Genomic DNA, 121,896 nt, shown 5'->3' with positions numbered 1-121,896 from the left:
ATACATATTTTTTTAACGTTAAACTGTAATATATCATCCAAACTAAACTTTTTTACTTTATATAGTATTCTATGATTTATGGTAATATTTCTATCGTTTCTAGATTTTAACATGTTAGGTTATTTAAGTCGAAAAGAAATAAAAATATTTTTACTCATTTTTACCAATATAAATAAATAGTCATTATTACTTTTAACGTTCTGAAAATTCCTTTTATTATTATATAAAAGGAAAGTGATGGTTTAAATTTACTTTCCTTTAATACCCAATACAATTCGATAAATGGAAGGAGTTGCCAGACCAGTTAAGATTTTGTTTAAAAAAAACTTTCTAACCTGATTTGTTAATGATGCGTAAGAAGGTAGAACTTTTAATTCAGTTTTATTTTCGTCCAAAACTTAAATATCATTTAAAATCGCTAGTGAGATGCCGTTTGATTCAGGATTTATACCTAGTTGACCTACATATTGCAGTAGAGATCTAGTCATAACGACGAATGCATCAGTCTGTAAACGCATTGTCAGCATCTTTGCGCCATTCGAGACCCATGGATGGGTGAATGTGCCGCATTTTTTCCATCTTTTTACTCTTCAATCAACCTTGTACCGTTTTCTTTGGAGGTTTGTGAGTAATGTTCCTTAATGTCTCATTTGAATCCTCAATGTACCAGCTACAAAGAACATTAGTTAAAGTGATCTGGGTTCCAGCGAAGCGAAGTTTTAAGTTCGGTGTAGTGAATGAAATTGATAAAACTTGTTGAAAGTACGTTCAAAATCGATGAAGAGAAGTTTGTTATTAGCTAAAAATAGGTATGCTTACAATATACATATTTTTTATTTTGTGATATACATATTTACATATTTTTTGTATATCGCAATTTTATTTTTTGCTTAATTTAAAATAATTACATATTCAATAAATTTAACGTTCTTTTATTAATAAATAAACTTTACAAAAGCTTTTAAAATCGTAAACTATTGAGAAATGTAAATTAGAAAAATCCACAAAATGTTATGATTTTCAATTTCCTTTCTTGAAATTGAATAATTTGTTTGTTGTATACACTTTAAAAAACTGAGAATATAACAATATTGTAGTTCTTTATTTTTCCATTGTATTTTAATAATTTCTAATCAATAAGCACCAGCTAAAAACAATTAATAAATGCGTGTATTAAAAACGTTTGAAATCTACTTATAGTTAGTAAAATCTTAAAATTTTCAACAAAATAATTTACATACTTAAATAATAATATTATTTGATTAATTTTTATTTCAATTCTTTATTTTAATATCTTAAAAAAGACTTAACAAAATATCCTTGCATTATTTAAATCTACATTTGAATTATAATTTTACAATATTCGAAGAATTATTTTAGTTAAATAATAATTTCATTAAAGTATAATATTAACGTGATGCCTTACTAAATCTAAAACAAAATCTATTTATAACTCGTTAATCTTCATTTCTTACCATAAAAATGCTTCCGTTACATGGTTAAACTAAGTCGCACTGTCTCTTTGGTGATTAGCTTTAGATAAATAATCAATATTAAGTGTGAATTATTTTCACATTTAATATTGACTACGAGGGGTTGGCTTTGCGTTTGGCTATTTTATCTTTCTTTAAATCGCCTACCATGCATCTCTTCCAACGCTCCTATCTATCCGTTGGGAACAATTGGAATCCGTTGGGTTGGGTTTAGGCCCTCATCCCGAACGTTAATTAAAGATTTTTCTTGATGAGAGAACAAGCGTGATTCTCTTGATCTCTTTAAGGGGCTTTCTTTCTTAATTTTATAATAATGAACTATGTTTATGTTCATTATAATAAGATTTATATAATAAATCAGTTTTTCCTAAACAATTTTACTTATTTTTCTGGGATAAATATCCCTTCCAAATTAAAATGTATCAGAAACGGCCTTAATATGCTTAATGCTAAAATGATATGCTAACTCCATTAATCACTAAAATGGACTAACCACCACCATCATAAAGCTACTAATAAATAATTTAAAAATAATTTCTTAGTAAAATTACTTATTTATTCAGGTACTTATTTAAAATTAACTTATTATTATTTTTTTATATATTATTATGTTATTTATTATCATTTTATTTATTAATATTTTACTTATTATTATTTTATTTATTATTATTAAATTAATAATAAATTAATAAATGATACATAAATAAATATTAATAAATCAATATTGATAATTTTATAAATGTTTACTTGGAGTTTTTAAAACTATTCATAAAATTTTTTTGACAAAATAATGTTTTTTATTTTATTATTTTATTTTATTATTAGCTCCTTAATAAATTTTACCTTTCTTCTTAACAATTTTTGAAATAAAAAAGATAATCTTATACACAAAGTATTACTTACAAATTAAAAACTCTATATTAAAGTAATTAAAATATTTTTACGTTATTTATATACATCGAATATGCTTATTTTAGTTTATATATATGTATAATAAAGATCGTTACTTTTATTGGTAGAATACAAAACTATTCTGATATTAATGCTTAAAAATTAGAACACATGAAACAATATTTTCTTGGAAAGATTTATTAATGCTCATAAATATTTATAAACTAGAGTAAAAGTTATTAATGCAATACGGTCCCAGGAGTTTAATTAGCACAAATTTCCTTTAGATATTTAATCCTTTTTTTTCATACTTTATTTCTAGCTCATGAATTTTATAAGCAGTTATTTATAATAAATATTGGCAAAATTTAATCACTTGTTATTTTAATAAATGGTGTTGAGTGTTTATGGAGATGAACATATAAAGAACATTAATGGGTAGAAATATAATTATTTTTTATAAAAAAAAAACTAATCAAAACATATTCGAAATAGATCTGATTATAAGGTTTTCTGTAAAAAAAAATTTTTCAATAAAATAAGTTCAGTTTTTTAAGAAACTTTAAATTTCACAGAACTTTAAAATCAGGCTCCATATTAGAAAGTTTTATTTAGAAGTTCATTTTATATTAAGTTCTCTGATGTCATAAATAATGGAACCGAAAAATCAGTTCACATAAAAATGCTGTGCTGAATGAAATCAACTGCAATGCAAAAATTTGCGGATCAAATTATGGTATAAAGTACAGGCACTTTGGGTGCATCATTTTTAAAATCCATTTTACCGTAAAATTCATTTCTACCGTGAAATATTATACCGTAATTTTTACAATAATATTTATTTAATTAGAGTGATTCAGTGATTTTACGGTAAATATTACTGTAAAAAATACCGGCACCTTGAGTACCGGTACTTTTTATCGCAATTTAAATCGGAACTTTTTACAGTGTGAGGAAGTGGGGCTTTATTTACAAGTGCAAGTTATTCAGTTCTAAGAAGTAAGATCATTTGCAGTTGAATAAATATAATTAAATTTTTACTCAGCATTGTTTAGTTATGCGTGTGTGTGCCAAATAGTTAAATTGTGCGTGCCGACCAGAAAACGTTTTGACCAAGTCTTATTTTTATAAAATGATTTAAATTTAAAGTCAATATAACCGTTTTGTGAGCCCCCGAGGGTCTGCGGTCAACAGTTTAAGAATATTTGTATTAGATTAATAATCACAAAATTTCTAATGTCTTTTATGCTTCGAAATAAATAAAAAAATCCCAAATTTGGCTGCTATTTAAATTCTTCTTAATCTTTCTTGCATATCCTGTTATTTATAGTTCTTTGTTTCATTCATAAGATCATATCAAAACCAAGAATGACTTTTAACCACTAAAGCGATAAAATAATTCCGGCAATCAAAAATAAATCCCGTTGTCTGTCTATTGTGAAGAAAGTTTGTGAATTTTCTCTTTAATGGTTCTAAAGCGAGTCGATTGCTGTCTATTAGAATCTCGGTCGTTGAATATTAACAAGCGATTCTCGAATTTGATGAAATCAAAAAGTTTATTGTTACTCAAAATATTAACTCAGAAGAAGAGGAAAATTATTTAAAAAGAGTATCATTTCAATATTTCTTTTAGAGATAAAACTATTTTTATTTGTTTCACATTTTTAAATATGTGAATACTATCGAAGCAAATTGTTTGCATAAAATAAGTAAAAACTTTGTGATCTTCAATAATTTCTCTATTGTAAAGCTTTTCATAATATTTTCCTTGTAGGAAAACTATTTTAATATTTTAAAAAAATGAAACCTAAAAAGTATTTATTTAGCATTCATTAGGTAAAATTAGAATGAATAATGAGGTAATATATTTGCTTATCTTTCACAAGATAATATTTATTAAATTATCAAAATACGTTTTAATTAATAAAGTTCTATTGCTTTCAACATTAATTAAAATAAAGCCATAATTTTTTCCAGATAATATTCATTGTCATCTATAACACTTTTTTAATCTTGTTTTGTAAATATTCTTGCTTCGATCCAAAATATTCCATTTAAAATACATTATGAAAATATAAAAGGAAGGTTGGATGATTTATTGCGTTGTTTACCTCAATATATTAGTTAAAGTTATTGTTATAGCTGTGGAAAATAAAATATCAAGCATAAACCGAATTTAAACTCATTACGCTGTTTCGATGTTATACTTCAACTATTAAATACGCCTGTTTTTTTCAGAGCCATCACTAGACTTGGTGAGAAAAACTTTAGGTTCCCTCCTAATTTATCAAAACCGATTCTATGATTCTTTTTTTTCAAAAGTCATCCTTAAAAATGGACAACTTGAACTTTTTCTATTACAACTACCATAAATTTTATTTTTATTTTCGAATTATGAATCTTTTAATTTTTATTAATAATATATACAGGTATAGTGCGGGAATAAGGAACGATTAGAAATGAGAAATTTGGGTTTAAGAATTCTGCTTAAATAATCATATATAGATTTTTAAATATATAAAATTTTATGATTTTGATTTCTGTGCATAGAAATGAACATAGATGGATTTCTATGTACCAATAGATTTCTATTTTTCATGATTCATGATTTCAGCTACTGCATTCTATCCTTATGATTGAAAAAGAAAAATAGCCTTCATATTTTCAAAACCAAAAATGAACTTCAAAATCAATTAATTTTTTTTAAATAGCGAATATTATATAAAAAAAATCTTTTATAAATTTAAAAATTCATTTATTTATTTAAAAATGCATTTTTAAATATCACTGGTCCAGATCCTACCGCTAATTTGCAATTCGACGCCTTAATTTGCCTTTAACGACTCGTTCTCTTTTTTGGTGATTTTTATCTTGATCGTAGTTGGTCGCAATTATAATGCAAGCTTTTATTTCTTTTATAATTTGTTACCTGAACTAAAACAAAGCTAAAAATACAGTTATTTTTTTAATTTTATTTATTTGCTAAACCGAAATGAACGCCTCTAGAGTGGAAAATCCCGGGCCTAATTTGAGTTCTAAAAATGAGAAAACCTTGGAAAATGCCTCGTTTGCCCCACCCTTACGACGGCTCTATCTGTGAGCTACTTCTCTTTATAAATAAAAAAAGGATTTACCTCAAAGGTATTTGTTTTCATTATCCATTTCTTTGAATTATTAATTATAAAACGAGCATCATGCATTGTCATTAAATGACGCGTGAAAAATTATCACGCGATGTGATTTGACATTCAATATAGCGAAACGGGATTTAATGTACTTTTCTCCTTCGTATATTAATAATATTTTTCTCTCAGAATAAAATAATAAAAAAATCTGACACTAAGCTTGCTAATGGTAACTTGATTAGAGGGTTTTCTATCACTAAGTGAAGCTTACAAGTTAAGTAGCATTAACAAACTTTATTATCAGCTTAATAAATCTATAATTCATTAAGAAAAAACAGGATATCATTTAGGAATCCTCATAATGTTTTTTTTCTATTTGCTTTTAGACTGAGAAGTCTATTTGCTTTGGAAATTTGTAAAATAAATCGACTTTGTTCTACTTCAATTTTTTTTACTCAATTTCTAATATGAGTGCATGAAAAATTAAAATTATCATTATATTAAAATTGTCAATAACATTAAAATTGTCAAATAAAATCATTATATTAAAATTGATAAAAATAATAAAATTGTCATTAAAGTTGAAATTTTGCATATTTTTTATCTCTTCATTACATAAAATCTGATTTGAATTCACAACAGTTTGAAAAGAATCATTTTGCCTAAAATATTAAAACAATTAGAGTATCACGCCGGGAAAAAATTTTGGTAAAATTACCGTACTGTATGTGGATGACATTTCTGATTAAAAAACCCTCACAATTTTGGGTAATAATACCAAAATATACGGTATTTAAACCATTCATTTGGTAATTTTTTCGTTCAAATGAATATTCTGGTTTTTAAAATTTTAGCCCTTATTGCTACACATTAAGCGTAAAATACAAAACTGAAAATTAAATTTGATCGAATAAATGTTTTTTTTTTGCATGCTCTAAGGTATCATTAAAAAATTAAAAAAACTTTACCACATTTGTCAAATCCTAGCAAAGATTATAAAAAACTATTTTATTGTTAATTTTACCAAAAGCACTTCGAGAAAAAAAGCCAATTTTTTCGGTGTTCACATATAGGGTAAATTTTACCCTACTCTGGTAGTTTGAACTGTACTTTTTTTCTCAGAGCCTTAAAAATGAGAGCAATTTTTTTAAATTTCTGAGGCAGGGGGGGAGATGAATATGTTCCCTTTTTCGATTTAATTACCATTTTTTATCCGATAATTAATCCTCAGAAAATTTATATTTTTACATAGTTTGTTTTGCAAATTTAATACAAAATTGTTAAAACAAATAGTCATGTCATCTTTTTCAAGTCTTATGGCAAAAATTTCGTTTTATTATTATTGTTAATTTTACCAAAATCTCTTATGAATGCAAGTCGGGAAAAATTACAGATCTTTTTGGAGTTCCCACAGAGCCAGAAACACGATAAATTTTACCGTATATTGGTAGATTTTGCCATACTTTTTAACAGTGTAAGTTTCGCTTCCCCAACAATTTAATCCACATAGAACATTTTATACGAATTGAGTTTCAGTCAAAACTACGAACCAGCTTTTATTTTCGTTTCAGAAAAAAATCCTTTAATTCAGGAAACGAATCAGAATCGACTCTAAGAAACAGACAATCCTTTGTTTTCCTAGAACATATTTTAAGCATTTTATAGTGTCCGCAGCATTTTATTACTCACGTCATCCTCTCCCCTTTACTTGATGCGTGAAAGTTGCTCAGAAGAAGGGTCGCTCTTCTACCATCTTATCCGAGCATTCATCCATTGCTTTTTGTTTTAAAACTTCCTAGTGTTCGACAAAAAAAAAAAATTCTTGTGAACAATGTTTGACAAATAACTGTTTGAAGAAGGAGATTTTCAATAATACTCGAAGCATGGCCGGCACTCGACAAAAACAAAAGTTTTTTTTTCTTTTTCCCTTTCATTCTTTTGTTTAAAAATTGAGGTAGTAAGCGTGAGTATGAGTAATCAGTCAAGATCGTTTTTTTTTTTTTTTTTGAATTCCATAAAAAAGAAATGATTTTATAGTCTTGAGTTTCATTGAAGTTGCTATTGATATTGTTTATTTTCGAGAATTGAATATAGCTTGTTTCAAAAACAAATAAAGCACTTTTTCTCAGATTGTAGGAAAAAAAATTTTGAATGTCGAGAATTGTTAAAATATTGGTTAAATCAGAGGCCTTTAAACTGCGATACTCGGGACAAAGTCAGCCTGCTAGCGGCATCAGAACTGACATGAAAATACAGTGACAATCTACAGTGTATTTTGTTTATTTTTTAGCGTATTGTAAGGGTGAGTATGAGTAATCACACATGAGCATTCTTTTTTTTTTTGCATTCCATAAAAATGAATGATTTTATAGACTTGAGAGTCATTGAAGTTGCTATTGATATTGTTTATTTTCGAGAATTGAATAGTTTACTTCAAAAAAAAAAATAAAGCACTTTCTCTCAGATTGTAAAAAATGCTTTTCGAATTTCGAGTATTTATAAAAATATTGGTTAAATCAGAGGTCTTTAAAGTACGATACTCAGGACAAAGTCAGCCTGCTAGCGGCATCAGAACAGACATGAAAATACACTAACAATCTACAGTGTATTTTGTTTACTTTTAGCGTATTGTAAACGTGAGTACGAGTTTGAATCATGAAAATTGTTTTTTTGTATTCCATAAGAATGAATGATTTTATAGTCTTGAGTTTCATTGAAGTTGTTATCGATATTGTTTATTTTCGTGAATTGAATGGTTTATTTCAAAAACAAATAAAGCACTTTTACTCAGATTGTAAGAATTTTTTTGAAGTTCGAATATTGTTAAATTATTAGTTAAATCAGAGGTCTTTAAAGTACGATACTCGGGACAAAGCCAGTCTGCTATCGGCATCAGAACAGACATGAAAATACACTGATAATCTAGAGAGTATTTTGTTTACTTTTTTAAAATTTACAATGTAAGTAAATCTTACAAAATCTGAAATCCGGAAGAAATACAATTACTGGCATAATTCTATAATGAAAATGAACAACATTTCAAGTGTAATTAATCATAGGTAAAAAAGGGTTAGAGAAACTTGGAAGTTAGTACAATATAGTATCGTCATTAAGTTATTTGTCACTAAAACCACGGAGAAAGAAATTCTGGTAAAATTACCGTAATTTATGATAATGATAATTGTGGTAAAAGAAGAAAAAACAACATATTTCTGGTTAATAAAGCCGAAATATACGGTATTTAAACAATTTATTTGGTAATTTTTCCGTTCTTGTAGTAACGTTTTGCTGAAAATTCTAGTTTTCCAAATTATAGTTCTTATTACCTACCTCACAGTTTGTAAAAAATACAACACTGAAAAATAATTTTAACCGAAAAATGGTCCAAAGTATCCTTATAAAATAACCAAATTTTGCCACATTTTATAAAACCATATTTTTGTTAATTTTATCAAAATCATTACCAAAGTGGTTCGGCAAATATTACGGAACTTTTCGGTGTTCCCATAATATCAATTATTTATATTACTTTTAATTTTAATTTCTAAACTGGGGGAGAGGAGTATGTTCCCCTCTTTTATTTAATTGTCACTTTTTATTCACTGTCACTTTCTATTAATAAATCCTCAGACAGTTTAATTTTTTAACAGTTTGCTTTGCAAATTTAATAACATTTATCTTATATGAAGTAGTCACGTGATCTTTTTCAAATTTTGAGGCAGAAAGCTTCACTTAGATATCGCTTATTTGATAATCGAAAATATCGTTTTGTTGCATCGAATCATTTTACAAGCAGGCGAAATCAATGATAGCCGTCATAAGGCAAAAGAATAATTCTCGTTCTTGCAACCGGAACATTTGAATAATTATGTCTAAGCAAATTTTCAATCAATTGTCATAATTTCTAATCAATTCCAACTTGTTCTTAGTAACATAATACAAAAAAGGAAGAAAAGAAAGGAACACATCAAATACAATAATCATATTTCTCACTTTGTAAACGCAAAACAAATAGTATTTGCAGCCGATCCCTTCTTCCATAAATAGCCAATAAACGGTGCAACTCTACTATGTTAAGTCAGGATTCAGATCGTGCTGATATGAGGATAAAATGGGGCAAGAAAAAAATTTTGTAGTTTTGACCCAGTCCTCGAGCAACCTAGAGAAATTTTGTGTAGGCGTATCGCACTTAATCGAAAAGAAACATAATATAATCATTTTGAAAATTTATTCGTTGCTATTCATTCATTGTAATTTGCGGCGTGATCAGAAGCTATAAGCGAAAATGAGGAAATAGATGTTCTGAAAGTTTTCGCCGGAACTGCCGACTCGCAAAGATTTTATGTCTGATATATATATATATATATATATATATATATATATGTTACCGTTAAAGTATATAATGCAGTTATTTCATAGAATGTCTAGTTATTCCATGAAATAACTGATCATGTCCGTTAAAGTGTGTAATATGTTATTAATTTGACACTTTAACTAGTTATTCTATGAAATAACTAGTTTTCTGCAAATTAACTAATGAGAGACAGTTAAAGTGTAAAATAAACAATTTATCTAAAATGAAATAACTAGGTATTCTATAAATAAACTAGTGATAGACAATTAAAATGAAAAATAAGCAATTTATCTAATTTATGCAGAGCATAAATGGTATTTATGGAAACGTACCATAAAATCATTTGTTACAACAAGGATTACTAAAATGACACTTGGAATTATAAAGAACATTATTTCTAAAACAAAAACATTCTTTGTTGACACACTGGGCTTTTACACGAACATTTTTTAAATCCCTGACCAGTACCTAAACTTTGAGCTGTAGCATATAGATTATTTTACACTTTAACGGGCTGCAGATCGTTATTCTATAAAATAACTAGTTAAACTATGAAATACAAGAGAGTTTTGCACTTTAACTTGCATGATCAGTTATTTCATGGAATAACTAGGTATTCTATGAAATAACGGATTTCATACTTTAACGGTAACATATATATATATATAAAAAACTATCCTACAATAATAAAAGGGACACTTTCAAAATTTTGAATATTTTTTTGAATTTCTCAAAAACAACTTAATGGACTATTTTGTATCTATTTTCTATTTTGTAGTATATAGTTCATGTGATTTTTCATACTTTGCAATAAAGTTTAAAGCTTTTAAGGGTTTGAGGGGTGGACAATAAATTACGAAAGAAAACAAGTATTTTCTAACAACCTATGCCAGAAAATCAAGCTTATAGCTTGTATTAATTAAACACGTATTAATTACTTTGATTGTTATTTGCAAAAAATGAATTAAACTTAGTCAATCTATCTTAAATATTTATGGAGGTATGAACAATTTTATAAAACACAAATTTTTTGGTTTTACGTTGTTTTTTTTTGCTATAACTTCGAAAATATTCAGTAAAGTTAAACAAAATTTTTTGAGAAATTTAAAATTAATTACAAAATTATATGTTGTGAAAGATGAGAAGAAATTGCTTAAAAATGAGAAAGATAAAGTAAGTAATATTTAAAATAGTTCATTTGTCATGTAAATTTTTTCTTGTTCGTAAAATTTTTCCTAGTAGTTTGCGCGGAAACATTCGAAATACTTTTTTCATAATTTTATAGTAAATCAAATTTGGCAACTAATTGAAGAAGTCTGATTTAAATATCTTAAAAAGATTAAAAGTTTCAAGCAATTTGCTAAGCAGTTTTTGTACTATCATAATAATCATAATAATTTTGTAATAATCAGGGGTTTTTCACAAATATTAGTGTGTAGTATTGAAAATTACACTACATTATAATAACGGGACAGCAAGAGCAAAATTAATATGTGAAAAACCCTTTATCATTTTACGCTTATTTTAAAAGTATAAAAACTTCTTAGAAAATTGTTTGAAACTTTTTACGTTTTTAACATACTTTAATCAAATTTTTTTCCATTAGTTGCCATATACGATTCACTATAAATTATAAAAAAAATATTTTTAAATTTTTCTGCACATGCGCAGAAAAAATATACTACCTTAAACACTCATATCTTGCGCATTTTTTAACAAATTATTTTCAAATTTTTAAACAATAATTTTGTAGTTAATTTAAAGTTTCTATAAAAATTTGATTTAGTTTTACTGAATATTTTTAAAGTTATAGCCAAAAAATAAAGATTAAAAAATTAGTTTGTAATCAAAAATGCTCTTATTTAAATAAAATATTTAAGCTACTTTAACAAAATTTTATATATTTATTGTGGTTAATAACCAAAGTAATCAATACAAGTTACAAGCGTATTGCTTTATTATTATTATTATTACTATATATATATATATTATTATTATGTGTGTATACATTAATTATGTGTGTGTGTGTATTTAATCTAAAGTGAAGATCAAAACACTTTTCAAAGTAATTACTAGAAAAATATAGGATAAAAAAGTTAACAACTGTGCATGTTGATGCATAGTTTAAAAAATATAATTGTGATTTCGTTTGTAACATTTATTATTAATACTCAATTATAGATAAAGCATTGGTTACTTATTCAAATAAATATTTTAATGAGTATCGTTGTGAAAAAGGGTTTCTTAAAATTTAGCAAATATATATCAAAATAGCTTCGAAACAAATATAGTTGAATTTGAAAATATATGCATTTCTTATTGAGTCTATTGACGTGCACACAATTTAAAAAACATATCAAAAATGACACAGAACTCTCAAAAATGACAGATCATCATCAAATGTGACAAAGTTCAAACTTTATTAGTTTATAACGGAGAAATATCCGAAAAGAAAATTAAAACTAGAACAAAAGAAAATCAAACTGTATGATAAAAAATTTAATGAGCTTCTAGCTCTGCAGGAACACCAAAAGACTCGATAATTTTTAGCAAAGAGCTTTGGTAATGATTTTGATAAAAATCATTAATTAAATATGGTTTTAAAATTTGGTCATGCTATCATGATTCTTTACAGACTGGCATAAAAATAATTTATTCTGTGAAATTTACTTTTTAGTATTGTATTTCTTACTAAATGTGTGGTATTAAGAACTATAATTTTAAAAACCAAAATTTTCGTCAAACCATTACGATATGAACAAAAAAATTACCAAATGAATGGTAGAAATTTTGGTTTTATTAACCAGATTTATGTTTTTTTTCTGCAAAATGTTATTACCGTACAGTACGGTAATTTTAACAAATTTTTACCCCGTGCAAACACATAATTATTTTCTTTAATTTTGTCAAACCATTAACAAAATTCCGTAAGAAAAATTCGTTAAAAAACAGAGAGAAAGCTGAATCAGATTCAATTTTTCTCCCACACTTTTGAAGGTAATCTTCCTTAACAAGATTCACAAACAAGTTTATGCGAACAGGTTTCCCTTCTTTACTTCCTAAGATTATATATATTCCTTCCCAATTTCCTTAAGAATTCATGCAAATCTCTCTTTTTTATCTTTTCCTTATTTATAATACCAGTTTAAATTGAGGCACAAGAAAATGCATATTTCTGGTCAGTCCGTTCTTTGCCCCATTTTTACTTTTCTTCCCACAATACTCAAGTAAACAAAAGAAAATATAATTAGCATATCAGTTAACTGCGTCAAGACGTCTCAAAACGAAGAAGTCTTGAATTTACTAATTATTTTTCTTACTTTTTTCAAATTCGATGCTTGCTACTTGGAGTCGCATGTTTATTGTTTTGTTTTAACGGTATAATAAAAAAAAAGCTTTTTAAATAAAATTTGAATGCAAATTCCTTATAATCGTTGCACTAATTACTTAAAAATGTACATTATTTGAAAACGTTTAATTAGTTAGTAGTTTAGTAAGATGAATACATATAAGGCTTTTCAAATATCTAGCTGATCACAGTTTTTAAAAATGGGAGAAACTATAGTTTTGAATCTAAAACCATTTCACCCGTTAGCCGCCACGTAAGTAAAAGAAAATATTATTCGCATATTAGTTAACCACCTCAAAATGTCTCATAACGAAAAAGTCTTGAATTTATCAATTCTTTTCGCACTTTTTACAAATTTGACGCTTGGTACTTGGAGTCGCATGTTTATTGTTTTGTTTTAACGATATAACAAGCAATTTGTTTGGTGTTGAAAATGAAATTTGAAAATAAATTCCTAATAACTGTAGCACTAATTATACAAAAATGTAGATGAGGTGAAATCGGTTAAAATTTTAGGAAAATAACTACACATTAGACTGATCAAATACACTGACCTACAATAATGGAACAGACACAGTTTTTTACATTTTAAAAAATTTCTGTAGAATTACATAGAGGATTATTGTAACTTTAAAAGTGATTAGCTCTCATGCGAATTTTCATATTAGCAATAAGGTTTAAAGCCTTCAAAGGACTTACAATGTATGAAACACAATGCCCGAAAATCAAGCAATATGAAACTCTATATTAACATTAAAGAAACTCTGGTTAACAAAATCAAAATATACTGCCTTTAAACCATTCATTTAGTAATTTTTCTGTTCATAATGGTAACGGTTTACTAGAAATTCTGGTTGTTAAAATTATTCCTTTTCCTACCACACATTTGGTAAAAAATATAAAATTGAAAATCAAATTTAACCAAATAAATGGTTTTTATGTTATGCTCTAAGTTTTCTATGCTATGCTCTAAAAATTATCACATTTTACAAAATTTTATCATTTATTACAAAACTATATTTTATTGTTAATCTTAACAAAATCATTACTAAAGTGCTTCGGTAAAAATTACTGAACTTTTTGGTGTTCTCATAAAGACAAAAACACGGTAAATTTCATCATATTTTGGTAGTTTTGATCAAACTTTTTTTCTCCTTGTAAAATATATGAATTCATTTTTTGTCGATCTCAATATTTTTCGTATTAATAATTTATTAAAATAAAACGATTCATTTCATTCATTTTCTCTTAAATGACAGTATCAAAACTTAACTATTTTTACATTTATTTACTGAGTTGTCTTTTTTATCGCAAAAAAAATTTAAATGATAGAGTTATTTTGATTACAAAGTAAATCACTACGGACAAAATTAAAATCGTGAACGACTAACAGCATCAAACGAAGGTCACACGCATCATCTGGGATTTTGCTCTTAATGGCGTGTGACACCAACCAATTACCTCGGATGCTCAAAAAATGCGGAAAAGTTCACTGCTGGGTAAAAGCCACTCAACCAGAATAAATCTACGGAAGAAAACGGTTTTTACTTCACAAAATAAATATCAACAGTAAGTACAGAGCATTTAACTTTTGCGAAATTAAAAAAAAAATCGAACACGGAAATGATTGTTGGGTGAAGCTACTTTCTTCAAGATGAGACAAAAAAGAAAATCTTTCAGCTTAAGCTCAATGAGCCGTAATATTAAGTTACAAGAGCTTTTCGTTTTAAACAAAAACTCATTTGGAATTTAATGTCACTTTAAGTTTACGGTAGCTTATGTTGTAAGGAATGACTTTGTTGTTAATAAAATTAAGTTAGATGTGTTTATGTTGTTGTAAGGAATGACTTTGTTTGAATACTACAAAGTTAGATATATTAAGTTAAATTTTCGGCACTACCCGGAACACTTTAATTGTTTTCAACGCATCCTTACTGATTAAGATAAAACAAACCAGACAGGAATTTTTCTTTTTAAAAAAGGCTAATTCGGAAGGTTAATATTATTTTAAGTTAATGATAATTTAGTTGCTGTGAGAAAATATTTTTTTTTAATAAAATAAATTTAGTTTTTTTATAATTAGTTTTTTTTTTAATTTTAAGCATTACTGGTAACACTTTATTTTTCAACGCATCATTAATAATTGAAAAAAAGGAAGGATTTAATTTTTTTTTGCTTAAAACACTCATTAGGAACTTAGCTTTATCTTTAAGATTACGGTTGCTTATGTTTATGCAAAGGCTGGTGTTGTTTAAATGAAATTTATATTTAGTTTTCCTTTAAATTCTTGGAAGTATTACTTATTTTTAATGCCTGCATTTTTACAAAATTTGAAAAAGTTCATTAGAAAAATCAAATAAAATATGATAAAATTCAAATAAGTATATCATTCTAGCAGATTTAAAGACAAATAGTGCAACTTTATATCTTTAACAGAAAATAGTATTTAGCTACGTCGTTTGGTCAACGAAGTATGTTTTATAATTTTAGTAACGGGTGTTTCAAAATAAGTGTAATATTTAATTTTGCACTATTCGTGCAATAAAATGCTAGCTATCGTAATTAATACACTGCTTAATGCTGACCATTAAATTTCAAGAAGTACTGCACAGCATGACAAAGCATTTTTGCTGTAGAGTAATATTTTGAGAATTGTTCCCTGATCAGAATTGGACATTGGTCAGTTGAATTATAGCATTTGTCTCAGTTTTTTATTAAAAATTATAAAGTTTATGCCAACATGTCCATAACAACACATGCTTTGAAGTAGAAATTAGAGGGATGTACACTCGAAATTCAGACCCATTTAGGCAAAACGGTCATTGAGAATTTCAATAGAGTAATTCATGTTTGAACAACACCGAGAAAGCCATTTAATAACCTATACGGTCAACATTATGGATGAATAACAAATTCGCAGTTTTTAATGAAAAATTCGCGTTTTCTTACTTATTATGTAAATTTTAAGATGCTCTGTTTGTTGAAACTTATATTTCATCAAGCATTTGTCTTCGAAGTTTAAAAGCTTTCCTTCAAATCGAATAAAAGTTTAAATAATAAAAAGAGAAAAAGTTTAAAAGTTACAAATATAAATACCATGTAACTTAATAAATTTTTCACTTTCTTACTGTTTATAAAATTACTTTCTGCTTAACATATTCGGGTTATTTTTTTATTCTATTGAAACACAAAATGATTTATTGACGAATCTATAATTTTGCATTTTACACAGTTATAAAGTAATTAGTTTTCATGCCTAATGTAGAGTACATTGTTAATCATATTCAATATTACAACACGGCACTTAAAAGACGTATTTTAGCATGTAGAACACAGTGTATTATTAATAATGATTTAATTATATTAATTATTTCGTATTATTAATACTTATTTTATGTTTTCGTGATTAGAAAAAAGATTTTTTATACTTATATTTTTACTTTTAATACAAAATTCTAAAGAACTTCATTCCTATTTGATTATTCTTAAACTGCTTGGGCGATTCAGTTAATATAGCTATTCCTTTGCATTATATTTTAAGCAAAAAATTTTCTCCATTCCTTTCAAAATCTTTTTTTTTCTTAAACACATTTCAAAAACTAAAACAGTAAGTACATATACAATTTTTTAGCTATTTTATGCTCATCAAAAAATTAATTAATTTTTTAAAATGACTTACATTTACACAATATCTTTTTTGTTGTTGTTGCTAATAACTAGCAGTAATCGATAAAATTGTATATCTAATCATGTAAAACAAACTATGAGTACTAGCTAATTTATTTGAACTACATATAATTTCATTTCATTGCATTATACATATTGTTTAGAAAATGTTTCATTAATACTTGTATAATAAATTCAATATAACTGAAAGATTAGTTTTTCACTTATATTCTTTTAAATATTGCAGATAATCTAAATGGGAACAAGAAATCGTCAATAGAACAAAAACGTTTTTATCATCGTAAATTCTCTGTGATACCAGGAGCCAAACTCTCTCCTGTAGGACGCTTCTTTAAACTATTTCGATCTCCTTTGGAACGAAGAAATTCTTGCCCAGTGTTAAGTATTTCGGAAAAGGATTTAACAGCAGCAGCAGCAAAGAATAACACAATTTTAAAACCACAAACTACACAGATACAACCGACCTACAACACTAAGAAAGACTCTAAAAACCAGAAGAAACGAAATTGTTGTTTAACTAAGTGGGTATCACATTCAGAGCTTCTACAAACTCAACTTAATCAGCGAGTTATACCTTTACAAAGCGCTATCGCAACAAGTCTACAACCAGCAGTAGTTGAACCCTCTTCAAATGCTGAATCAAATATCTTATCATCCTCGAAATCTGAAAATCATGTTTCGTCTTTAATTGTAGAATCCAATAGCCCTGTGATCAAGATTAATACTGATAATCCAACAACTGAAACAAGCAGTTTCAAACTTTCAAACGGAAATATCGACTCATTTGTTGTTGAGAAAACAGTGATAATTGTTTCGGAAAAAACAGCACTGAATGTACAAAACTCTGAAGGAATAAATAATATATCGATTCCTGGTGAAGTCAGCTCAATAAAACAAGAAAGCTTATCTATGAATAATAATTACTCTCATATAAATGTGCAAAGTTATACAAACAAATTTGAATTAAATCAAGAACAAACTATTGCAAACCAAGTAAAAGTATTATATGCAAACAACATTGACAATTCAGTATCTGTAAATAATATTCAGGTTTCTGAAACAAAAACGTGTGAAATTAGTCTTGATGTAGGAAATCAATCAACATTACTATGTGATAAAATATATTGTGATAATAAAACGACAAAATCTATTAGAAATACAGAACACGGGCATCAAAACAGTTATTCTCAACCACTGACAAAGAGTCTAAATAGCAATTCAACGAACATAAATACTGATATTTCAGACACTGGAGATCATAAAAAATTATGCCAAAACCAAATTAACAGCATAGACAAGAATTTAACAAATGGGGATTCGGAGGTGAGATTACGCAACAAGTTAAATCTTAACAACCATGATAACAACGTAAACGATAAAAGCTGTGATGATTATAAAATAAAAACAATAGTGGAATTTGAAAGCAATGAAAAACTAATAGACTCAGTCAAACCACCCGAAAATTCCTTGGTATCTACCTTTTCCTCGGATCCAAATGATACTATTATTTATGCAACAGTCTCTAAGATCAGGAAAAATAAGAAGCAAACAAGTGTTCAAGAAAATATTTATCTTTCTGAAAGAATCAAATCAAAAGAGTACCCATCTCACATTGACACGATACATAAAGAATCGGAAAAATATAACGAAAATAATAAATCGAACTTGAACTTTGCAAAAGAAGATTCAATTTTAGGCAACGAACAAATTATTCCAATAAATGGCACCATTAATAAAATATCTCGTCCTAACCAATCTCTTAATGGGGATCAAGATATAGCAGTTTCATCTTCCCTACCAGTAAATGTAGTTTGCAATAAAGAAACTGGTGAAAAATGTGAAGTATATGATAACATCTGTGAAAAAGCGGACATTATAGTTAATTGTTTAGAAGTACAATACGATTCTCTAGATTTTGGAGAGAACCACTTGAACTCATCACTAACGGATTTGCAAAGCAATCCTATTAATGAATGTTATAACGTGAAGCTAGATGCACCAGAAGAAGTTATTGTGGCAGGATTTCACGACTTTTGTCATACAATGCTATCTTTAGAAGAAAATTTGGACTCAAATGACACTGGAACTATAAAAAGAAGACCTAATACCAAAGAAAAGAAAAATAAAGTAACCGATACATTAGAAAAAAATAAATTGACATCAAATCAAATTGAAAAGTATGTAACTCCCGTTAATGGTAATAACAGTCAAGTCTCTCGAAGTTGTGAGCAAAGCATTTCTCCTATAGAAGATTCTAAAATATATCCTGACAAACTGCTCGAAGAAATTCAAAACAGTAAATTAATTGAGAAAATGAGTATAAAAGATCCGGATGTCATTGACGCTATAAGGATTCTTGATAAATCCCTAATGGATGAATCAGATGACTCTGTAGAATCAGATACTTTCACTACTTCAATAGAATCAACACCGTCATATCAAAAACCAAATCCACCACAGAAAGTCAACAAAGAGGATAAAATTCAATGTGATAACTTGATAGAGGAACTCATGCTTGAAGACATAAGCAAAAGTGTTACATCATTGTCCTCTAAAAATTCTCAAAATCCATTTTCCAGAGGAAACATAGCCGTGACTATATCTAATTTAACTACTGAGCAAATATTAGAAAATAAATCATTTTCAAGCATAGAATCAAATATAAATAATTCTCAATCAGATGAAGAGCGTACGAAAACTACTGAACATTGGTCTAAAAGATCATATGATGTGAACGGTTACAATAGAGATGAATTGTCTTCAGATGCTTATGAATCTGATTTTTGTGAACAAATAGAAGATACGAAGAAAGTTAATTTACCAGAAGGGAAAGATGATTCATTTTCTCCTCCTGTATCAATAGCATCAGGTAATACATACATCAAAAAATTACCAGGTACAATTTTTTCTTTAAATTTAAATTGTTTAAAAAAACAATCAAATAACGAACTATTGTCATGTATTCAATCTATCTTTCATAAAATTCCGCTTTCCCCTTCAAATCCAAAAGATTCTTATTTCAGTGGAGAAGTTAATAACAAATATTCCTCATAATTAGTGTCTTAAAGATGACCAACGATTCAAAAAATCAATTAAATCGAAACAAAAATTTTTTAATTAATTTTAAAGTTCATTAAAAGAGTGTGCTGGAGTATCGAAATGGGTATGGAATAATATTTTTAAAATAACCATCATTTGTAATAACAAAATGGCGCAGTCTGAGGATAAAACTAAACCATCTGAGCAAATATTTTAAGTTGGAATGGTCAAACAAGCAGTAGATAATAATGATTCATAGTTATTCAAAGTCAGCAGCACCATCTGTTCACGAACTTGGAAAATATTTTTAAGCCTGGTAAGATAATACCTGGTTTCAAAAGTAGAAATGTACAATTTTCTCTCATTCCTTTTTTTAATGAATTTTTCGAATAGTTAATAATTAAAATTATTAATTATACAATCATGGAAGAATATTTATTTTCAATTTTGATACTTAATGAAAATGAAAAACTTTAGGAAGATAAATTTTACTCTAATTTACTCAAAATTACTCTCATAGTGCGAAACATCGTGATTAGTTTTATAGCTCACTTATTTCCTACATACAAATATAATGAAATAGCAGTCATAAAATAAACACAATTATATCTTAAAGTTTTATAAATATATAGATATTTGGTTAATTCAAATGAAAACAAATTTGCTATTTATGAGTATACACCTGCTTGGTAACATTAAATTTTCAATTGATGACCCTGCATTCTGTTATAAGTCAGCTTTCCCGCAAAAGAAACCATTTTTTTCTCAATATATGTGACATTGAAAAATCGATCATTGAATGCTGAGCATCTCCCATGAATCTCAAGATTCGCATAGTCGCTTTCGTGAATGTCTCGAATGTTTGTTATAAATCATTAATTAGTGTATTGCTCGGAATTCCCTACACCGATGTTCTCTTAAGGCTAAATGCCATTTCCCGAAATTCCTTACAATGATGTTTTTTTAGGGTTAAGGGCTATTCATGGTATTCTCCATTATTAGTTTTTCCTAATGGGAGAGCAATATAAGGGGGAAATAATAGTTGATAAGAAATAATTCTGACATTCACCAAAGCAACTGAGGGAATGTCGATAGCTAACACTGAAACGATTAACATTCTCCATATTTCGGATTTTTTCTGTAAGATACATAAATTATTCAGTGGTAGATAAATTTTTGTACTAAGTAAAAATAAGTGTTAAAATTAAACATCATTCTAATTAAATAAACTAACTCTGAATTGAAATTTCAGATGATACAAGCTCAACATTCCATGTGGATCACTCTCCACCAATGCAAGATATATCTCCTTGTAATCGAACAAGTCCATGTTCTGTAGATTCTGGTATGAGTTCTCATAGTCAATCATATTTTGTGGTAGTGGCCATCGATTTTGGAACGACGTATAGCGGTTATGCTTTCTGTTTTACACGAGATCCAGATAACATTCATATGATGAAAAAATGGGATGGTATGTAATAAGATATTAAAATTTATTTTATTTCAAAACTTAAAAAACTACAATTATTTATCTATATATATGGCCAATATTTTAATTGAAAAAACTCGGTCTACAATAATTATTCCAAACGAGTATACTAATTAACAATTTTTTTTAAATTAAAAAATTGATAAAAACAATTAAAATAAATAATTAAAGTTATAAAATTAAAAAAAATTAAAATAATCAATTAAAAAATTTTTTAAGGTTTTTTTATTTTGTTGTTGCTCAATTCGGATTTTGATATTATCTCAAAATGTTTTTTTTTATATTCAAATTTTTTCAAAATTTTAAGATAAATATTAATATGCTTTTATTTGTAAGCAACACTTAGCAATTGGTATTACGATCGTTTTGTATTCGATCGTTTATTTTAATTATTTCTCCTTATTATTAAACTTTATGTTTTGCATGAAGACTCCAAAAAAGCTCAAGGCTAAAGCTTCGAACAATTTTCATCGGCAACGTAATTTTGATATTTGTCCAGGAAAAAAAATAATAATTGTATTAGCATGATCAACATTTTTGTAGAAAAGAATACGGTTTTAAATAATTAAAAACGAAAAAAAGAAAAATTGGTTGAGTAATTTTTGAAAAAAAAATTACAGAAAGGTGATTTTTTAATTAAACATTCAATAGTTTTGATAATATGTCAGCAGCTTTCTATTAAATTTTATCACTTTGAAATAGTTTCGAATGCAAAAATAAAGTTTCCAAGGGACATTCTAGTTATGAGAATTCAATAGAAGTCAAAAAATAAAAATCAGCTTAATAAAAAAAAAAACATTAAGCTCTTATAATTAAAAGAACGTTTTTTTTAAAAAAAATATTATTTGATATCATAAATTATAATAAGGGTCGAAGATTGTAAAATAGAGCTAGAATAAAAAAGATAAGCATAAGTTATGAACTTTTAAAGATTCATTTATACTTTTTCTAATTTATCGTGCATCAAACAATCTTGATAATTTTGAATAAAACAATTCAGAAAAGCAATGGTTTGCTAATTTTATAGGAGGTGACCCAGGAGTATTCAATCAAAAAACGCCAACAACCTTACTTCTATCACCCGAAGGGACATTTCATTCATTTGGATATTCAGCTAGAGACTACTATCATGATTTGGATGTTGAAGAAGCTAAAAATTGGCTTTATTTTGAAAAATTTAAAATGACTCTGCATCACAGCGAAGTAATATTTATTTTGATTTTTCAAGAGTTATAAAATTTCTTAATTTCTTTTTTTCATTCTAATTTTCATTTCTAAAAGAAAAAAAAATAATTTCAATATTATATTTTTATATATATTTTAAAAAACATAAGAGTTTAAAAAATGTAAATTATAAAAATTAATTTAAAAATATAAAGATATTATATATAAAAGATTTTTGATTTTTTAAGAGATATAAAATTTCTTAATTTATTTTTTTCATTTCTAAGAAGAAAAAAAAGAATAATTTCAATATCATATTTTTATGAATGTTTTAAAAAATAGAAACATTTAAAATATACAAATTAATTTAAAAATACAAAGATATTATACATAAAAGTATATATATTTTTATATATTCCTTTAATGCATTACATATATTAAAAGAAAAAATTTCATTATAATATTATATAAAATAATTTTTTCAATAGTGATTACACTCAATCTTTAGTTCACGTAGTAAATTTCCGAAAAAATAATCGAGTTAATTCATTCTATCTCGCTCTTATTTCCATTCACAAGCAAAAGAATTGCACGGGAAATATTTTGAAAATATTAATATAATCTTTATTACTTTCATTGAATAACCTTTATATATTACTTCAACTCAATCAAAGTTTCCGGTGTAATTGAACTAACGTAAGTGCATAGTTAAAAATTCACTAATTTAAAGCTTTGCGTTAAAAAATGTAAAGCTTTGCATGTAAATTGAAGAATTTTTTAACAAATTAAAAAAAAACAGATAATAATACATATTTAAATTATACAGAAGTAATTATTTGTATTGAAGTAAGCACTGATAATACAAGTATAGTTCGTTCACCAGGAGTTGGCACTTGGCTCCACCTACTCGAACGAAGAATTCATTTTAGAGCGGGAGGAAGAGGAGAAACGTCTCCGCGCTTGAAATTGAGATAACCCTTAATGCGCCCCAAACTCAAACAGTGAATTCTTCTTCTATCTCTTACTTCGCTTTATCATCTGCTATTGTACCTTTCGTTACTCTAGCTATTCAAATATATTGCAGCAAAATGTCTCAAAAAGCACAAACTATTCACTCAAAAGAGAGAAATATTATCAAATTTATGAAATATTTAATGTTAAAAAAATGCATATAATGATTACGAAAGAAATATTTTTGTTTTATGATCACCGAATAGCAAGCTTGTGCATGATTGTTCACATCCTTCTCCCAAAAATAGCAAAATAGTATCGTCGGATACCACGTGATGAAGGCGGAGCCAAGTGTCAACTCCTGGTGAACGAACTAACTCATTATGTAGGCTGAAATCATCTTTTCTACTTTTAAATGCAACAAATAAACTAAATAAAACAGTTAAGTTCTGTTGATTTACATTAAAGTTTCTTATAGTTTTTATATTATCAGGAAGCAGAATATAAAAGCAACAATCGAATTCCTCTACGCAGGAACACGCCAACATCATTGAGCTAGTAAATTCAACTGCAATTTTTTGTAATCACTAAAATGTTACAAACTGTTTTATTGGAATATACAGCACTTGCAAGCAAATTACAAGTAAAAAAAAATTAAACACATTAAAACTTTTGGATAGTTTAAAATAACTAATTTAAATTATAATTATAAACTTTACTATCTAGAATTTTTAAATTCTGTGAAAAAGTCATGCATGCAAAAATAACTAACAGAATTTTATAAAATCGCAAGCAAAAATTCTAATAATTTTTCCCTTTTCTCTTCTTAAAGCATTTAACTCTTGATACAGAAATAGCTGCATCAAATGGTAAACGAGTCCCTGCTGTTACAGTTTTTGCTCATGCCCTTAGCTATTTTAAAGATCATGCATTACAAGAATTGAGTGATCAGTCATCTACAAAAATATTAAATGAAGATGTAAGATGGGTTGTAACAGTTCCAGCTATATGGAAACAACCAGCTAAACAATTTATGAGAGCAGCAGCTTACAAGGTAAAATTTATACATCGTACTAAATTTTCGCACTTTAAAAGCTAAAGAGTAAAGTTAAGTTGATGAAAACTATAATTATAAAATGATGTAATTATAAATGATATAATAATTATAAATATTTATAAAATGATTACCAAAACGTAAATAACACTAGATTGCCTAAGGAAGTCATTTTGACTGCTTTTAATTTCAATTAGAAAAATAATGCTTGATGTATATAATGACAAAATTTCTTAGATTTTTGTACAACATATAATTTTTTTATTGTTAATATTTACTAATAACTTGTTATATAACTGTAAATAAAATAAAAAATTAATTTTAAACAAATTTCGTTACACATTATTTATTCTTTTACAATACAGTCATTTTGTCTGCTTTTGGGTAATATAGGTATATACTAAGTTTCAGTCTTTCTAGTGATAATAATGACATTATCTTTTCATATACATAACCAATGCGTAAACTAAGGTAATAAAAGACAAACTTACGAAATATTTATGAGTACATTTCCTATTAATGTAAAAATTAATTTAAATTCAACACTTATTTTCATAAAAATTAATGATTTTGTTAACAAACTTTGAAACGCAACATTCACTCTTTTTAAACCTAATAACACTGACATGTTTTTCAATGCCCACCACTTTTGGCAACATATGGCATTATGGTACTTAATGGGCAGTATTGTTACTCTCTTTCACGTGGGCACTATTATTGGTGGATCAATATCCTCTTCGGATTACAAAAAGAATAGATAAAACAGAGAAATTACATCCATGCCCGAAGTGGGATTCGAACCCGAGACCTTCCTGGTATGAGGAAATCTCCTTGATCACCTTACAGGTCGGTCGGCAATTACACTGATATCCTGGTTCATATACTATAAATTAATGCTTTATTATTTTTCATTTCAATAATAAATTAACGTATTTGCTTTTTCCTCTTTAAAACAGTATGTAGGCAAATAAATCAGTGCAACAAAGCTACAAAATGTATTTCAATTATATTGCATGAATGGTTTGGGACAGTATAACGGTAAAGCCAGATTTTCAATTTGTATAGTAGAGTGTTTTTAGTGAAAAACACTATGTAGGCATTACGATGTTTTTGCATATTGTGTACTAGGTAAAATTCTGACGGAAACTTGTACAGAAGCTATAAGGAAAAAATGCTAAAGAATTGACTTAAGAATATCACTTTTGGGAAAAATGTGGCTTATTACTAGATTGACCAGAGGCCTTCATATATGAACTTGGAATATACATGCATAAACAGGCCGGTTTTATTAGAAGAACACAATTTTTTTAAGTACTTTTTTGGTTAAAAATTAAAATTAATCTTTGTTTAGGCTGGCATAGCTTGTCCGGAATACCCTGATCAACTTTTGATTGCATTAGAACCAGAAGCGGCTTCCATATACTGTAGACGGATGAAACTTCATCAACTAGTCCCTGATGAAACTCATTTTCATCGATCTTCATTTAGTTGGAAAAAAGAGTGTGAATCCGAAAGAACAAACGACAAAGGTAATTATAAAATGTTTTCTTCACATAATTATTATTTTAAATTACGTTTTTTAAACTACAAATCTGACGGCTAATCTAAAGTTTACCAGATAAACAAAGGTGAGATTTTCTAAAATAAATGATGCCGTTTGCGATCTAAATCGGGTATGTATATTTTAATTTTTATTTTGTGATTTTTTTCTGATCTATTGATATTTTAAAAATATTTCTTAGTTTATAAATGTTATTGTTACTGGTGTTTTTTAGTAGTTCAATGTTGTTTTCTGATGTTAAAATACAGTAAAACTTTACAGTTATATTTTCTCTTCTAAGAAATAAATAAACACTAGCACATTTTATTTGTAATGAAAACTAAAAATATAACTTGTAAATTTGAAGAATTTACGAAGGTGTACCTAAAAATGTATCTTTATATGTTTTAGTTTATTCACAATTAATCTGTAAATAAAAATTATTATAATAATAAAACAATTAAAAGATTTGTTTTCTAAAAAACATTTTTTCTTCGACCTCAGACAAAATATTGAACAGCAATAGTTTGTAAATTGTGAAAATTTAAAATCTAATTTCACCATTTATTATGCTCACTCTTCATAGAAGCAACCCGCTTCACTATGTTGTGGTACTATATGATCGGCGTAGCCAACTATAGAAAATATAAGCTATAGTCGTAAATTCTGTTAATGAAATTGAAGAAAGTTCTCGCAACAATAAGAAAATTTTGAAGATTTCTAAGTAACATTTTTCTGCTCCATATTTTATGCAATATAAATTTGAAATACTACAATTCCTTTTAATTGATCTATTTTTTTTTCTATAGAAATATAGTACTAATTAGTTATGCAGCGAGTTTTACTAATGTTGTAAGACTCATGCCTTGGGTAACTTCTTTAAAAGTATTAATAGTTAATGAATTTATAATAATCCTATTATATATTCACATAAACGTATAATATTCTACAAATCTATACATAATAATAAAGGCGGCTGTGTGTGTGTGTGTCTGTAATCACAATATATCGCCCCAGAAGCCTCGCTCAGGCACGAAACTCGGCACATAATTGAATATTGACATAATGAAGAAGTATTTTTTTTCTTCTTCAAAAATTTGGATTAGTTTCTTAGTTATCAGTCATTTTGTAAGAAAATCTATGCTTTTTCGTCTTCAAAAAGCCATATTCAAGAAACTATTAAAAAATGCATATACTTTTCTCCACTCTTATAAATGTATGCTAATGCGAACCTTACAATTGAAATATTAATTTTCGACAACTTAAACCAATAATATACGAAGGAATTAATAATTTAATTGTAAGGTTCGCATTAGTTTACATTTATCAAAGTGGATAAAACTTTAACTTTTGTACTAAAAATGTGGCAACATATTAGATACGTAAATAGAACGCTACGCTTTGATATATTTATCGCTGTTCATAATTGTTACAGTAAGTTTTTCTTCTTCTTTCCACGCTCTTTTTTTTTTTCTTAAGCGAAGACGATAAGGGAAAATTATACTTGAGGATGCCCCTTGGCGAAATTGGTGACTTATGTTTGGCGCTATTCCTGTTTGCACGGAACACCGTGGTAACAGAAATTACGGCCAAAACATAATGATATTTCAAAAAACATTGGAAAATTTCAACAAAACATCGGATAAAGCTTGCAATGAACCCAATATAAGCAAAATTAATAAATCCAATAAAAAGGATTTTGAATCGAAGCAAAAATTAGTGGAGTAGGTGCAGAAAGAAAAGGAAAAAAAAAACTCACTTCTTCATTAAGCTTGAATATACTCAGATTTAGGTGCACAGAATTATCTAATAACAGTTAGATACTGTCTAAATTTATCGTGAATAGAATCTGTGTACCTCCATCGTCACATAAATTCGGCGAAATATGAATCGAAAATGGCGTTTGTGGTACCGAACTGGTGATGACATTTTTTTATAAAGTCCCTTTTTATGACTGCCCACATACCTTATTGACCAGAAGTAAAAGTAACCTTACCAGCCGGTATCTAACGAAGAACTAATGGACCTCTGAAATTACGTATACCGTTGAACATTAATAACGCCAAAATCTAAACCGTTGAGAATCACGATTGGGTTTCAACATCGCCCAGCTTAGCGATCAACCGCGATCACAACTTGGCGAGAATCAAGGGGCACCCTCAAATATAGTCTACCCGACGTTAATTTTTGTAGCGATATAGAAATAGAAATTGATACCATAAAAAAATTATAGAGAAATAGATACCATAAAAAATTAATTCGTTTTCGTGTTCTTTTCATGTATTTAAAGCAAATTTTGTATGCTTTTACAATTTCTGAGGCCTTTTTTTAAGAAAAAAAAAACAAGTCTCCACCTGATAGTTATATTATAGGTTAGGTTACCATAGCAAAGTTACATCTGAAACATCCTCAAGAGCTATAACACATCTGCAGCAGAACTGGATATGAAGACAAAATTGCAGGACAGAAACACTTTAATTGTCCACTAATCTTCAGATTTCCTGCTATGTTTTAAAAAACTTTATTTGTGGAAACCTTTAGCGTGGCGGACAGCTGGCCGCCTTAGGCGGCTAGTATATAATAATCGCACAATAGTTATATAATAGAAGCAATTAACACTAGATTGCCTAAGGAAGTAATTTTGACTGCGTTTAATTTCAATTAGAAAAACATTGATGAATATAATGACACAATTTCTTAAAATTTTGTACAACATATAATTTTTTTTATTCTTAATATTTACTAATTACTTGTTACATAACTATAAATAATATAAAAATATTAAAAATTAATATTAAACAAATTTTGTTTACACATTATTTATTCTTTTACAATCCAGTCATTTTGATTGCTTTTGGGCAATATAGGTATATACTAAGTTTCAGTCTTTCTAGTGTTAATCACTTATCCTATCGCTACGAACACCTTATTTAGCTGGCATCCACGCGACGAACTGTGCGTACGAGCGCCGTATTCAGCCGGTGTCAGCGTGATACTATTTGATAACCATTAATGCCCCAAAAAAACATATTTTAAATGCGCTTAATATGTTTTGTAAGTAGACTGTATTTTTATTTATTATAGTTTCAAAATATCCAAACACATATTTATGCAAAATCTTAATAAGAAATTCCGAACATCAGCTCACCGACATGCAATTTGCGTACTTTGTGGCGCATAGCACCGTTTGCGTCACTTCAGTGGAACAGACTGCCACAACGAAAAGGTTAACATATTAGTGTTCTATCAAATTAGTTAAAAATTTATAGGTAGATTAAATAAATAATATAATTTTAATATACACTGTTTGAATTTTTGAGAAATTTCAACCCGGATTTAAAAATTAATTAGTAATGATTTAATTTTATGAAAAATATTATAACTTTTTAGATATATTGAAAAGAATTAACTAAAGGATATGTAAAAATACAAAAGAGTAGTATTCCTGAAAATAATTAAAAATTATCTGGATATCAAAGAAAGACTTTTGTAGAATTTTGTTCTTCATATGATAGGTATAATCGGAAGTTCTGAATTATTCTCGTTTAAACATGACTAAATTAGCCATAAATATTCTTCACAGAGAAAAGAAAGTAGTAAGGTATTTGAAAATATACTCAACCTTAAAAATAAGATTAAATCCTGAATTCGATATGAATAAAAGTTGAGAAACAAACTTTTCATATTCTCTTGATGAATCTATCATTTTAAAAAGACAATAACAAACAATTCACTTTACGGAAAGCTTCTTTTTTGAAAATAAAGAAAATTATTTAAGTTTAAATATGCTAACAACTATTATAACCTCTATAATTTCTTTAAAATACGTTTGAAGTTCATTTTGTTTTTTTAGTTTCTGTGGTCGAACGATAAATTTGAAAAATGTTAAAATTTATCAGTCGATTTTTTAGAAGCTGTTGCAGGCTGGTTTAAGTGGTCACACACTGACAGCGGCCAGTGATGCTTGACTTCGGTGTTCTATTGGGAACCGTGTCTTGACGATCAGTCAATTGCGGGATCAATATGTATCTATCTTCTTATTAGAGTTAAAACTTAATGTCTGCGAAATTGTTCGGCTGAATTTATTTATTTAATATGAAGGGTCTATTTAAACTTCACATCCAATAATTTAATGAATCAAATTACTTCAAATATTACAATATAGGCCGGGATAGCCTGGTTGGTAGGGCGCTGGGCCAATGTCCAAGAGATCGTGGGTTCGATTCCGCTGGCCAAAGACTAATGGTGACTGATGCACATTAAAGCTGTCGAGTCGCAGAGTCCTCCATGTTCCCACAACAAATCAATACCTCTGGGGGTACTGATCTAGGAGTCTTGTGGATTGTCTTCTGGATTGGTCAAAATTACAAGGCTACGGAGTTGAACATTAGTAGCCGTGAACCCAAAAATTGGGTCGGCTGTTCAACGAAGGATATAAAAAAAATTAAAATATGCAAAACGTTTACTGAAACTCATAAAGTTACATAATTTATTTTTGCAAAACAAGTTTTTTAACAATTTTTATCAAAAATTTTAAAAATCATTACTTATAAACTAAAAAACGCAAAACAAAAAATGCTTACGATAAAAAATAATTATTCTAAAAATTCCTCATATATAAATTAAAAATTTTCATATTGAGCTTTTTTGTGTTTTTAATCTTTAAAGTTTTTTTTTAATGAGACGTAGAAAACCATTCTGAACAGAATTATCATTAAATTAGAAAAAATTCGCTTAGAAGTAAATTTTATATTATAAAAATCATAACATTTGCTTGCTTCATAAATCCGGAAAACCCCAAAATACACTGTTCTTTAATTTAAAAATTCTACTCTCAAATAATATATACGAGATCATTACTTTAAGATGACATACCACACAATAAAAATTTGCAAACTCTCGAGATGAATTTCAATATGCAACTTAAATGAATAGCTGAATTCTAGTTGAAATTAATCATTCAAAATTAAGAAAATACTTACCAAGAAAGTATTAAAAATTTATTAATAATCAACACAAATTATACATTTTTCAAGTATGTCTGATGATTCTTTATTGCTGTTTTCCAAATAATATAGATTCATTATAAATAATAATATAGATAATATACTATTCTATAAAGAAGAAAAATTTTCAAGAACTTTTATAGTTCTGAAACCACATTTATTCATTGGAATGATGTAAGCAATATGGACTTAAATAATTTTAATTTACAATTAATGTATTTTACCGTAATACACATCCGTAACACTATGCGATCAAAAAATCGGATGTTATTAGTTTATTGATAATTGAATGAAAAAATTAATGAAAAATTGTTTTTCATCCTATTTCAAATATATTTACCGAAGTTCTGGGTTGTGTTTTCAAGTTTTTCTGCTTTCTCCTTTGGGAAATTCGGTTGCTTATTTGCTGCTGAAAAAAGCACGTCTTACTTCACCAATAATTCTGATGGAACTAAATGAAAGTTTAACAAATAGTGGACTGAAAATATCCTTCCCGCTAGAGAGCGTATTCAAGCGTTGCGATTGTGAATTTGAAAACAAGGGTCAAATTTGAAACCTAATTTATATAAAAGACAAGAGTTGACCAAATGTTTCTGCAAATAAATTAGTAAATACTCTGCATAGATCTAAAACTTTTTTAAAATTTATCGCCTATGAATCTAAAGTAAGAAAATAGAGATAAAATTCTTTTATGGGAAGCATTTTCAATAGTTAGTTTATAAATATACTTATAACATAACCAGTGGCGGATCCAGCGGGAGGGGGGGGGGGTGATGACCCCCTCCCCCAAAATTGAAAAAAAGAATTAAAATAATAATTTTTTCAATAGTTTACAACAGAAATAAAATATTTCAAAAATTATTTAAGGGGGCATATACAACTATGTAGGTTGGAAAAATCAATTTTTTTTCCGCCTAATTACATTCTTCACTGTTTTTAGACTTGTAAGTAGGACTTGAAGTGCCCAACGATCTTTCCAAGATTATTAATGATTGTGACATCGATTTGTACCCATCAATCAATATGTTGGTGAGAATTTTAATAAATCTGCCAGTTAGTGCAGCAACAGCAGAACGTTCCTTTTCAACTCTTCGGCGTCTCAAAACTTGGTTTAGAGAAACTCAAAATCAAGAACGATTAAATGGACTAGCATTATTATTAAGCATTCATCGAGAAATTGATTTGGATGTTAAAAAAATCATTGACAGACTTGCAAAGTTTCTAAAAAACTCATTACGTTTATTATTTAAAGAGTTTGAATACTTGAATTATTTATCTATTGTTCATTATGGAAAAAATAAATTAGAAGACTAGCATTAAAATCCTCAGATTTTTTTTCAAAAAAATTTTTTTATAAAAAAAATTTATTGTGGGGAGGGGGGAGTCTATGACCCTCCCCAGGAAAAATTTCTGGATCCGCCCCTGAACATAACTAAGTTCCCCTCTTAGTGAAATAACGCAATTTTTTTTCTATGACAGAGATTATCTTCTAATATGATTATTCTTATTAAACATTTTTGATTTACAGATGTCAATCACTCCAATATACCAGGACAGAGTAGTGACGCATCATCATCATTTAGTGTTGGTAAGATTGTGTTTTACACTTTTTTTTTTACAATAATAAAATCATGAACAAAATGAAATATCTGCCTGCACTGATTTGTAACTTTTTAACTCGGAATTATTCTTTCAATTAAATGAAGTAACGTTTACGTCAACTTCCTGCGTAAATATAAAGATATTCAAAGTAAAGTTCAAGGAAAAAAAATTATAATACATGGAACATTTACTTTTATTTAACTTTATAGGACAAATTAAAACTTTATAAATGTATTTTACTTCATATGAGTTTTTAGTTCATAAAAATTAAGTTAATTATGATGAAAATATTATGTTTTATAAAAATACGTAGAAAAAAAAACCCCGCCTTGTTTGGGCTTGTCCGATGTGAGGTCCCTCAACTTTATTAGCATTTTGTGCCAAATGCTCCGACCCAATTCTTCCTAGTTCCATTTTCTTGGGTTGCCTACTTTGTTTATGAAGTATGACAGTCCCTTAATAGAGCTGATGCGTAGCTCTTTAAGATGGAGAGTGCCTAAAGTATTAAATCGTGTAAGGGCATCACACTCATATAAAATGTAATACGCTGATTCCACATTCTTGTAGCATTTCCTGCGTATTCATATTGGTTCTTGTTTAAAAAGCTCCATTCTAAGTAGGTGTTTTCTGCAGTCATAATGTTCAGTGATGAAGCCCACAAATGTTTTTATGCTCGAACTTGGAAGCCTAAAACTTTCAGAAGCGATTTTTGCAGATAAACCGATAATCATACTTTTAGCATGTTTTTGTCCAGGAGAATTGCAAAAAAATTTGTTCGTCTCCTGTTTTTCCCATTTAAGGATGACTTCCCTGCAATCTTCATGCTGATGCCACAGAAGGATTCCATTCCTATTGGATTGAAAGATTATCCCTGGCTTGCAAGTTCATCAACACTTTTGTTACCGTCAATTCCCATGCGCCCTAGTACCAAGATAAGAATAATCTTATTCCTGGTTGCCAGTTCTCTTAGAAGGTTTCTACAAGACAAAATAATTTTTGATTTAATTTGGAATGAATGAAGAGCCATTAAGGCTGCTTGACTGTCAATGAAAATAAGAATCAGCTTACTATGATAGCCTTTTCTTATATTTACCTGTAGACAGTTGGTGATGCTAAGAACCTTTGCCTGAAAGACAGTGGCATACTTCCCAAGATCATCAAGGAGATTGACGCTCAGTGATATGCCACACACTCCCAGTTTAGAGAGGTTACCTTTCTTTGATCAATTCGTAAACAAGATTAGATGACGGGTTTTAAGTTTTGTTGTCCCATTCTCCTCTGGCAGGAAAAACTACCTATAATGGATTGTCAAACACGTATTTTTCTCTCCATACGGTCAGAAGGCATTAGGAGAGAAGGGTGATGGATTTTCTTATCAATACTGCTATGACTCATAGTGGTAGTCTTGTCATACCATTGATTTTGCAACTTCATTCAGTAAACAGTCATCCTGAAAGCGCTGCATACAAATATGTCCAATGGATTCAAGTTCAAAATGATTTCTAGTGCTCTGGTGGGTGCTGTGAACATTGCATTTGTGATACACAGACAGGCCAGTCTTAGCAGATTTCCTAGCTTGTCTTTCACTGTTTCCTGTTACACTTTGCACCACCAAATCACAGAAGCATTAGTGATAGTAGGGATGACGATTGCTGTGTACATCCAAAACATCATTATTGGTTGTAAGCCCCAGTTTTTACTAAGCATGCGTCTGCACATCATGATTCATTTTCTTTTGCTTGATTAATTTTGTAATCAACATGTTTGCTTCACGAGAGTTTTTGGTCAAGGATTAGGCCTAAACATTTCACCTCAGAGACAATGTTGATTTGGGGATTGAATAGTGTTGGGATGAAAAAAAACATCATTTTTTTTTACTTTGGGAATGAATGGTACAAGATTGGTCTTCTGTGGATTTACATCCAGATTCCTTTCTATGCACCATTTTCATAGCTTAAGGTATTTAGCATGAGCTGACAAATGTGAAAATCTTTACCAAGGATGAGTATGACAATGTCATCCCAAATTCAATTTTATTGAACTCAGTGTATTATCTAAATAAATGCTAATATTACTTGCTGACATTTCTATTTATTTTTGTTCTCATTTATCTCACGCTTAACTTTTATAATTATAAATACTATTTTTCTTCTTCTTATCAGGTACCCGATATATGGTGGTAGACTGTGGTGGTGGTACAGTGGACATTACAGTGCATCAGCTCCTGGATGAACAGGGGACTCTTAAAGAACTCAAAAAAGCTTCAGGTGGACCATATGGTTCAATTGGTGTAGACTTGGAGTTCGAAAAATTGTTGTGTGATATTTTTGGAGATGACTTCATCCAGCAATTCAAAGCAAAAAGACCAACAGGTTACGTAGACCTAATGATTGCATTTGAGTCAAGAAAAAGAAATGCCAATCCCTACAAAGCAAACCCGCTGAATATCTCTTTACCTTTCTCTTTCATTGATTATTACAAAAAGCATAAAGGATCTTCGGTAAGTTCAAGAATATTTCGTTTTCTATTAAACACATAAGGTGGCTCACTTTTCTGTTGGCAGTTATAAAAAGTAAATTTCGATTTTGAAATTAAAATAAATATTTAAGGAGATTGTCTTTTTTTTGTACTGATACCAGCTTGAAAAACTTCAAAAAAAAAAAAAAATTTTTTTAAATTTATATTTAGTGCAAGGAATATCACTTTAAATTTTTTTTTATCCCTTGTGAAAAATAATTTAACTGTGCCATAAACACAATTCTGAAAAAGTTTGTTTCGTGGATATAATAAGAGCATGAGCAAATACAGGTCTATCAATGTTTCCCCAAATTTTTTTTTAGTTTTACAATGCAGTTGAGATAAAAAAAATAATAAAAGCACTAAATTCTAAAAAAAAATATTGAGTAAAAAATTAACAAAATAAGTTGAAATTGCACATTAATTGCATGCAAAATCAAACTTAATAGTTACCAAATAGTCATTTTCATAATAGTTTCCAAATTGTTATAATTATTAATATGATGGCAATAATGACAAGTCATGAAATAAGTAGTGCTATATTTTCGTAGAGTAAAATTAGCAGATTTGAATCTCGCTGTAACCCCGGAAGTATTATTTTGCGGTCTATCGCTGTTCTTCCACTTGACAAAGGCTTATAAGCCGCACTTAAATATATAAATTATAAAATAGATAAATATAAAATATATTATTTTATAAAATTGAGCATAGAAACTTGCATAACTTCGTGTACCAATAAATTTTCATCTAATTGTTGGTCAAAGCACTGGTATATTAGTCTAACAATGCTTTCATTGAAAATTGCAGAAATTAAAATTATTGTGCTTTGAGATAAGAGAAATTTTACATTAATTTATGTCATAGAGAAAATTTTTTATTCAACAAAAGAATGAAGCTGAAGCCCATTAAACCTTTTCCTGTCATAATGTACCTCAATAATTTTAATTGGCTGCGTAGTAGGTAGCAATGAAAAATTGAAAATACACATTAAAATTAGCATAAAAGAGTTGAAGCAGCAAGAAAAAAGATTTCTATAGCTACTTTTTGACAGATACTCTAATATTTTCATATTTACAGGTGGAGTCTGCTATAAAGAAATCTAGTCATAAAAATGTCAAATGGTCATCACAAGGAATGCTAAGGTTAGAGTCATCAGAAATGGAACGTTTGTTCCAAAACACAGTGGGAGAAATCCGAAAACACATAGATGCTATTATAACTGAAAAAGATATGAACATTGATCACATTTTTCTAGTTGGAGGGTTTGCTGAATCACTTATTCTTCAAAAAGAAATAAAAGATGCTTTTTCTTCTAAGCTTAAAGTTGTAATTCCCCAAGGAGTAAGTCTTGCAATATTAAAGGGAGCAGTTCTATTCGGTTTAGATCCAACAGCTGTGAATATTCGACGCCTTAGAATGACGTACGGTGTTGGAATTCTTAATCGCTTTATTCATGGGATTCATCCTCGAGAAAAGCTTGTTATAAAGGATGGTATCCAGTGGTGTGCAGATGTGTTTGATAAATTTGTTATAAACGAACAATCCGTTGGAGTTGGTGATGTTGTAGTAAGAAGATATACACCAGCAAAAGATGGGCAATCTTGCAGTGTTATACACATATATTGTAGTGAAAAAGACAATGCTTATTTTATTACAGATTCAGGTGTTAAAAGATGCGCGACTTTAATTTTGGATCTTTCGGACAGCAGGTATGTACAAGACCGAGAAATTCAAACTCAAATGATGTTTGGTGACACTGAGATAAAGGTAAGCGCGTTGGATGTAACCACAGGCAAATGTGTCAAAGCTGAAGTGGATTTCTTAAACCAATAATGCTTGTATCAAAACCAAAAATAAAATATTAAACATTTTATTAGAAATTCTTGTATTTTCTTTCTAATCTTCCAAGGTATAAAAAAGTTTGTTTTTTTATTCCTTATTTAATTTCCAGAATATTTTTACATGGGAACACCATTTGTAACAAGTTCAAAAACGAAATGTCTTTGTGTTTATAAATTGACTGGATATACAGTAAAAAGGGCAATGGTTCGGGTGCACAAACTTAATAGAAAAATTTGGTTTAATATTGTGTTAAGATTTTTCCAACAAAATTAATTTATAAGACATTTTATGACATTCTAAAACAGTTGATACTCTAAAATTCAAAAAGAAAAAGTTTCTTCAAACCTTTTTCCATCAAATTCTTCATTTACAAAAAATAGTAATCTCTATAACAGATAAAAGTGCTCGATTGTATCACAGATGATATTGCATTGCTGTTATTTTTTGTTGCAAACAGCAAGGGATCTTAATTTTTGTGTTCAAAGATGAGTTTGGTATGCAGCAAAAAGAATGTTCTCTCAGTATATATATATTCAGGTTCCTAGACCTAAAGGAAACGGCCAGACTGGTGACACAGATTCTGCTTTGAATTTTTCATTAAACTTGATTTTTAAAACATTTTTCTTCTTCAATATGCCATTAATTAATTTGAAATATTCATTTTAAAAATAACTCATGCACTGTTAATTTTTTTTAACTGAATATGTGAAAATTTTTAAAAAAATCTTACAATAACCAAACAAACTAAACAAACCAATAAGAGTTTAATTGGGCATTAGGTATAAGGAGTGTTTCATTTCACTAAAGGAATGCTTCATTATAAGGAATGTTTCATAAAAGTATATTTATTAAAAAATTATTTTATCTTATAAATCATACATTTTAATTTTATTAGATATTTTTAATGACTTGCTTTATTCAGTCATCAAAGGTCAAGTGACAAATGCTTAATTTTAAGTCAGAAAAATAGGTTTTCATAATTTTTTGTGAAAATTGTTTAAAGTAGAAAAACCCTTGTTTTTAAGAGTAGAGATTGACTTGGACGTTTTTATTTCGTGAACAACACACAAAAATTCAAATTTATTTTCAAAACATATATACAACGCAACTGTTATCGAAAAACGTTTATTTACAGCTTAAAAATGGTACTAAACAGAAATAACATTGTTGGAGAAAAACTTAAATCATTGCGAAGCATAGAGAAAAAAGAATACATTCATTAATTTGCTTTGATAAGCTGATAAAATGGGTTATAATTATTTCAAATAAATTTTAAAGAGAAAAATGAACATTAAATGCTATGATATTCTTTGAATTACTCAATTTTATTTAGTTTGTTCAACTAAACACGGTAAGAGCAAAATTTAATAAACACACAGCATTTGTAAATTTCAACAAACTAAGCCATGAAATAGTTTTCTCAAGTACAAGTACAAGTTATTTAAATGTGTCAAGTAAGGATCAATACACATAAGAAATTATTCATCATAAAATAATTAAAAAAAAGATAATTGTAAGTACTGAAAAATCTTGATTGTCTTAATATAATTAGAAAAATATTAAAAGAGGATAAATATTGTTTATTGACAGAGGTAGAATTCAAACTTACACAGTTACATAACAAGAATTAATAATTTTTTTTCTGCAAAATTGGAGAAATTATAAGAATTATACCAAATAAAAATTAATACTAAAAGCTATTTCTTGAAATATCCATCAAATAAAAAATAATAATTCAATTACAAATTTATTTAATACAATAAATACACATGGAACAAGGTAAGAGAAATTGTAGACATTCAGGCACTGGAGAGCTTAGGGAAAAGTCTTTATTAGTGAATCTGATATTTTGTACTTAGTACTGAAAAGTACCTAGTGCTTTAAAAGAAGTTAGAAAAAACATTTGTTTCAATTCATTGATTATCAATCCATTATTAACACCACGAAACTAATGAGTACACTTTGAACCAATTCATCTCTAAAACATAAAATTTAGTAAAATCTTTGAATTAAAAAAGAAAATTATAAAGGAATTTAACTTTATATTTTGATAAATTTAACTTTCAGATGGCAGCACCATTTAAAAATTTTTACCTTGTAATCAATTAATCACTTGATTTTACCAAATTCCAAATCAGCTAAAAATTAATAATGCATGGAAGACTTCTTCGGCATATTTCAATAGAGTTAGTAACAAACTGCAGATACCTTTTAGATTAGTCCTAATTCACTTCTTTTCTTGAACTCAAAAAAGGGAGTTCATGTTTGAAAATTGATACTGCTTCAATTTTGCTTTGTTAATGTTATGAAAAAATATGCATAATATATTTTCTTTCACTTAAAAATTTAAATTTCATATTTCATTAAATCCATTTCTTAATAAAATAAATCACTAAAAAAGCAGTAATTTTTTTATTCAATAACTAGGCTAGTGGAAAACACTATTTTTTTTAGAGGTTTCCACTAACTTTGCATAATACATTTGCACAGAATTCAGAAATGATTTTTAAAATGTTTTGTTCTTATTGAAAATAACATTATTTCCCATCTTTAATTTTTTTTCTTCCCTTTTTTTAATGAAAATAAATTTAAAATGTCACACATGAAAAGTTATTGCACATGCATTAATTTAAGGGGGACTAACTTAAATAAAAACAATTTAACTAATCCAATTTCATTATTTGTAAAATTTTGAATAATAATGATATTTATTGAAACAGGCCATGGGACTCAAAGTCACATAACCTGTTAAATTCAAAGTTAAGAAGAAATTATTATGTTCAAAGTCAAGAAAAAATTATTAACCAATGTTTAGGAATACAGGGTTATCCTTGTTAATTTCAAAAATTTTAAGTGGACTACTAGAATTATTAACTTTTCCAAAATGATTTTGTGAGAAAAAATATCTGTCAGCACATTGATACAACAGGTTAAACTTCGATCAAGAGTTTATTTTTTAAATCATGAAAAATGACACATTTGAAATCAGCTATAGTGTCAAAGCCAAGATAGAAGAAAGAAAATTTTCTTCTCAAAATAAATAAATAAAAAAAATAAATAAATAAAAAAAAAATAAAAAAAAAATACATAACATTTTATGCCATGTAGTAAGTATTTCATAAAAACTTTTTCAACCATAAATATTTTCAGTAAACATTTAAAATATCTAATTGTTCCACAAATAAGCTAACATGATAAAAAAAATGATAAGATTCTGAATATGTTTATAACTTTTTTTTTTGCAAACTCCACTTAATTTGCAAATAAATATTTAAATGCCTTGAGTTCAATAATTTAGCATTATTTAATGTCAAACTTCAGCCACACTTAATAAAAATATTTAAGCAAGATGCAATTTATAACATTAATTTCAATTTACTTACTTTTTTAAAAATTGAATCAATGTAAAATTTAATATAAAGGAGTAAGAAAACTCTTTGGCAAGACATTTTTCAATTGAAAAAAAAATTTACAAATAATGGAATGATCAAAAAGATTAAAAATGTAAAAAAGGCTGCATGAAGATACAAAGAAAAAATATTGAAATAAAGATATGTTTTAGAACTCTTAATTTTCTAATAAATAAAAATAGACTACTCTTTTGTCTATCATTATAAACAATCAACATCATGAACAATGTCACAACAAAGCTTTGCATAACGCTTATAAATAATGCAACATTAAATATAATAATAAACATTTAATATAATAATAAACATTAAATATAATAATAAACATTGATTAATAGTTTAAATAGATTGTTAATGTGAATACATGTTTTTTTTTTTTGTCATACTGTTCTTTTTTACAAATTTTTTGATTTAATCCTGAAGACATCAGGAATCCTGAATAAAATATACAGCATATATACAATAATTTCAAAATTTCAGAATTCAAACTGAAAAATAAAAATTTAGAATAGCATCTTATGCTTTTAATTATAGCACACATAATATATTATTTAACAAAATAAAAAAAAGAATTTTGATCTTTATTTGTTCCATATTCATTATTTAACAAATCTTAAAAGACTATCAGAGTACCGAGTTGCTGATTGTTTCTTCACATCAATTTATTTTGCATGCACATTTTTGCAGAAGCACAATCGTACAGTAACTTTTAAAAATTACATATTAATTTTAATTTAAAGTAACACTGACTCACATTAGCAAATAAACTCAAAATTGAAAATATTTTTATAACAATTTACCATTTTCTCCTTTTTTTTTCATTTAAACTAAAACTAATAAACTTGAAATAAATAATTATTTAACACAAAAGTATTACATTAAATGAACTAGGTAAAATTAAAGTTTTATTCGTTATTCAAAATAATAAATAAAAACTAAAAAAAAAGTGATAGCACAATAATTTTAAGATTGTAGCTAATTTTATCTAGAAGGTCATAGTTTGAATTTGTGCATTAAAAAATTTTTTTTACACAAAAAGGTTTTAAAAATATTTCATAATTTTATATATATTTTTTAAATTTCAAGCAACTTCCGTCTTTTTTAAAAAAAAAAAAAAATCTGATACAGTGACTTGACATACACCCCGTTAAAACTGATAAGGAATGGGCTGAATTGTTTTATCAACAGCTATAACAAGACCTGATAAAAACTTCAGTTATGTAAACAATGAAAGTATAAAACCTGTCATTGTTATAAATTTAACAATTCATATTGCCATGTTAAAATCTTATATTATGTCCAATTGAGTCAAAGTTAATTTTTTAAAAAAATATCACAACAGATAAAAAAATTTTCAAAATTTGTGGTTTTAAATTCAAAATATATGAAAGAAAAGAATAGATTATACAGCAGCGACATCCAAAATAAATACTGTCTATTAAACATTGAAACGTTTCTAAATTCAATGATTTTAAAGCAGGTTTCGCGGTGAAAAAAAGGTTATAATTATAAAAAAAAGTTATTTAATAACAAATTAAACTATAGGTTCAGTCACATAAGAAGTAAACATGAAGTTTTTTGAAAAATGGTTGGATATGGAAAATGGTAATGACACAATAGTAATGGTTGGAAATTAGTAATGGTACAAGAATCTAGAACAGTTAAACTGTGCGAAATTAAAGATTTAAATTAGTATGTACTCAAGGAAACAAAAAGTAAATTGTGTTTAAAATTATATTTGGCATAAAAATAGAAAAAAAAAAAAACAACAATAAAGCAAATGAAAAACAGGTTAGCAGGGGTTCACTGGATCAGGAAATCTATACTTATACTGAAAATAGAACCTTTGGTGGAATTTATAAAAAAGAAAAAAATACCTACAGTGATTTTTAATTTTTATATATTGATGTTCAGTATGATTGATTACTTAAAAATATGCTGATAGAAAAAAAAATAAAAATGGACTTAACTAGTTTTAATTATGATTATTAACTGAATTTGATTTTAAATACTAGTTTATTTATTTAAGTCATCAAATAAAATTTTAAAATAAAAATTAGGAAACAAGTGTTTTTTTTTTAAAGTTTGAAAACCATTGGCACATGATATATTGAAATATGGTACATGAAAACCATTCCTCAAAAACAATACATATAAATATAAAACATATTTTTGAGCAATTCCACCGTTATGGACATAATATATGCAGACTTTAAATGCATATAATTTAGCTAAAAATCATGAAGCACTTTAATTTTTTTTTGTAAAGGAAATTTGTGGTGTTCTAAAGCTTTTTAACTTTAATAAATTTGAAAAATTTAAAAAAACTAAAAACTGACTGTCACAGAGGTAACACACAAATGTCAAAATTGCAAAGCATTCCTGTAGTCACATTAGAACATTGAAACCAGATTAAATAACATTGCAAATATAAAAAAATTTTCTCAGAAATTCTTTTAAAAAAATTCTCTATTTGTTAGTGAAAAATATCATCTGAAAATTATTTATAAATATATTACATTCTAAGTGATATGAAGTTGAGTTCTGTGATAGCTCAAAACAACAAAATATTAGGAATTATGCGGTCTCTCACAATTATATTTATAACTATGGGTGAGATTTAGAGCATTTATTTTCATGTAATTTGAAAGTCTTGGTTTGATATTATAGACAGAACACAAAATATTATGTCTTTATCACTAATTATTTAAATTGTGTGCTTGGAAAAAATTTATCATGGATGTAAACTTATCGTGGACTAAACTTAGAGTTAACAATTATAAAACCAAAAAAGTTTTTAACAAAAGATTTCAGACAAAAATTGGCTAATTTGAAATTTTACGATCATTAAAATTATATTTTCAAAAATTATTTTATGTAATTGTAGAATTATGTAACTTAAAATTGATTAAAGGTAGAAAACCTTTATTACATTAAAATGGAATATTTAATTAAAATTTCAATTTCTCATATTTTTTGAAAAAATCTTGAAATATGAATTTTCAGTTAAAAATGTAGGCATTAATTAAATGCTCATAGAAATCAAGTTGCATAACATTAAGATATGCACTTCAGGCTTTAAAGTGATATAAAAAAAAGTCAAATTCGTCAATGTCATGTTTAAACTTTTCACATGTAGGAAAACTTTCAGTGGAGTTGCCCTTTTTATAGCCTAAGGACCACAAGTTGAATGCATTTTCCATAATTTTAATATAGTGTGATTACATGTGTCAGACAAAAGGCAAAGACTTAAGGTTAATAAAAAAGAAATAAAAGTCAAAATTAATTTAAATATAAGAAAAATCAAACTTACATACATTCAATTAAGAGATTTAAATAAGGTATAATTGGGTAAAAAAGATTTAGGATTGATACAAAATACTATGTAATAGAAGAAAAAAGATGAATATAATTACGTACAAAAAAACGACAGAAAATGGTAATGATTATATGACTAGAACTTGCTTTTGATGTTGGCTGCGGACACTACTCAAAATTTGGAATATCTTCATATACATAACCAGGATAACCCCTAAATGCTAACCAGGCTATTCTCACATGGTAGATACCAGGAATAAACATCAGCATTCCAAGAATCATGCAAGGCCAAGCCCCATCCGCATGCTATTTAGGAGAAAATGAAAACAAAATTACATTGAAATACAGAAATACCATTCAAAATACAGAAATTAATGAATTAAATTGAAAATTTGATATCAGGACAATTAAACAACAAAATTATAAAAAAACCTCATTTTTCATTAAAAAATAAAAATAATAAGTCTTTTCTGTTTTATTTTGATAAGCCGCAACATGGGAAAAAAGTCTTTTCAGCATGTTCAGCCTTTAAGAATACAACTTTCAATAACAAGTTATATTGAAAATATTTTAAAGTTCCTAAGAAAAAACTTTATTTTAGAAGTTTTTGTTTATTATTGAGAAGTTTATTTTTAAATTGATATAATAAAATTACAGAGTAAGCTACTAGATTAAAAGTAAAACCATAATGACAGCTGAAGTAAAGTGCCTGCAGCTTATCATATTTTTTCTTCAGTCATTTGATTTTAATAAATGGCTGATTTTATAAAAAAAACTTACCTATATTTAACAAAAAAAAATTAAACTTAACAAACACACGAAAAATTAAGTTACTACATTTATGTTTAAGTTTAATTACATTTGACACACTTCGATTAAATGTCAGCAACATCACACTAGTTTATTTTTCATAACTTTCAATATAACCTCATGTGTCAAGGATAAATTAAAATGCATTTGAATATCAACTTTGACACTCAACTCTTGCTGTTAAAGTTTGTGTCTGGCTAACAAATATAAGTTTAAATAAATGTAAAAATGCATCAGCCCTCCTTTAATTCATAATTGAATAATAGAGCATAAACAGGAAGTATGTTAAAGTTGAAATTCTAGTACTACTTTATTTAGCTAAATAAAATAACTTCTAGATTTGCTATCATTTAGTTATATGTTTTACCTCATTGAGCACACAAGACATTCTATAGTTTATTTAAATTTGTATTCCTTTTAATTTTTAAACCTTGTAATCCTTGTTGACAAGCATTCAATAACTTTCATTTATTTAAAATATGTTTTCATTTAAAATCTTTGACTTTTCCCCAACCCTTTTCATTATTCTTTAACTCTGAACCTTTGATTTCCACAAGTGTAATCCACACCAGCAATTTTGTTCCTTTATTCAATGGGTGACAGACTCTATCAGCAATATATTTTTAAGTAAGAAAATTTTAAGTATTTATACAAGAAAATAGATGCTTTTTTCCTGTTTAAAACATGTCCCCCAAAAGCATTTTTTCATAAAACATAAATCATGATTTTATTAAAGAATGATGTTCATATGATTTGATACTGTAGTGAATTTAATTTTGCAGATTTGATTATGGAAAGCAGCCAATTTTTTTAATGGCAGTTAACGTTATATTAAAAGACAATACTGAATAATCACAAAAGGAGTTATAAAAGAAATGCCAACAACTGTTTAAGTAGTAATTTACACAAGTATGAGTTAAAGTACAATCAAAATAATATTCAGTATCTAAGAGAGGGTACTGAACAATAAATTTTGATAAAGGGTAAATTGCATGTCTTTTAATCTTAATACCAGGTCTAATTTTAAACTTTATAAGCATTTCAAAAATATTTCGAAATCAGTTTATAAAAAATTAAAACTGTAATATCTATATAATTAGAATTTACATTCAGAATCAACTGAAATTAAGAGCTCTCTTTTACTGACATATAACAAAATTTTTTGTTCAATATATGTAGTACAGTCAAACCTGACTGGAGTGATCACTCTTTGTTTTACAGTAAAATGGTCGTTTTTAGGGGTTACCTTCAATGACTTCAAAATGTTAACGAAAGTACATGATTTTTCGCAAGAGATTTTAATTTCACTTAGTTAATTTTCTAGGTACAGAAATGCCATTCATGTTAGCGTCATGATAACCAGATCGATGAACAAAGTTTAGCATCAATTAGAGATAGATCCACAATTATATCAGTCGTCGACCCCAACTGATATAATAGTGGGTAAAAACAAATTCATCAATTATGAACGATTGAACTATTTTGATAAATAAACAAATATGTTTTTTTTCCAAGTTTGCTTGTTTGAGACACTTAGTTTTTTTCTAAAATAATTCTTTTTTCTAATTTTTTCTTTCAACTCTAAAAACAAATCATTGATCAATCCCTTTCAAAGGTTGTCAAAAAGTGCTCTCTGAGAGCCACTCACAAATATTTTGAATCTACTTATTTCTTTTGTTATAAAATAAGTCAGCTGTATTTTTTTTTTACCAAATTTTTAATAACTCATAGATCTACTACAGAGCCTGATCTCGTCTTCGTCCAATCAATAGTTATAGTAAACTTGTTTACAGAAAAGCCTCATTTCACTGAAATTTGAGCTTCAGAAAATGTCAGGATTAACTTTACAAGTTTAGTTAACATAAGATACCTCTCATTTCCAGTTTCATATTTGAGACTACCGCTACTTCCATATTAAAGACTCTGTTCCAATATTTTTTTATATCTATAGGAGATATTTTCAGTTTGTTTCAGAATGTTTTCATTTGTATGTAGAATGGAAAGTTCAGTATCTGCAATTGGACTGCTTATTAAGGCTTTGATAAACCCGAAAGTAGATTTTATATAATGATAGGTCTTTAAGGCAAACAAACATAACATTAAGGTAAACAAACATAATTATTCAATAAAAAATAACAAATTGATGATAATTGATAATGGGACTTTGTAATGTATATCTATCTCATCAGTCAAACAATTAATTATTATCAAAGCTCATGAATTTTTATAAAAATGAAATAAGCGATTTTCAGAAACTTGTAACTGTTTAACAAAATCTTTGTGATCCATCATAAACTGATTATTTCTTTGGTTTAGACACATATTTCAATACCCAAATAATGATTTACACATAAATTTTATACTTTTTACTAAGGCTGTACATGCATATAATTGAATAGTACAAAATTATTGAAATTGTTTCGAAAATTTAAAATATTTCACAAAATCTAATTTAATTGCTATTAAAATTTAATAATTAAAAAAAGAATAAATAGGCAAAATTTTAATCAAGTCATCTTATTTCTACAGACAAAGTGGTTCAGCTTCTTTATCTAAGATCTAAAATAAGCTATATTTATATATTTTAAGATCTAACTTTTGTTTGAATTCTTTCATATGTTCTCATTTTTTTCATAAAGTAATATCCAAATAAAATCTGTAAAAGAAAAAAGTAATAATGCATTTAGAAAGCTTTTATTTATATACTTTTTTTTTAAAGAAGTAAAAACTTATGGCTGTGTATCTATGGATGGTTTTCTCTACACCAGGGTGCACTGCAAGTGGGTCACTGCCTATACTTCTGAGTTACTTTTTCTGGCGTATTTTGAAGCCTTTAGGTACACAACATGATCATTGTATTTTGTGACTCTCTTTAGTTTTGTATGCCTGCATGTGTTACCTGATTTATTATTTGTGTTTAAAAAAGGAATTGTTATAAGAATCATCATTTGAAGATCAGGCATTTCAAGAGGTAATAATTGTCATTTGAAAAAAAAAAAAGAATCACTATAAAACACGTCTTACCTTGTCAACAATTTAAAACCTTCAAAATTTAATCCTAAACAATAATTTGTAAATTGAACTTAATTTCTCTGCTCGAACAATATGCTAACACCAATATATGATGACGCACGGCTTGTAACAAGAAAAAGTGGCCAAGTTGGGACTGCCAAAAATGCGAGTTCCCTCTAAATCTAGAAACTATGTCATCTTTTTTTAACAATCGAACTATAAATAACTAAAACAAATGTTCACTTCAAACTCACCAGAATTAGTTAATTTCATTAATGTCTTATGAATTACAGCAGACTTGAGCTCAAAAATTATATAATTTATTTCGTTTATTAAAAAAAAATTATCTGTTTGAAAATAACGCTTTGCAGAATAGGCTGTAGTAAGCAGCTGTATACTTTTTAATGGGAAGTAGAGCAGGTCAAGAGTTAGAGATTGTTGCCGTTTAAATTTATATTGACAACACCATTCATAAAGTCTCTGCAGTGATCACAGATCATCAATGATAATAATAGAATAAACTTGAAAAGATTGTAAGCAATGATATATTTGTGTAAATACTTACAGAGCCACTGATATGTCCAGTAAATAGAAGGCAGGAGAAAACTATAAGCACAGTACCAGCAACAAGAAGAAATATAGCTAAAAGTATGCCACCCCAAGGAAATTTAGGCTTCTGTCGTTCATACTGTAAAATGAATGAATTTTAATCTTTATTTAAAATTAGAAAATAATATAAAATATACACTACTGAATAATTATACAGTCAGAGTTGGCAAAGTTTGGGACAGAATGATGCAACCCAAGGTAAAAATATGGTTTTTACCATTCTGTCTAAAAACCTTTACAATATTTTTTGTGTAAAAGAATTGATTGAAAATAGTTGATTCATCATAACCTGTCTTAAATCGTCAAAAATTAGATATTGATTCTAAGTAAAAAATCATAGACAATTAGGAAGACGGCAAAAATTATGAGGGGGAAAAAAACAGCAATTTTTATTCAGGGATATGGTTGAAAAAAATAAAAACTTTCATTCTCTTTAAATAATTGAAATTTAGAGAAATTAGAGATGTTTTTCTTTTCCTTTTCTAATTTATAAATAATATAAAGTTTTATAAATGTTATTTGAGTTAATGCAATATATCTTTGAAATTATGTATTTTGTAATTTATTAACATAATTTTAAAAATACAATGAATAGTAGGGTTACAATTAATAACAAACCAATACTGAAAACAATATATCAGGAAAAAATACAGTTGCATTTATATAATCAATGCATAGTGATTGCATTGGAGTTAAAAATGTTTATTCTGCATTCAGAATAATAAATGCAGACATTTCAGCAGGTTTTTGGACGATAAATCCCATATTTCTTGTCTAAAACCAACTTAGAATGCTTGAAACAGTAGTCACATAAGCAAATATAGCATGAATAACATGCTATGATATATATGTATCTATATACACACATACATAGATATAAACGATTTATACTCAATGAAAACCTATTGAATTTTGGCAAACGGGCCATGCATTTTGCTACACAAATTTTTTGCTTCACTTTTTATACAGAAGGATTTCCTTTTACAAATGAGCATTATGGATTTGTTATTCAATTGTACTTCAAGAGTCAATTGAAATATCTTCATGTGATTGCCACCATCATTTACTTCTTCCTGAATAAATAGAAAAAAACAGTGGCTATAATGGGAACATCATTTCTTGATAATACATATGAATATTTTCCATGAGAAAAACGCTGCAATAAGAAGTTTATGTTTCTTTATCCCAAGTTCCTTAAGAGAAGAGAACACAGCAAAAATTGAAACACTAAGAAACTGAGTGATTTTGATCAGATCTAATGTTCTTAAAGAAACTACAAACGAAATGAAAGCATTAGAACCTGATCAGACTTTTTTTTAAAAAATTTTAATGAACTCCTATTTCATTAAACATAGATCATATGTTCAAATAAAATATAACATTTTGAGCTAAACAATTCCAGGCAAGTGGAATTCAGCTTAAAACATATTCCAGAAATATTTTTTACTTTCATTTAAAAAGAGAGCTTCTATATCCTAGGTCATATAAAATGCACATATTCCACAAATATATCCCTAAGAAAATTTTTTAATCTCTCACCTCCTGGATAAAATGCTAAACTTATTATTTCAGAACATTCCATTTCTGTAGAAACACACTAGATTTATAGGTTAAAAATTTGATTGGTTATTAGATTTTATAATAGAACTACATAATTTATTTTGCTATGTTTTGAATAAGAAAAAATGAAGAAATTATGTGTTTATAATTGCTTATGCCTAGGTCAAATAATTTCAAAATGTCTTGAATGCAAGATAAACTAATGATAGTGTATATTAAGATATATATAAATATTTTTTCCTACGCCCACCTGATTGGCACTCGTCATTCAGGTATCAATAGGGCGAGTTTGTTGGCTACTCTTTCAGGAAGGCCAAATTACGTGAGCCAATGTTGCTCCCACAATAAAGAAAGATAGTACAAAGAGAATGAAAGAACATCCCTGCCTTGTTCAGGATTCAAACCCAGGACCTTTCTGATGTAAGGTCAGTTAGTCCGGTCAGCATATAAGATATATATGCTAAAGAAAATTTGCACAATTAGCAATATTTAAAATCACAATTGTAGGTAAGAAATTCTCCTACTTTATATTTTACCAAAAAGTCTGAATATTTTCAAAAACTTAAAATTTTCATTTCCAAATTTGTGCATGACTGATATAGATTGGACTTAAACCTAATCCACACGCTTACACACATAGGTATAATAAATTAAAGGAATTACTACTTCTTTTGGTAATAAAGATAACATAGTAATATATTTATAAGTAAGAATTAAATGAATTTTGTCCACCACAACATATAAATAGTTTAAACATGTATATTATGAAGGTAATTTCAAAATTAAGTTTACCCTGGGAACTGTAGACAGCGGTGTGTATGAAAAACGAAAAATATAATCAGATATGAAATACAAGACATAAATTTAATTTTCAATATTATAAACAAGTACATTAAGATAATTTTAATCATGCTTTATATGCTACAAAAAGTCCTCCAGATAAAAAGAACTTTGTATGTAGAAGAAGTGCTTGTGTGACTTCAGCATTGCTTCCTCAGTGCTTACACCCACTGACCACCAAGGGGACCAAATAGTTTACAGGAACCATTATATACATCTTGTATGCAATATTACTTTGAGATGACATGCCTCATGTCATCTCTATGTTTGCATATTCCTGCCCCATGACTTTTGTCACCCAAGTGTATATAAATATATACATACACTAATATAATTCTGATAAAATTATAATAAAATTATAATAGAAAAGAAAAGGGTCTGCGTGGCTTTTCTTATATGTACAATAAATTAAAATATTAACTAAGAGCAATAAATTTTTTGCTTTTTCAAGATATGATTCCATTTGCTGCATACTTGTTTAATTATTTTGATATTTACCTCATAGGAACTTAAGTAAACTTATACCTACAATGTTAGTAAGGGCTAGACTAGCCCGGAGGTTTTTCATAATATCTATCACACAGAAATTCATAATTTCTAGGAAATGCTATAACATGTCTTTATCGAAATATTTTATAATTTTAGATATATCTTCAGTAATGTACTAATTCAGGGTGGCCACTCAAAACAGATTTCAAATTTCCCTGATTTTTCCAGGTTTTCCAGGCAAAAATCTTAAAATTTCCAGGTTTGTGTTTTTTTCCTTTTTTCTTATAAAGTGTAGGATGTGTACAAGAAAAGTGTCTGTATTATAAAATATCTTATTCAAAATGTCATTTTTTTAAACATATCTTGAAAAAACAAATTTTTTTTTACAAGATATTTTTTTATTATTTTTCAATGTTCTGGTACAACATTAATTTTTAAAAAATTAAGACGTGGAGAAAATAATATGTTTAGCTTGCAGAATATATTGTTTTTATTGAATAATTTTAATTGTTTTCATTGAATTTAATGTGTTACTTTAAGTAGTATTTGCTCAAAGTGTACCTACAAAATGACAAAATCAGAATAACCAATAAAACCTTGGATAAGTATTGTTTAATATATTTTCATTAAGGAAAAGAAAACCGTTTCAGGGGATTATATATCAATAATTTTTAATAATTACAGTGGCTCCCAAAAGTGCTCACTCACTTATAACTTATATTGAAATAGGAAATAAAAATTCAATAATTAAAATGAATATTTCACAATGGGTATTTGATAATAAGATGTATAATCTATTCTTAGCAAAACTGCACGGAATATTTTAAAAACAAGGCAAAAGTTAATTTTTTAATCAAATAGTAACAAAAATGTTACCCCACGAAAGTCATCGTACATTTAAATGTTTTGGATCTCAGAATTAAAATTATCGTCAATTGCTTTTTTTATTTAATTATTTTTTATTTAATTTTTTATTTCTTTATTAGCAATTTAGTATCAAACCTATAATAGCAAAATTATATTTTAATTTTTGCTTGCTAATTCCGTAATATTTTATTTTTTCATTTAAAAATGACTTGTGGTCATAATAAAATAGACCAAATTTGATTATTTGTCTTCATAAGAGGTAAATCAGTAATGAATATGTTAAATTAGTTTACTGTATTCAATTGAATTGTGCAATATGTGATAAAATGCTTAAAAGAAGGACTTCATATCAGAGATTAAAATTATAAATTTTGTGGAAAAATTCATAAATTTGCAATTGAGTGTTGTAAAAGTTTCTGTAAAAATTAAAAAAAAATATTCTGCACGAATATCACCTGACAAAAAAAAAAAAAAAAAAAAACTAGTTACACGTTAAAAATAAACTTTTCTTTTGTTTTCAAAATATTTCATATTGTCATTTAAAATATTTCAGTTTTGTTAAGCACATTTTAACACATTTTTTATCATTAAATATACATTCTGAAACATTCATTTTAATTAATGGATAGTCTTATTTCATTGAAAGTCATAAGTGTATCAATACTTTTGTGAATCACTGTAATTACATTTCAATATAAAGCTGTACTGTATACCGTATTTCATCTTACCAGAGCTTCTTATAAAATTCACTGATCATATTTTCCTTAAACCAATATCTCAAGTCAAACTTTTAAATAATGGTATTTTGAAATAGCATTTTTACTTTAAAAGATTCAGTATAAAAAAATAAATGTCAGAATTGTAAAATTGCCTAATTTTTAGTTCTATACTCTATAGAAGAAAAAAAAAAGATAAAATTCCTTAAAATTCATACTTTTTTGATTTTTTTTCTTATTTGAAATTAAAACATTTAAAGAATTCCAATCTAAACACACAGTTTTTTAGTTTAGCATAGTTAATTGTTTTTGTTTGAGCAACTGGAATCTTGTACAGTGCAGAACTAAAACACTAAGTTTCGTTTTCCTTCTCCTGATTAAACACATATGAATAAAAAAAATATATATTTTATGTATATACATCATTTAATATGTTTCCGATATATTCCTTAGTCATTGTCAGCTTTTTTAGATAAAAAGATGAATAGTTTTGAAATATTATCTCTGGAATGCAAGCAACATTTACGAACTTCCGATATTGTGATAACTATACAATTCGAATTTTGAATCAAAAAACTAATATTTACCAACAAAACCGTAAAATTTGATATTAATATATAGTTAGTTCTAAAAAAAACTTTTTTTCAAAATAAAAATATACTATAAAAGGTTAAAATGAAATAGAAAAAATTAGCATTAATGCAAGAATTGTAACAATTTGTCGACAAACATTGCTGTTAGTGATGGGGGGAAATGCGTGATTGGTTGGTTTGCTAAGAAAAAATAATTTACAGATTTCTTTGAATGGGAGTTCAAAAGCTTTCAGAAAAAGAGTGCAATATAAAACTATTATTATTAAATTATAACCAACTAATTTTTAGGGAATTTAATAAAGTTAAAAATACAAAAACATTTTGTCAAAATAGAAAATTACCACTTTCAATTGCGAACAAACTTGAATCATTGTGTGAACACGGACAGAATTTAAAAACCAAATCCTAACCCCGTCTTCCACATTTACCATAATCGTTGCCTTTCCTAAATTGCACAGTCCCATAGTCTGCATAGAGATTAAAAACATTTGCTTAGCAACCATGGGAGAATTTTATGTTGTATTCTAGTTTAACAGGGTTATAATGGAGCAAATTTTGAAGAAAGTAAAGTAAGTTGATGATATTTTAACTGTTTGGAGATACTTTTCCGTCTAAAAAATGTGGGTATAATGGATGAAACAATTTAAATTAAGAAAATTAGCAAATAATTTAAATTAGTAAAATTAAAAAAAATATTAGGAAAAAATTTCCAGCTTTTCTTTAAAATTTCCAGGTTTTCCAGGTTTTTATCCATATTTCCCTGATTTTTCCAGGTTTTTTCCAGTATAAAAAAAATTCCCTGATAATTCCAGGTTTTCCAGGTGGGTGGCCACTCTGTAATTTTATATGAAGAATTGACTGGAAAGAAGGAACTTAGTCACAGAAATTATATCTTGCAATTATGTGAAGAGCTCCATACTCCAAGTGAAACATTAACAAAAGTAGTTAAAATAATTAATTCAGCCAAAGATCGTGTAAACAGATATGGCAACACTCAAAAAAAAATTTAATGCAAATAAGAAGGAAATGATACACACAGCCCTACTGCGGCAAATGTGTTTAAAATATTATTGTTCATTATGAAAACAGTAAAAAATGAAAATAAATCAGGTTAGTGTCATAAATTTTCAGTCTCTTTAATTAAAATGGAGTACTTCATTTTAATTATTTTTATAATCTAAAAACAACACCCGGTGGCTGAGTGGTAGCATTTCAGGCTCCCATGCCACAGGTCTTGGGTTCGATCCTCAGGCTGGGTAAGGTTGACTTAGCCTTTCATCCCTTCAGTGGGTCGATAGATGAGTACCAAGCATGTTTCGGAGCTAAACACTGGGGGTTTCACGTTCGGTTGACCACCTAACCGGAACATCTGCTCCTGCACCCAAGTTCAAGAAAACTGAGATGGGCACAGTAGGCCTTGGCCCTCTATGGGCTGTCGTGCCACTGAGTTCAGTTTAGTTTTATAATCTAAAATTATTATCATTTATAAAGAGTAGAAACTCAATTATATGAACAACAAAAATACAACAATTAAGAAAACAAACAAAAAAAAAAATTTAAAAAATAAAATCCCCAACCTTCCATTTTAACAACAAAATTGCTAAAGGGAAATAAAATACTTTTGCTATAAATTTTAAGTGCGTACTATAATATAAAAAAAGTTTAAAGATATTTTTATTTATTTCCGGTATCAATACAGAAAAAAAAAACATAGTTTCCTTCTTGTAATTTTAACCCCCATCTTTATAAAGTAATGTGTAGGCAACCAACAGCTAAATTATATATTTCCTAAAAAAGAAAAGTTTGGTTACTTTTAGAAATCCTGTCAACACTTCAAAAGAATGCACATCTTGTTGATCCCATATCAATCTTACTTTTCTTGACAAGCTTACTATGAAGTTCAATTACTTCTCTTATCAATTATGCTGAAAAGAATTACGCTTTATAGCATTTTCTTCTTGCAAAAACTTGTTATCATTCGGAAACTTGTTGTTCAAGCAATGTAATTCAGCCTACAATCTTTAAGCAAAAGAAGTCTACTATTTATAGGAATTTTAAATTAGAGTAATATTCAAGATAACTGAAAATGAGGCAGTGTTTTCATTACAGCGTGAGAATCTCGCATATTTTTTTATATTCTCGCATTAAAAAATGATTACCGCGAGAAATTCGTGCATTCTATAAACCAATTTCGAAATTCGTGAATTTCTCGCAATTTGAAAAAAATTTCTCATTTGCGCCATTTAGGATAAAATCCGTTTCACTTTTCTTCCTGGATCTTTTATTATTTTCAACATCTGCCCCATTATCTAGCTTCCCTATTTACCAGTATTGTTCAGAACCTTTAAGAACAACAGAACACCATCCTTCCGAACCACGGAACCTCTTTCAGAACGTATTTCTCTGCAACCACATGTTTACCGTAGGCAAGGTTTCTTCATGTAAGATGTTGAAATTTTTTGTTCGTTAATGTAAGATGGACAAATACCTTGTAAAGCCAATATCTTCTACTCACAAACAGACAAATGAAAATGAAACAAATGTGGGTAGAAACGATCAAAACGAAACAAATACGCATTTGAGCAACCTAATGAAAATAGCTGATGAAAAAGTAGATGTAGAACATTTTCCATATGATGATGCAGCAAAAATATTCAATGCTTTAAAAATTAGAAGATGTTAAAAATGCATTATAATTAAAGAAATGATTTTTTTTTTTAATTTTTGAAATCTTACCCTATTTTTGAGAAAGGGTGAGAAATTGTCACCCATTTTTTTCTGAGATGAAAACACTGTGAGGTAAATATGTATTTAATTCTTTAGTTTTGGATTGCTATTTTAATATTAAAAATGCATATTTGCTTATAATGACAAACTCACTATAATGACTATCTCATCAGATATTACAATTTGTCATCCTAACAAAATTTAACTGTATAAGTATGATTGCAAAAGTTATTATGTTCCATTTAATCATACATTTTTGATATCCAAATAGAAAAAAAAAATCTCAGGGAATTCAAATCATGGGGCTTCTACTATATCAGTAATAAATTACTTTTCATCATATTTATACTTTCTAGACACATATTATAAATTTATACACAATAAAATTCTAGGAAGGGCCACACTGGCCCCTTCTAACTCTCTAGGCAAATTTCAGCAATTTTCAGTCTTTCTAGTGTAAATAAGTTACAGCACAGGATCAGAATATTCTGCACATGCAGTAAATTAACTTTTCCTCATTGTTTTAATCATGAAACTTGATTTGTTGAAAGGATAGAATCATATACAACTAGTTTTAAAACCAATTGGAGTGACGTATGAGAACTAAAGGAAAACAAAGATAACTCAAGGAACTGAATTGGTTAAACGAACAAAATACTCAATTAATATATACCTGTAAATCTATAAATCCTTCATCAGTTCTAGTCATCTTATGATATTCTACACTGTTTTTCTTCACCATTTTTATTTTCTGTTCAAATGTCTAGGCGAATAGAAAGCAGTACAAAAGATTTAGTAAATAAAAAAAAAATAAATAATAATAATTAAATTGCGTACCTAATACAATAATTATTGACATCTTTAGCATCAGTAAAATGCATAACAGGAAGATAAAATTAGAAAAAAGAAAATTTAAGCAAAGCTCATACTTTTAAGTCGAATAAAACTGAAATAAAAAAAATACAAATAATGTTATATATATATATATATATATATATATATGAAAGGGTAGCAGTCACGGTGAGTGATGTTAGGCCACGCAGATAGCAGTTGGAAGGCAAAAAATATTTTATTAACTTCACTTAGTATATTTAAGACATTTTCTAGCAAAGGCGGAGCTCAAAATCGCACTCAAAAACTGTGTGCTTAAGTTTTTATCTTAGGGAAAGTAGCAAAGGAATTTCCCTCTATTTTGTTATATTTGAGGGGAAAAGGGAAGTGATAAGGATTACTATTGGTTTATGAAAGAAATCTAACGTTTCCCACACAGAGCATAGGGAGATATATCCTGCTCTTAATTAAATGCATAGTTGAGCCAAAAATAGATTTAAGAACAGGATGTGGCTTTTAAAAGTGTGAGAAAGAATTTGGAATAGAATAATTAATTCGGAATAAAGTAGGAGTTGTTTCATAGCAAAGAAACTAACATAAAAAGATTAATAAAAGCTTTTTATGTTACATCCCCCCTCGCCGAAAAATTTTGACTTATATCTAAAAATTTTTTAAATTATCCCTTTGCAAAACTTTCCTTATGATGACACAATTAAAAAATTTAATACTAATATTTGTAATATCAACAAGATATAACGTAACATGAATTATAATGAAAAAAAAAACACATTTGCACACTATGTAAAAAAAATTTTCATACAGTGTTAGAGGAAGAAAAAAAAATTTGAAGTAGCGCTACTATCGAAATGAAGTGTTAGATCTCCATTTTCAAAAATTTTTTGTGATTAAGTTTTTTCAGTCCTTCTTTATAATCACAGTAAATAAAGTTATTCCTCATACTAACACAATTAAAATAAACTTTTCACTTAAGACAAGAAAATCTATAAAAATTTCCTAAAAGATGTAAATATTCATATTCAATAACAAGATACAAAAATATGAAAATGCAAGTGATATGAGATATAAAAATACAAATTGACACTTTTTATCAAAAAAATTTTCAATATAAAATGTATAAAAAATTTTGACACAATGGTCTTTAATCTGAAGTTTAAGACTTCAGTATTTTTATTTCAATGAGATAATAAAAAGTTTGACACTGGTAAACTTGATGGTTATTTTAACCTTTGAGGTTCAATTTTTATTGTCTCTATATACTATTTATTTTTAGCAAAAATATCTGAAAAATTTCTTAAAATTCCTGAAGCTGGAAATTTTTTTCATTATCTTGAATTTGCATAATTCCGTCAACATGATTTTGACAATGCGGCCCCACATTATCACAATCAGTCTCAAAAACACTTGATAATTGAAGATTTTTTCAGTTTTGCTATTTAAATCTTTATTTTCAGTCTATCTTTTGTTTTATTTTTCTTTAAACTTACTTTGTTAACATTTTTCTTTTTACTATTCTTCTTTTTTTTATGCCCAAATTTTTATTTTCTTCCTTTCTTTTTGTTTTTCTTAGATTTGAAAAAAAAAAATTTTTTTTTCTATCTACTTTCTTTTTTGGTTTTTTTAATTGCAAACATTAACCAGGATTTCAGGGGAAAAAAATGTGTAAGAACAAATTGCTTTTACAATCAGAAAAGGTGATCAGTCTTCTCAGAATTTACATTACAACCCGTTTAACACAATTCATTATTAATTGAAATCCAAAACAAAGCTTTCAAATTCAATATGGTATTAGGTAAATCAGTTTTTTAAAATTTGACTGACCTAGCTATTTTCCTTATTTTTAATTTGAAGTGCAAGTTAGGTTAATTTGCAAATTACTCTTTGTTGGTTTTCATTTATCTTTTTTTTCTTCTTTTTTTTTGGACACATAACTTTTCGAAAATATTTGTTGGGTTTATTTTAAAAGTACCACCTGTGTTAGTATTTAACATGATAGTTTTCTTAGTCACCATCGGGTAGTTGTTACTTTTATTATTCTTATTTTGAATGTATTTTGAGTGTATCCGGATACTATTTCATTGTCAATTTGTGGTTTGGTCACTTTATGTTGGATTTGACTCTTTCTCTAATAAACTTGATCTGTTAATGGAAATGCCTGAACCTTCTCTGAGTCTAACTTCATTTAAATTCTAATTTTGAAAATTTTTGTATTGATTTTCAAAATTATTTGTTGCACTATTTTTAATTACCATCTTTAATTTGTAATTTTTGCCACTCCGTAAGGGCATTCAAATAACCAAAATAAATTTCATTAATTAAATATAACATTTAGTAGGAAGAAAAATAAATTTAAATGTATGAATAGCACATATTTTGCTTTTTTAAACACCATAATAAAATAAAAATTTAAATTTCTCTTCTACAATTAATATAATATACACTGTGATATATAATGCAATAAAAAGAGTGATTCCTTAAATAATAATTAAAACTATAATCATACTGAATCATAAGTGGAAAAAAAAAATATGTGATAGCACTAAATATTAATATCATTATTTAATTTAAACAAATAATATTATAAACCATTGAATAATAGCATCAATAAATGGAACTATTATCAAAATATAAATATTAATAGATAAATATAATATTACCGGAATAAATATTTGGAACAATAAACATAAAATTATATGTTCCTATTTCAATATATGAGCGTAAATGATTCAAAAGTATTCACGTTTAAAAACTTAAACTTTTGAGAGTAAATACCAATCACATCTATAATTAATCACCAATAAATCACTTCTAATATTTGATGAATCACGCGCACACGCGAGCAGAATCATAGCTACCACTTGAGATCACATTTTTGGTCATCTTCCGTTCAAGGAAACACAGAACACTCGAGAAAATCGCCAGAAAACGAAATCAATTCGATCATATGCTGAACCTTTATCAATCCTCAATGAGACCGACAAGCAGCAAGCAAATAGGGCAACACAGCAAGCACTTGCTGTAAATCCGCAAGAAGCTAATTGTTGATGGTAACACACGGTAGGCGAAAACGAAACCAAAACAGCGAAGACATCAATTCTTTAACGGCGATTCCGGTACAACGGTGTAGAGGCAACGTCTGGACCCATTATGAAGGAAAGTCCCGAAATTCTCATTCTTTTAGTCAGGATATCTGTTTCACGAGCAACGCCGGCATCTCCTAAAACTTCATTCCATTATTTTCTTCTTTCCTTTTATATTTATATATTTTTTACTTATTTGAAAAAAGCATTTTTTTTTTTAATGGAGCCAGTGAAAAAAAAAAGTGCCAAACCAACTGCAAAATTTATCTATCCTGCTAGGCTTGAAAGGGTAGCAGTCACGGTGAGTGATGTTAGGCCACTCAGATAGCAGTTGGAAGGCAAAAAATATTTTATTAACTTCACTTAGTATATTTAAGACATTTTCTAGCAAAGGCGGAGCTCAAAATCGCACTCAAAAACTGTGTGCTTAAGTTTTTATCTTAGGGAAAGTAGCAAAGGAATTTCCCTCTATTTTGTTATATTTGAGGGGAAAAGGGAAGTGATAAGGATTACTATTGGTTTATGAAAGAAATCTAACGTTTCCCACACAGAGCATAGGGAGATATGTCCTGCTCTTAATTAAATGCATAGTTGAGCCAAAAATAGATTTAAGAATAGGATGTGGCTTTTAAAAGTGTGAGAAAGAATTTGGAATAGAATAATTAATTAGGAATAAAGTAGGAGTTGTTTCATAGCAAAGAAACTAACATAAAAAGATTAATAAAAGCTTTTTATGTTACATATATATATATATATATATATATATATATATATATATATATATATATATATATATATATATATATATATATATATATATATATATATATATATATTTATATATATATATATATAATACAGAAAGAGAGAGAGGGAGATGATTTAGTGACATATTTTTAGATTTATTTAAATAAATTTTTCAATTTAATTTGAAAATTTGTTTTAATACATTAAAGTAAATTAAACGGTAAAAACTTTCAATTTGACAACCCTTCTAAGTAGCCCTCATGACAATTACAATTATCAAAAGCTCAATTTATTACTCATAATAAAAAAAAGGAGTAGAACTTTTATATTTTGTTAACCTGACCACTTATCTATCATGTTAACCCCTAAAATAAAACAAATTTGTTTAATAATGTTATTAAATGCTAATCAAAACCCTTCATAAGTGGTTCAGAAAAAAAAAACTTGTTTAGGATTACTTTTATGCAATTGGGTATTGTATTAGAATTTCACTGAATCAGAGAAATAATATTAAAAAATAACCTAAAACGAAAGATAATTTTAAATCTAAGTGACTTGATCACATGAGAGAAATATTAAGTTGCTTTAGTTTGTTTTGCAAATGACCACAAATTTATTTTGGGGAATAATTCCATATCATGATCTGTCTTGCCAACTACAATCGCTAAGGTGCCAAATAGATTTTAAACTTGCAAATTTTTTCAAAAAGAAAAGGAGTGACAATTTATAGACCAGACGAACATATGTAAATTCCGGAGGGAAATTTATAAAGTCCTTAGTAAAAAAATAACAGCTTCAGAAATTAACTATTCATATAAATCTTAGCTAAGACTATCATAAAGTAAGAAATACTAAAATATAAAATTTTCTCCTTTTACCTTCTCAACATAAGGTATGATTCAAGTAATGCAAAGATTCAAGTTTAAACAAAATAAACAGTTCAACGAAAAGAAAGCAAAGAAAAAGCAGCATTTTACCTTGTCAGTAAGTAAATGATACTAGATTTATGTCGTTTAATTCTTTAGGAAACTTATTCGTATTATGAGGAATTCTAATCTAAATCAAATGATTATTAAATTAATAAAACATTCAAAACGAGATTTGTTTACAATTTTTCCGTTTCCGACTGCTTATTTCTGTCAATTCACTACCCCTCTCTAATTCTACCTCTTAGCCAAGGCTAACTCGATCTGCCGCTAGCGCTTGCCTAGCAGCAACAGCGTGTGACGGCAGATCGAGTTTAGACTTGTCTTAACTCATCGTCGTAAAATGAGCAGTAGACTGATCGTAAAAACAAGGTTTCCAATATAGCACCGAAATCAAGCGTCATTGGCCGCGATTAGTAAGCGGGTGGATGACTTATTTGATCAGTCTGCGAGGGGACGAGGGTGTGCAGAATCGGTTCTCGTTAAACTGTTCTAAAGTAAAGTGTTCAACTTTGCGCACAGATCGTCGACCTATCGGAGTAGAGGGGATCAAAATTTTGATGACATGACTTCGGTCATCCTCAGATGTTTCCCAGACTGTTGCCAATGTGCAGTACTATCTTCTTTCTTGTTGGTATTATTAAAAATATTTCTTCGTTCTTGTTTAAATAAAAAAGAAATGTTTCTTTCTAGGCCTAGAGCAAAACATCCCTTTTCATTATTTCTAATAAATACATTGTACTTTAAACGCTTTTGACTATCAAATAATCAGTTCAATTTTCTACTTATCATTTATTTACTTCATTCTAATTTTCAGGACTCAGATTCTTGAGGAAAAATCCATAAAAAAAATACCGTACATAAATTTTAATTACTCTTTTATTTTTATTTATGAGGTGCCGTTTGAAATTGATGCTATATTGAAATTGAAAGTATGAACTTAGAAAAGTTACACGATAATATAACTGATGAGGAATTCTTGAGGACAGGGGATTCATTTTCTCAAAAAAATATTTTCCTAGTTGTTGCCCCGATATTAAGTTTAGCATGTCAAAACTGATAGAAAAAAAAATTATTCAATTCCATACCTGTCTCAAAAGTGAAGTAACAAACTGAAGGTTGATAAAACGATATTTATTCATTAGTAATGTAAGATGATAAACTATTTTCAGTGAAACAAATAGTCTATAATTTCGAAGAAAATAAGCTCTAAGTCTAAAAGTGGTCCACGAAGGTCTAAAGGACTTAAAAAAAAATAATTATTATTTCATATAAAAACTCATGACTGGTATCAATGTACAATGAGCCAGGAAAAAAAAATGGACCACCCTGAGTAATTTTCGATCCTATTATTGAATCTTCACGTTCTGGGATTCAAATTTAATGGTTCAAGGAGGTGACCTGAAACATGCCAATTAATTAGTGCAGACGATATTTTAAATTACGAAATCAGACAAGAAAAAGAAAAAAAACGTACTTTCTCTGAACAAACATCCCTTTTTTCCGATGGATTCGGATTTCTGACCTTCAAAATATAGGGGGCAGCTGCATTCTGGGAAACATGATCCCCATAGTCTGGTCAGGAAAGCGATCTAAAGTAGAACATTTTTAATGATAGTGGAAAATAATTGGAAAATAATAATAGCAGTTTAATAATAATAGAAAATTTTCTGAATTGTAAGGTATAAAACTTTTGACATTTTTTTAAGGTACATTTTTTTGTATGTAATTTTACATGCAAAATACAAAATTTGAGCAAATAGTTCCTGAGAAAGTGAATTTTAAATGCGCTACTTTTTTAAAATTTGATTTCCTAGGAACTATTTAACCGATTTCGCTCACATTTTGCATTTTGCCATGTAAAATTACATATTTTAAAATTATGTAAACACTTGCATATCTTTACAATTCATTTCGACTATTATTAAATAAAATATTGAAAAATAATAAATATTTACTAAAATTTATTTTTGGATGGTATTTTCCTTGGAGAAACGAATTCTATAATTGTGTGCAAAAAGTTTTCCATTTGCTTAAAAAGTACTCGAGATATGACAAAATACGGAAAAAGCAAAATTAATACTATGGGGTCCAAACTTTAGATCTCTTTTCTGATAAAACTATGGGGAACATATTTACCAGATTGCAGCAATTTTAGGGGTCAGAAACCTGAATCCATCGAAAAAAGGTATGATTGTTCAGAGAAAGTACTTTTTTGTGTCTGATTTTGTAATTTAAAATATCGTCTGCACTAATTAATTAGCATATTTGAGGTCACCCCCTTGAACCATTAAGTTTGAGTACTACTAGAATGTGAAGATTCGATCATTAGATCAAAAGTAATTCAGGGTGGATCTTTTTTATTTTTATTAATTATTTTTTTTATGGTGCACTGCACTATATTGTCAATACTGTCAGACTATGAATTTCAATGAACAAAGTTCAAGTAAGAGTCAGAGATCACGAGTTCGAAAAACCTCTGAAAGAGGGAGTTTGAACATTTAAAAATAATTTAACGACAGAATTTGCATAGTATTAATTTTGAGTGTGCAAGTACCCTCATTATGCAACTGTTATTTTGTATATATATAACAAATCAAGATTGGATTTGGAGTTTGCTTCTTTTGATTTTCATGACTGTATGTATTGAATTCGTTACCTCATGTTATGGAGATGATTGTTTTTCTTTTATGATGTTTAAGTTTAGTTATGATTTTTTTTGCTTAATAAAAGTTCTGATTAGTTCAAAGATGATTTTTTCATTATGCTTGCAAAGCATTTTCCACAACGCACTAAGCTCTGCCAGCAAATACTAGATGGATAATGTAAAAATCTCCTTTCTGTTGGGTTAATCGTTTAACCACTGTGGTTTTTCTTTCCATATAAAGCAAAAGCGGATTTATTAGAAGTTTATTCCAATGCTTGATCCAGAAGTCACCTTGTCTTTTTGGTTTAATTTAAATTTAAAGTTTTATGGAATTGAACATTGATAATTACATATCCAATATGGCCTGTCTATTTAACAATAGTGATAGCATATAATGCGCCAAATGTACGAAAGAATATTTCATTCGGTAAACATTTGAATTTCGAACGTTCGAAAAGTGACCATTCTCATACGCAAACAATTCCATCAAATAAAATTTTTTTTAAAGGTGTTTCTAATTTAATTTTAAATTTAATTGCGTTTTTAGAGGTAATGAAGAAAGTCAATCGTTTGAACAAACAATTCCTTCTATCATATTTTACTAGATTTAAATTTAATTACACTTTTTAGAGAAACACTTATTTTACAGTAATAGTTTGTAAGTTGGTAAAATTTAAAAAAAAGTATTTTTAACATATTTATTGCAGAAAAAATGAATGTCGTGTTTGTCAATACTTAAGCTTTAAAGAGTAAGAACATAAAAGAAATTACTGGAAGACGAAATACCTAAAGTCTTAAAGTGTTTCGCAAAGTTTCAAAATAGAAAAGTTACAAACGGAGGTCATGAAATGTTGAAAGTTATGGGCCTTGCTCGTAAAAATTTTCTCTAAATTGCTTTGAAGGTATAGGAAACAGTTATTTTATTTTATCTTTCACAACCATCAAAATATAATGTTTTTGTTAATTTTCGTAAAATACATTGTATCTAAAATTTGGTAAACTTTTAAAAAGATATACGTATCAAAACTAAAAACTTCGTTTAAAAATTTATCTTTAATTTTCAAAATTTACAAGCACAAATTTCGTTGACCATGGTAAATTTTTCATCTTTTTTAATGAATAAAATTAAAACAGTTCCAATCTAAGAACGCTTTTTGAATATCAAAATATAGCAAATCATTTTTTGCATAATTGAATTGCATTGAAAATTGATTTTTAATGTCACCCATAAGCTACAAATAAATCCCGATTTTTTGTAAGAAAAAGTGGTTAATTATACCTATTCAACATTTTCCCATTCACCAGTATTGCCTATTCACTAGTATTATACAAAGACGCTTTGAAAAGGGTAGGAATACTTTTCTTAATCCCTAAACTATAGAAAAGTTTACGTGCTATAGAAACTATAGAAAAAGTTTCGTATATAAGTTTACGTGCAACTAACATTTCAACATTACATTTCAACATAAAATATTTCAGCTGCGTTTTTGAAACGTTTACTAAAATATTTCAAATGGTTTCAACTGTCATGGCTTTCAGACATTTTTATTTATTTTATTTATTTGTTTACTTATTTAAAAAAAAAAGCAAAGAAACAATAATATTCATAAAGAAAGATTAAGATGACGCAGATTTTTTGGTTATTGCTCTTATGAAACAGCAAAACTGTATAATTTGCTTCTCAATAAACGAAAAATGTTTAAAAATTAATAGTTAGCAGTTTGAAAAGAATAGCTTCATGTTATTTTCGAGTGTGTTTTCTACGTTTTTTTCACGTTTTGTGGGCGGCACATTTAAATATGCCACATGCCACATGCACATATACATAAAATGCATATATTGTTATAGAATCGACTTTGTTATTAAGAGTTAGCTATTATTCTTCAGTTAGTTTAGTCATTTGTTTTTAAGACGTTACAGAAATTTTATAGTTGTTGAGCAAATAACTATTACACATAATTATAAAATATTACTTTTTCGATTTTAGTTTTAAAAGTAAAAACAAATTTCAATATCCGTTATTAAAACAGCCTTAAAATTGTTATTAGATTTTTATAACTCAGTTTTAAGTTTAATAGGTTTTGTGATTCCTTTATATACAATATCACTTAAGAAAATTAATTAATTAAATAAAAAAAATGCGGATTACGTTGGTCAAAAATAATAGGTTAATTACAATTTTAATTAATTTAAAATTTAGAAAAGATACTTTGAGAAAATTTTTAATTTTTGAAGAATTTTCTAAATGAAATGTAACATCTGGGAAATAATTATTCAAATCAATATTTATAAAAACAGAAACTGACATTTCCTAATCAATAATTTTGAAACACTTAATAGGAATTCTAGAACGTTTGTAAAACGTTTCGATTTAAACTTAATAGATGGCGCAACAATAGTTTGGAAGAACAGGAAAAATGTTCCTTTAATATCACAGTATTTTTCTTTTCTTTTTTTGTGTTTATCTTATTTCTTTATCTTATTTTTTTCCATTCGCAATCTTCAAAATTTTTTTTTATTTCTTTATTTTTCAGAAATAAGTAAAAATTGGATTAAAAATTTTAAAAGTATATAAACTATTGTTGTTTCAAAATTATTTTTTTAATAACAAATACTCGTTGCTCGGACATCGTTACATCGGATTTTATTTCAGTTCGAAAAAATATTTTGTTTTTCTCTTTCTTTTTTTCAAAATTTGACTTGTATTCCGAAAGAATAAGAATTGCATAGATGCAACATTCTTCTAAACCATAAAATAATTCAAAATCTTTTATTTATTTATCCGCATTATTTCCAATGAAAGCTTAAATTCCGGGGTTTTAAATGGTTGAAAATGCTAAGTTATTAGTTTAGTTCTTCTCTGAAAGACAACTAGTATGTTGATAACACGATAGTTTTCAAAATTCTTTTTTCAAATAATAAATAAAATAATTAGTAAAAATAAATAAAATAAATAAATAACTATTAAATAAATAAAAGGTTTTATTCAATTATTGTGATTGTATCAGATTAACTTAGTTATGTTATTCTAGTTATTTACTATTATGAAAAACCAAAATAGTCGGTAATGGTTGATACAAATTAAAAATTTTACACAACAACCGTCGAAAGCTGCAAAAAGCTGTCCATTTGCTTAAGTGGTCAGATTATAAAGGTGATCAACTTATAAGGAATGATGGGATGGGTCACAATTTTATTCCTATCATTGCTTATGTAATGTAATTCTTAGATATATCATGTTACTTCCGTTATTTTTGTTATTTATAAACTTCTTATACTACCAATCAAAATAACGATAAATGAAATTAAATTCGGATGGATTTTAAATATTTCCGTAAACTAGAATAATCTTATGTGCAATAAAACAATATTAAGTCTCCGAAAAATTGAGGAACCAATATAGTGATAAGTTACATTTTTTCTAAAGTCTCATTTTTATATCAAGCTTTCCCTTAATATTGTCTTCAAATAGGTATTCAATAAAATTCAGAAATTTCTGCAAGATAGTAGCAAAATATACAAAATTATGTTATTGTCTACACATAAATCGTGGTCTTTTTCCACTGAAAGCGTTTCTCCTAACTATTTGAAAGCGTAAATTTTAACACTAAACATGCCAATACTTAATCTATACCTATTATGAATTAATATGTTTCTTGATTTAATGTATGAAATAGGGATATTAGGAAGGAAATAAACTAAAAAAAACTTTATTATAATTAAACAAAATTGTATATTGCCAATTTTTATGTATTACCAACACATAGAATAAGAATTTTCAATTTATTGCTACACGCATTTTTTACTTATACAGGGTGTTTCCATTGTACATTTTCCGCAAACATATTTCTTCTACTTATTATTATTTCTATAATTCTTATAATTATTCTTAGAATTATAAGAATATATAAGAATTATAATTGTCACTTTTTCTCACACAAAAATGCCAATCTAAAATTTTAGGTACTTTCTTGAAATTTGAATTCACAGTTATTCTGATTGAACTAACTACGCAACAGTCTTTGCAGAAATGTGCAACAATTCTCATGCAGTATGTTGAACACGCATTACATCGTAATTTCTGATCCAATGACTTTATAAAGCAACAAACTGTTCTCCCGGTCAAATGACCGGTTGTGGTAGAAATAGGTATACGATAAGTATTAATCGGAACAAACAAAATATAATAAATAAATAATAATAGAATATTAACTGTATATAATTGTTAGAAAAAGTCATGAAGTCAAATAAGTAAAAACGATAAGATGATAAGCTCATTATAGATGCAAAAATTCTTAAACGGTCATTTGACCGGTTATGTTATGTTTAGGGTTAATTATATTGTCCCAATCCTTCAATTGCAGGAAATCATATATTGCTCTTATAAATCTTATATTGTCACAAGGTAATTTGATTATTTCTTTAAATATTTATTAAGCATAATTCGAGTTTTTTTCGTTACCAAATGCGTAGCTGTTATTTTTCACTGGGTTCTTTCTTTTATATAGTAATAAATGAAAAAGCCTCAATCAAAAGGTTCAAAAAATGTGATCCACTCCTTTCAGTAATCAGCAGTTTAAAAAAAGAGGTCTTAAAAATATCTTCTCTGTAAATCAAATAAAACTTTGTCCTTTCCTTTACTAACATCTTTTTCTAAAAGAGTTTTTCTTTTTTTCATTAACCCTTTAACGTTATTATTAATCTAACAAAACACGTTTAATCATTAGAGAAAACCAAGGCTTAAATGTAAAAAAAGTGCAATGTTTTCCTCAGTTGCTAATTCCGGTAGATATAATTCGAAATATATTATGCTAGCGCTGAACACATATGGCAACGTTACTTTTAAAAAGTAACGAGTAAAAGTACAAGTATTTTTAAAAAAAGTAACGAGTAAAAAGTAAAAAGTTCTTATTTTAAAAAGTAACGAGTAAAAAGTAAAAAGTTCTTATTTTAAAAAGTAACGAGTAAAAAGTACAAGTAAAAGTACAAGTACTTACAAAAAAAGCAACGATTTAAAAGTACATTTCTAAGAAATCGAAAATTCAAAGTAACCTAAAATTTTATTGAATAATATCCTTATGTTCTTTAATGTTTTCGCAAAATTGTTGTTATTTATTAAATTATTTTTAATTAGGAAAGTTATGGATATTAATGCATTTTTAAATTCGGAAGAAAATTATAATATAATTTTATAATGTAATCGTATAATATAATTTTAAAATCAAATATAATTTTATTATGGATTTGCACGAAAAATAAATGTTATCTATTAATTTTAATTTTGAGTTTATTATTTTTATTTATTTAAATTACCATTGATTTAAAATTGTTTTACTCTTTAGAAACGCGTTTTAAAAGCACAAACATAAACAAAGCAAACACGGGGTTTCTATAGATAGATTCACGGGGTTCAGATAGCTTTGTGATCTTTGAGCTAGTAAAAAATAATTGAATGTACAGTATAAGTTGAAACAGAAGGTATTTAAACACGAAGTTAGCTGTGAATGCATGTATATTGCACATTAATTTTATAAATTAAAAAAAAACATAAGCATTTTTTTTTATTTTAATTTTTCTATTTTTTTTTTTTTTTTAGAAAGCTTATCGAGTTTTAGAAAAAAGTAACGATTTCATTTGATATTTCCGCTACAAATACTTGTACTTTTTCCCTAAAAAAGTAACGTAAGTACAAGTAAAAGTACTAAATTTAAAAAGTAACGAAGTACAAGTAAAAGTACTAAATTTAAAAAGTAACGAAGTACAAGTAAAAGTACGTACTTTCTACTTGTACCGGCGGTACAAGTAACGAAAGTAAAAGTACTGCCATATATGGCGCTGAACTTTTAAATTAAATGCATAATTTTAGAATTGTAAATTAAAAATTAACTTTTTATAAGTATGAAAATTATAGGAAGGACTTGTCGGGTGCCATGACTCAATAGTATTTGTTTGTTTTCTCCAAAAAATAGAAATGGAAATTTTAAACGGAGGAAAAATGTATGGACGTTTCTGGCTTTCTGGAAACTGCAAATAGTTAGATAATTTTTACTGAAGCGCTTTGGTATTGCTTCTGGTAAAATTAACAACAAAATATGGTTTTATAATATGTGATAAAATTTTGATAGTGTGGTAAAATTTGGTAATTTTGTCATGATACTTTAGAGAATAGTATAAAATTCATTTATTCGGTAAAACTTATTTTCTTGTTTTGAATTTTTTTCTGTGTGGTAATAAGAACTAAACCAGAGTTTAAATTTTTTAACCAGAATTTTAAAACCAGATTTTCCGGTAAACTATTACCATACGAAGGGAAAAAAATAAATGAATGGTTTAAATATCATATATTTTGGTTTTAGTAACCAGAATTATGGTTTTGTTTACTAAAAATGTCATTACCATGCAGTTTGGTAATTTACCAGAAGCTTTTTCTCCGTGCATGAATGAAACATATTCCCCATAAGTTTAAATTTGGAATAAAATAACATTCTGTAACTATACTAAAAATATATATATTACGGCGAATGACCGAAATAGGTGGTTGTTGACTTTCACCGGTGAATGTCGACAAACACCAAATACGTAGGTGAAAGATCGAATATTTCATTACATTCTTGTACAGTCGGACCCTCACCGGTGTATGTCAACAATCACATAGTCACTTTCGTGAATGTCCGAAATATTTGTTATATCCAATTTTATATTAATTTATTCGTTGATATTATTATATTTATTTGATATATTTATATTTATTCTGTATTTTAATACTTACTGACGATAGATTAGAAGAAACATCAGTGTTTGGAGTATCGGGCAAATATATACCGGGCAATGGCACTTGATCTTGAAAAAACATCAGTGTAGGGTATACCGGGCAGTGGCACTTGACCTTAAAAAGCATCAGTGTAGGTTATACCGGGCAAATGTATACCGGGCAAATGTAAATGTATGGCCCGATACTCCAAACACTGATGTTTCTTCTGATCTATCGTCAGTAAGTATTAAAATATCGAATAAATGTAATTATATCCACGAATAAATTCATATCAAATCGAATGTAATAAATATTTCGGACATTCACCAAAGCGACTATGTGATTGTTGACATTCACTGGTGAAAGTCAGAAATAAGGGTATTTAGCAAATATTTCGGACAAACACCAAGCTACTACGTAAATGTTCGAAACTTCGGTCATTCACCGTAACATATATATATATATATATATATATATATATATATATATATTAGCTTTTTAAAATTTTAGGATACAACTTTTTACGTCTCATAAGATTTTTGCTGCGTTGTTGTCTTAGGAGCTCAAGGCAAGAAGTGCGATTGTTCTTGTTTTTGAGTAACGTCATCTGTATCCAAGAATTCGATTTCTGCCACACCTATATGTCACACCCGTTTATAGGACGGACCAAATCATAGATCGATTCGTTCATCCATAGATAGTAGTTTTGAACTAGAGGACGACCAATTTCCAATTCAGTACTCCCAGAGGTATAATTTATTATGTGAATATGGAAGACTTTGTGACCCGACAGATTTAATGTGCACCATTTGCTAAGCTTAACTGAAAAGAGCATAAGAAAAAAGTTGTATGCTTTTTCAGTTGTTTTCGGGCTCCTTACTTTCAAACACAAAAATTAAAATTGTCAATCGAATTAATTGATGGAATAATAAAAATGTATGCTACACTGAGGAAAAAAGTATAGTTAAAACTACTAGAATATGGTTAAAATTTATCGTATTTGTCTGGCTACATGGGAACATCAAAAATCTCGGTAATTTTTACCGGAGATGGTAATTATTTTGATAAAACTGAGAATAAAATATGGTTTTTATAATATGGGATAAAATTTGGCAATTTTATCATGATACCTTAGAGCATGGCATAAAGATCCTTTATTCGGACAAATTTACTTTTCAGTTTTGTACTTTTTACTACTTTTTTGTACAGTGTGGTAATAAGTAGTACAATTTTGAAAAACAGAATATTCGGTAAACCGTTATCATATGAATAGAAAAACTATCAAATGAATGATTTAAGTATCATATCTTTTGGTTTTATTAACTAAAATTGTTAAATATTCTTTTAAAATAACAAAAATGTTATTGCTATACAGTACGGTATCAGAATTTTTTTTCTTTATATTTCAAAGATACCGCCTTACAATTTGTTAATGTATTTATATAATTCAAAGCATAAGTGAAAAATAGCGTCTGAAAAACAGCTGAAACTTTCTTCGGGTGCCATATTGCCATCGAATCATTTTCAGATCACTTCAAATTTAAAGATTTAGTGAATTGAATCTAATATTTAATGACACCACCTTTGTCTGTTAACTATTCTTAGGCGCCATACTTACAGTCTCATAGTTTCAAAATGTCAACTAACTTAACCAATGGAATGATAAAAACAAATTATCTATTAAAATGATAACGCTTTTTAACGTATTAACTGCATTTATGTAATTCAAAGAACTGACGCAAATAGTGCCTGGAAACTATTTCCAAACGCTATGCTTTTATAATTCCAAAACTTCAAAATATCAATTTAATTAACCAACAGAATGATAAAAACAAATCCTTCATTGAAATAATATCACTTTTCAATTTATTAACAGCATTCATATAATTCTACGCACAACCGAAACTAATAGAATTTTTACTTCAAGTTCAGCACGTTTTGGACATAAAAAACTTTTCCGATGAAAAACTACCGTTAATACAGATATTTTTTCTATTGGAGCTATTAAATTATTAATATTTTAATAACTTTCAAAATGAGGGTGGATATCTTTCGGATAATTTTTTTTTATAGAAGAAAAAAATTCATTCGTGACATCGATATTACGATACTTAAAATCATGAAATATTCGTTACAGTCCAAACCCCCAATGAAAACTCTTTTTTTATCAATAAGAAAAATATACCTCAGTATCCGTGAATATAATTCAATTTTGAGGAAATGGGAAGCGCCGCTTCGTTTAATCAAAAAAAGAATAAGAAAACACCCATATTGAAAGAAAAACAATTTTAATATTCTAAAAAATGAGTTTTTTTTTTATTAATAAGTATAGAAGTGAGAATATTCGAAGATGTTTATTGGGATTTTAATAATGTCTTGATATACTTGATTAAAATTTTTTTTAAATTTCTTAGGTTTTGTTTTCAATCAGTGGTATATTCATTTTTATTTCATTTTATTGTTTTATAACCGTCGCAGAGCAGGTGACCCAATTTTTGGGGTTACGACTACTAATGTTCAATTCCGTTACCTTGTAATTTTGAACCCAATCCAAAAGACAAGGGAACTCCTGGAGTAGTGGGAGAAATTTTGCCTTAGTGGAGGACTTTTTGATGGAACTAACCCGCATTTGCGTTACGTGGAGAAGAAGACTACGAGAACCTCCAACAGTTAGCCTGATAGCAAAGGGACTTTAACCCATGATCTGTCTACCACTGAGGATATTTCACGTCAGCACTGTGGTCGGTGCAAGCTGGATGCGGAATTCGTATCGACCAGCCATCGCTGGATTCGAACCCGGTTCATGTCATTGGAAAGTGAACGCTCTATCCCCTGAGCCATCGATGATCTGGTATATTCATTTAAAAAAAAATTATATATAATATTCAATGAAAATAATTATTAATATCTAACTTTAAAGCGTTTAATATGTAGATCACAAATAATAGCTATAAAGTAATTCATTTTAGAATGTACATTATGTAGAACACTGATAATATTTATAAAATGATTTATTATAGAGCAGTAAAATCAAAATCACATAAAATATTGTTTGAAACCCCAATGATATAGTAAAATGTATGAGAACGCGGAGGCTCTGAGTCAAGCGTTCGCCTCTGAAGGAAATGAACCAGATTCAAATCCCGGGGGTGGCTGGTTAATACGGTGGCTGGTTCTGCTCCCGGTTCGCAACAACCACAGTGCTTACGTAAAATATCTTCATTAGTTGATGCATTATAGGTTACAATCCCCTTGTCGTCAGGCAAAGTGTGGGTGGTTTTTGCGGTTTTCCTCTTGATGTAACGCAAGCGAGGGTTCGTTTCATAGAAAAACAACTTTTCACGAAGGCTAGTTCGGTCCAGGAGTTTTCTGGGTTTGATCCAGAATTATACGGCCACGGAGTTGAAAATTGATAGTCATAGCCTCAGAATTGGTTTGTTGTTCAACGCCAGTTATAAAATGAAATATGAAAAAAATTATGTTTTGATAAAAATATAGATGAATTTTGCTCTGAAAATGATTTTATTATTTTACATCTAGTAAAGAAACGAAAGATTGTGGTAAATTTGCTAAAAATGCTTACCAACCATTATTTTTTAACATATTTAGTTTTTTTTTCTCATTAAAATATGAACATTAATTTTAATTTTTAATGACGCATAAGCTAATTTAGACGAGTGCCTTTTAATATTCTTTTTTAAAGTTGTTTTTGATCACACTAGCCTTATGACATTGATCTATGCAGGATATGTCTTAAAACTTATTATTTAATCTAACCAAGTTTAACCCAAGACGAAATTTTTGATGGATTTTGTATGAGGGACCAACAGGAATAAGATGGTTACCATCATTATGGTCCATCAGAAACCATTTTACTTTTTAGAGGTACCATCAAGACTGATCTTAAACCCATAAAAGGAATTCATACAACCCTATGCTAGCCCAATATGAGCAAATTCAACGTGGTTTGATGGTCCAACAGAAACAATCCATCATGAACCAACATATTTTATTGATTTCTATTTTAGCATCCCATCAAAAACTATCTTACTTCTTAATGGTACCATCAAGACAAACCGTCACCCCTCGTTAAGAATTTTATTACCGTCGTTGAGCAGGTGACCCAATTTTGATTTCACGATTACCAATGTTCAAATCCATATCCTTTTAATTTTGAACCCAATCCAGAAGACAAGGGAACTACTGGATCAAGTATTGGGAGAAATTTTCCCTCGTGGAGGATTTTTTGATGGAATTAACCCACATTAGCGTTACATGGAGAGGAAAACCACGAAAACCTCCTACGTTTAGACTGACGGCAAGGGGACTCTAACCCATGATCCGTTTAACACTGAGGATATTTTACGTCAGCACTCTGGTTCGTACGTACCGGGTTTTGTTTTCCAATGGCGCCATTTATGGCTAAGAATTCGACTTCTGTCTCACACATGCGTCACTATCCGTTTACAGAGCTGACCCATTCCTACATCTATTAATTCATCCAAAGATCTTAGCTTTGACCTTCACCAGAGAATGATCATCTTGTGGAGAGAGCAGATATCGACAATGTCAACCTTTATCCATGAAAAGGTGCCCTAACGTAGAATCGAGTTAACATGTCTTATATACTAATGAATCGCAATTGTATTTTTGTAGTGGTAGACGCACTACAATCTCTAATTCAGTACAATTTTTCATTTAAAAATACAATTTCGAGTAAATAATCTTATTCTTTTTAATAAAAATTGAAGCCTACTAGGGTAAACCAATCAGTGAAGGAACTCTAACCAGTGAAGGAACATTTCATATATATTGATCAATAATAAGAATATGAAAATTTTTCCTTAGATTGATTGGTACCAATAGCTTACTGCTAAACAATAGGAAGTCATCTAGCAATGTTTTAGATTACCTGGTCAAATGGACTTCGCTGGAAAAATTTTTGAATTTGTTATTATCTCTGCAACACGTTGTTTCTTTGAAAAAATTATAAGGTGAGTGTTTGTATTTATATGCTTGAAATGGAATTAATTGCATGTAATAGTTTTACTTTTCTCACTGTGAAAAAGAGAATTTAAAATATAGTTATTGAAGTTACGTTTTATTTTTTTTAAGCATCATAGCATAATAAAGTACTGAGGTAAGGGGGTGTTTATTCACTGGATCACCAAACGATGAAAAACCAGTGAAGGAACAAGTGTTCCTTTACTGTTTTTTTTTCTAAGTTAATGAAAATAAAAGATAAACTTTAATTTTCTTGTACCTTTAGTGATGTTCCGCATCAAAAGTATGTTACAAATACGAAAAACAACTTCTAACCAGTGAGGGAGCAGGCACGTTCCTTTACTGGGCATAGATTTCCCAGTGAATGAACAGTATGTGTTAATATGTTGACACTTTAATTTTCAATTCATGATTACAAAAAAAAGTTAACATTTTCCAAGTATTTATATGCTATAATTTCAAGAATAGGCTTGTGTTTAAATATTTGTATGGCTTATAAATTCATAAAGAGCATTAAAAAATAACCAAAATTAAGTGTTCCTTTACAGGGTATTCATTCACTGGTAAGAGCTGTTCCTTCACTTGGTCTTCTTACTACTTGTTATTTGAACCTCCAAAACTTTAAAATAATATTATGCAAGTTCTCTACAATTTTTTTACATAATTTGCAATTAGTAACAAATATGTTGACACTGTCATTTAACTAAAATTACGAATTTTGAAATTAATATGATTTTTTAAAAGGTAAGCGAAGCTTAAGTGTTCCTTCACTAGTTAGTTTACACTATATTCATTATATTTCTTGAATAGTTTTTGAATATTTAAAATTTCGGCAACTGTTAGTCTTTACTATTTCCCTTTTGATATAATGAAGTGGATTCGCATTGATCTCATCACCATGATATATAAACAATTAACTAAATACATAATACCTGATAATAAAGGGGTGAAGTTCTTAAGTTATGACAAAATCAAATAAATTATGCTATACAGGAATGGAGATCGATCGTTCTCTGATTCAAGTCAAAATTACGATCTGTGAATGAATGAATGGATGTATGAATGGGTTCGCCCTATAAACGGGTGTGACGTATGGGTGTGGAGAAAACGAATTCTTGGCCATAAATGGCGCCACTGGAAAACAAGAACAATCGCACCCCTCTGCCTAAACAGGCATACGTCAGCAACAACAATCACTTGATTTCAATCATTGCTGATTAGAATCACTGATCAGAATCACTTGATTTGAATCATTGATCAGAATCACTTGATTCGAATGAATGATGATCATGAAGATTATGCCTCCTCAATTTCATGACAAACGGCATGATTGTGGCAGTTCGTTTGTGTTACACAGAGAAAAAAACTACATAACCCTCCCTGCGGTACTTCATTGGGAGCGGCTTGCTAAGTTATCATTGACACTAGATATGGTTAACTAATTGTTGTTATAGGAAAATAATGTACTTACATTGGCATTAAGATAATAAGTTTCTGTCCACTAAGATGGAATAGTACAGAAATGTCATTCTAATTTAAAAACACTTCAAGAGGTGACATAGGAATTAAAAGATATGATCAACTTCATTTAAGTAAAAAATATGATTCCGGTATAATTAGAAATTGTCTATCAATTTTATCCGACAAATAAATTGGATTTTGATTATTTTAATTGATGCGAACACTGCCATATGATGCATGCGCGATGCATATGTGACAAAAAATTAAAAGACTAGAAAAAACATTGCAAATCGGTGCTTTGTCAAGTGATGGTCTGGTTATAAAAAATGCGTCTATGAAAACTTCAGGGCAATAAAAACGTTTCTTTAACACTTACAGATTTTAAGCTCCGATGCCTCTTTGATGCCTTTTGCTTGAAATAAAAATATTGTTATTCCTAAAAAATCTGTTTTAGCTTTTACTTTAAAATTTAACGAAAGTTTGAATTTTGAAAATGAATGATTATTGAAATTGATGTATATACAGAAACCCTTGTGCATTTTTAACCATAAACCTTCTTATCTCACATAAGTTATATATAAACAATTTCAAATTTAGTTCAAAACATGTAGACAAACATAAAATACTTTTGCCTTTTTTACTATATATATTTCCCAAAGTACACTAAGAAACGAACCTGTTTAAGAAATTCACAATGGTAAATCCTCTTAATAAAAATATTTTTGTAAAATGTTCTCGTAAAAAATGCTTGCTTTTAATCTTACAACATACTTGATGAAATTTCTCCTTATGTACCACAGTTAGCGTCCCTGAAGAGATCTAGCGAGTTTTAAAAAAAGTTTCCATAGCACTTTAAAGACATTTCGCGACGTGACAAAAGAATTAAAAGACTAGATATAACATAGCAAACCGGAGCTTTATGAAGTGAACGAAATCGTGATCTGGTTTTGGAAAGGTGTGTATAAAAACTCCTAAGCCATAAAACTGTTTCTTTTACACTTATAGATTTTAAGCACCGATGACTCTTTGATGCCTTGTGCTTAAAATAATCAATAAAGATAAAAATATTGTTACTCATAGGAATTCTGTTGTAGCTTTTACTTTAAAATTTAAGGAAAGTTAGAATTTTGAAAAGGCAAATAATGCCGAGACTTCATCGTCTTTTGAAAACGTTTCTTATTGCATGTTTCATTTCTTTTACAAAGTGCAAACATCAAAGTCACTCTTATGTCTAAATGTTTTTATAACTCTATTCCTTGAGAGAGATGAAAAAACTTATGAGATGAAAATTTATGAGATTAAAAAACTTATTAGATGAAAAAATTTGTTCCTCTAGTTCCTATTACAGTTTATTGCTTTCTTCTAGAGAATTAGAAACAATGGCAAGTAGAAATACTACTCTAATTTTGCGAAATATTTCTATCTTCTAATTTTACAAATGGCAATGGTCCTGGATAGGACACACGAGCTAAAAATTTCTAAAAGACCAAACGAAGACAGCTTTGACTTGAGTGCCGGACGGAAAGTGGAAAAGTAGTTGGCCGAAACAAGCCTACAGACTTATTATAATAAAAGATAGAAACATTCTGGGATAGATCACTTATGGTAGCTCTTAATGTGGGATTTAACTGGTATGAATGGAAGGCCTAACTTGTGACTTTATGGGCAACCTGGCGTAGAGAGAATTAAGTAAGTAAAAAAGTCTAATTTTGTGTAACATTAGTTACACTGAGTGGCCAAATCATTATGACCACCTCAGAGTTTTATGCAAATGAGTTATTGCGTCACAGCGTTGCCGCTAGAGGGCAAGATAACCATACCACGGGAATGCTGGACAAGTGAGTCATCAGTTATACTGTGTTGCTTGCTCAGATATGGGAAAGAAAAGTATTTAACTGAATTTCAACGTGGAATGATTGCGGGTGCGAGATGTGTCGGAACGAGCATCAGCAAAACGGCTGCACTTGTGAAGTGTTCTAGAGCAGCAGTTGTTAATGTGTACAAAGAATGGACAATCAAACAAAAAACCGGATCTCAACGTCAGACTTGTGGTCGTCACAGGGTACTGAATACTCGATCAGAAAGAAGGCTGGCCAGGGTTGTGCAGCGCAACAGGAGAGCAACCGTGCGACAAATTGCAAGTGATCTTAATCAAGGAGCATCTGTGAACGTCTCTGAACGTACTGTTCGACGCACATTGCGCCGTATAGGGTATGGAAGCAGACGACTGAAGGGGTGGTCATAATAATTTGGCCACTCAGTGTATATTTCACGAAACATTAGACCTGTATTCCGAAAATAACGAAAGATTAAAAAAAAATCAATTAAAAGAAAAACGAAAAATGGGAATTTCTTGTTAAGGAGTTAAGAAAATTTCTTTCTCAAAAATTAGTTACAAGGGTTGTCCACAGATTATGCTTAGAATTATCGTGATAAGTGAAAAACTGTAAAACAATGCTTTTTAAACAATTGGTGTTGCAGTTTGCGGAATGTTTTTACATGTGTCTGGGACTTTTCCTGTGTAAAAAGTTTTTCCACGAGTCACAATTTTTTTCTCTTTTTTTTAACAGTAAACTTATACAGAAAACTTTCTTTTACGCTCAAAAAATTTTTATGCGTCAAAAAAAAAATTTTTTTTTTGCATGACAGAATAATTTTATTCACGATTCAGTGCAAGTTTTCATACGTCAGAAAAATCTTTCACCCACCGGAATTTTTTTTGTGCATAAATTGGTATAATTTTTTACTTCCCTGATTACTTATTTCATAGGTCAAATAATTTTTTCACTTGTTATAAAACTTTCTTTGTTTGCCGAAAAAATTCTATTATGCATCGGATAATCTTTTTTCTTTTTCACGCAAAGTAGGTGCTTTTCTTTACTCGTCAGAAAAAGTTTTTCACAAGACGAAGGTTTTTTTTTCATGAGTTCGAACTTTTTTCCCCTGAAATATTATAACTTTGAACAAATTTAACCGTTTTCCTTACCCATTTAAAAAAAAAAAAGCGAAAATCAACATATTTTTTTTATTTCATTAAAAAATCCAAGGAACTAAAACAAAACATAATACACAAGTTCTAAGTTGAAATTTTAAATTTTTTACGTGCAAAAAATATTTAATTTACCATCAGTTTACTATTCCAAATTATCTCAGGCAAATGAAAAAAGTTAAGTATTAGCCTTTGTATGTGTCCCCATCTTCATATCTGAAAAATCATCTGCGTTACTTTCACTTTCGATCGCGAACGCCATTTTTCTATGTAAATTCATCAACCATCATCGTATATACAATTGTACAAAACGCGTCTGCAGTCCCACAAATAGCAAACCTCCAAAACGAATATTAGCAAACTTCCAGTCACAGCAGATTATTATTATTTTTTGTTTTGCTTCCGGCCGAATAAAAACGTGATAAAACAATACGTATTGACGAATTCTGCTATGCCCGAGTTTATGCTTCGCCGAGTGCTATGCCTCGGCATAATAAATATTTGCAATATATACATACCCGAGTTAACTCGGGATAATAAATATTTGCAATATATACATACCCGAGTTAACTCTGGATAATAAATATTTGTAATATATACATACCCGAGTTAACTCTGGATAATAAATATTTGCAATATATACATACCCGAGTTAACTCTGGATAATAAATATTTGCAATATATACATACCCGAGTTAACTCTGGAAAATAAATATTTGCAATATATACATACCCGAGTTAACTCTGGATAATAAATATTTGCAATACATACATACCCGAGTTTTCTCGGGATAATAAATATTTGCAATATATACATACTCGAGTTAACTCGGGATAATAAATATTTGCAATATATACATACTCGAGCTAACTCGGGATAATAAATCTTTGCAATATATACATACCCGAGTTAACTCGGGATAATAAGTATTTGCAATATATACATACCCGAGTTAACTCGGGATAATAAATATTTGCAATATATACATACCCGAGTTTTCTCAGGATAATAAATATTTGCAATATATACATACCCGAGTTTACTCGGGATAATAAATATTTGCAATATGTACATTCCCGAGTTAACTCGGGATAATCAGGGAAGCTGTTAATATTGTTCAAAACACGAAAAACACGTCTGATTTTATTTACAGTCAACGAAGTTTGCTTAATTTTATGAATATTCCCTTTTGTTAAATGCCTTGTCAAACAACTTACGAATTTTTTAAAATTTCATTCTCGAATTCAAAAGTCACTATCTGGTATTTTTTATTATAAAAATTGAGAAACATATATTTTAAATAAGATATATATTTCTTTTTAATGATATAATTTTTATTAAAAAAACTATCTTTTATGTCAGTAAAATTATTCTCAAAACTGTCTCATATAATAATTTATTTAAAAAAAATCTATTTTACTGAAGTATAAGAGAGAGTCTCGTTATTCTTACTATACATATCATCAATAGTTTAAAATGAAATTATTCCTTTGTATTTTTCTCGCTCGATAAAAGCAACAAAAACTTAAATAAAATTTTCTGAAAGCAATATATGTGTATTCGCTTCAAAAGAAAGTATTCATTAAACTAGCGGTTTCCAATTTTTTTGGCTACGGAACCCTAAACAACCAACCTTCATTTTGCGGAATAATAAAGTTCATTAAGGTAATTGTGAACGGTATTACGTACAGAAGACTATTTTAAAAATATTTAATTAGAGGAACGAAGATTTTTCATTGTTTTATCATTAATAATCATAAATTAGGTTTTATATCCATCATTTAAATTTGCAGTCCTTGTACTATATCTTGTCTAGTTATAAATTTGTTTTTGGTGTACAACATACGTAAGCGAAAAATGAATGAAATAAACTAAATTATGGTTTACTTAAAATGAAAACTTGAAAGAAATACTTTATACGTTGAAAATTATGATTAGGGATGCGTTTTTCTTTTGTAAAGAATTCAGTTATTTTACTTTGATTTGAAAAGAGCGTTTGGGAAATACTAGTGCAATAATTTATAAACGTTTGTTCTTTTCATAATTTGTTCAATATATAGTAATTAGAAAGATTATATTTTCTTTTTTAAAAAATGTTATTTCTATTTCATTTGTATTTTACTATAAATTATGCTAATAATAATAATATGCTAATAAAAATAAGCTGAATTATGATTTACTTTGAAATGAAAGCTTGAAGGAACTACTTTATACGTTGAAAAATGGTAATTTGGGAAACATTTTTCTTTTGTAAAGAATTCAGTTATTTTACTTTGATTTGAAAAACGCGTTTGGAAAATACTAATGCGATAATTTATAAACGTTTGTTCTTTTCATAATTTGTTCAATATATTGCAATTAGAAATTAAATTTTTTTATTTCCATTTTATTTGCGTTTCACTTAAATAATTTCATAAAGGCAACCGAAAGATTAAATAAATTATGAATTATAGAATGGATCTAAATATAATCGGAAGTTTCAAAACTCATTACTGGTCATAAAAATACTAACTAGTGGAACCCCTTTAAATCGTCCGCGCAACGTTTGAGCTCCGCTAAAACACCATTTAGCAACCACTGCATTAAATCATCGAATTAAATACTTTGAAATTACTAGAAAAAAAGATTTTTTTTTTTAAATGAAGCAGTGCCGATGGGAAAATACGAAAAGCAACTATAACTTTTAAATTTTAATAGTAAGCTAGCCATATGGTATTTTTTGAAAAATAGATAAATTAAGTTTTCTAAAAAAGCTTTAAAAATTGAAAAAGTGAGAAAAATAGCTGTGTTTTATTACATAGCTTGGGGGAAGATTTGAACAGAAGACCTTTAAATAACCTCGCTCATAAAATTAGAAAAAAAAAGAAAATAAAAAACTCAGATTAAACCTTAGGAGAATTCAATAGCTATCTTTAACAATGCATGTCCAAGGTACGTTCAATTTTTCATTTCTACCTTCTCTTTTTCCAGGAAAAAAAAGGATCGGGAAAGCGAGCTATCTTTTGTAGTAAATCCTTTTTATTTCACCGCGTAAGAAGCTTAACTTAAATCCTCATTTTCTTCCTTTTACCTGACGAAGTTTCAAGAGATTATTCTTTTATTATGAGTTAAATTTCCGCAGTACAAAATGTCATTATTGATTTTCATCAGGGGAGCCCATACCATTCAATCGAATCTTGAACCAATGAAAAATTGAAATGAAGGTTAACAGTATTGGCAATGAATGAAAATTCCACCGAAATATTTATAAAACGAAATAAAATAGGAAAATGGATACATTTATTTTTGGACTCTTTTTCTGGGAAAAATAAATGAATTCTAAAACTATGAAGGTGGAATGATTCTTTTCCGGATGCAGTGGAATTTTTTGACGAGCGATATTTATCAATTTTTTTTCCAGATATTTATTTTTTTATAATATTGGTAAAATAAATGGCGAGGGATTTGTGGAAGCGCAGGGAAAGATTTATAACATTCAGCAGACATCATATTCCTTTAAGAAATGGGGAATAACAAGATTTATTTAAAGGATAAGATTTATATATCTAGATAAATAAATACAAGAATAAATAAATAAATACAAATAAACAAAACAAATAAATAAATACAAATAAATAAATACAAGAAAACACGAAGAAAGTTAAGAAAAACAATTAGTTTCATTTATTGCGCTTAAGCTGCAAGTAAACAGAACTCATTAGATCAGTTCAAAATGAAAAATAAAACAATGAAAAATTATAGACATATGAATGAAAAAAAAAGGGGGGCGGGAATAATGAGTAAAAAAATAACAAACAGCAGTTTATAAAAAAAAAAAGGATTAAATTTTATTTAAAAAACCGGAAAAAAATGATAATCTTTTCTTCAGCCCACACGATTATATCCGCAAAACAGAGTGCTTTCTGATATTGTATCATATACAATATCAGAAAGCACTCTGTTTTGCGGATATAATCGTGTGGGCTGAAGAAAAGATTATATCTTTTTTTTCCGGTTTTTTAAATTAAATTTCATCCCTTTTTTTAATTTTTTTTTATAAACTGTTGTTTGTTATTTTTTTACTCATTATTTCCCCCCTTTTTTTCATATGTCTATAATTTTTCTTTGTTTTATTCTTCCTTTTGAACTTATATATATAGATATATATAATATGTATTTGTTTGTTTTGTATATGCCGTTTACGATGTTTAGAGATCTGGAGCTTGTCCTATGAAAAAGTGTTTTTGATGGTGATGTTCACGTGGGATTTTGTGATTATTAATGGATCCCATTATAAATTGACCCCCTAACTATTATTGACTATACATTCAAAAATATAGGATATTTAAGTATTAGGAATTTTTATTTTGTAACCGGTGTTGATCAGTGTTCAACTCCGTTGAAGAGTTGATTAAAGAGGATTTCAAGAAGTTGAGAAAGTTAGTTGAGGGGAAAATGGTTGGCAGAAACACTTCAATTATAACTTATATTAAAGGGAGTCAATTTCAATTAAAGTGCTTACCCAGTCTCTTATAATTTTATAACCGTTTTCTGACAGCCGACCCAATTTTTTGGGTTTACGACTGCTAATGTTCAACTATGTAGTCTTTTGAGCCCAATCCTGAAGACAAGGGAACTCCTGAATCGGATCTAGCATACGGAGAAACTAGCCTTCGTGGAGGATTTTTGATTGCACTTACCCGTATTTGAGTTAGATGAAGAGGAAAATCACGAAAACCCAAGGTTAGCCTAACAGCAGGGGGACTCTAATTCTTGATCTTTCTACCACTGAAGATATTTTACGTCAGCACTGTATTTAGTGCGAACCGGGTATGGGATTCGTATCGACCAGCCATCGCTCGGATTCGAACCCGGATCACCTCAGTGGGTGTCGAGCGCTCTATCGCTTGAGCCACCACGACTCCAGGCGCTTTCCAAGACAAATTTTAGTTTAAAAGTAGTCATATTTTATATGGATATTTGTTTTTTTTTGTGTAGAGTGTCGCCATGTATCTCCTTGCACATAGCTCCATGTTTTCTAAAACGTTATACCTTCAATGATATGAACTGTCTGAAATATTTCAATTCAGAAGACAAGGGAACTCCTGTATCGGATCAAGCATAAGGAGAACCTAGCCTTCATGGAGGATTTTTGATGGCACTTGCCGCATTTGCGTACATTAAAAAGGTCACCCGCCTGCTCATTGACTGCTGCTTGACGGTGATGCTTGACTTCAGTCTTCTATAGACGATCATGCTTTTACGATTCGTCCACTATGTCACGTTTTGAAAGAGTATAACTTATAATATTTTTTTCACGGACTAAAAAGGTTTTTTCGTTGAGCACAATCTAAAGATATCATATGCAACTAAACTATTTTCATTTAAAGTAAAATTTTACTTGAGAGTTTATGGCCAACATTTGCCGACACGTTTAGCGAAAAATACCATAATGTCTTCCGATTTGATCTCAAATTTGTTTAAAATAGTTCAGAAAGAGGCTCCTGGTTGCCCTCCTCTTAACATTTTCCAAAAATTACTCCTTAAAATAACGAGAAGTTTAATTTGAGGATTTAAAGCATCACAAAACTATACTATCTGTAATTTTAAAGCTCGTTGAACCGCAAAAGTGCTCAAATTTGCAGCTTAATACGGTTTAACAATAAATAGTCCTAATACAAATTAAGAAAAACGGATTATCAAGAAGTTTCCTTAATACAAATTTGCTGCAATCTTAATACGGATCAACAGTAAATACCCTTAATACATGTTAAGAAAAACGGATTTGCAATAAGTTACCTTAATACAAATTTGCAGCAATCTTAATACGGATTAGCAATAAATAACCTTAAAACAAATTAAGAAAAACGGATTATCAAGAAGTTACATTAATACAAATTTGCAGCAATCTTAATACGGATCAGCAATAAATAACCTTAAAACAAATTAAGAAAAACGGATTATCAAGAAGTTACCTTAGTACAAATTTGCAGCAATCTTAGTACGGATCAACAGTAAATACCCTTAATACAAGTTAAGAAAAACGGATTTGCAATAAGTTACCTTAATACAAATTTGCAGCAATCTTAATACGGATTAGCAATAAATAACCTTAAAACAAATTAAGAAAAACGGATTATCAAGAAGTTACCTTAATACAAATTTGCAGTAATCTTAGTACGGATCAACAGTAAATACCCTTAATACATGTTAAGAAAAACGGATTTGCAATAAGTTACCTTAATACAAATTTGCAGCAATCTTAATACGGATTAGCAATAAATAACCTTAAAACAAATTAAGAAAAACGGATTATCAAGAAGTTACCTTAATACAAATTTGCAGCAATCTTAGTACGGATCAACAGTAAATAACCTTAATACATGTTAAGAAAAACGGATTAGCTGTAAGTTACCTTATTACATAGTTGCAGCAATCTTAATACGGATTAACAATAAGTAACCTAAGTACAAGTTAAACCGTTTTACAATTGATCGCTCGATAATTATATTTCAACTTAGATGGAAAATTGATTTAATTTAACACTTTGCTAATTTTGCAACAAACTTGAATGATTTTACGTTTCTAGGAATAGAAAGATTTTGCAACTGTTTCCAATAAGTTAATTAATTTAGATTTATTTACTTAAATGTGGTTTTTTATGTTCAACGCGAAGAATGGAACACTACGGGATCACCACTGTGACAAACTAGATCACTTCAGCAGGATTTTTAATCAGACAGCATTTATTTCACACATGAGGTATACAGATCTGATTCAGTGAAAATAAATTAACCGGACTAAGAAGAGCGCAAAATCTCTCTATTCATAAGGTTACCATCTTTTTGGAAAAATAAGAAACTGGTCTTAACTAACCTTTCCAATTAAAAATTATCAGAACTATCACTAACAAAAATAAATATGCATTTCATAATTGGTTTATTTAATCATTTATTTTGAATAAATTTACAGAGAATCTACTTTTTGCAGTTATAAACTTTTAAAAATACAGTTTTTACTCCAGATAGCAGGGGAGCCTAGATATTATGACTCAAGGTTAAAGCAATTTTTTTGAAACTCTATACAAACGACTACATTTAGCAAATAACATTTCGTTACGCTTGGAAGATTTACTAATTTGCCACAGTAAAAATTTTTCGGTGGATATATAATTCCTTTACATTCTTCGGACAAATGAATATGGGACAAAAAGCATTTCCACGTGTACTAAATCTTGTCACCAGTATTCAAAACACGTAGTTTAATCGAAAAAAAAAATGATCAAAGTGCCTGGAATTTGTTTTCCTAGATAGATCATGACCACGGTAGAATGCCTGTTTCTATAATGCACTTCTTGTATGCTCCACTAGGTTACATTTATCTAATACCACTAAAACACTTTGGACAAGTAACGCGTGGACACATTCCCTGAATTGAAAATGTGGCGATAATTATTTCTGGACGTTTATTGATTCCAGAAATTTTTGGGGGTCGAGTTTTTGAAGGCATACACATTTCGCTTCACTTAAACGCAATTAGAGAACGTTTTGAAAATTTATCACGGGAGCTGAAGCGTCGAGAAAATGGCAAGGTTTTGAGGGCGATAACGGCTTCAACGAATCGAGAATAATGATTTCTACGAGAATGACTTAGTAAATGTGTTTCAACTGGCTAAAACACGCGAAGAAGAACCAAAACCGATAATACTTTGAAAGAAAAAAAATTCCTCGTTCGTTTTCTAAAATTATTTATTCCCGATCATTTCTGGTTGTTGATTTCAACGTGATAAACTAACTGGTGAGAGATAAAACAGAATAGCACATATTTTAATAAATGTTCACGTTGTTATGAAAAGTTTGAACATCGTAGAAAGAGTTAATTATTTTAATTTCCACTCCATTTATTCAGCGATATTTCCAATAATTTCGAGTTATTCAATTGACTCATAGGAAAGAGATATTTCTTTTAATTGCGTATGTTATTCACAAGAAAATTGCTTTTCTGAATTGAGAAGTACCATTTGTTGTTGGGAGGTATTCATAATAAATTATTTGTGAAATGAGTCCTTATTTTTTATTTACGAAGTTGTGATACAAGCGAAATATTAGTAATCATTGTAAATTATGTCTAATATTTCAAAATGAAACATTGCGTTTTATATTATTGAGTTGAGTGTCTACATGGAAAACATAAAGATAGGAATTCCCGTTATTTCAACCCCAAGCAATTTTACCTCAAAGAATTTCGACTTAATTCTGGAGTAATAATATAAACTGGTGAAATTTCTTTTTGCTGTTTTCCGTAGCATGACATTTTTTTTAACATATGTTAGAAACTTTTTATCACTTATTTCTAATCTGCAAGCGGTTTATCTCTTTAAGCAACAGATTTTATTTTTATATTTCATAAATGCTATTTTTAGTCCATTTTTTTTGTCGAAATGAATAAGTTTTAAAACGTTAAATATAGCAGGGAGTAGCATAAACGTTGCGGCAAACTAATTAAAAGTAATTAACCAAGATTAAAATTGAAGGGGAACCCATGCCCGGAAATGTCGTTTGACGCCGTTAGGGGTGCTTTCCAATCGTGATCCATTTCTTGCATGCGCTTTTGAACTTGTCATAATAGGGAAATACGTAGCCGCTTGTTTTCGGCAAGAGTTCCCGAAGCAATTTTAATTCTAATGATGGGTTCAAACTCCTCTAGAAATTTGTCGTAAGATTTACGCGACTCTCTGTAAAGATAACGTTTTTAAACTTGCACATTTTGAGAAAAATAACCTAAAAATGCTATTTAAAAAATCTATAGTTTTAGAAGCAAAACTGATTCCAGATTTGAAATCCCCACATCTGAATTAAAAGAGATTAAGTATTTGCATAAATGCAACAAAATTTTTTACCCCACTGTAAATTAAATCTTATATTTTAACTAGAAATATTTTGTTTCATATTAAGGCGTATCAAAAAAAAGAATAGCGATAACAGTATACGAATTAGTCATTCCCGTTAATCTTTTGTATTAATTAATTATCAAATTGTTTATTTCAACACAATTATCATATTAACTGTTTTGAGATGAAACAGCAGAGCACATATTTTAATAACTGTTTCACGCTGTTATGAGAATGCTAACATGATAGAAAGAGTTAATTATTTTAATTTTCTTTACAGTTATTTAGCAATACTTCCAATTATTTCGTTTCGTTCAAGTGACTTATAGGAAAAAGATATTTCTTTGCCACTGATATACATGTTATTCAGGCAAAATTCGTTTATCTGAAGAGAGGAGAGAAATTTGTTGTAGGAAGATATTTATAATAAATAGTTTAACAATGAGTATTTTTACTTGTTGGGGTTTTGTATGATTTTGTTTCGGATGAGTAATTTTACGAGTTGAGATTTTGTTTCAGATGAGTAATTTTACGAATTAAGATTTTGTATGATTTTGCTTCAGATGAGTAATTTTACGAGTTAAGACTTTGTATAATTTCATTTCAGATGAATAATTTTACCAGTTGAGATTTTGCATGATTTTGTTTCAGATGAGTATTTAAAGAGTTCAGATTTTGCATATCATTTCGGATAAATAATTTTACCAGTTGAGATTTTGAATGATTTCATTTCAGATGAGTAATTTTACGAGTTAAGACTTTGTATGATATCATTTCAGATGAGTATTTTTACGAGTTAAGATTTTGTATGATTTTGTTTTAGATGAGTAATTTTACGAGTTAAGACTTTGTATGATTTCATTTCAGATGAGTAATTTTACCAGTTCAGATTTGATTTTGTATGATATCATTTCAGATGAGTAATTTTACCTGTTGAGAATTTGTATGATTTTGTTTCAGATTTTGTTCAGAAATTTTACCAGTTGAGATCTTGTATGATTTTGTTTCAGATGAGTAATTTTACCTGTTGATAATTTGTATGATTTTGTTTCAGATGAGTAATTTTACGAGTTCAGATTTTGTATGATTTCATTTCAGATGAGTAATTTTACGAGTTCAGATTTTGTATGATTTTGTTTCAGATGAGTAATTTCTCGATTTGAGATTTCGATTGATTTTGTACCACATCACTATTTTTAGGAGTTGAGATTTTGTTTCAGGTGAGCAATTTTATGAGTTTACTATGAGTTGCTTATTTTTATTGACGAGGTTGAAAAACAAATTAAGTATGACTGAGGGAAATTTTACCACTTTGAACTGAGTTAGAAAGAGTGATGCTGCTCACGGACATTGTGCTTAGAAATTTCCATTATTAAGGCATCAATTTGATGGAAAAGCGATTCGTAACCGGTGATTTCGTATGTTGTCCATTGCATAATGTTACGATTATGGAAAATTTGTAATGGGTGATTGGAGCTCAATAAGCGGAAAAGCAATTGCATCTTCAAGAATTCTTTTCTATTTTTAAGATTTTGACTAAAAATTTTGAGGCCCAACCAATTTTTTTTAATATTGTGTGGGCATTTTACTTCCCCCCTCCCTTCTCCAATTGGGTCTATGAATGCCATTTTTTTGGTTTTTTCGATGGCTGTTTGATACGAATTTCGTTTCCAACTCAAGTGCTGACCACAATGCTGACATAAAATATCCTCAGTGGTAGACGAATCATAGGTTAGAGTTACCTTGTCATCTGACCAACCGTGGGAGATTTTCATAGTTTTCTCCTCCGTGTAACACAAATGCGAGTCAGTTCGCTCTAAAAGTCCTCCACAAAGACAAATTTTCTCCAATATTTGATCCAGGAGTTTCTTTGTCTTCTAGATTGGGTTCAAAATGATAAGGGTACTGTGCTGAACATTAGTAGCCGCAAACTCAAAATTGGGTCAGCTGTTCAATGACTGTTATGGATTATATTAAAATACTTGCGTTTTAAAGGCTAGAACTAATAGATTAAATTTAAAAATTGGAATAAAAGTTACATCGTTTTGAGTTATAAATTCCCGAATTCTAGCAAAAACTCTTTTCAAATTTATAATTTTTTACTATATAGAACTCTAGCAGGAAATCGTTTGAAATTTATAACTTAACGTCAATCTAAACTATATTCATTATCTCAGATTTGGCGAAATTTCCACGATTTTATACAATTTTTTTTGTAGATAGTTAAATTTTTAATATTTTATTTCGCCGCAACCAAAGCGAAATAGACAAAATTGTCTATATATACTATATAAATGAGAGATCTATAAATAAATTCAGTTTAATTTGAAAGTGCCGCTTCGATGCCTATTCGTTATTAGTAACACTTTTCTATCTCCCATAAAGTCTTAAAAGTCTCCGTCCTCCTAAAGTTCCCCAATTTTTAAAGTCTTTTTAATGTTCTTATAATTTAGCTCACCAAAAGGTAAAGAGAATTTTTTTTTTTAAAAACTTAATTTTCTAACTTTAAAATCTATCCCTATATAGTATTCAATTTGAATGGCGTATAATTAAATTTTGAGTAAATCCGAATGTAGTGATTTACTCAAAATTTTAACTGTACATTTTTAACTATACATTTTTACAAGACATTTTTAACTGTAAATTTTAAATGGAGAGAAAATAGCTTGATTAATATTAGTAACTACATAAAACTTTCTTTCTTTCAAGAATGTCTCTGGCAAATATATTGCACAAATATTTGCTTAGGTTTATATTTCTAAAAAATCCAATTCTAACAATTTTTCAAGTAAAAATAACATTAAACGGTTTATAGAATTTTTTTCACTTTTATGATTTTGCTGTCTATTCTACCGAGAAATAAATTCCAAGACAAAAATTTGATATTTATTGAAAGATTTCTGAAGTGAAATACAAATAGTAATAAATTTCTCTTTCTCTGAGTAAGTTTTCAATAAATATTATGCTACAGTTTTATTAGTACGCTCTCAGTGACGCTACTTAAATCAAAAAGTCAAGATTTTTAAGGTTAGAAAACGCTTTTTAATGTTTTTGTTCAGCAGTAATTAAGCCGTTTTATTGAACTAAATTTAAATCAAACATGCAAAAGATTCTATAAAAGTGCTTGTGTGAAAAAAAAAAACAGATTTGCCTTGTTATTTCATTTTATTACACGACTTTTTATATTACATTTGAATACTATTATAATTTGCTAAAAAGTTATAAAAATGAAAATTTAGTGTTAAAAGAAGTATTGTAAATTGAAGAATAATTAAAAAAAAAAGCTTCGCACAGTGTAGTAAGACATAATATTTTATTTTAAAACAGTCGTTGAACAGCCGACCGAATTTTCAGTTTACGGCTACCAGTGTTCAACTCCGTGCCTTGTAATTTTGAACCCAATCCAGAAGACAAGAGAATTCCTAGAACAAGTATTGGAAGAAATTCGCCTCCGTAGGGGATTTTTTTTGACGGAACTAACTCGCAATTGCGTTACATGTAGAGGAAAACCATGAAGACATTTCACGGTTAGGCTGACGGCAAAAAGGACTCCAACCCATGATCCGTCTACCACTAAGTATATTTTAAGTCAGCTCTGTGGTCGGTGCTAATCGGGTGCGGAATATGAATTTAAAACCATCAAAAAAATGGCATGTTTATTTAGAAAAAGTATATTTGTAATTCTAAAAAATATATTTTTCGTCAAATTTCGTGATCATTAATTAACTAGCATATTTAAAGCATGCTTTTCAAACTATTGACATTTCATTTTTTTTAAACCATATCACCAACACACATTTTGAATGGCAATACTTTTGTTTTTTTCATTTTACAACACATCATACAAATATATTTTATTTCTATTTATTCAGATTATATATTTCCTTTTCTTTAATTTTGATAGTATATTTTATTTTCTTAAACTTTGATGATTTATTTTATCCCCGAAAAATGGAATAAAGATTTTCTGTATTGAAAGTTCACCACAACGCAAATAAATACGAACAAAAACAACTAATTGAAAAAAAAGAAAGAAAAGAAAAGTTGTTTTTGTGGGGAAAAATGAATAGTCCGATTTGCTCTTGACATAATACCCTGCAAATAAAACTTTATGGCACTCTGCACCCAATATAAATTTATTTCGTTCGATCAACAGAAAAGAAATGGAGGAGGTTGAAAGGTATTATTAAACAACGCCTAAAAAAACTTTCTTTTCTGCTTTGTTTTTACGCCATTTTTTCTTTGATTGCATTTTTTTTCTTATTTTGGATTCATGGAAAATTATTTTTTATTCGATAAATCATGATATTTCCTAATGATATTTATTTAAAGTTTTTCGTTCTAATTTTTTTATAATGACATTTAATTTTATATTTTCAACAAAATAATTGTTCTTGACGAAATAAGAAGAATACGTATTGAATGTTTAATTACAGGTTACTAAAAATAAGAGATTGAGGAAAATTGTCATTTTGTGTAGTGAAATTTCGTTGGATAAAATTATAAAATGTAATGAAAAAAGAAAAAAACTTATATGATTGGCATAGATGTAAATAATATGTAAAATGTAACTTAAATAATACGTTTTATATTATGGCGAATCTAAAGAAAACATAACGATAACAGTATACGAATTAATATTTTCTGTTAATTCAGTTCCAGAAAATTTTGCGCCTTAACATCTTTTGAATTAATTATTTATCAAATTGTTTATTTCAACGCAATTATCATATTAAACTATTCTAAGATGAAGCAGAAGAGCACATATTTTAATAACTGTTTCACGCGGTTTTACGAATGCTAACATGATAAAAGGAGTTAATTATTTTGATTTCCTTTACAGTTATTTAGCAATACTTATAGAAAAATAGCATATACTTATAGCAATACTTATTTACTTATAGAAAAATGGTATTTTTTGTTCCTGATATACATGTTATTCAGGAAAAATTCGTCTATCTGATCAGAAGATAAAAACTTGATGTAGGAAGATATTTATAATAAATGGTTTAACAATGAGTATTTTTAAGAGTTGAGATTTTGTTTCAGGTGAGTAATTTCACTAGTTGAGATTTTGTATGATTTAATTTCAGATGAGTAATTTTACGAGTTGAGATTTTGCATGCGTTTGCTTCAGATAAGTTACTTCACGAGATGAGATTTTGTATGATTTTGTTTAAGATGAGTAATTTTACGAGTTGAGATTTTGTATGATTTAATTACGGATGAGTAATTTCACCAGTTGAAATTTTGTATGTATTTTGTATGAGACGATGAGACCTAAATGTAATGTTAATGTGCAAAATGTGACTTAAATATTTTGTGAGATTGTATTTTGAGTACATTTTACAACAAGGTTTAAATGTATTTAGAAACGAAAATATAAATTGGACTTTGCAAAAAAATTTAAATTGTTATACTGATGAATTTCGACTTAAATTGTCAAATATTTCTTTCGAATCAATATCTAAGTGTGAGGGATATGGATCAAGAAAAGGAAGGATGCACAAGTTTTATTGTTTAAGAACATGATAGGTTTAAGCATGTTGCAAATAAAAGGAAACTGATTGATGAAACAAAGAAAACTGAATAAAGTAATATTCTGAAAATTTTTGTGATATTTAATTATGAAATTACGAAATGAATATCAAGAAAGCCTTTTTGCAATTATGTGACATTCTAAGGAAAATAATTTGCATTTGACGAAACAGAGAGCACAATAATTTTAATAATAACATCTAGCAGATGCCGCAATAATAATAACGTTTCCACTGAAAACATCCGGATTGTAAAGTAGATAATATAATGGTTCTTTGTATTGTCCTCTGTTGTCATCAAGTCAGAATTTTATAAATTTTTTCAGTATCTGTCTAGAAACAATACAAAGGAACAATACATTTTGGTATATAATATAGTGTTAATTGTGACTTATCACTGTATTGACCTAAACTTTCGATACAGGGTGCTACATAAAGGCTGTGCTTAATATATAACTTTAGAATCCTTATCAAGAATTATTATTTAAGGAAAAAAAGAAAAGAAAAATGTATGCTAAAGGAAAAAAAAATCCTTATTGAAACCTGACTAATCAGAGTATGGGCAGGAGACAGAATAATTAAAAAGCTTGGTTTGATTGCGGGCGGAAACAGTCATATTTTCAACCTCCAATTGAACCAGTTTGAATGTTTATTTTTATGCCCCTTTCTCAACTGTAATTTCTCAGATTTCGAAAGCATTTTCTTCTTTTCTTTTAAATGTTTACTTGCAACCCCAATGTGTATTCTTTTTGGCATTAATTTTTGATGAGAATTCTGGAAATACGTGATAAGGGTGGCCTTAACGGAACGCCCTGCATATCAGAAAAAAGGATTTCGAGATCCTTGTGTTTTACATTTAACCTTTTAATTTAAAGTAAGAAAAAAGCATGGTTAAAACTTTCAAATTTATCGGCAAAATTTATCGTGGCAAAATTTATCGTGTTTCTGGCTATTATTTTCAATCTACTTGCAAAACCAAAAAGTTCGGTATTTTTTACAAAAGTGCTTTGGTAATAATTTCCTAAAATTAACTTTATTCTTAAGTAATTCTTTATTCTTAAGTAAAATTCGTAAAATTAACTTAACTTCGTAAAATTAATTTTATTATGATATGTCAGAGACTGGCATAAAAATAATTAATTCGGTTAAATTTACTTTTCAGTTCTGTATTTTTACTAAATGTGTGGTAATGAGAGCTATGATATTGAAAATCAGATTTTCTGGTACACCGTTTCCATATGAGCGGAGAAACACTAAATCAATGATTTTAATACCATAATTTTTGCTGTTAAACAGAAGAATGTTTTTTTATGTATATATACAGTACCGGTCAAAAGTTTAGACTCACATTTAGTTCAAAACTTTCAAAAATAGTTAAATATTTCTGACTTAAACGTATAATATGTTAAGCATAAACATCAACAAACTCTGTTTTCATTTAAAACTGTTAATTATTTTTTTCATTTTGTATCTATTCGGTAGTTGATCAGGAAATTTGCGAAAGTGCATGCATATACCTATTCTAAAGAAGTGTAATTTATTTAAAAAATTTCCTTAATTTTTAGTTTATAAACTAGTTACTTTTAATCTTCTTTTGTAAGGTTCAATATAAGTTAAGTTCATGCACAAGACATATTTAAAATACTGATATTATTGCCTTCATTTGACAGAATAACAGGTGAATATTAAAAACAAAAGTTAACATTATTTTATACAATATATTACAGAAATATGGGTCAAAACCCAGAAATAATTGCAGCACGTGTAATTAGTACTGCACTTTACGGAAAAGGTTACCCAAGTAGACAAATTGCCTCTGAAACTCAAACCAATGTTGTCAGAACTTTGCAAAGGAAGAAAGAAACTGGCCAAAATAAGAGCCGACAATATTCAGAGAGACCTAGAATAACGCCAAAGTGAGGATCTGCATTTAATGTTAGTGTCAGCGGACTTAAACAGTACAGTAAAACTTTCGTAAGTTGACCACTTGTGGTGCATTGTTTTAGCGGTCAACTTAGACAAGTGGGCAACTTATAGAGCGGGTGGGTCATTATTTATTTTTTCGTTTCCTATATCATGTTGCTATATATTTAAAAGAAATTTTTACTTGACTTAAAAATTTTATTTAGCAAATAGCCAAATGAATATCTTAAGAATTGTGTTTTTAAGCCTGAATGAACTTCAATTTGTTACATATAATTCTAATATTTAACTGACTTTTTTAAAAAAAAACATTTCGTTAGTTATGCATGTGACTATGTTCAGTATTGCAACTGGAAGAGCAACTCTTCAACTAACACACCTGTTTTCAATGAATGAATGAAAGAAATGGTCAAAAGATGACCCCCTACAGTTTCCCCAGATGGTCAACTCACAAAAGGGTTTAGATTAGCTTTTTACACCATTTTATCAAACAAGTGAAATTTTAACATACATTGCAAAATGAAAGAAAATTTTCTGAATTTTTTTCCCTGATCGACTTATGAGGGCTTTAGAATAGAATTTCATAATACTCCTAGACAAAATTGACTTATTTCAGAGGTCAACATACAAGATAGACAGGTGGTCAAGTTACAAAGGTTTTGCTTCTTTATATTACATAGGAAAAATTCCGTTCTTGATAATTGAGGTCAACTTATGCAGGTGTCCAACTTACAAAGGTGGTCAATTTGGCAGGTTTACCTGTACCAGAAATCCGTGGGGAATTGAATGCTACTAGGAAAAAAACTGTGTCAGTAACTTTTGTACAACGTCGACTTCGTGACTATGGTTTAAAAGGTGTAGCTACTAGAAATTTTTTTTTGAAAAAACAAAACATAGTTAAATGACTGAAATAAGCTAAAAAAACATGTTAACAGGTCCTTAAACAGTAGTTCAGAGCTTCGTTAATTGACGAGTCGAAATTTGAGTTGTTTGGAAGCAAACGAAGGCAGCGTGTTCGTCGTTTAGTTGGTGAACGTATGACAAATCAATGTTTACTACCTACCGTGAAGCATGCTGGAGGTTCAGTCATGGTTTGGGGATATATTGTCGGTGATAAAGTAGGAGATCTTGAAGAATAGAGGGAATTATGGCTAAAAAATATAGTCACAGAATGCTGCAGCGTTACGTTTTTCCATGTAGACAGAGAATCGTTAGTCAAAGATTTGCTTTTCAGAACGATAACGATCCGAAACATTCCTTGAAATTGTGTAGAAACTACATTGTATAAAAAAAAAGTACTGAAGGACATAGATTCCCCCCCCCCCATCCCCAAGATATTTATCCTATTGAGATATTGTGGGATAAACTCGATAGAAATGTACGAAAAATGCGATGTATCAATCAAAACAAACTTTGGGAATCTTTGCTTAGTTGCTGGAACCAGATTACCACATTACAAAAGCTAATTGAAGGGATGAGAAAAATATGCACAGCTGTGATTAAGGATATTTCAAAGAATACAAGATTGGACGAATTTCATAAGTTATACATAAAATTATAGTTCTTACCGCATAAGTGTACCTACAATTATTAAAATAAAGTTAAGTTGTTGAAAGTTTCAGCTTAAAAACCTTGTTATTTCTTCTTTTTTAAAAATTCAAGAGTGAATCGAAACTTTTGACCGGTATATATATATATATATATATATATATATATATATATATATATATATATATATATATATATATATATATATATATATATATATATATATATATATATATATATATATATATATATATATATATATATATATATATATATATATATATATATATATATATATTTATATATATATATATATATATATATATATATATATATATATATATATATTTGCATAGTTTAAAATATTTTTAATATAAACATGTTCCATTTGGATTAGTTTCATGTTAATTTATATTTTTGAATAAATGCATGCAAATGTTTGAAAATTTCTACTTTACGTTAATTTTGAAAAAACGTTATAATAATAGAAATATCATACTGGTTTTCCAGACTCTTTTCGCATTTACATATCGTCAAAAATTCATGACCGCTAGCTAGCGTCACCTCGTACCATGATTTCTATCAGTAAATTGATGAGACTGTTGATGGTGTTAGATTAAGATATTTCATGAATGATTTATGAGCAAAGTGGGATTTATCTATCTATCTCGTAGGGAAAAATTTGAAATCGAGCGAATATCAGTAAGTAAATTGAGTTAGATTCATTCCCCCATTGCATTTGCAATTTTCATTTTCTTTTTGAGTCAAAAAGATAGGAAAGGCTATTTTTGTGAAAATGGAAAGCTCCATGTTTCATTTTTCTGAAATTTATTTTTAGTCAATTCGATCGTGAATTTAAATGTACATGCTATTTTGATTATATTTCGTCTTTTTTTAATGTTGCGTGTAGAATAAAATGGATCTTCATGACAAGGAGATTTCTAAAGTGTCATTCGCTGATAGCAATAAATTGTATCATGTGATTTCTATATACCTTTTAGTGCTGAAGATGATATTTGAAAATAGTTCGTTGACTACTTTGCTTTAAATATAAATATTTGTTTCAAAAATTTATGATTTTGAATAAAATGATTAGAAGAATGAATTTATAATTTTTAATCGTTAAAAATTCCTATCTATTTAAAAATTAGGAAATTCTTAGAAAAATACGAAGGATTTTTAGCAGTTAAACTATTTTGTATTGTTACTTATCTTTTGGACTATGACTTTGTAGCATTCTTAAATAGAATATTTTTATTAACATTTATTATTTTTATTATTTTGATAATTTGTTTTCTTTGAACGTTGCGAGTCGTATAAAATGTATCATCATGATAAAGAGGTTTCCAAAGAATTCTTATAAAAATACGAAATTCTTAGAAAAATACGATTAATTTTCATCAATTAAGCTATTTCGTATTTCGTTACTTATCTTACGGACTTCAAACTGAAACATTTTGGCATTTTTAAATAAAACTTTTTTTATTAAGAACAGATTCATAGACAATATGTTTATTAAAGTTCTCAACTACGCAATACTTGCTTATATAAAGATTATATACTTCCTCTATCAACTTAAACTAAAATTGTAATAAAATGTTTCGAATTTAAATTTTTGTTCAGGTATTTAAAAAAAAGTTTTTTTTTATTGCTTTGGAAACAAAAACTACTTTCGAAAACTTTATTTTTCAATTTTGCTTTTATTGTTATATGCTTTAATTACTTCGAAAATTAATCTTCTACGACTATCTACGATAATCTATGTATATATATATATATATATATATATATATATATATATATATATATATATATATATATATATATATATATATATATATATATATATATGTATATATATATATATATATATATATATATATATATATATATATATATATATATATATATATATATATATATATATATATATATATATATATATATATATATATATATATATATATACATATATATATATCAAGTTTATTATAAATCTGAATATGTTTGCGTCGAATATAAATGAATGTATTTCCCCGCACTGGATACCTGTTAAAATTGCCTGGATCCGGGTACCCAGTGGCAGGTCTTGAAACTGAAATCTGTTTCCAGGTACCTGGGACCATGTAGCTAAATTATTTTTTCTGTTTCGCGTAATAGTCGAAAAATAGACAAAAATATTCGAAAAATCTGATATACCGCAATTTTTACAGTAATAATTACAGTATAATCAGTGAATCACTCTAATTTAATAGATATCTCAAAAATTGTTTTACGATAAAAATGAATTTTACAAATAATGCATCCTAATTGCCGGTACCTTATACCGTAGTTTGATCCAGAATTATTTTCAGAGCTGGTAATTGCCGGGTGCCCGGTACATTCCAAGTAAAAATTACAGAACAAAATTTTCTCTGTATTTTTAAGTAAATATGGAAGCTTTTTTGTTATTAAAAACAAATAACTCAAAATATTTTTATGGAAGTTATTTAGATTCAATTAAATATTTTTCATATATCTCGAAGTAAATTTTAAAGATGAATAAGAGGATAAAACATTAGTTCCAATTTTTAAACTTCGAGGAATTCAGAATTTTGTTATTAGTTTCTTATGAAATGCTAGCTTATCTAACACATAGTAATAAAAAAATGAGACAAAAATAGATGCAATGTTTGACGCAAGCTTCATTATGTTCTCATTTTGGATCCAAGTCTTGTTTTATGTAACAAGTCCAAACTAGATAATTTAAATTCAAAGACGAAGCACATGTAATCTATCAGCTTAAGATTTGTTGAACAGGAAGTCATTGAGGAGACGCGAGGATATCAAGCAGATACATATAAATGAATCCAGGGTGATTTTGGCCAAAAGAGTTATAAGAAAAATATATCAAAGCGTCTTCATTTGGTTTCTAGAGAATTTTCTTTGCATGCAAATGATAATCTAAAATTCGACGTTTATTCTCCCAATAGGCAATTTGTAAATGTACATTTTTCAAAGTTCCCATCTACGCCATACGATAAAAAAGCTATTCAAATTGTGTTCTTAGAGTACATAAATTTATGAAATATTTGAAATACAATTTTCAGAACTGTAAGTATTAAATAATTTCTATACTGGTATATTCCAATATTTCCATATATGGATTTATTTAATCTATTAATATTCCAGTAATTTATTAAATCCTATAAAACGGAGAAAAAAAATCAGGTAACAGTATTATACTGTATAGTAATTCTGATTACTGTTATGGTATGGTAATTCTACTTCATTATGACCTGTATGGTAACTCTGGTTCTAGTATCATAATTCTGGTTACTAAAACCAAAACATACGGTATTTAAACCATTTATTTGGTAATTTTTTCGGTCATATGGTAACGGTTCACCTGGTGTTCCGGTTTTCGAAATTACAGTTTTTATTACTACACATTTCGGAAAATATACAAAACTGAAAATTAAACTTAATCAAATAAAGTATCTAAAGTATCATGATAAAATTACTAAATTTTACCTCATGTACCAAATTTTAATATATATTATAAAACCATATTTTTTTGTTAATTTTACCATAACCAAAGCCCCTTGGTTAAAGCATTAAAATTACCGAGCATTTTAATGTCCCCATAGAGGTAAATTTTACCACATTCTGGTAGTTTTGACCATAATTTTCTCGAGCAGAAAATTTTTTCAAGGGTTACAAAAGTAAAATATGCAATAATTAATTTAGAATGTATAAATTTATGATATATCAGAAATACAAGTTTTGAAATTGTTGGTATAGAATAGTTTCAATATATTGATATATTTAACTTACAAATATAAAAGTAATTTAATGGATCTCATGGAAAAAGAGTTTTCAATCATGACAAAACAACAATAACAACAATAAGAGGGTTTTTAAAATTTGAGATCCATCGTGAGAATCTAATGAGTTTCTTATCGTATTTGAGTTTCTTATTGTATCAAAATTTCATCTGATATAGTTCTTTTAGAATTTTTTATAAACAATTAAATATCACATTTATGCTAAAAAAATTAATTTTACAAAAATAAGTCATAACTTAGGGTAATTTTTTCATTTTTGCTTCGGCAATATATCTTGAAACTAAAATATTTTGTAGGTAAATGTAACGTTTTTGAGTTTAGTTTTGTTCACTGTTTCAGCTATCATTTTAAAATTACGGTTAAATAACTAACGGCAGTCTATCCATCCAATTTATCGGAAAGTTTACGGTTACCTTTACTATTCTGAAATTATTTAGAACTGGTATGGTCGCGTTATAGAATCGCGTTAACATGTCTTATATACTAGTGAATTGGAATTGCATTTATGTAGTTGTCGACACACTACAGTACTCCCCCACCAGAACTATATCTGTGATAGAATTCGATGAACGGATACCACTAGTTGATTTATTGCTGCTTTGTGAGAAGCCGGGAGAGCTGTATTAAGATCAACGTGCTTTTAAATGCTGATCGTGAGAGTTGTATTAAGTTCACGGTCGTGGTAGACATACTACACATACAAGAAATATTTCCATTACCTAGCATAACCTAATCCATAATGGAAACCATACAAGTTCTTGATGATGAATTACGCGAAGAAAGAAAGAAATGAATACATTGAACTGAATTTGCAAAAATCAATGCATGTAAGTATTCTGTAAAGATAGAGCTTTGAAAAATTTTGTAAAAAATTCCATGAAATTTTAGTTTTGACGAATTTTTAATTCAAGTGAAAAAAAAAAAAAACTTTGAAAACTTTATTTTATGATTTTCAAATTTTTCATCTTTTACCGTGAGAACGACGAAAAGATAATGCAGTTTTCAAAAAATTGTTTTTATTTATTACAGATGTTTTGAAATTTTTTTTTAATGAAAAATATGTAAAAATACTTATAGAAAATTTGAGGTAGTATTGAATAAATTTAATGACGAATAAAATAGTTATTTGTTGGATAATACTATAACTTTCGGAAAAAAATTTCCTCAAAAGTCTTCAAAAAATTCTTTGAAATTTTAATAATGACAAATTTTTTACTTAAATGAAAAATCCTTTAAAAATTTATTTTGTGATTTTTAGACATTTTATTGTTTACAGAGTGAACGGCAAAAAGTAAAGAAAATTTTGACAGTTAATTGTTACATATGCTGTAAAGATTAAATTTCAAAAACAATGTATAAAAAATATTGATAATTAATTTGAGGTAATATTGTATAAGAACTGAACAAAATTTATAAACAACGCAATATTATTAAATACATGAAAATAGATAGAATAAATTGGATGGCCCTCGTGATTCGAATGAGTGATGACAAAACAATGAAAATGATACTGCTTGTTAGACCCACTTCAAAAAGAAAGCGGGGAAGACCGCGGTTGAGATGAGCTGACTCGATGGAGTCTGATTTTATTGCAATTAATGAAAAGAATTGGAGATCAAAGATAAATCGGAAATCTTTATGGTTAAATCTTCAGAGGAAGGCATTGGCTCACACTGAGCTGTCTGCTCAACTATGATAATGATAAATATTGTATGGCCAATAAAATAATTATTTGTTGAATAATATGAAACCTTCAGAATATTTTTTCTCACAATTCTTTAAATATTCTTAAAAAATTTCTTTAAAAACTAAGTTTTAAAGAAATTTTATTTGCGTTAAAAAAAACCTTTTAAAAAGTTAATTTTATGATTCTAAGCTATTTCATCTCTTTCTGTGTGAACGAAAAAAAACAAGATAAAGTTTTATTCATAAAAGTACCATATTACTTTTTTACGTTCGAAATAAAAATTTTATGCTCGCGATATAAAACTTGATGTCTCTCGCTTTTATGTGTTGATCGAAGGGAAAATGAAAATACAACTTTTTGCCTGTCATTATCTCTTAGCACAAGAGGTACTTTTATGAGATTCTAACTAGACGTAACTCAAGTTAAATGTCACTGAAACTTCTAAATTTGTCTAATGTCTAAAATGTTAAAATGTAACATTATTCATAAAACTTCTAATTTCAAATTCTGAGTAACGTGGTTAATTTATCAAAACCTCAAAACAGAGTTTTTATGTTCTTAAGCAGCAAACAAGAAACTTTTTTAACTTCAACTGAAAACATTTTTGTATGTACTAAGCAGTTCTTAACGTAATAGTACGCAATTTATGTTAATATATGTAACAAACATAACGGAATGTGTAGTTTGAATTTTACGTAATAGTTCAAGTGTTAAAGATGTTTGAACCGTTTTGGAAAAAGGTTGTCTGATGTGTGTTTAACGTTTGATAGCGTTATAATGTTATTAAACGCTTCATAATCCTTTTTTTCAATCAGCGATATTAAAGCTACCTAAATGCTTCCGCTATTTCTGTTTTCGGACGAATTAAAAAAAATAAGAGGCAACGTAACTAAGTTAAATGTTATTGAAACTTCTGAATTAGTCGAATGTCAAACGTAACATTATTCATAAAACTTCTCATTTCTGAGTAACATGGTAAATTTATCAAAAACGCTAAAAACGTTCTTAAGCAATAAACAAGAATTTTTTTAAACTTCAACTGAAAACATTTTTATATGTACAAAATAATTCTTACTATAGTAGTTCGTAATATATGCTGAGTTATACTGTTAACATTATGTAATAGTTCAGGTTTCAAAAATGTTTATACTATATTAGAAAAAGGTTGTTTGCGTCGTGTTTAACATTCATTAACGTTGCAACGTAATTACATCGTTGATAGTAGTAAATTAAAATATTAGTTGGCAGCGTGTAACTCTGAGGTAGCATTTCCCCCCTTTTAACACCATTTTTTTATTATTGGTGATTTTAACTTTATTGCCTAATTATTCTGTTTTTGGTAAAATAAATATTTTATGCTTGCGTTTTTTTTTCATTCATGTTTATAAATGTAAAGTTTTTTTTTATAGAAAATAGAAAATATGATTTTTAAGAAATTCTCAAATTGTTCACCTCCGTTTCAAATAATCAGGTAGTGTTGACGAAATAAAGCTAATAAGGTTGGAAAATAAAAATTCGTATTGCTTGCCTTTAAAGGTATCCACACCGTAAAAAATACCAGATCAAATTACGTTATATAGTACGAGTAATCTAGGGTGCATCTTCCGTAATATTCCTTTTACCTTTACCTTAAAATATTATACCGTTATTTTTACAGTAATATCTATTTCATTATAGTGATTTACTGATTTTACGATAATTATTACTGTGAAAATTACGGTGTATCAGAATTTTTGTACCGTAACATGTTCCATTAAAAAGTACGATAAAAAGGTAAAAAGTACCGACACTTAGAGTGCCGGTATTTTTTACTGTAATTTGATTCGGAATTTTTTGCAGACAATTTTTTAACATTGTTAGGATCCTCGCAAGATTTTTTTTGTGTTTGGAGAAAGTTAAAATCACTTATATATTTTCATTATTATTGATTTTGGACGAATAAAAAATCAATTTATTTTATAAATTTGTTTTTTTTCCGGAAAATATTATGCTAGTTTTCAAATAAACTTGTTCAAAAACTCAGTTTTAAATGGATTTCGTGTCGAAAAAAAAATGATAAAAATTCACATAAAGTATCTATTTAACGGACATTATTAAAAAACTGAAAGCACAAACCAACAAAAAAAAGTTTTAAAAAAATGTATTACACGCCTGAATTAAGACAGCAATATAGAACTTTCGACGTATTTTGCGACTTACAATTAATAAACTTGAGGATGTCAGCATCCATTCAGTTTTTGTTATTTTTATTCTATAGGGGAGAGGGGGGCACATGTGAACAAATTTTTTTATTTCTTCACTTTTCGAAAAATATCATCAATTTTTCATAGTAAAAAAGTCCATATGTTTAAATAGTCTTTTCTTTGTCTTGTGGAATTTTTTGAGATTTTTCAATAAAATATTTCTTTACTTTATAATATTTTAGAAAAATGACTTCAATTGTTCACATGTGCCCCTATTGGGGGCACATGTGAACAGGCCTGGGGCACATATGAACAAGATTAAAAACACAAAGCAATCATCATATTTCAAAGAAAAAAAATCTTTAATATAACAGATATAGATACGCATTATACTGAGGGGGTTGTAGCTTACTATGCGAATTTAAATTGTACAACAGTACTGTCAATAAGAAAATAATTTTTCAGCTGTACAATAATTTTTCCGTAATTGGGTTTTTCGCAACTTCATGTTCCACGGGTGTTGTAATGGGCCTTTTTCTTTCTTCTCTAATACTCTTTCATGCTTTTTTTTTTCATTTTTTCTATCTCTTCATTTGTAGCTTTAGCAATTCTATTTTCTCAGGTGTATCAGTTAATATGCGTGATGCGCGATCAACCATTTAATAAAATAAAAAAAAAATTTTAAGGAAAAATTAATAAATTAATTATGGAAAATTAAATAATGATAATTTTAAATGCATACATATTTTTTAAACTGATAATATCATGAAGATAATAATCTTAATACTATGTAGGGGCACTTGTGAACTGTTCACATCTGCCCCAGATGTTTTGTTCACAATTGCCCCCATCATCCTTCTTAAACCTAACTTGAAAAATAAAGAACTTTTAATTGAGTAAAAAAAAAGTTTAATTGTCATAAACTTACCTGAATGTTCATATAATGATCTGCAATAGTTAATTTTAGTTTATTAGTTGATTTATAGTATGCTTTCACTTGAAGAGGCGGGCGATTATAATATATGCAACACCAGCTGATACAAAGAAATTGTCAGAATAGACCAACAAAATGTCTCATTGTTCTGAAAGTTTTTCAGAGAGGTAGGACTAGTACTGCCATCAATTGAAAATTTTTCGAGATTTTTTATTTCAAATCATATTGGTAAAACATACCATGTTCGCATGTGCCCCCCTCTCCCCTACATGAAAGGGCATTTTTAGAAAGTATGAGTCATGTTCTTTTGTATAAATAAATTAATGCATTGAATGTCAACTTGAAAGCTAATTAAATAGTTCTAACTATTTTTAAGCTTACTTATTGATGAAATTTACAAATATATTTTACTGGAGTAAAAGTAAAAATAAATGAATACAGCGAATGTCAACTTGAAATCAAATTAAATAGTTCAAATAATTTTTAAGCTTACTTATTGATAAAAAGTATATTTTAGTGGAGTAAAAGTAAATCTAATGGGAAAATATATGCTGTTTCTGTCATTAAAATAAAACTCTTATCTCAATTCATTTTTAAGTGTTTTAAAATTGTCTCATTTTTCCAAGAAAGAAAATGAAAAAGTCATTTAAAACTCACTAAAAAATAGAAATAAGATAATAACTTCACATAAATGAGGCATATTTGTGAGGTATGATGTTACAAAAGATTCATTTGAATGTCGCAATGGGATATCGAAATTTTTATTTTATCTTAAGAGTTCCATCTTTAAATAGATAAACTGCAGTATGCTATTAATATAAATTAAAATTCCTTTTATTTTCTTTGAAGAAGAAATTTGGATGCATGCCAGCATGAAATTTAAGAATCTAAGAAAAAGTTTAAATACCTATTAAGGAAGAAAATAAAGATAAATCTCTTCACTGTATTACTAAAAGAGTTGCTTAAGAAATTTGCTTTCAGTATTAGTTTGTATAAAAAATGTTGAAAAAAATCAAATAAAAAAGTACTTTTTGGATAAGATAATTGCTTTTAAAAGCCAATAAAATTTTGTTTATTCTTTGCGTAACGGTGGGCTGTAATTGGTTAATTTATTGCTTCCAGTAATACAAGTAGGGGTACTAGGGGTTGATTGTCACAAAAGCACTTTTTTTACTTTTTAACTATTTAGGAACTGCTTCATTAAAACTATATTACAAGGCTACATTTTCTTTTATTTTAAATTATGCAGATTGAAATTATGCATTATTATAACTATATAAATTTCAAAAATTATGTACTTTTTCTAATTTTTAACTTCTCAGCTACTGTTCATTAAAGAAATATTATACCAGCCGAAATTGCAGATTTTGGGTCATATTTAAAGTGGTTTGTCATTTTTAACAAATTGACATTTAATAGTTTTAAATTTTCTAAAATTATTTGACTTTTTGGATTTTTAAATCATTTATGTAATTACATAAGTCAAAATTGCTGCATAATGAGCGCTATGTATATATATATATATTATACTAATTTGACTATTTAGGTACTATGGTATTGTTGAATATTTGATGACTTGTATATTAAATTTTTTGAAACTTATTTATTTTTAAAAAATTTATATTTTTTAAAATATACGATACAGTAAGTAAAGTTATCCCAATTGTGGAGGTTAATTATTTCTTGGATTACAAATGAAAGTTTAAATGAGAATGAAACTCAATGTAATATTTAAAATTTGTTTACATAAATTTTTTAGAACTTAATTAGGGGATGATTTCGAAGATAATTCAATTAAACTACATTAACTATTCGTCTACTGTCGCTTCAAATAAGAGAACACCATACGGTATCACAAACAAGATTGTTGCCTTGCAAGCATGGCTAGTATCGTCAAAGGAAAAATCAAAGAATTTTATCAAATTCTCAGTTTTCCAGCAACCGAAAAAAAATTAGAAAATTCCTCTGAAAAGTAGCTCATTTGACAAATTTTTCTCCATTCAGTGTGTATTTAAGAAACACAGCCTTAATAGAATAACATAAATTCCTTTTCTAGTTTAAGGAGTAATTTCTTGTTTTTGATTAACTAAGAAAGGTATTTTTAAGTTATTTCCGAAACCGCGGAAATTTCCTACGCAGAAAGATAAAATTAAGAGCTAGGAAATATGTAAGGAGTATACCATTACATATTTCCTAGCTCTTAAATTTCCTTTATTTCATAAATTCAATCATTTTTAATATTTCCTAATCACTCCTTAAATAAATGCGTCAGTTAATTTAATTTTATACAATTTTACAAAGAGCTAATGCAAATGTTTCTATTCTCAATAAATGTAACGCTCAACAATTTATATCAGTACAAGTGTGTAACTAATTATTATTCAATGTCACAAGTGAGTATCGAAATCTAGTTTTAAACATTCTATCTTGTACCACATTAAACATTAGCATATGCCCTGTTAAGTCTACATTAATTTCCATCAAACTTTTTGGCCTTAAATCTTCAGCCAGACTATTTAAAATTTAATAATAATAACGCGGGGTTCGCTTTATTTTTGGCTGTATTATTTTTCGATAACTCGCCAATTCTTGGATCCCATGTTCACTAGTGTCTGTACTCAAGTACTCATTTATTAGGAATTTGAAATTTGTTGTTGTTAGGAGGGGGCGGGGTTGTGGATGCCAATGACCCCCCCCCTCCCCGTCCGATCATGAAAATTCTGTGAAAATGGATGCTTAAAAAATGTCTCTCTAAAAGGGATTGTATAACAATATGTTGACATAATATTTTTGAATGAATGTTGATGAATTTGTTTTGAATGAATATTTTTGTTTTAAATGTGTCCATGTTTATTTTAAAAAATTCTGCCTAATAAAAGAGGATGATTTTCTTTGTTTGATCATATGTTAGCAATTTCTGTATTTTAGTACAAATGCAGTGCTTAGAATTACACTGTAATTATCTGACGCGAAAAATTTTATGCATGAATATCAAATTATAAAAAAAATAGTCTGACAAAAATTTATTTGATGCTGATTTGTAAGCAGCAACTTTGTTTCTATAAGGGTCATTCTCACAAAAAGGTCATTTTTTAAGTCCCTTAGTAATAAATATTAGGAAATACAGCAGATTTCTTAATATTTTTCCTCATCATTTTTCTTAAAGTTCTAACGAACAAATCATATGCATTTCTGCTAAATGTATTTAATATTTCATTCTTATTTTTTAATAAACATAGCTTCAAAATCCTCTCCGTGGACGTCCCTACGTCTGTGACACAGAATAATTTTTAATGGCTGTTAAACAATTTAAATGTTATTTTAATGGTCTTTGTAGTTTTACCTAGTTAAATGTTTATAGTAATTTTTTATTTAATATTTAAAAAAAAATTATTTTCATAAAATAAATGACTAGTAAACTTTGTCCATCAAAAATGAAGTCTCCCTCCATGGACAATTAATATAGTTCGGTAAATATGCAATAAAGGGCAGATTATGCGAAATCCCTATAAGACAGCTGCTGGGAAAGGTAACTATTCTATTTTCTAATGTTAACTATCAGTTGTTTTTGTTCTCTTTGGTGTCAGTTTTAGATTGTTGTGTTGAAATGAGGTTTGGCAAAGTTCTCACCGTATACTCCGTGGACATCATAAAGAAGGTAAGAGAGAATTATTTTATTTTTGATAGATGCATTTTAGATTGCAAAAATAGTATATTTAATAAAAAGAACTGCGCCATATTTGTAACCTTAAAAACAAAAATCAGTGAAATTCAAGAACTAGTTTTTGTTCCTCCGTGGACGTCCCCTCCGTGGACATAACAAGTCCACGGATGAGAAGACACAGTCAATGGAAGAGATAATGTGTTTGATAACCATAATACAATTTTAATAATTAAAAAACTATTTTCTTTTAATTGATATTTTTTAAAATTGAACAAATGTGCTAGTTTGTTTATTTTTTTAAAGAAAATCAATTAAGTTTAACATTTTCTTATCGGAGAAGTAAATATTGGCAATTTTTCTAAATAATTTCTGTGATGTTTAACATTTTTTTTCTCTTCAAATTTTAGGAAAAAAAAGGCAAAAGCAAAATATAAAAAAAGAAGGCAATCAAATGTTCAAATGCAAAAGAGAAGGGAACAGAAAAAACAAGCCGTCTGTGCCCAGGGAAAAAGAAACAATAACAAGAGGAAAAGAGAAAAAACAAAAACGTTATTTGGATGACGGTGTGTTTAACTTGCATAAAATGTTCATAGAAGAGTACCCTCAACACTCAACTTTCATGTGGAGTCTGAATTTTTATTTCAATAGTCTTTACGTTTTAATTTATTAATATACAGTAAGAGTTACTTAAAAAATTGTATACCTAGGTTAAAAATGGATGTTTCCTTTCATAGCAGCATTATTAATCGGAAGTAGCTCTATCTCTGATAATAAAATATTTTATTATTTACTTATTAATGTTGAACTCATATCAGTTGTACCCAATAATTAATGAATTCATTGACATTTTATAACATAAAATGTCTCCTCCGTTGACTATTACATCTCCTCCGTGGACAAGGCAGAATTTAAAATATTTTAAATCTTGTAAAAAATAAAATAGAACTAAAATAGACTTTTTTAATTGCTTTAATTTAAGAAAAATTTTCAGTCTATTTCTACCTTTTCAGTGAGAATGACCCATAAGAAGGAGATAAAAAATAACGATATTATTTTTGATTTTTCTCGAAATAAATTAGAAGAGGTTTAAAAAAAGGCCGAAAATAAATAAAACAATTATTTTTATAAATGATTTTATTTATATAAAATACATTTTTATATATAGGATGGATTTCAACAAACAGGTTGTAAATAAATTCAACAAAGGAATGTTAATGCATTATTGTTTACTTATATATATACTATTTTCAACTATTTCACAAAAAGTTACACATAAAGTAATAACAACAATCCAACGTTTATTTTTTAGAATAAAGACACATTAAATGCATCATTTTCTGGAACAACACTCAATATTATGAAGCTTCAATTTTTAATACAATAGTGGAACATCAGTGCAGTGCTAACAGATACTCTGTTACAGTTAATGAATGTGCTTAAATATGATGTACTGTACACAGAAATCCTATTTATCACAAACAATTAAGTTTTTGAATTATTTACATACATAGCTTTTGATTAAATATATTGAATATCAATATGTTTTAGACAGATGCTATTGTCTTAATTGAAAAGAAATTTAAGAAGACATAAACAAGGTAGAAAACATTAGATATATGTTTCATTGAGCTTTCTGTTACGTTAAATTAGCACTAACATGGACTGTTACTATTACTTGTTTAAATTACGCATAACAATTAAATGCTGACTAAGGTAAACAACGTTTAGGAGCACAAAAATATTTATAAATGCAGACAACTGTTTCGGATGCTCAAAGGGCAACCTTCATCAGTGCAATAGGATGCCCTTTGAGCATCCGAAACAGTTGTCTGCATTTATAAATATTTTTGTGCTCCTAAACGTTGTTTACCTTAGTTTGTATTTAAGCACAAAGGTCGCCCACTTGTGTAATTAAATGCTGTTTTAAGCAACTTTAATCAGATCAAGGTTATAGTAAGTTTAAAGCTTTGACTTTAGTTATTGATATAGTTGTAAAAAAAAACTACCATTGTAGCAAATTATACCAGAAAGAGATGAATAGTTCAGTGAATCCCTGAAAAGAAAAGTTACTTATATTTTTTTATACATTTATCTGAATCAGACTTTAGTATCCACCAAATAAAAAGCTGTATATTGCAAAATTTATTAATTCATGATCTTTAATTAGATATTAATTAGTTTGATGAGTAAATACATTTTATCAATTAAATCTACCGTCAACTGCAATAACTTGGCTTTTGCGGGTAACTTCACCGTAATAAATTAAAAAATTGTATGTGTTGTAGTTAGAATAGGAAAAATGATTATCACCTGTATTTTGCATTCACTGATTGGTGCAATAAATGAATGATAATCACCCTCTTTTAGCAAAGTACGGAAAATAAAATCTTTTATCCGAGATTGGGCTAAATTCTCCCTAGTTGAAGCTGTATTTTACAGACCCAGGATATTAAAAAGAGTTATTAATTAATGTTACGAATAATATTTAGTTAGAAAAATGAGCAACAAAGGTACACCACACAAAATCTGCATTTGTATCTTGGTCAAAAGCTACTAGAGATGAGTTTAGGCTCAATTTTGGAGATCCGAGCCCAAAGTATTTAAATCCAAGTCCTAGATACAATAGCATTACTTAGAGCCCAAGTTCGTCGAGATAAAAGTCAAATTTTGCAGTTTTACAATTAGGCATTTGCTACCTAAATAAGGATATTAGTAATTAAAATATTTTTATTATAGTTAATTTTATTTTATAGCCGTCGTTGAACAGGTGACCCAAAGTTGAGTTTAAAACTACCAATGTTCAACTCCATAGCCTTGTAATTTCGAACCAAATCAAGAAGACAAGGGAACTCCTGGATCAGCACCTCAGAGGTATTGATTTGCCATGGGAACTTGAAGAACATTGTGACTCATACAGATTTAACGTGCACCAGTCACCATTTATACACAAGGATTCTTCAGCCGGCTAGATTATGACAATTAATTAATGAATTTTGCATTTTTTATACTTAATAATTGTATCAAACGTTTGTTTAAAAGTAATAAAAAAGTTCATGAAAATTTTTTTCTCACCCGAGACAGAGCCAAGCCCGGTCTTCAGTTCGTCTCAAAAAGCTACTCGCAAAGGTAGAAATTACAGTTAATGACACGGTATTTTAATCAATCAAAAATACATGAAATTAACAAATATACTTGTTATAAAAATGTTTTGTAACCATGTATTTATGCCAGAAACATCTTAGTTTGAAATGTGAATACCTAAATACAATTTTATTCATATAAGAAACGTGTGTTAAATTATAATTTTATAAATATCTTTCAGCTATAGATTCACTCTATGCCAAAATGCTGATAAAAGATCACATTACCATTTTTTTATTATATTATTTTAATTACGTGCTATTGAGACAGAAAGCTTCAGCAATAAAAACATACACTATATGGATGATAAGCCTATCTGCTTTTTAATTTTAAATACACGTGTAAAAGAATTTAAAATTTTTCTAAAGTTTTATTTGGTGAAAACTGAAGATGACCTACTTTACAATTAATTGGAGGCAAGCACTGCAACAAATACTCATCATTTAGGTATGATTTATTAGCAAATTTGACTCGATTTAAATATATGAATAAAGTAATGCTACATATTACGATCTTTAACAAATATTTAAAAAAATATTGTTAGTAAAATAATTTCGAAATACTAGTCATGTATATTAATTGTTAGATATTGGCCCCTATTGCATGTAATAGATGACGCCTTTTTCAGCATGATGATGAAGCTTTTCAACATGAAATTCTATAACGAATTCACAGAATTCATTAGAAGCTATACAATGCAATTTGTGCAAATATAATTTAGCTATAATAAATATATTCATGCTAGCGTGCAATGAATACTTTATTTTGCAAATATCTCCGCAGCACAGAAATCAAAGAAAACAAATATTTGATTTAAAACTACTTTTTTAGAAAAAAAAAAAAAAAAAAATAAGGATACAAGGCAAATTTACAAAAAAATGTCCATATTTTGCCTTTATTTTTTTGAAATGCTTAAGACAATTTAAATACTAGAAAATACTCAAAAGTTGATGATGATTTCAATTCGTAAAAATATTCAAAATATGCATTTTAGATAATTTATAAATACTTTTGAGAAGCACAACGCCTTCTCAACATTGTTAGCAATATATTTAAAATATTAGCACTCTTATAAATGTTATGCTAATGAAAAATTTGTGAACTAAATCCAATTTTGTTTCAAACTAAGAGGGGAGTAATGTGTATTATAATTAAAAAACCCTTCTTAATTATTAAATTAATAATTTATTCATTAAATATCATCTATGAAACTTTTAACCGAATTATTTTAAATTACATTTTCTTACCACTAAGGAAAAAAAGGAAAGTACTAAAATATAAATTTTAGCAATCTAAAACATTTGTACGAACTTCAATAATTTTTGAAACCTATATAAAACAGGTTTCAGATATATCACAATGCTTTGATATGAAAATTATTAATACAATGACAATATTTAGTTTTATTTTTAACTAAGGAAAAAAATAATATTCTAAGATTTAGAAAATATACTATTGCCACGCATATATTAACTTAACAATATTTATTAAACTTATTTCACAAAATGCAAAATATAATTTGTAATTTTTCATTCAATAATTTAATATTTTAAGTCTATATTATAATTTGAGATTGAATGCAAATTGCACATTTTTATAAAAGTTACAACATAAAGCTTTTATAAAAACATACTTTTATCTGTACAGCTTGGATAAATTAGAATTTGATATCATTAAATATTTTTTTGTACTTTAATAATTTTAAAAATAATGCATCGTCATGAAATTTGTCATGATTTTCAAGAATTTATTCAAAAAATTTCTGTTAATAAGAGAATTAAAAGTTAAATTGCCGAACACTTCTCTTTCAATTAAAAAGAATGATCACCACTTTTCAACGAGATATGAGATTATATATCATCAATTTGATGGAACATAAAATATTAATAATAATAACAATAGCATTTATAAGAGTTCATAAACTCAAGGTTTTAAAATTTTATCTTTGAATAACTGTTCTTATCATATTTAACACATTTTGCAACATATTTTTCTTATGCTTCTTACCTAATTTTACTAATCATGAAAAGTATTATAAATTTAGATGAGAATTTTGAGAGTTGAACATAATGCTTTTAATTATGCTTTACGATATTATTAAACAATTTTTGTTAACTTATCGTAAGATTCGAAGATATATAATAAATAGAATTATTAGAGACAATGTTTTAACTATATTTCATGATGTTTTCAAACAATGCTTGTTTATTTACCATAAGATTCGAAGATATATAGATAAAAATTATTAGAAGTCATGAATCTATTGATGTTTTATCTTAGTTACTTTATTTGTCAAGCCAAGTTAGAAAACCATATCGAAATCAAAACTTGCAGAAGATCTGGGATCATTTTTTTTTTGGTTGGTTATATGATAATAAAAGTAGTGTATGCACATTAGATTTTTTTAAAATGTGTAATATACGTTTTACAAGTTTTCGATATGAAATTCCTTTATAGAAGTTTAAATTTGATTTTTCTTCAACAGACAGAATATTCCGTAATCACTGCTTTAAATCCATGTTTTTAGAATCCAAAATTTGATGATTTCCTATTAAAAAAGCTGGTGTAAAAATTATAAAAATAAGACTAATTGCCAGAAGCAATAGCGAGGCATTTCTGATAATCACTCTTTACCTTTTATAAATTTTCCCAGCAATCAAACAGGATTTTACGTTTTTATCACACTTTTTTCTTTAACGATTCAGCGGAATATATCTCCTATAAAACTGGTTTAAAATAATTTTTGAAAAAAAACTGAAGATTTACTCATTTTTCTTTTAATAAATGACCTGAATAGTCAGATTTTTGAGTGAATTTTAAAGAAATTATTTCTAAATTAAATATTTATTAAAAATATGAGATAAATATTTATTAAAAACGATCCAATATATGTGTAAATTTTTGATAAGGATTTAAAAATATGCATTAAGGAAAGTGATTACGGAGCACCCTAGATAAATACAATTTGTCACGTAATTATATATATTTTTTCTTCAACATACATAAAGTTTGTGTTCTTAATTACATGTTTCATTTCTTCAACGATCTCACCAATAATGATACAATAAGAAGTCCAATCACATTAAGGCATAAATAAATAATAATAACCCCCTTTCAGGAAGTCATAATACTTAAGTCTATATTTGGTGGGGAAGGTAAATCTATTATTCTGGGGAGTGGCCTTCGTGGCCATGTTTGATATTTCTTCAGCCTTAAGCCATGGTTCCATATTTCCTTCATTTTCTTTGTAAATGGATATATGTTCAGTTCAATCCATTCTGAGACTGTATCATCTTCATATATTTCTCTCAAAGCCTTCACAGCAGCATCTTGAAGCATTTGTAAAGACGAATTATAATAGCTAAAGTCTCTCAATAACTCATTCACTCGTAATGGACTGGAAAAATTATGATTACGATTATATTCCGTCATCCAGCCCTTATGAACAGTAATATCATTTATATATTTGTCTAAAGATTTGGCAACATCGTTGTGACGAAGAGTAAGTCTAAATACAGCAGAACCGGGAAAGAAGCATACACCAAGAGCTCGCCACATATTTGGATCATGTTCTAAATCTAAATGGTAATGGATGCGAGACGAACATTCTAGAAGCTCTTGCATGCGTGGAAATACCTCTTTAGTAAACTCTCCTTGTGAAACAGTAATAACATTTAGCAAAAGAGAAGGAATAGCCGCTGGCAAAAGCTCACACAGAGAAGCAAAATGATCGTATCTTTGCCATCCTGTTATTGCAATTCCTCTAAAGCCTCTAAAACTACTATTTTGTTCACTCATTACGCTTAGCCATGCTTTATTATTTTCTAAATGTCTTTTAGCATCAGGGACTGTTAAAGTTTCTCCGAAAGCACCTTTAAAAGCACTTGCAGTCCAAATAAAAGGAAACACTTGGCTGTATTTTTCCCAAAGACTATTTGGTAGGAATAAATAAACATCTTCTACATAAGACCAGGCCATTGGTTCAACTAGTTTCCCCATCTCGTATTTCTCCAATTCAGAAACTGTTATGTGTCTTAGCATATCATCCCACATTATTGGAGTCACCTTATGAGTATCTCGGATATATCTAGATACTTTTCGTACGTAGGCAAGAAATAAACTATTTCTGTCATATCTCGAGCATCGTGAACAATGACCTAATTGGTACACTTCATCACTACCTATATGAAGCCATTGCGAATCTGTATGCAGAGACATAACTTGACCAATCATAATTTTTACCAAGTTTAAACTGCCGTTATTGGTTGGACATAAAGATTGGGGAATATCTTCAACTTCTCGAAGATGCTTGAATTCCGGAAGTTTAAGAACGAATTCTAAATGACCAAATGTTTGTACCAGTGGAATAATGATAAGATCATTATTTTTCGCTAGCTCTAAGATGTATCTTATTTGCTTCTTAGTATAAGCATTCGACGCAGCTATAGAGGAAAGAGGACCCCAAAATGGAAAAGTATCTTCGTATTCCATTAAAATACCGTTAGCACCAGCGTTTCTAATAAGAGGAAAGATGGATTTGAAATAAGTAATTTTCGGAGGAGCACCCTTCAAATCAAAATGCACTAATCTTAAGGGAGGGATATACAGTGGTGGTTTTTCCGTTGTGGTAATATTTGGTATTTCAGTACGCATAGATTTGTATTTCGCTTTCATCAATACTGAAGTTGGTTTTATTCCCTGTTCCATATATTTCTCCCGTATAGATTTTTGACTGTGTTTCTTTTTCTCTAACTCTTCATTCATGCGGTGAATACGTATTTCTTCTTCGGTCATTCCTTTGTAATGAGATTCAGGAATACTTCCAGAAGTTATTGTCTGAACAGGAGGAGGATTGTCCTTATTCAGGTTTTTATTATCTATTTTTAGTGGCTTTGTAGCTTTAGTGACTAATTTAGCCGTATGTTCAATGAAATTGACATCAATGGGGTGTTTTACTGAAGTTCCGTCAGCTGTATATCCAACTTCTTCGGGAACTGTTGAATAATGTAAATAAAGGTAGAAAACGGCCCATACTAAACATCCAGATACCAATAAATATTTCCGCCTCCACATCGACATTATCGTCATGCGAAGAGAATTCCGGAAACTATCTTTCATTTCCCTAGAAAACAAGAAAAAAATGTTACCACAATTTTGGTTATGAGTACAGAAATCACAGTAGAATCATGCTTTGAAATTTCATCATGGCCTACGTCTATAAAGGATCAAAAGAATAATACATTAAAATTTTCTTATGTACCTTAAATTTTCGATATTTAAAAAAGTATTTTTTTTTCTAATGCTCATCGGTTAAGAACAGTTTTAACCAAAAACGAAGCTTTAATTTTTTACAGTTTTGTTTAAAAAGGAAAAAAAGTTGAATGAATAAAATAAGTCATATGAATAGGCAAAATTTTAATGACACATAGCTTTTATTTCTTTTTTTAAAGAAGTTAGTTAAAAATCAAATTTTTTCTTTATTAGCAAAAAATTAAGAGAAAAAAACTTTGGCTTTGTTCGGAGATTTAGAACCGAGGAACATTTTAACACGGGAGGAAAAAAGCTTTTGAGATATTTTAATTTTAAATTACTGTAAATAAAAGTTCACATTTTACAAAATTAAGCATGCATTATTTTAGGAAAAAATGACTTTTTTGTTTTTTCGTCATTAGTTTTTTTTTAGAATTTTGGTAATGAATGGTGTTTTTTTAGAGTTTAGTATTTCAGTAGCAAAAAAAAAATTAATTAGACAATTATAAAAAGTATACTCTTTATTACGAATTAAATACTTTCTCGTAATTTTTTTTAAAAAATAATTTCCAACTTATAATTGTAGTTATTAAATGTATGAGTCAGCCTAATAGTAGGCTGGAAATAGTATATTCAAGTTAAGGTTTTAAGTTCAAACCCTACAGCATATTACAACGTAATATGATTCAATATAAAAATTTATAGCATAAAATACAAAACTGTTACAATATTAAATATACGCATACATTGCATCTACTCCGTAAGACAATGGAGCTAACTTTGGATAGATAAATTATTTGTTAACGTCAACTTGTTGGACAGCTAATTGACTTAAGTTTGGTTTAAAATAAGAAAGATATGGAGATGAATTATATTACTTCAATTCCACGTGGAACCTCCACTCAGCGATATAAGCAGTGATAAAATCATGCGGAGGTCGAGATAACCTGGTCGGTAGGGAACTGGGCCCATGTTCGAGAGTTCGAGGGTTCGAACCCCGCCCCCCGAAGACTCCCCGTGTATGTCTTCGCCAAGATAGACTCGACAGATTTACCTTACGACCTTCGCTCGACAGATTTAACGTGCACATTACTGATGCACGTTAAATCTGTCGAGTCGCAAAGTCCTCCATGGTTCCATAACAATTCAAAACCTCTGGGGGTACTGGATTGGAGATCGATCGTTCTCTGATTCAGGTCAAAATTACGATGAATGAATGAATGTGTGAATGGGTCCGTCCTATAAAACTGGCTGTGACGTGTGTGTGGCCGAAGAAGAATTTTTGGCCATGGGATGGCGACACTTAAAAACGAGAAACTCACACTCTGCCTTAAATTTGCTCAGTTTCACCAAGCAGGCTTGCCCGTGTGGCAAGTGGCATTAGAAACAACAACAACAAAATCATGCGAGTGATATATTATATTGAACATATTAAAACACGAATCATTAATTGAATATTTGCAACGTTTAGTACTGGTTATTTATTTTAGTTTCTTCTGTTAGAAAAAAACAAGAAGCTTCCATTTATTCTACTTTGTCTGAAAGCCCATATAAGAAGCATTACTTCAGAAAAAACGAGATGTTCATAAATGAATGTCACCGTTTTCCCTCAAGCACTCATTTTATCTTCTACCACTTATTTTTCCGGTACACGTATACTAGGATTTCGTGTACAGAATATTCGTTACTAAAACAGGGCAAGTACTTTGATTCTTTATTACTAGAGTACCAAGTTCCAGATGAACAGTGTTGAAGACATGGGGAAATCAATCTTTGCCTATAAGGGTGGTTAATAAAACATCTACTTCTCCAATAATCAGTGCTAGTTGAGTGAGTTTTTTTCTTCTAAATTTAGAGCTATTGTACAAAGATAGAAACAACTTTTACTCTGTTGGTTGAATTATTTAGTTGCGGTTGTGTTTAACACTAAAATATGCTTTTTATTGTCATTCATAAAAATATATATTCATAAGAGCTAAACTTGCAGTTTAATTCAAAGCAATTACATGAGACCAAATGTATTTGCAATACAACTTCTTGAAATTGATGTGGGATTTTTAAATCCTCTTCATCTAGCCTTAAAGCGTCTATACATTTAAAATAAATTAACATTATGCATTTAAAAATAAGTCACACTTGCCCAATATGTATTAAAATTGTTTGAAAATTAATTTCAACTCTTCTTTTCAACAAAAGACGTATTGGGAGTTCGACGAAGAAAGAAAAATTACATGGAAGAAAATATTCTGGTAAAATTACCGCATTATGGTAGTGACTTTTACGGTAAAAAAACCCATAATTCTGGTAACAAAACCCAAAATATATAACTGTATTTACACCATTCATTTAATAATTTTTCCATTCACGTGGTAGCGGTTTACCGAAAAGTCTGGTTTTCAAACATTTAGTAAAAAATACAAAACTGAAAAGTAAGTTCAGCCTAATTAATGGTTTTATGCCATGCTCTAAAGTATCATGATATAATCACCACATTTTACCAAATTTAAGAAATTTTATACACATTTTATAAGGCGATATTCTATTGCTAATTTAACCAAAACCATTCCGAAAGCGAATCGGTAAAAATTGCTGAACTTTTTGCTGTTCTCATAGAGCCAGAAACACGGTAAATTTAATCATACTGCGGTAGTTTTGATCATACTTCTTTTTTTAGTGCAGAAATTAAAATTTTATACGGGTTCTTTTATATTACATGTATTACTGTGGTCCTCAAACCCACATCGCTGACCAATTCCGATCAATAAAATCAATTGTCGAGTCGCGATGGCTCAGGGGACCGACCGTTCACCTTTCAATGAGGTTA

At 28.2% G+C, this 121,896-nt stretch overlaps 4 protein-coding genes across 5 annotated transcripts in view; 2 read left to right on the top strand and 2 right to left on the bottom strand.

The window, feature by feature from the left end:
- The first annotated feature begins 337 nt into the window (after positions 1-337).
- LOC107452986 (uncharacterized) lies at positions 338-37,141 on the top strand. The gene is made up of 9 exons (XM_016069630.4): positions 338-809; positions 17,126-19,768; positions 21,191-21,409; positions 22,455-22,630; positions 24,375-24,596; positions 25,948-26,125; positions 32,671-32,730; positions 34,907-35,244; positions 36,339-37,141. The coding sequence occupies exons 2-9, from the start codon at positions 17,809-17,811 to the stop codon at positions 37,092-37,094; spliced, it is 3,909 nt and encodes a 1,302-aa protein (XP_015925116.3). The 5' UTR covers positions 338-809; positions 17,126-17,808; the 3' UTR covers positions 37,095-37,141.
- A 4,959-nt stretch (positions 37,142-42,100) lies between these two features.
- LOC107452995 (transmembrane protein 230) lies at positions 42,101-61,876 on the bottom strand. Its single transcript, XM_087155776.1, has 4 exons — positions 61,708-61,876; positions 56,728-56,817; positions 48,219-48,341; positions 42,101-44,137 (listed from the first exon to the last, which is right to left on the bottom strand). The coding sequence occupies exons 2-4, from the start codon at positions 56,794-56,796 to the stop codon at positions 44,000-44,002; spliced, it is 330 nt and encodes a 109-aa protein (XP_087011902.1). The 5' UTR covers positions 56,797-56,817; positions 61,708-61,876; the 3' UTR covers positions 42,101-43,999.
- Positions 61,877-96,646: 34,770 nt separating this feature from the next.
- Positions 96,647-97,977, top strand: LOC147801102 (uncharacterized). The gene is made up of 2 exons (XM_087155753.1): positions 96,647-96,831; positions 97,836-97,977. Exons 1-2 carry the CDS (start codon positions 96,647-96,649, stop codon positions 97,975-97,977), a joined length of 327 nt encoding a protein of 108 aa, XP_087011879.1.
- Positions 97,978-116,170: 18,193 nt separating this feature from the next.
- LOC107452992 (hexosaminidase D) overlaps positions 116,171-121,896 on the bottom strand; it is a 192,142-nt gene continuing 186,416 nt past the window's right edge. For both annotated transcript variants that reach the window (XM_071188421.2, XM_016069641.4), the window contains one exon: positions 116,171-118,944. In XM_071188421.2, coding sequence (XP_071044522.1) covers positions 116,937-118,940 — 2,004 coding nt within the window. In that variant the 5' untranslated portion in view covers positions 118,941-118,944 and the 3' untranslated portion in view covers positions 116,171-116,936. The remainder of the gene's footprint in view (positions 118,945-121,896) is intronic.

This window comes from Parasteatoda tepidariorum, chromosome 12 (assembly GCF_982258835.1).
Source record: "Parasteatoda tepidariorum strain Cologne lab strain chromosome 12, Ptep-v5.0, whole genome shotgun sequence".
NCBI classification, from domain to species: domain Eukaryota; kingdom Metazoa; phylum Arthropoda; class Arachnida; order Araneae; family Theridiidae; genus Parasteatoda; species Parasteatoda tepidariorum.
Note: the sequence above shows the minus strand (reverse complement) of the source record. Positions and strands in the feature narration are given on the sequence as shown.

Coding starts and splice junctions, on each gene's coding strand:
- LOC107452995 (XM_087155776.1), bottom strand. CDS start 56,796: ATGGTGAAGAAAAACAGTGTAGAATATCATAAGATGACTAGAACTGAT. Junction 48,342..56,727: donor AAGGATTTATAGATTTACAG/GTATATATTAAT, acceptor TTCATTTTACAG/TATGAACGACAGAAGCCTAA. Junction 44,138..48,218: donor CTGGACATATCAGTGGCTCT/GTAAGTATTTAC, acceptor TCTCCTAAATAG/CATGCGGATGGGGCTTGGCC.
- LOC147801102 (XM_087155753.1), top strand. CDS start 96,647: ATGGGTCAAAACCCAGAAATAATTGCAGCACGTGTAATTAGTACTGCA. Junction 96,832..97,835: donor AGACCTAGAATAACGCCAAA/GTGAGGATCTGC, acceptor GTTGTTTGGAAG/CAAACGAAGGCAGCGTGTTC.
- LOC107452986 (XM_016069630.4), top strand. CDS start 17,809: ATGAATAATAATTACTCTCATATAAATGTGCAAAGTTATACAAACAAA. Junction 21,410..22,454: donor TATGATGAAAAAATGGGATG/GTATGTAATAAG, acceptor CTAATTTTATAG/GAGGTGACCCAGGAGTATTC. Junction 35,245..36,338: donor AAAAGCATAAAGGATCTTCG/GTAAGTTCAAGA, acceptor TCATATTTACAG/GTGGAGTCTGCTATAAAGAA.